Below are 144179 nucleotides of genomic sequence, written 5' to 3' on the forward strand. Positions count from 1 at the left end.
GGAGGTGGTAGAGCCCTGTGACAAGGCCTCAATCTACCCCGCTATCTCCTTGGCTGTGGGCTCGCTCCTCGGACGCTGCACTGCCATCGCATCTCTGGTGGGTCTGTGTGTGGACTGCTGGGCCTGCTCTTGTGTGCCGCATATCTTCTGCTTCTTGCCTTATATAGTACCTGGCCTCAGGCTAAAAATGTTCCCAGGCTTGGAGAAGGTGAGCTGGTCATAGCCTAGCACTATTTCCTGCAGTGGGGGCCACGTCACTAAGGAGCAAAGTCCCTCTTCTTCAGTCTCTATGATGCCCCACCCGGCACTCTTCAACATGGTGTTCTGCCCCCTGCACATCTCTCCCCCCCCCCCCCCGACCAACGGAGGGGACCTTAGACAAACAATGCTCCAGCGCTGACCTGTTTGGCTCCCCATCACCAGCGCTCAGCCAGTTTGCAATGCCATCTTCCCCTCCTGTGAGTAAAAGAGATGAAAAGGGAGGAGGGAGCAAGACTCAGTGAGAGCGGGGAAATAGTTCTGGAGTACGAAGTGTTTCAAATGATGGAGGTGCTGCCAACCAGATGGCGCTCCAACAAGGTGGGCAGGAGTGTAGGGAGAAGGATGTGGAAATCTCCTGGTGTGAAGGTGCAGCACTCTAAGCTACTAGAAGACTGAGGGCCGAGATGCCGCAGTGACAGCACCTCCTTATCAAAATAAGAATCAGCAATTGAAAACGCGTTTCGGGGACGAGCCCCTTCATCAGTTCAATGGACTGAACACTGAGCGATACGTACAAATAGTGGAGGAGTGATTAACAAAGAAAGGGAAGGGGAAAAAAGCAAGAGGGGGGGGCTTAACAAAACTCATATGCATAATGAAATCTTGTATCCATAAATACGATAAATATATAATTAGAAGATCGATCTGAACGGTGATGAAATATATGGCAAAAGCATGGAAATCTGAAAGAGAATGTACAGATGCGGTGCGTGTAAGATGACATCATCGGAGCAAACATCTGGAATAACAGGATGAAGACAAGTCAGGAGTTTAAGAACAATCTTGAAAATGCCAATATAAAAGCAGATCTTCCCCTCCTGGCCAGGTCCTGAACCGGAGGGGACGGGGTTCCTGCGGACATTGGCCACTGCCGAAAGAGGGAGTACAGGAACACTACTCTCCTCCATTCACATAAAAGTCTCACCCACAAGCAAATCAATATATTCCAATGAATCACAATTGTGAGCCATCAAAGAGATGTGTGTGCAGCCCGGCGGCCGCTCTGCTCTTCACAGCAGCAGTAAACTGAGAAGTTCTTGGTTTACCAATAAAGGGTAGTATGCCTGACATCTAGTGGTCAACAGTAAAACTGCAGGGACTTTGATACCACTTTATGTGTCATTAATCATCATGACAAAAGAGAAAAAATGAGCAGACAAAAATCTGAACTAGTGATGGGTGCAGAGAATGACATTCGGTGACAATGGCGCCTGTGCTGTATAGTGGGATGCATCAGGCAGCAAGTGACCAGTCCGTTATTGTCATTAATGAGTTGGAAGCAGGTAAATAGGTGGCTGCGAGGAGGGCCAAATAGTGAAGCGCGTTACCACCTACCTAAAGAGTCCAGCGCCAGGGTGATCAGTGTCCACGGATGTGTGAGTAGGGGGCAAAGACACAAAAGACTGACTGTAGGAATGTCCAGGGGGGCTGCAGACCCCTGTCCACCACTGAAAGCACCAGGACAGAACCATGGGGCAATGGAAGCAGGCGGCCCGGTCTGATGAATCCCATTTACATCATGTGGACGGTGGCTGCGGCACCTGGGGGAGACATGGCACCTGGATGCGGACAAATCCACATGCCCTAGGGGACGCTGTGTACATCCACATACGTGCCGGAGCTGAAGTGAGTATTATGGTGTTTTGCAGCACCTGATGTATAATGAGGTTCTGCAGCAGCTGAGATGTGTGTTATTATGAAGCATAATGTACTCTGGCTATAAGCGGTGACGTCGGCTGTCCTCATACTCAGCATCGTGCTGCATAGACGGGGCCGTACTGTGAATCCCGGCCTCAGCCCACCTTCAGGTACGGTGCAGCAGCGTTGTGCACTTTGCTCTCCGTTGGACTCACTTTCTGATTGGCTGTATATGGGGGCGGTGCATTCTGCTGCTACAAAGTATCAGAGAGCAGAAAATCCTCACTTGGAGGAAGCGGGATCCACAGAAACTCTGAGAGCATGAAGATCGATGTTCACAGTCACATCCTCCCCAAGGAGTGGCCGGACCTCCGCCAGGTAACCCTGTCTGACTAGCGGAGATCTAGCTGAGCTGAGGTTGTCGTGCGGCTCCGCAGCGCAGCTCGGCAGATATCTACCTGCTAATTCACGCAGCAACACACCTTCAATTCTGCACCAAAATCCACAGGCGACTTGAGGATTTGGACGCAGAATTGAAAATGACTTAAATCTGCCTGCGATTCCCATTGGAATCCGCTGTTATCCTTGCGGCGTCTTGGAGTGCGTGCCGGCGCTGAAGGCTCCGATCGCTCCAACCCTCCTGTGCAGAAAGTGCTCACAGCCTGGAAATATCTTAGTGGTTTGTGTACGCAGCTCCCACGCAGAGCTATAGCCACACTGAGGGCGTAGTCCGACGGATGATCACTAATCCCCTGAGTCCAATGGTGTCGTTTTTACTAGCGGTACTCTCATCCGTTAACACTACGTGCGGCAAAGATAGCGCAGGACCTTCCCGCTATTTCATTCAAACTCGCACGGAATAGCGCAGAGTTTGAAAGGTAAAAAAAGGAAAGACTTTTTTCCTTGGTCATGCCTAACCATGCCCTAGCGGCGAGAGGAGAGGCGTTAACAGAGAGGGCAGAAGGCGCGGACCTCTATGGGGCGGCCCCCAACAGCTGATCACCAGGGGTCCCGGCCATCCAACACACAGAGACCCTATTATTTAGGAATGAACTTCTCTTTGCAGGTTTGCCAATTTGCTTCTCAACAAAATAAGATTTGTGCGATGTGACACGATGGAGGATAAGAAAGGCGCCATCTTCAGGCCTCCAACATCCAGGCCAACATGAGATTCTTGGGCCCCACGTAAGGGCCATCTACGTGTAAATGTACAGAGAACATCAGGCTGCGGTGCGGGGAGCGCTCCGCGGCCACCAGCGGTGCCTACAGGTGCCGGAGCGGGCATCGCTGGGTATATCGTTGCCCCGTCTGAATGAGGATTACACGGATATGTGCCGGCTGATGTGTTTTACCCCTACGGTCGAGTGAGCCCGACCGCAGGTGACAAATCCACAAAACTGAAAATTCTCAACATGCGCCTGATAGTAACATAGTATGTGCGGCTGCAACAAGCCCCCCGGCCATCCAGTTTAGCCCATTACCCCCAATGTTAATTCACAAGAAGGCAAAAGCCCCTAATTAGGTAGAAGACAAGTTTCATTGCTGACGGAACGCGGGTCAGAAGGCTTCCAGTGACTTCAATGCAAGCTGTCTACACGGAATCCGCAAAAAAATGGAGACAGCTGCGATTTTTCCACCACTTGTGGAAACCACAAGATGAAGGAAGAAACTATTTCCCATAGCATGCTAAGGGGGCTATATGCTGCGGATAGGCAGTGCAAATGCAGATATCCGATCCCGGGCAGGAGGCCTTAAGGGAAGAAAATTCCTTCCTACCTCCAATCTGACACTGGGAATAATCCCCGGATCGCCAACCCTTCTGAGTAATCAGTGATATAACATGTAATATTGTAACTGTGGGGACCCCTGATATATTATACATAGTTATTAGAGCGCCCCCTTGTTACAGTCCTGGGTATAATAGATGATGGGAGAGATCTCTGTACTGACACCTGATATATCTATACATAGTTATTAGAGCGCCCCTTTGTTACAATCCTGGTACAATAGATGATGGAGAGATCGCTGTACTGACCCCTGATGTATCCATACATAGTTATAAGAGTGCCCCTTGTTACAGTCCTGGGTATAATAGATGATGGGAGAGATCTCTGTACTAACCCCTGATATATTAAACATAGTTAATAGAGCGCCCCCTTGTTAAAGTCCTGGGTATAATAGATGATAGGAGAGATCTCTGTACTGACCCCTGATATATCTATACATAGTTATTAGAGCGCCCCCTTGTTACAGTCCTGGGTATAATAGATGATGGGAGAGATCTCTGTACTAACCACTGATATATTATACATAGTTATTAGAGCGCCCCCTTGCTACAGTCCTGGGTATAAAACATGATCGGAGAGGGCTCTGTACTGACCCCTGATATATTATACATAATTATTAGAGCACCCCCTTGTACAGGCCTGGGTATAATAGATGATGGAGAGATATCTGTACTAACCCCTGATATATCTATACATAGTTATTAGAGCGCCCCCTTATAACATTCTTGCGTATAATAGATGATGGAGAGATCTCTGTACTGACCCCTGATATATTATACATAGTTGTTTGAGCGCCCCCTTGTTACAGTCCTGGGTATAATAGATTCTAGTAGAGATCTCTGTACTGACCCCTAATGTATTATGCATAGTTATTAGAGCACCGCCTTGCTACAGTTCAGTGTAAAATAGATGATGGAGAGATCTCTGTACTGACCACTGATATATCAATACATAATTATTAGAGCGCCCCCTTTTTACAGTCCTCGGTATACTAAATGATGGGGGAGACCTCTGTACTGACTGCTTATATACTTTACATAGCTTTTAGAGCACCCCTTGTTACAGTCCTAGGTATAATAAATGACGGGAGAGATCTCTGTACTGACCACTGATATATCTATACATAGTTATTAGAGCGCCACCTTGTTACAGCCCTGGGTATAATAGATGATGGGAGAGATCTCTGTACTGACCCCTGATATATCTATACATAATTATTAGAGTACCCCATTGTTACACTCCTGGTATAATAGATGATGGGAGAGATCTCTGTACTGACCCCTGATATATCTATACATAGTTATTAGAGCGCCCCCTTGTTACAGTCCAGGGTATAATAGATGATGGGAGAGATCTCTGTACTGTCCCCTGATATATCTATATATAGTTATTAGAGCGCCTCCTTGTTACAGTCCAGGGTATAATAGATGATGGGAGAGATCTCTGTACTGACCCCTATTATATTATACATAATCCAATATGTAATACTGATCACAGCACACACTTCACCTTCAAATATGCAGGGAAGACAGTCCTCACCAGCTGGTGCACGCTCATCAAAGATCCTGGATCCTGGATCACAATTTCAGCAGCAAAGTATGTATGAGAGCAGCACTCCAGGGGTTAAATAAAAGAATAAATCTTTATTGTGCCCACACGACGTTTCAACCCTCCATCCAAGGGTCTTTATCAAGTTCTGATAAAGACCCTTGGATGGAGGGTTGAAACGTCGTGTGGGCACAATAAAGATTTATTCTTTTATTTAACCCCTGGAGTGCTGCTCTCATACATACTTTGCTATTATATTATACATAGGTATTTAAGCGCCCCCTTGTTACAGTCCTGGTTATAATAGATGATGGGGAGATCTCTGTACTGTCCCCTGATATATCTATACATAATTATTAGAGTGCCTCCTTGTAACAGTCGTGAGTATAATAGATGAGGGGAGAGATCTCTGCACTGACCCCTGATGTATCATAGATAGTTATTAGAGCGCCCCCTTATAACATTCTTGCGTATAATAGATGATGGAGAGATCTCTGTACTGACCCCTGATATATTATACATAGTTGTTTGAGCGCCCCCTTGTTACAGTCCTGGGTATAATAGATTCTAGTAGAGATCTCTGTACTGACCCCTAATGTATTATGCATAGTTATTAGAGCACCGCCTTGCTACAGTTCAGTGTAAAATAGATGATGGAGAGATCTCTGTACTGACCACTGATATATCAATACATAATTATTAGAGCGCCCCCTTTTTACAGTCCTCGGTATACTAAATGATGGGGGAGACCTCTGTACTGACTGCTTATATACTTTACATAGCTTTTAGAGCACCCCTTGTTACAGTCCTAGGTATAATAAATGACGGGAGAGATCTCTGTACTGACCACTGATATATCTATACATAGTTATTAGAGCGCCCCCTTGTTACAGTCCTTGGTATAATAGATGATGGGAGAGATCTCTGTACTGACCTCTGATATATCTATACATAGTTATTAGAGCCCCCCTTGTTACAGTCCTTGGTATAATAGATGATGGGAGAGATCTCTGTACTGACCTCTGATATATCTATACATAGTTATCAGAGTGCCCCCTTGTTACAGTCCTGGGTATAATAGATGATTGAGAGAGGTCTCTGTACTGACCACTGAAATATAATACATAGTTATTAGAGCGCCCCCTTGCTACAGTCCTGAGTATAGCAGATGGTGGTAGAGATCTTTGTACTGACCCCTAATATATCATACATAGTTATTAGAGTACCCCCTTGTAACAGTCCTGAGTATAATAGATGGTAGGAGAGACCTCTGTACTGATCCCTGATATATTATACATAGTTATCAGAGGGACCCCTTGCTACATCCCGGGGTATAATAGATGATGGAGAGGTCTCTGTACTGACCCCTGATATATCTATACATAGTTATTAGAGCGCCCCCTTGTAACAGTCTTGGGTATAATAGATGAGGGGAGAGATCTCTGTACTGACCCTGATATATCTATACATAGTTATTAGAGCGCCCCCTTGTTACAGTTCTGGGTAAAATAGATGATGAAAAGATCTCTGTACTGACCCCTTATATATTATACATAGTTATAAGAGCGCCTCCTTGTTACAGTACTAGGTATAGCAGATGATGGACAGATCTCTGTACTGACCACTGATATATCTATACATAGTTATCAGAGCGCCCCCTTGTTACAGTCCTTGGTATAATAGATGATGGGAGAGATCTCTGTACTGACCTCTGATATATCTATACATAGTTATTAGAGCGCCCACTTGTTACAGTCCTGGGTATAATAGATGATGGGAGAGATCTATGTACTGACCCCTGATATATTATACAAAGTTATTAGAGCACCCCCTTGCTACAGTCCTGGGTAAAGTAGATGATGGGAGACATCTCTGTACTGACCACTGATATATTATACAAAGTTATTAGAGCACCCCCTTGCTACAGTCCTGGGTATAGCAGATGGTGGGAGAGATCTCTGTACTGAACCACTGATATATCTATACATAGTTATTAGTGCGCCCCCTTGTTAAAGTCCTGGGAATAATAGATGATGGAGAGATCTCTGTAATGAGCACTGATATATCTATACATAGTTATCAGAGCGCTCGCTTGTTACAGTCCTGGGTATTATAGATGATGGGACAGATCTCTATACTGACCCTTGATATATCATACATAATTATCAGAGCGCTCCCTTGTTACAGTCCTGAGTATAATAGATGGTGGGAGAGCTCTCTGTACTGACCCCTGATATATCATACATAGTTATGAGAGCGCCCCCTTGTTACAGTCCTGGGTATAATAAATGGAGAGATCTCTGTACTGACTTATGATATATTATACATAGTTATTAGAGCGCCCCCTTGTTACAGTCCTGGGTATAATAGATGATGGGAGAGATCACTGTACTGACCCTTGATATATCTATACATAGTTCTTAGAGCGTTCCCCCTTGTTACAGTCCTTGGTATAATAGATGATGGGAGAGATCTCTGTACTGACCCCTGATATATCTATACATAGTTATTAGAGCGCCCCCCTTGTTACAGTCCTTGGTATAAAAGATGATGGGAGAGATCTGTGTACTGACCCCTGATATATCTGTACTTACTTATTAGAGCACCCCCTTGTTCCAGTCCTGAGTATAATAGATGATGGGAGAGATCTCTGTACTGACCCCGGATAATTCTATAGATAGTTACTAGAGCGCCCCCTTGTTACAGTCCTGGGTATAATAGATGATGGGAGAGATCTCTGTACTGACCCCGGATAATTCTATAGATAGTTACTAGAGTGCCCCCTTGTTACAGTCCTGGGTATAATAGATGATGGGAGAGATCTCTGTACTGACCCCTTTTATACTTTACATAGCTATTAGAGCGCCCCCTTGTTACATTCCTTGGTATACTAGATGATGGGAAAGTTCTTTCTACTGACCACTTCTACATTAAACATAGTTATTAGAGCGCCCCCTTGTTACAGTCCTGGGTAAAATACATAATGGGAGGGATTTCTGTACTGACCCCTGATATATGTATATATAGGTATTAGAGCGCCCCTTGGTACAATCCTGGGTATTATAGATGAAAGGAGAGATCACTGTACTGACCCCTGATATATCTATACGTAGTTACTGGAGCACCCCCTTGTTACAGTCCTGGGTATTATAGATGAAAGGAGAGATCACTGTACTGACCCCTGATATATCTATACATAGTTATTAGAGCGCCCCCTTGTTACAGTCCTTGGTATAATACATGGTGGGAGAGATTTCTGTACTGACACCTGATACATCTCTACATAGTTATTAGAGCACCTCCTTGTTACAGTCCTGGGTATAATACATCATGGGAGAGATCTCTGTACTGACCGCTGATATATCTCTACGTTGTTATTAGAGCGCCCCCTTGTTACAGTCCTGGGTATAATAGATGATGGGAGAGATCTCTGTACTGATCACTAATATATTATACATAGTTATTAAAGCGCCCCCTCATTACAGTCCTTTGTATTATAGATGGTGGGAGAGATCTCTGTACTGACCACTGATATATTACACATAGTAATTAGAGCACCCCCTTGTTACAGTCCTGGGTATAACAGATGATGGGAGAGATCTCTGTACTGACCCCTGATATATTATACATAGTTATTAGAGCGCCCCCTTGTTACTGTCCTGGGTATAATAGATGATGGGAGAGATCTCTGTACTGACCCCTTGATATATTAAACATAGTTGTTAGAGCGCCCCCTTGTTACAGTCCTGGGTATAATAGATGATGGGAGAGATCTCTGTACGGACCCCTGATATAGTTATATATAGTCATTAGAGCGCCCCCTTGTTACAGTCCTGGGTATAATAAATGATAGGAGAGATCTTTGCACTGACCCTGTATATACTCTACATAGCTTTTAGAGCACCTCCTTGTTACAGTCCTGGGTATAATAGATGATGGGAGAGATCTCTGTACTGACCATTGATATATCTATACATAGTTATTAGAGCGACCCCTTGTTACAGTCCTTGGTATTATAGATGGTGGGAGAGATCTCTGTAATGATCACTGATATATTATACATAGTTATTAGAGCGCCCCCTCGTTACAGTCCTTGGTATTATAGATGGTGGGAGAGATCTCTGTACTGACCACTGATATATTATACTTAGTTATTAGAGCGCCCCCTTGTTACAGTCCTGTGTATAATAGATGATGGGAGAGATCTCTGTACTGACCCCTGATATATCTATACATAGTTCTTAGAGCATCCCCCTTTTTACAGTCCTGGGTATAATAGATGATGGGAGAGATCTCTGTACTGACCTCTTATATACACATAGTTAATGGAGCGCCCCCTTGTTCCAGTCCTGGGTATACTAGATGATGGGAGAGATCTCTGTACTGACCCCTGATATATCATACATAGTTATTAGAGCGCCCCCATGTTACAGTCCTGGGTATAATAGATGATGGGAGAGATCTCTGTACTGACCTCTTATATACACATAGTTAATGGAGCAGCCCCTTGTTACAGCACTGGGTATAATAGATGATGGGAGAGATCTCTGTACTGCCCCCTGATATATCTATACATACTTATTAGAGCACCCCCTTGTTTCAATCATCAGTATAGTAGATGATGGGAGAGATCTCTGTACTGCCCCTTGATATATCTGTGCATAGTTATTAGAGCGCCCTCTTATTACAGTCCTTGGTATTAAAAAATGGTGGGAGAGATCTCTGTACTGACCCTGATAATTCTATACATAGTTACTAGAGCACCCCCATGTAACAGTCCTGGGTATAATAAGTAAGGGTAGACATCTCTGAACTGACCCCTGATATATCATAAATAGTTATTAGAGCGCCCCCTTGTTACAGTCCTCGGTATAATAAATGATGGGAGAGATCTCTGTACTGACCCCTTATAAAATTTACATAGCTATTAGAGCGCCCCTTGTTAAAGTCCTTGGTATAATACATGATATATCTATATATAGGTATTAGAGAGCCCCTTGGTACAATCCTGGGTATTATAGATGAAGGGAGAAATCTCTGTACTGACTCCTGATATATCTTTACGTAGTTACTAGAGTGCTCCCTTGTTACAGTCCTGGGTATAATAGAGGTGGGAGAGATCTCTGTAATGATCACTGATATATTATACTTAGTTATTAGAGCGCCCCCTTGTTACAGTCCTGGGTATAATAGATGATGGGAGATATCTCTGTACTGATCACTGATATATTATACATAGTTATTAAAGCGCCCCCTCATTACAGTCCTTTGTATTATAGATGGTGGGAGAGATCTCTGTACTGACCACTGATATATTATACATAGTAATTAGAGCACCCCCTTGTTACAGTCCTGGGTATAACAGATGATGGGAGAGATCTCTGTACGGACCCCTGATATATTATACATAGTTATTAGAGCGCCCCCTTGTTACTGTCCTGGGTATAATAGATGATGGGAGAGATCTCTGTACTGACCCCTTGATATACTAAACATAGTTATTAGAGCGCCCCCTTATTACAGTCCTGGGTATAATAGATGATGGGAGAGATCTCTGTACGGCCCCTTGATATATCTGTGCATAGTTTTTAGAGCGCCCTCTTGTTACAGTCCTGGGTATAATAGATGATGGGAGAGATCTCTGTACTGACCTCTGATATACCTATACATACTTATTGGAGCACCCTCTTGTTTCAGTCCTGAGTATAATAGATGATGGGAGATATCTCTGTACTGATCACTGATATATTATACATAGTTATTAAAGCGCCCCCTCATTACAGTCCTTTGTATTATAGATGGTGGGAGAGATCTCTGTACTGACCACTGATATATTATACATAGTAATTAGAGCACCCCCTTGTTACAGTCCTGGGTATAACAGATGATGGGAGAGATCTCTGTACTGACCCCTGATATATTATACATAGTTATTAGAGCGCCCCCTTGTTACTGTCCTGGGTATAATAGATGATGGGAGAGATCTCTGTACTGACCCCTTGATATACTAAACATAGTTATTAGAGCGCCCCCTTATTACAGTCCTGGGTATAATAGATGATGGGAGAGATCTCTGTACGGACCCCTGATATAGTTATATATAGTCATTAGAGCGCCCCCTTGTTACAGTCCTGGGTATAATAAATGATAGCAGAGATCTTTTCACTGACCCCGTATATATTCTACATAGCTTTTAGAGCACCTCCTTGTTACAGTCCTGGGTATAATAGATGATGGGAGAGATCCCTGTACTGACCATTGATATATCTATACATAGTTATTAGAGCGACCCCTTGTTACAGTCCTGGGTATAATAGATGATGGGAGATATCTCTGTACTGATCACTGATATATTATACATAGTTATTAAAGTGCCCCCTCATTACAGTCCTTTGTATTATAGATGGTGGGAGAGATCTCTGTACTGACCACTGATATATTATACATAGTAATTAGAGCACCCCCTTGTTACAGTCCTGGGTATAACAGATGATGGGAGAGATCTCTGTACTGACCCCTGATATATTATACATAGTTATTAGAGCGCCCCCTTGTTACTGTCCTGGGTATAATAGATGATGGGAGAGATCTCTGTACTGACCCCTTGATATACTAAACATAGTTATTAGAGCGCCCCCTTATTACAGTCCTGGGTATAATAGATGATGGGAGAGATCTCTGTACGGACCCCTGATATTGTTATATATAGTCATTAGAGCGCCCCCTTGTTACAGTCCTGGGTATAATAAATGATAGCAGAGATCTTTTCACTGACCCCGTATATATTCTACATAGCTTTTAGAGCACCTCCTTGTTACAGTCCTGGGTATAATAGATGATGGGAGAGATCCCTGTACTGACCATTGATATATCTATACATAGTTATTAGAGCGACCCCTTGTTACAGTCCTTGGTATTATAGATGGTGGGAGAGATCTCTGTAATGATCAATGATATATTATACATAGTTATTAGAGCGCCCCCTCGCTACAATCCTGGGTATTATAGATGGTGGGAGAGATCTCTCTACTGACCACTGATATATTATACATAGTTATTAGAGCACCCCCTTGTTACAGTCCTGGGTATAATAGATGGAGAGATCTCTGTACTGACCACTGATATATTATACATAGTTATTAGAGCGCTCCCTTGTTACAGTCCTGGGTATAATAGATGATGGGAGAGATCACTGTACTGACCACTGATATATTATACATAGTTACTAGAGCACCCCCTTGTTACAGTCCTCGGTGTAATAGATGATGGGAGAGATCTCTCTACTGACCACTGATATATCTATATATAGTTATTAGAGCGCCCCCTTGTTACAGTCCTGGGTATAATAGATGGAGAGATCTCTGTACTGACCACTGATATATTATACATAGTTACTAGAGCACCCCCTTGTTACAGTCCTGGGTATAATACATAGTGGGAGAGATTTCTGTACTGACCCCTGACACATCTCTACATAGTTATTAGAGCGCCCCCTTGTTACAGTCCTGGCTATAATAAATGATAGGAGAGATCTCTGTACTGACCCCTTATATACTCTACATAGCTTTTAGAGCGCCCCCTTGTTACAGTCCTTGGTATTATAGATGATGGAAGAGATCTCTGTACTGACCCCTGATATATCTATACATATTTATTAGAGCGCCCCCTTGTTACAGTCCTGGGTAAAATAGATGAAGAGATCTGTGTACTGACACCTGATATATTATACATAGTTATTAGAGAGCCCCCTTGTTACAGTCCTGGGTATAATAGATGATGGGAGAGATCTCTGTACTGACCCCTTGATATATTAAACATAGTTATTAGAGCGCCCCCTTGTTACAGTCCTGGGTATAATAGATGATGGGAAAGATCTCTGTACTGACCCCTGATATATCTGTACTTACTTATTAGAGCACCCCCTTGTTACAGTCCTGAGTATAATAGATGATGGGAGAGATCTCTGTACTGACACCAGATAAGTCTTGGTATTTGTATAGCGCCAACTTATTACGCAGCGCTTTCAGGTAATTATTACTTAATTACCCCCCACCAAGCTGGTTTCTCATTTTACCGACCTCGGGAGGATGGAAGGCTGAGTCAACCTTGAGCCGGCTACCTGACGCATGTGGGGATCGAACTTGCAACCTTCAGGTCGTAGGCAAGAGCTTACACTCTGCGCCACACGAGGCTCATCTATAAATAGCTATTAGAGCGCCCCCTGGTTACATTCCTTGGTATTATAGATGATGGTGGAGATCGTTGTACTGACCCCTGATATTTCTATACATAGTTATTAGAGCACCCCCTTGTTACAGTCCTGGGTGTAATAGATGATGGGAGAGATCTCTGTACTGCCCCTTGATATATCTGTGCATAGTTTTTAGAGCGCCCTCTTGTTACAGTCCTGGGTATAATAGATGATGGGAGAGATCTCTGTACTGACCTCTGATATACCTATACATACTTATTGGAGCACCCTCTTGTTTCAGTCCTGAGTATAATAGATGATGGGAGAGATCTCTGTACAGCCCCTTCATATATCTGTGCATATTTATTAGAGCGCCCTCTTATTACAGTCCTGGGTATTAAAAAATGGTGGGAGAGATCTCTGTACTGACCCCTGATAATTCTATACATAGTTACTAGAGCACCCCCATGTAACAGTCCTGGGTGTAATAAGTAAGGGGAGAGATCTCTGTACTGACTCCTGATATATCATACATAGTTATTAGAGCGCCCCCTTGTTACAGTACTGGGTATAATAGATGATGGGAGAGATCTCTGTAACTCTATTTTATTAGAAAAATGAAAAACATAACAAAACAAGCCTTTTGGACTAAGCCAGGAAAACAACAAAAATGTCCAAGACAACATAAACAGGTTTGCTTCAAACTGTATCCATCGGACCTCCAGTATGCGCCCACTTCAGACTTCCTTGTAAGCCAGATGTTTTCTGGTTAGGGCCCTTTTGTTCGGACTCCAGGTGTTCCTCAGGTATTTACCGTCCGTCCGGAAACAGAATAGAAAAGGATACAATTACTAACGAGGTCATACCCCACCAAGACCGATGCTGCACAAAGATGTGTTACAGAAATTGTAGCAGAAGCCACAGCAGGAGCTGCACCGACCATCTCTTTTACACCGTGAATATATACATCATTATTCATTTGTGATAATTATACTCTCCATAATACAGTTTACCATACGCAATATATAAACACACACACGCATTTTTATTTATTTATTTATTTTTTTACCCCCTCTTCTTTTCTCCCCCATGTGGCCTAAATATAAACCTAAAAACAAAACCAGATCTCAAAAAGAAAACATAACCCAAATACCCGCCTACAGAAATAATGGACAGAAATATAAACTTTTTTTTTTTTAATAATATACACATATGTATATACATACATTTTTTTTTTTTATTAAAAAATTTTTTTTCTTTATATATATATATATATTTTTTTTTATTTTTTATTTTATTTTTTATTTATTTATTTTTTTTTTTAATTTTTTATTTTTTTATACTTTCTTCTTCTTAGTTTATACTAATATGACACCTTATACCCTACATACCACACACCTTATACCATTAAGAAGCTCAAGTTCAGTGCTTACAAGCCCTCTTTTCTTCCTCTATTTACTAAAACAAAAAGCTATCAAGTGAATAGAATTAGCCCATCACCGGGAAAGGAGACCCCAAGCTAGGGCACTCCAAAAGAAAGAACCCTCCATAGGCGAGAGGCCCTGAGTGCACCCAACCTGTTGAACTCCAAAGAACGCACCTTCACCAGGTCACCGAGGATGTCCCTACACACCACATCCACAGGGAAGATTTTTTGACGCGTCGAAACTAAACACCGCGCGTGCCACGTGTAGTACCTAACCACTAGACTAACTAGATATAATGTGCACCTGTCCCGTCCACCCAGATCTCTGAATGCCCCATAGGCCCACTCAGGATAGGAGAGGACAGCCAGCCTAGGCCAACCGATGGAAGCCCCTACCCTTCTATAGACCTCTGTATTAAAGGGACACTGAAGTAAGAAATGCTCCATAGTTTCCACTACAGAGCCATACTCCTCCCGGGGACAGTCCCTCTCCTCCACCTTTCTGTACTTCAAGTTATCCCTCACATACAACTTACCATGGAAGGAGCGCCAGGCCAAATCCCAAAACTTCAATGGGACCCTTACTGAATTTAACAAAACTAACCCTACCTCTAGGTTCTGACCTGGGCAGTCCCTGAGGGCCAGTGGATTTTGGAAGCGGGTGACCAGAACCCTATTGTCAAGGAACCTCCTTGACAGAGTCCTAAGCTCCTCAGCTCCCAAACCCCAGCGACGGATAACCTTCAGAACCGGCGCAACGTAAGTCGGGAGATGTCCATGGGTTGAACGAAAATCTTTCACACGCCCTCCTGTCTCCCATTCCTGGAAGAAAGGCTGAAACCATGCCCTAGAGGAGACTACCCACAAAGGAGCCCTTCCTGTATTCCAGAAGTTTGCTATATTGGTTTTAAGAAAGGTATTCACTAGGAATACCACAGGGTTGACCATACACAACCCCCCTAGTCTCCTTGTGCGGTATGTGACCTCCCGCTTTACTAGGTTTAGTCGGTTCCCCCACAACAGCTGGAAGAACGGACTATAGACCCGTGTCCAGAGAGGCTCTGGCAAGATACATACACTGCCCAAATAGATTAACAACGGGAGCAGGAAAGTCTTGATAAGGCTAACCCTTTCTCTCAAGGACAAAGACCATCCCTTCCACTGGTCAACCTTCTGACTGGCATCTTTCAGTTTACCGTCCCAATTTCTCCCTGGGTAATCACCCTGGCCAAATTGGATGCCTAAAACTTTTGCAAATTCTTGAGGCTCTGGGAGAGTGTCCGGGAGACTAAAATCAGGATCTCCTACCCCCAGCCAGAGACTTTCACACTTGTCCCAATTGACTCGGGATCCGGAAGCCTCCGAATACCTAACCACCTCTGACATCACCCATCCAGCCTCCTCCTTGGACGAGACAAAGACAGTGACATCGTCAGCGTAGGCCACCTCCCTAAGTGCAGACTCCGGCCCCTCCAGGCCCATCCCGACCCCCGCCAATGGTCCGCCACTCAACCGCCTTAAAAAGGGGTCAATTGCGAACACATATATCAATGGGCTCAAAGGACAACCCTGGCAGACACCGGACCCCACCCCAAAGAGGTGCCCGACCCAACCGTTCACCAGCGGGAAACTCTCAGCCCCTGCATACAAAACTTTAAGCCAATCAATAAACCCTATTGGTAAACCGTATCTCAGAAGGACTGACCAGAGGTACTCATGGCCAACCCTATCAAAGGCCTTCGCCTGATCCAAGGACAGCAAGAACCCTTTCCAATTACCGGCCCTACCCTGTTCCACAGCCTCCCGGACACCCAGTACAGCACTGAAAGTACTTCGGCCAGGAACAGAGCAGTGCTGGTCCCCCGAAAGTAGTTTGAGTGCAAAATACACCAGCCTGTTAAAAATGATCTTTACAAGAACCTTCCGGTCCATATTGAGAAGCGCTATGGGAAGCCAATTCTCAATCTGGGATGGATCTTTACCCTTTGACAAAATGATCAGGGCCGACCTCCTCATTGACTCTGGCAGAATGCCCGAGGATAGACATTCATTAAATATCTCGGTCAACAGGGGAGCCAACAGCTCCTTAAAGGTCTTATAAAATTCGGATGTTAAGCCATCCGGACCTGGTGTTTTCTTGAGCGCAAGCCCATCAAAGGCCAGTCTCACTTCCTCTTCCCTGATCGGTTCCGTCATAACGTCAAGCGACGACGCCACCCCCTGCTCAGGGATGGTATCAGCCAGGAAAGCCGACATCTTGACTCGATCTAGATCCTTCCTTGCCAAAAGGTGTGAGTAGAAAGATCTGACGACCTCCAGGATCCCTGAACTGGACCTTTTCAGAGATCCTGTACTATCAACCAGACCTGTTACCAACCTACTATTCACTGACAACTTACAGTTTCTGTAGGGGTCAGGCGAGCGGAATTTCCCGAAATCCCTCTCAAAAACTAAAGATGTGTGCCTATCATACTGACATCCCTTCAGCAAGGCTTTCACCCTGGAGGCCTCCTCACGGCTGCCCCCAGTCGAGACAATTTGCTCGAGTTTCCTCCTCAAAGCTTGATATAAACGGTACTGGGTCAAACTTCTGAGGTTTGAGAGCTCACGGAAATATTTTGCAACCCGTTTCTTGAAGATCTCCCACCACTCTGACTTACTGTTACAAAGGCCCATCAGTGGAAGCTGGCTCTGCAGAAAATCCTCAAAGGACTGTCTTATTTCCTCCTCCTCCAGGAGTGCCGAATTTAACTTCCATAAACCTCTTCCCATCTGAGGGGTTTCTGAAACATTCAGAGAAAACATAATTAAACAGTGATCGGAGAATTCCACCTCCACCACCAGAATTGGTGAGGAGACAGCCTCCTCCTTTAAATAAAACCAATCTATTCTAGATCTACAACTACCTCGATAAAAAGTGAACCCCGTGTCGCCTGTGGTGTGCCGAACGTGGACATCCACCAGGCGAGCCTCACTCACTATATTATTCAAAGCGACGCTGTCGTAAGCCAACTTGTCTCTGGCACCTCCCCTATCACAGAGCCTTGAGACATTATTGAAGTCTCCGCCAAAGATCACCAGTCGACTCGTAAAAAGAAAGGGCTTGATCCTTATGAAGAGGTCCTTCCTCTCGTTCTTGCTCTGAGGACCATAAATATTTATGAGCCGAAGCTCTTGACCTCTCATAAGGACATCCAAGACCAAGCACCTCCCCATTTCCACCTCGATTACCCGTCTGCATTCAACCGCAGCGGTTTTAAAAAGAACCGCCACCCCGCTATATGGTTCGGCCGCAAGAGACCAATAGGAGGGCCCATGAGTCCACTCCCTCTTTGCTTTATGGATACTGGCCAGGTCTGTTAGCCTGGTCTCTTGCAAAAACAAAATATCAGCTTCATTCCGGCTGAAAAAATCAAAGGCCATAAAGCGAGCCATATCAGACTTAATGCTAGCGACATTAATGGTCGCCAACGTCAACGGGGTGAGTGCCACCATCAAGGGTGATCGAGTTGGACAGCTCTCTTCTTTACATTACCCGATTCTCCACCAGAATCCCTACCACCCCTTTTTAAACACTCCGACATATCCATTTCTACAATATTTATATTTTTTACATGATTGTTTATTTCTTTTTGCGAACCCCCCTCCAGATTCGGAGAGGAGCCCTCACCTTTGTCCCGTGGCACTGAGTCTCCCCTAACCCCCGGAGGAACTTGTGGCCCCCCAGGGGGGAGGGGAGCGACGTCCCCCACCGGCACTATTCTATTCCTTGGCTCCCCCACCTCCTCCTCCTCTAATGAGGAGGATTCAGGGTCGCCCCCTTCCAGAGTCTGAAAGCGGTTTGTTAAGATGACCAGAGGGGAGCAGGTTTGGCCCTCCTTTAGCATCTGGAGGGGGAGATTTCTTTTTCCCCTACTTTTTATTCTGTTTATCCTTCTTACGTTTTTCCTTTTGCCATTCCCTACTCTCCTCATCCAAACTGTCTTCTGGATGGGAACTTGATAGGGAACTGGACCTTTCGTCCTCCTCTCTTGCCAGTCTCCTGACCTCTTCCTCCAAATCGCTGCCCCTTATGTCCTCAGAGGTGGTCACTGGCCCTTGGGAAACAGGGACCAGGGTCATCCTACTGGAGTCCCTCCCTTCCCCTGCCTCCTTTCGGGACATCTGCTGTCTGGTCTTACTCACTCTTCCACCTTTTTCCATCACCGGACCTCCAGACCCGCTACTTCCGCCCTCCCCCTCTCCAGCTGAGGCCCCGCTGCCCCGGGGTACCCCAGTCGGATCAGGAGCAACATCAGCACGGGCATGCTGAGGACAGCGACTGAAGGGGTGTCCTAGGACACCACACAGGTTGCGGCAAATGTCTGTACACGAGGCGGCATGGTGACCCTCTCCCCCACACAATGTACACATCACTTTGGTACATGCCGCACTGAAATGTGTGGGGTCACCGCACTTGTGACAGACCTTTGGCTGCCCCTGGTAAAAGGCCAGGATCCTATCTCTTCCCAAGAAAGCAGAGGAGGGAATGTGGGTAACAGAGTTTCCGGACCGCCTCAATTTCACCAGGAAAGTCCAGGCTCCAGACCAGATGCCGTACTCGTCACGGTTTTTTGTGGGGTTACCCTGCACCTCCCCATAACGAGATATCCAGGTCATGATGTCAATGAACGACAGTGACTCATTACGGGTTAAAACGGTCACTGACTTCACCGTGTCCTGGTGGGAAATGGGAATCACCTCAAAATCCCACCAGTCGGGCCTAGTCTGAACCAGCTCATAATTCGACCAGAAAAGTTCAAGACCCTCTGACCGAACAAAGCTGATATCAAACTCCGAGGTGCCAAAAAGGATGGATCAGGGCAAAGATGTCATATGCCCTGAAGCCCATATTCAGCAGGAGCTCAACCACCTTCCCCCATTTTGGGCATGTATCTCCGCTACCTATATGCCGAAGACGGACTACATTCCTTCTGGCCCCCGATGGCCCGCTTGTTGGGAGCGACCAATTTCCTCTATTCTCTCGGAAGGCCCCAAGTCCATGCCGCTGGATCCAGAACTCGAGGTTAACCTGCTCACCCCCTTTATTGGCCGTCTTTTCTCCCCGCCTCAGGGCCTCCAAGAGACGTCGCTGTAAATTTCCCTGTCCAGCCCCACGGGAAAAAGGCCTCTCTGCCCCCCCCCCCCCCCGGTAACTGCTCCAGCATAACTTTTGGGGCCAGGCACCACCGGGAGGGGAGATGGGTCAGACACAGCCCCCACCGCACCCCCCACTACGGCAACATCAGCCCTGGCCTGTTCCTGGGCACCAGTCCTATTATCTGTAGATAATGCAGCATCTCCACCAAAACCATCTGAAGATGCAGCACCACTAACCATAGGACCAGATGGGTGGGCAATCATCCCCACAGCATCCCTTTCTGGACAAACTGCCCTCCCATCCCTAGACTCCGGCTGTTGTACATCGGCAGAGGAGGTGACCAGGTTTTGAGCCTCTCCCCACAATCTGGGACCAACTACACCCTGCATGGACCCCCCGGTCACCCTTATAATGTACGGGCTAGTCTTCATAGCCGGACACCCTCCTGACTTTCCTAATTCAGAAGAAACACTCTTTATATCACTCACGGTTTCCCATCCCACTGCACCTGCCACTACCATCCCAGGCATCCTCTCCTCCCCTCCTGTGACTCTGGATCCACTACCATCCTCAGTGCTCCTACCAGCATTCCTACTACCACCCTCCTCCTCTGCAACCACAGTAGATATGCTACACCCACCCTTATGTAGCCCCTTCCCCTGGACCTCCTTCACACTTTCACGTCCCACCACCTGCATCCCTGTTGACACTAGTACCCCTGAAACAGGAGAAGCCTTCTTCACTCCAACTGCTATTTGACCTCCATGACCTGATGTCACCGATTTTGCCACTGTAATGTCACTAGGCTCCGCCCCCTTCCTAGATGCCGGCACCGCCGCCGATGCCCTGGTGTCCCGTGCTGCCGGAGTAGCTGCGATCCCGTACCCAGACTCTGACACCGCCGCTGATGTCTGCCTGCTCTGGGCATCAGGATTCACCTCTGACAAGGTGATAGCCTGCACCCCCTCCCCGGATGCCTGCGTGCTCCGGAGGGCGGGGTCTATCTCGGAAGACGGCACACCACCCGTGAGCGTGCAGTCCATGGGAGTCTCAACACCCACCGCAGGTGCCTGACTAAAAACAGATGGCATACCTTTCCCTCCCTGCTCAGCATCCAACACCATTACTGGTACCGGGGTCGGCTGAGCAGGGGGGTCTTTCCCATCCTCCCCCTGGGTGCCGCTGGGAAAGATTCTCTCCCTCTGATCCATTCCACCACAGATGCCGAGTCTGTTTGACCAGAGGGGCTAGGAAATGGTACAAAACGTGTGCATACGACCTGTAATTGCTGCTTCTTCTTGTTCTTCTTCTGCTTGCCTTTTCCTGATCTTTCTTTGCACTCCTCAGGTAGGTCGTCCCCAAAAGAAAGATTAGACATATTAGTAGGGGATTCCATTCTTTTAATTTCTGCCATTAAATAACCACCTTCTCCCTCCCTTTCCTCCTCATCTGAGGAGTAAGAAGCACTCAGCCTTGGGCTGGGCTGCCTTGGGGGGATGGGCTGGGAAATCTCCACAGGTGATAGAGACGCCCTGCAGGACATCACACCTGGAGACACCATTACACCTGCCTCATCCTCCTCACTGTCAGACACGGAGGTCACTGCTAACTCCTTCCCAGAGAGGTTCCTCATGCTGTCGAACCTCTCTTGGTTGCTCAGTCTTTCTTTAAATCCACCAGCATTCTGTAAAATGTATTCTTTTCTAGTGGAATGAAGCTTAATGGCCTCTCTCACCTTCCCCATCTCTTCTGATATTGTAACACGGTCCTTTCTCCTTGTAGCAGTCTCTGCCCGAGCCTTCAAAGATTTCAGCTCCATCTGCAGCTTTTTAAGTTTCTGACCGCATGCCTCAAATTCATTAGTACATAGATGAATTCTAGCACTATACTTGTTGGTGGTCTCCCCGGGACGGCGCTCACCCCACCCCTTGTACTGGATAAGGGAATCGCCACCATCCCGTCCTTGGGAAGACTCACCTTTCTTTCCAGGATGGCCTGCACTCTCCATGGAGTCTTGCTGCATCAGCCTCTGGGATCTTCTAAGTCTTTCTCCTCCTGAGACCAGTAACACACCGTCATTCCCCGCTGGTCTCACCCGGGGAACAGTGGAGGATGTGCTAGGTTGTACACTCATGGAGGCCCCCTCACCTCTCCAGGGAGAGGGAAAGGGCTCCAGACACGTCTGCTCAGTAGCTCAGCTCTGCTCAGACTGCAAGGCTCCACCTACTCTCCACCTACTCCAGCCCCCTTGTTACAGTCCTGGGTATAATAGATGATGGGAGAGATCTCTGTACTGACCCCTGATATATTATACATACTTATTAGAGCGCCACCTTGTTACAGTTCTGGGTAAAATAGATGATGAAAAGATTTCTGTACTGACCCCTTATATATTATACATAGTTTTTAGAGCGCCCCCTTGTTACAGTTCTGGGTAAAATAGATGATGAAAAGATTTCTGTACTGACCCCTTATATATTATACATAGTTATTAGAGCGCCTCCTTGTTACAGTCCTTGGTATAATAGATGATGGGAGAGATCTCTGTACTGACCTCTGATATATCTATACATAGTTATTAGAGCACCCACTTGTTACAGTCCTGGGTATAATAGATGATGGGAGAGATCTCTGTACTGACCCCTGATATATCTATACATAATTGTTTGAGCGCCCCATTGTTACAGTCCTGGGTAAAGTAGATGATGGGAGACATCTCTGTACTGACCCCTGATGTATTATGCATAGTTATTAGAGCACCCCCTTGCTACAGTTCAGCGTAAAATAGATGATGGGAGAGATCTCTGTACTGACCACTGATATATCTAAACATAATCATTAGAGCGCCACCTTTTTACAGTCCTCGGTATAATAAATGATAGGGGAGATCTCTGTACTGACCTCTGATATATCTATACATAATTATTAGAGTTCCCCCTTGTTACAGTCCTGGGTATAATAGATTCTAGAAGAGATCTCTGTACTGACCCCTGATATACCTATACATAGTTATTAGAGTACCCTATTGTTACACTCCTGGTATAATAGATGATGGGAGAAATCTCTGTACTGACCCCTATTATATTATACATAGGTATTTAAGCTCCCCCTTGTTACAGTCCTGGTTATAACAGATGATGGGAGAGATCCCTGTACTGTCCCCTGATATATTATACATAGTTATTAGAGCGCCCCCTTGTAACAGTCCTTGGTATAATAGATGACGGGAGAGATCTCTCTGCACTGAACCCTGATATATTATACATTTTTATTAGAGAGCCCCCTTGTAACAGTCGTGAGTATAATAGATGAGGGGAGAGATCTCTGTACTGACCCCTTATATATTATGCATAGTTATTAGAGCACCCCCTTGTTACAGTCCTGGGTATAATAGAATCTAGTAGAGATCTCTGTACTGACCCCTGATGTATTATGCATAGTTATTAGAGCACCCCCTTGCTAGAGTTCAGCGTAAAATAGATGACGGAGAGATGTCTGTACTGACCACTGATATATCTATACATAATTATTAGAGCGCCCCCTTTTTACAGTCTTCGGTATAATAAATGATAGGGGAGATCTCTGTACTGACTCCTTATATATTTTACATAGTTATTAGAGCGCCCCCTTGTTACAGTCCTAGATATAATAAATGAGGGGAGAGTTATTTCTACTGACCACTGAAATATCTATACATAGTTATCAGACCACCCCCTTGTTACAGTCCAAGGAATAACAGATGATGGAGAGATCTCTGTACTGACCCCTGATATATCTATTATATCAGGGGTACATAATTTTTAGAGCATCCCCTTGTTACAGTCCTGGGTATAATAGATGATGGGAGAGATCTTTGTACTGACCCTGGTATATCTATACATAGTTATCAGAGCGCCCCCTTTTTACAGTCTTGGGTATAATAGATGAGGGGAGAGATCTCTGTACTGACCCCTTATATATTATACTTAGTTATTAGAGTACCCCCTTGTTACAGTCCTGGGTAAAATAGATGATGACGAGATCTCTGTACTGACACCTGATATATTATACATAGTTATTAGAGCGCCCCCTTGTTACAGTCCTGGGTATAATAGATGATGGGAGATATCTCTGTACTGATCACTGATATATTATACGTAGTTATTAAAGCGCCCCCTCATTACAGTTCTTTGTATTATAGATGGTGGGAGAGATCTCTGTACTGACCACTGATATATTATACTTAGTTATTAGAGCGCCCCCTTGTTACAGTCCTGTGTATAATAGATGATGGGAGAGATCTCTGTACCGACCCCTGATATATCTATACATAGTTATTAGAGCGCCCCCTTGTTACTGTCCTTTGTATAATAGATGATGGGAGAGATCTCTGTACCGACCCCTGATATAGATATATATAGTCATTAGAGCGCCCCCTTGTTACGGTCCTGGGTATAAAAGATGATGGGAGAGATCTCTGTAGGGAGAGATCCCTGATAATTCTATACATAGTTACTAGAGCACCCCCGTGTAACAGTCCTGGGTATAATAAGTAAGGGGAGAGATCTCTGTACTGACCCCTGATATATCATACATAGTTATTAGAGCTCCCCCTTGTTACAGTCCTCGGTATAATAAATGATGGGAGAGATCTCTGTACTGACCCCTTATAAAATTTACATAGCTATTAGAGCGCCCCTTTGTTAAAGTCCTTGGTATAATACATGATATATCTATATATAGGTATTAGAGCGCCCCTTGGTACAATCCTGAGTATTATAGATGAAGGGAGAGATCTCTGTACTGACTCCTGATATATCTATACGTAGTTACTAGAGTGCTCCCTTGTAACAGTCCTTGGTATAATAGATGATGGGAGAGATCTCTCTACTGACCACTGATATATTATACATAGTTATCAGAGCGCCCCCTTGTTACAGTCCTGGGTATAATAGATGGAGAGATCTCTGTACTGACCACTGATATATTATACATAGTTACTAGAGCAACCCCTTGTTACAGTCCTGGGTATAATACATGGTGGGAGAGATTTCTGTACTGACCCCTGACACATCTCTACATAGTTATTAGAGCGCCCCCTTGTTACTGTCCTGGGTATAATAAATGATAGGAGAGATCTTTGCACTGACCCCTTATATACTCTACATAGCTTTTAAAGCACCTCCTTGTTACAGTCCTGAGTATAAGAGATGATGGGAGAGATCTCTGTACTGACCACTGATATATCTATACATAGTTATTAGAGCGCCCCCTTGTTACAGTCCTCGGTATTATAGATGGTGGGAGAGATCTCTGTAATGATCACTGATATATTATACTTAGTTATTAGAGCGCCCCCTCGTTACAGTCCTGGGTAAAATAGATGATGAAGAGATCTCTGTACTGACACCTGATATATTATACATAGTTATTAGAGCGCCCCCTTGTTACAGTCCTGGGTATAATAGATGATGGGAGATATCTCTGTACTGATCACTGATATATTATACATAGTTATTAAAGCGCCCCCTCATTACAGTCCTTTGTATTATAGATGGTGGGAGAGATCTCTGTACTGACCACTGATATATTATACATAGTTATTAGAGCACCCCTTTGTTACAGTCCTTGATATTATAGATGGTGGTAGAGATCTCTGTACTGGCCACTGATATATTATACATAGTTATTAGAGTGCCCCCTTGTTACAGTCCTGGGTAAAATAGATAATGAAGAGATCTCTGTACTGACTCCTGATATATTATACATAGTTATTAGAGCGCCCTCTTGTAACAGTCCTGGGTATAATAGATGATGGGAGAGATCTCTGTACTAACCCTTAATATATTATACATAGTTATTAGAGCGCCCCCTTGTTACAGTCCTTGGTATAATAGATGATAGGGGAGATCTCTGTACTGACCCCTGATATTTCTATACATAGTTATTAGAGCACCCTCTTATTACAATCCTGGGTATTAAAAAATGGTGGGAGAGATCTCTGTACTGACCCCTGATAATTCTATACATAGTTACTAGAGCACCCCCATGTAACAGTCCTGGGTGTAATAAGTAAGGGGAGAGATCTCTGTACTGACCCCTGATATATCATACATAGTTATTAGAGTGCCCCCTTGTTACAGCACTGGGTATAATAGATGATGGGAGAGATCTCTGTACTGACCCCTGATATATCTATATATACTTATTAGGGCACCCCCTTGTTTCAGTCCTGAGTATAATAGATGATGGGAGAGATCTCTGTACTGCCCCTTGATATATCTGTGCATAGTTATTGGAGCGCCCTCTTGTTACAGTCCTGGGTATAATAGATGATGGGAGAGATCTCTGTACTGACCTCTGATATACCTATACATACTTATTGGAACACCCCTTTGTTTCAGTCCTGAGTATAATAGACGATGGGAGAGATCTCTGTACTGTCCCTTGATATATCTGTGCATAGTTATTAGAGCGCCGTGTTATTACAGTCCTGGGTATAATATATGGAGAGATCTCTGACCACTGATATATTATACGTAGTTACTAGAGCACCCCCTTGTTACAATCCTTGGTATAATACATGGTGGGAGAGATTTCTGTACTGACTCCTGATACATCTCTACATAGTTTTTAGAGCACCTACTTGTTACAGTCCTGGGTATAATACATGATGGGAGAGATCTCTGTACTGACCGCTGATATATCTCTACGTAGTTATTAGAGCGCCCCCTCGTTACAATCCTTGGTATTATAGATGGTGGGAGAGATCTCTGTACTGACCACTGATATATTATACATAGTTATTAGAGTGTCCCCTCGTTACAATCCTTGGTATTATAGATGATGGGAGAGATCTCTGTACTGACCCCTGATATATTATACATAGTTATTAGAGAGCACCCATGTTACAGTCCTGAGTATAATAGATGATGGGAGAGATCTCTGTACTGACCCCTGATATATCATACATAGTCATTAGAGCGCCCCCTTGTTACAGCACTGGGTATAATAGATGATGGGAGAGATCTCTGTAACTCTATTTTATTAGAAAAATGAAAAACATAACAAAACAAGCCTTTTGGACTAAGCCAAGAAAACAACAGAAATGTCCAAGACAACATAAACAGGTTTGCTTCAAACTGTATCCATGGGACCTCCAGTATGCGCCCACTTCAGACTTCCTTGTAAGCCAGATGTTTTCTGGTTAGGGACCTTTTTTTCGGACTCCAGGTGTTCCTCAGGTATTTACCGTCCGTCCGGAAACAGAATAGAAAAGGATACAATTACTAACGAGGTCATACCCCACCAAGACCGATGCTGCACAAAGATGTGTTACAGAAATTGTAGCAGAAGCCACAGCAGGAGCTGCACCGACCCATCTCTCTGACAATGTGAATATATACATCATTATTCATTTGTGATTATTATACTCTCCATAATACAGTTTACCATACGCAATATATATACACACACGCATTTTATTTATTTTTTTTTTATTTATTTAATTTTTTTTTTTTATCATTTATTTATTTTATTTTTTTATTTTTTTTTAACCCCCTCTTCTTTTTTCCCCCATGTGGCCTAAATATAAACCTAATAACAAAACCAGATCTCAAATAGAAAACATAACCCAAATACCCGCCTACAGAAATAATGGACAGAAATATAACCTTTTTTTTTTTTTTTTTTTTTTTTATATTATACTTTCTTCTTCTTAGTTTATACTAATACGACACCTTATACCCTACATACCACACACCTTATACCCTACATACCACACACCTTATACCCTACACACCACACACCTTATACCCTACACACCACACACCTTATACCCTACACACCACACACCTTATAATATTAAGAAGCTCAAGTTCAGTGCTTACAATCCCTCTTTTCTTCCTCTATTTACTAAAACAAAAAGCTATCAAGTGAAAAGAATAAAATTAGCCCATCACCTGGAAAGAAGACCCCGGGCTAGGGCACTCCAAAAGAAAGACCCCTCCATAGGCGAGAGGCCCTGAGTGCACCCAACCTGTTGAACTCCAAAGAACGCACATTCACCAGGTCACCGAGGATGTCCCTACACACCACATCCACAGGGAGGATTTTTTGACGCGTCGAAACTAAACACCGCGCGTGCCACGTGTAGTACCTAACCACTAGACTAACTAGATATAATGTGCACCTGTCCCGTCCACCCAGATCTCTGAATGCCCCATAGGCCCACTCAGGATAGGAGAGGACAGCCAGCCTAGGCCAACCGATGGAAGCCCCTACCCTTCTATAGACCTCTGTATTAAAGGGACACTGAAGTAAGAAATGCTCCATAGTTTCCACTACAGAGCCACACTCCTCCCGGGGACAGTCCCTCTCCTCCACCTTTCTGTACTTCAAGTTATCCCTCACATACAACTTACCATGGAAGGAGCGCCAGGCCAAATCCCAAAACTTCAATGGGACCCTTACTGAATTTAACAAAACTAACCCTACCTCTAGGTCCTGACCTGGGCAGTCCCTGAGGGCCAGTGGATTTTGGAAGCGGGTGACCAGAACCCTATTATCAAGGAACCTCCTTGACAGAGTCCTAATCTCCTCAGCTCCCAAACCCCAGCGACGGATGACCTTCAGAACCGGCGCAACGTAAGCCGGGAGATGTCCATGGGTTGAACGAAAATCTTTCACACGCCCTCCTGTCTCCCATTCCTGGAAGAAAGGCTGAAACCATGCCTTAGAGGAGACTACCCACAAAGGAGCCCTTCCTGTATTCCAGAAGTTTGCTATATTGGTTTTAAGAAAGGTATTCACTAGGAATACCACAGGGTTGACCATACACAACCCCCCTAGTCTCCTTGTGCGGTATGTGACTTCCCGCTTTACTAGGTTTAGTCGGTTCCCCCACAACAGCTGGAAGAACAGACTATAGACCCGTGTCCAGAGAGGCTCCGGCAAGATACATACACTGCCCAAATAGATTAACAACGGGAGCAGGAAAGTCTTGATAAGGCTTACCCTTTCTCTCAGGGACAAAGACCATCCCTTCCACTGGTCAACCTTCTGACTGGCATCTTTCAGTTTACCGTCCCAATTTCTCCCTGGGTAATCACCCTGGCCAAATTGGATGCCTAAAACTTTTGCAAATTCTTGAGGCTCCGGGAGAGTGTCCGGGAGACTGAAATCAGGATCTCCTACCCCCAGCCAGAGACTTTCACACTTGTCCCAATTGACTCGGGATCCGGAAGCCTCCGAATACCTAACCACCTCTGACATCACCCATCCAGCCTCCTCCTTGGACGAGACAAAGACAGTGACATCGTCAGCGTAGGCCACCGCCTTAAGTGCAGACTCCGGCCCCTCCAGGCTCATCCCGACCCCCGCCAATGGTCCGCCACTCAACCGCCTTAAAAAGGGGTCAATTGCGAACACATATAGCAATGGGCTCAAAGGACAACCCTGGCGGACACCGGTCCCCACCCCAAAGGGGCGCCCGACCCAACCGTTCACCAGCGGGAAACTCTCAGCCCCTGCATACAAAACTTTAAGCCAATCAATAAACCCTATTGGTAAACCGTATCTCAGAAGGACTGACCAGAGGTACTCATGGTCAACCCTATCAAAGGCCTTTGCCTGATCCAAGGACAGCAAGAACCCTTTCCAATTACCGGCCCTACCCTGTTCCACAGCCTCCTGGACACCCAGTACAGCACTGAAAGTACTTCGGCCAGGAACAGAGCAGTGCTGGTCCCCCGAAAGTAGTTTGGGTGCAAAATGCACCAACCTGTTAAAAATGATCTTTGCAAGAACCTTCCGGTCCGTATTGAGAAGTGCTATGGGACGCCAATTCTCAATCCGGGATGGATCTTTACCCTTTGACAAAATGATCAGGGCCGACCTCCTCATTGACTCTGGCAGAATGCCCGAGGATAGACATTCATTAAATATCTCGGTCAACAGGGGAGCCAACAGCTCCTTAAAGGTCTTATAAAATTCGGATGTTAAGCCATCCGGACCTGGCGTTTTCTTGAGCGCAAGCCCATCAAAGGCCAGTCTCACTTCCTCTTCCCTGATCGGTTCCGTCAAAACGTCAAGCGCCGACGCCACCCCCTGCTCAGGGATGGTATCAGCCAGGAAAGCCGACATCTTGACTCGATCTAGATCTTTCCTTGCCAAAAGGTGTGAGTAGAAAGATCTGACGACCTCCAAGATCCCTGAACTGGACCTTTTCAGAGATCCTGTACTATCAACCAGACCCGTTACCAACCTACTATTCACTGACAACTTACAGTTTCTGTAGGGGTCGGGCGAGCGGAATTTCCCGAAATCCCTCTCAAAAACTAAAGATGTGTGCCTATCATACTGACATCCCTTCAGCAAGGCTTTCACCCTGGAGGCCTCCTCACGGCTGCCCCCAGTCGAGACAATTTGCTCGAGTTTCCTCCTCAAAGCTTGATATAAACGGTACTGGGTCAAACTTCTGAGGTTTGAGAGCTCACGGAAATATTTTGCAACCCGTTTCTTGAAGATCTCCCACCACTCTGACTTACTGTTACAAAGGCCCATCAGTGGAAGCTGGCTCTGCAGAAAATCCTCAAAGGACTGTCTTATTTCCTCCTCCTCCAGGAGTGCCGAATTTAACTTCCATAAACCTCTTCCCATCCGAGGGGTTTCTGAAACATTCAGAGAAAACATAATTAAACAGTGATCGGAGAATTCCACCTCCACCACCAGAATTGGTGAGGAGACAGCCTCCTCCTTTAAATAAAAAACCTATCTATTCTAGATCTACAACTACCTCGATAAAAAGTGAACCCCGTGTCGCCTGTGGTGTGCCGAACGTGGACATCCACCAGGCGAGCCTCACTCACTATATTATTCAAAGCGACGCTGTCGTAAGCCAACTTGTCTCTGGCACCTCCCCTATCACAGAGCCTCGAGACATTATTGAAGTCTCCGCCAAAGATCACCAGTCGACTTGTAAAAAGAAAGGGCTTGATCCTTATGAAGAGGTCCTTCCTCTCGTTCTTGCTCTGAGGACCATAAATATTTATGAGCCGAAGCTCTTGACCTCTCATAAGGACGTCCAAGACCAAGCACCTACCCATTTCCACCTCGATTACCCGTCTGCATTCAACCGCTGCGGTTTTAAAAAGAACCGCCACCCCGCTATATGGTTCGGCCGCAAGAGACCAATAGGAGGGCCCATGAGTCCACTCCCTCTTTGCTTTATGGATACTGGCCAGGTCTGTTAGCCTGGTCTCTTGCAAAAACAAAATATCAGCTTCATTCCGGCTGAAAAAATCAAAGGCCATAAAGCGAGCCATATCAGACTTAATGGTAGCGACATTAATGGTCGCCAACGTCAACGGGGTGAGTGCCGCCATCAAGGGTGATCGAGTTGGACAGCTCTCTTCTTTACATTACCCGATTCCCCACCAGAATCCCTACCACCCCTTTTTAAACACTCCGACATATCCATTTCTACAATATTTATATTTTTTACATGATTGTTTATTTCTTTTTGCGAACCCCCCTCCAGATTCGGAGAGGAGCCCTCACCTTTGTCCCGTGGCACTGAGTCTCCCCTAACCCCCGGAGGAACTTGTGGCCCCCCAGGGGGGAGGGGAGCGACGTCCCCCACCGGCACTACTCTATTCCTTGGCTCCCCCACCTCCTCCTCCTCTAATGAGGAGGATTCAGGGTCGCCTCCTTCCAGAGTCTGAAAGCGGTTTGTTAAGATGACCAGAGGGGAGCCGGTTTGGCCCTCCTTTAGCATCTGACCTGGAGGGGGAGAAGATTTCTTTTTCCCCTTCTTTTTATTCTGTTTACCCTTCTTACGTTTTTCCTTTTGCCATTTCCTACTCTCCTCATCCAAACTGTCTTCTGGATGGGAACTTGATAGGGAACTGGACCTTTCGTCCTCCTCTCTTGCCAGTCTCCTGACCTCTTCCTCCAAATCGCTGCCCCTTATGTCCTCAGAGGTGGTCACTGGCCCTTGGGAAACAGGGACCAGGGTCATCCTACTAGATTCCCCCCCTTCCCCTGCCTCCTTTCGGGACATCTGCTGTCTGGTCTTACTCACTCTTCCACCTTTTTCCATCACCGGACCTCCAGACCCCCTACTTCCGCCCTCCCCCTCTCCAGCTGAGGCCCCGCTGCCCCGGGGTACCCCAGTCGGATCAGGAGCAACATCAGCACGGGCACGCTGAGGACAGCGACTGAAGGGGTGTCCTAGGACACCACACAGGTTGCAGCGAATGTCTGTACACGAGGCGGCATGGTGACCCTCTCCCCCACACAATGTACACATCACTTTGGTACATGCCGCACTGAAATGTGTGGGGTCACCGCACTTGTGACAGACCTTCGGCTGCCCCTGGTAAAAGGCCAGGATCCTATCTCTTCCCAAGAAAGCAGAGGAGGGAATGTGGGTAGCAGAGTTTCCGGACCGCCTCAATTTCACCAGGAAAGTCCAGGCTCCAGACCAGATGCCGTACTCGTCACGGTTCTTTGTGGGGTTACCCTGCACCTCCCCGTAACGAGATATCCAGGTCATGATGTCAATGAACGACAGTGACTCATTACGGGTTAAAACGGTCACTGACTTCACCGTGTCCTGGCGGGAAACGGGAATCACCTCGAAATCCCGCCAGTCGGGCCTAGTCTGAACCAGCTCATAATTCGACCAGAAAAGTTCAAGACCTTCTGACCGAACAAAGCTGATATCAAACTCTGAGGTGCCAAAAGGATGGATCAGGGCAAAGATGTCATATGCCCTGAAGCCCATATTCAGCAGGAGCTCAACCACCTTCCCCCGTTTTGGGCATGTATCTCTGCTACCTATGTGCCGAAGACGGACTACATTCCTTCTGGCCCCCGATGGCCCGCTTGTTGGGAGCGACCAATTCCCTCTATTCTCTCGGAAGGCCCCAAGTCCATGCCACTGGATACAGAACTCAAGGTTAACCTGCTCACCCTCTATATTGGCCGTCTTTTCTCCCCGCCTCAGGGCCTCCAAGAGACGCCGCTGTAAATTTCCCTGTCCAGCCCCACGGGAAAAAGGCCTCTCTGCCCCCCCGGTAACCGCTCCAGCATAACTTTTGGGGCCAGGCACCACCGGGAGGGGAGATGGGTCAGACACAGCCCCCACCGCACCCCCTACTACGGCAACATCAGCCCTGGCCTGTTCCTGGGCACCAGTCCTATTATCTGTAGCACCAGATGGGTGGGCAATCATCCCCAAAGCATCCCTTTCTGGACAAACCGCCCTCCCATCCCTAGACTCTGGCTGTTGTACTATCCCAGACATCCTCTCCTCCCCTCCTGTGACTCTGGATCCACTACCATCCTCAGTGCTCCTACCAGCATTCCTACTACCACCCTCCTCCTCTGCAATCACAGTAGATATGCTACACCCACCCTCATGTAGCCCCTTCCCCTGGACCTCCTTCACACTTTCACGTCCCACCACCTGCATCCCTGTTGACACTAGTACCCCTGAAACAGGAGAAGCCTTCTTCACTCCAACTGCCATTTGACCTCCATGACCTGATGTCACCGATTTTGCCACTGTAACGTCACTAGGCTCCGCCCCCTTCCTAGATGCCGGCACCGCCGCCGATGCCCTGGTGTCCCGTGCTGCCGGAGCAGCTGCAATATCGCGCCCAGACTCTGACACCGCCGCTGATGTCTGCCTGCTCCGGGCATCAGGATTCACCTCTGACAAGGTGATAGCCTGCACCCCCTCCCCGGATGCCTGCGTGCTCCGGAGGGCGGGGTCTATCTCGGAAGATGGCACGCCACCCGCGAGCGTGCAGTCCATGGGAGTCTCAACACCCACCGCAGGTGCCTGACTAAAAACGGATGCCATACCTTTCCCTCCCTGCTCAGCATCCAACACCATTACTGGTACTGGGGTCGGCTGAGCAGGGGGGTCTTTCTCATCCTCCCCCTGGGTGCCGCTGGGAAAGATTCTCTCCCTCTGATCCATTCCCGGGACCACCACAGATGCCGAGTCTGTTTGACCAGAGGGGCTAGGAAAAGGTACAAAACGTGTGCATACGACCTGTAATTGCTTCTTCTTCTTGTTTTTCTTCTGCTTGCCTTTTCCTGATCTTTCTTTGCCCTCCTCAGGTAGGTCGTCCCCAAAAGAAAGATTAGACAGATTAGTAGGGGATTCCATTCTTTTAATTTCTGCCATTAAATAACCACCTTCTCCCTCCCTTTCCTCCTCATCTGAGGAGTAAGAAGCACTCAGCCTTGGGCTAGGCTGCCATGGGGGGATGGGCTGGGAAATCTCCACAGGTGATAGATCTGGGGACGCCCTGCAGGACATCACACCTGGAGACGCCATTACACCTGCCTCATCCTCCTCACTGTCAGACACAGAGGTTACTGCTAACTCCTTCCCAGAGAGGTTCCTCATGCTGTCCAATCTCTCTTGGTTGCTCAGTCTTTCTTTAAATCCACCAGCATTCTGTAAAATGTATTCTTTTCTTGTGAGATGAAGCTTAATGGCCTCTCTCACCTTCCCCATCTCTTCTGATATAGTGTCACGGTCCTTTCTCCTTGTAGCAGTCTCTGCCCGAGCCTTCACAGATTTCAGCTCCATCTGCAGCTTTTTAAGCTTCTGACCGCACGCCTCAAATTCATTAGTACATAGATGAATTCTAGCACTATACTTGTTGGTGGTCTCCCCGGGAAGGCGCTCACCCCACCCCTTGTACTGGATAAGGGAACTGCCACCATCCCGTCCTTGGGAAGACTCACCTTTCTTTCCAGGATGGCCTGCACTCTCCATGGAGTCTTGCTGCATCAGCCTCTGGGATCTTCTTAATCGCTCTCCTCCTGAGACCAGTAACACAACATCATTCCCCGCTGGTCTCACCCGGGGAACGGTGGAGGATGTGCTAGGTTGCACACTCATGGAGGCCCCCTCACCTCTCCAGGGAGAGGGAAAGGGCTCCAGACACGTCTGCTCAGTAGCTCAGCTCTGCTCAGACTGCAAGGCTCCACCTACTCTCCACCTACTCCAGCCCCCTTGTTGCAGTCCTGGGTATAATACATGATGGGAGAGATCTCTGTACTGACCGCTGATATATCTCTACGTAGTTATTAGAGCGCCCCCTCGTTACAATCCTTGGTATTATAGATGGTGGGAGAGATCTCTGTACTGACCACTGATATATTATACATAGTTATTAGAGTGTCCCCTCGTTACAATCCTTGGTATTATAGATGATGGGAGAGATCTCTGTACTGACCACTGATATATTATACATAGTTATTAGAGTGTCCCCTCGTTACAATCCTTGGTATTATAGATGGTGGGAGAGATCTCTGTACTGACCACTGATATATTATACATAGTTATTAGAGCGCCCCCTTGTTACAGTCCTGGGTATAATAGATGATGGGAGAGATCTATGTACTAACCCCTGATATAGTTATGTATAGTCATTAGAGTGCCCCCTTGTTACAGTCCTTGGTATAATAGATGATAGGGGAGATCTCTGTACTGACCCCTGATATTTCTATACATAGTTATTAGAGCACCCTCTTATTACAATCCTGGGTATTAAAAAATGGTGGGAGAGATCTCTGTACTGACCCCTGATAATTCTATACATAGTTACTAGAGCACCCCCATGTAACAGTCCTGGGTGTAATAAGTAAGGGGAGAGATCTCTGTACTGACCCCTGATATATCATACATAGTTATTAGAGTGCCCCCTTGTTACAGCACTGGGTATAATAGATGATGGGAGAGATCTCTGTACTGACCCCTGATATATCTATATATACTTATTAGGGCACCCCCTTGTTTCAGTCCTGAGTATAATAGATGATGGGAGAGATCTCTGTACTGCCCCTTGATATATCTGTGCATAGTTATTAGAGCGCCCTCTTGTTACAGTCCTGGGTATAATACATGATGGGAGAGATCTCTGTACTGACCTCTGATATACCTATACATACTTATTGGAACACCCCTTTGTTTCAGTCCTGAGTATAATAGACGATGGGAGAGATCTCTGTACTGCCCCTTGATATATCTGTGCATAGTTATTAGAGCGCCGTGTTATTACAGTCCTGGGTATAATATATGGAGAGATCTCTGACCACTGATATATTATACGTAGTTACTAGAGCCCCCCCTTGTTACAATCCTTGGTATAATACATGGTGGGAGAGATTTCTGTACTGACTCCTGATACATCTCTACATAGTTTTTAGAGCACCTCCTTGTTACAGTCCTGGGTATAATACATGATGGGAGAGATCTCTGTACTGACCGCTGATATATCTCTACGTAGTTATTAGAGCGCCCCCTCGTTACAATCCTTGGTATTATAGATGGTGGGAGAGATCTCTGTACTGACCACTGATATATTATACATAGTTATTAGAGTGTCCCCTCGTTACAATCCTTAGTATTATAGATGATGGGAGAGATCTCTGTACTGACCCCTGATATATTATACATAGTTATTAGAGCGCCCCCTTGTTACAATCCTTGGTATTATAGATGATGGGAGAGATCTCTGTACTGACCCCTGATATATCATACATAGTCATTAGAGCGCCCCCTTGTTACAGCACTGGGTATAATAGATGATGGGAGAGATCTCTGTACTGACCCCTGATATATCTATACATACTTATTAGAGCACCTCCTTGTTTCAGTCCTGAATTTAATAGATGATGGGGGAGATCTCTGTACTGCCCCTTGATATATCTGTGCATAGTTATTAGAGCGCCCTCTTATTACAGTCCTGGGTATTAAAAAATGGTTGGAGAGATCTCTGTACTGACCCCTGATAATTCTATACATAGTTACTAGAGCACCCCATGTAACAGTCCTGGGTGTAATAAGTAAGGGGAGAGATCTCTGTACTGACCCCTTATATATTATACATAGTTATTACAAAATTTATCTTTTTTGTACACTAATTACCCCCAGTTTTGATAGCCTCTCTGGGTATTGTAGTCCTCACATTCAATTTATTACTTTAGTTGCCCCCTTTGTACCCGTTCTAATATGTCCTTCTTGAGTAACGGTTCCCAAAAGTGTCCACAATATTCCATGTGTGGTCTGACCAGTGACTTGTAAAGAGGAAGAACAATATTCTCGTCATGCGCCCCTAGACCTCTTCTGATGCCCCCCAGGATCCTATCTGCCTTGGCAGCAGCTGCCTGGCACTGGTTGCTCCTGTTAAGCTTACAGTTATAACCCCCAAGTTCTTCTCCATGTCGGGGTCCCCAGTGGTTTCCCATTAGTGTGTAATGGTGACATGTATTAACTGCCGTGTGCAGACCCTTACATGTATCAGTGTTACCCCTCAGCTGACACTTATCTGCCCCCAACTTATCCAGATTCATATGTATCCTCATTCTTTTCTCTTTTGTGTGAATTTATTTATAGTTTTGTATCATCTGCAAATATTGTTATTTTACTGCACAATCCTTTTACCAGGTCATTAATAGATAATTTAAAAAGAAAAGGGCTCAATATTACCACCTGTGCTTCATCACTAGTAACTGTGACCGCACAAATACTGTGCCCTGTGTTCCCCACTAGTAATGGTGACCCCCTCCAATTCTGTCCCTTCTGGTACCTCCCTAGTATCGGTGCCCCCTCGAATATTGCCCCCTGTGTTAACCCACTAGTTACAGTGACCTCTCCAGTACCTAACTAGTAATGGTGACCCCGCAAGCTAAACATTCCCAGATCCTTTAACCGTTCCTCATAGGACATGATTTGCAGACCGCTCACCATCTTGGTAATTCTTCTCCAGTTTCTTAATTACTTTTTTAAAGCGGGGTGCCCAAAACTGGACACAGTATTCTAGAAGAGGTCTGACTAAGGAAGAGTAGAGGGGGATAATAACCTCACGTGATCTAGACTCTATGCTTCTCCTAATACATCCCAGAATTGGGTTTGCCTTTCTGGCTGCTGCATCACATTGTTGACTCATGTTCAGTCTATGATCTATTAGTATACCCAAGTCTTTTTCACATGTGCTGCTGCTTAGCCCAATTCCTCCCATTCTGTATGCGCTTTCTTCATTTTTCTTGCCCAGATGTAGGACTTTGCATTCCTCCTTGTTAAATGCCATTCTGTTAGTCGCTGCCCACTGTTCAAGCTTTTCTAGATCTTTTTGAATCCTCTCTCTCCCTAGTGTTAGCTATCCCTCGTAGCTTTGTGTCGTCTGCAAATTTGATCAGTTTCCCACAATTCCCTCCTCCAGATCATTTATAACAATGTTGACCAACACTGGGCCCAGGACAGAGCCTTGTGATCCCCACTTGATACATTCTTCCACTTGGATGTGCAGCCATTTATGACCACTCTTTGAGTACAATCACTCAGCCAGTTGCGACACCATCTAACAGTTGCCTTGTCAATCCCAGATTTGGTCATTTTTTCAATAAGTATAGTATGAGATACTTTGTCAAATGCTTTACTAAGGTCAAGATATACTATATCCACTACATTTTCTTGATCAACCCAGTCAGTGATTCCTGCATAGGACGAATAAGATTCATCTGGCATGACTTGTTTGTTACAAACCCATGCTGGCTCTGGTTAATTACTCCATTTTTATCCAAGTACTTGCATACATGCTGTTTAGTAATTTGTTCAAAGATCTTTCCTGGTATAGAAGTCAGGCTCACAGGCCTGTAGTTTCCTGGATCCAACTTCTTCCGTTTTTCGAAGATAGGGATAACATTTGCCCTTTTCCAATCTTCTGGGACTTCTCCGGATCTCCATGAGTTTCCAAAGATTCCGGCGAGTGGTTCAGCAATGACCTCTGCTGCTTCCTTTAGTATCCTAGGATGTAATTCCTCTGGACCTTGAGACTTGAATTCAAGTAAGTTAGTTAAGTGTTCCCTCACCATCTCTCTGCTTACAGATAGCCTGGAGTCTTTTATTCCCCCAATTGCACAGGGAAGATCGGCTGATGTTCCATCTACTTTCTGGGAGAAAACAGATACAAAATAGGAATTCAAAAGTTCGGCTTTCTTAATCAATTCAACATTTTCATCTTGTAAACATCCAATAGCATCTTTGACTTTTTTGTTTTTGACCCCCGAAATCCTTTTTTATTACTTTTATGTTACAAGCCTCAATTCATTATTAGCTTTAGCTTTTCTGACACTTGCCCTATAGTTTCTGCAGACCGCATTATATTCTTCTTTAGATATTCCCCCTCTTCCCATTTGATAAACATCCATCCTGGTCCCTTAAAAGCTTCCCATTCTTCCTTCTTTTAGGGATTGCTAACGATTGTGCTTTTAGAATCTCATTTCACAATATTTCCCAACCTTCTTGGACATTTCTGTCCCTAAGCACATCCCGCCATTGGATTCTTCCTCTTTCTGAGTTCATTAAAATCTGCCTTTCTGAAATGCAACCTTGAGGTCTGAGTCTTCTCAGGTCTTCCTCCCCTTGTTATCCAACATCCAAGGATATCATGATCCCTGCCTCCTAAGGTCCTGGCCACCCTTACTTCCTCATCCATTTCCCCCTGTTGGTAAGAATTAGGTCCAAGATAGCAGATCCCCTTGTTTTCTCTTCTGCCTTCTGGAAGATAAAGTTGTCAGTAAGAGTGGAAAAGAATCTGTTGGATCCATTTCTTTTATCTAAGAGATTCAGGTAAATGTCTGGATGGGTAAAATCTTCCATAATCACTATGTCATGCTTTTTGGAGACCTTGGCCATCTGATGTAGAAAGAGTTCCTCCATATCTTCTGCTGGTCCAGGAGGCCTATAGTAAACGGCTACAATGGTGTCCTTTCTGTTGTTCTCTTCTTGTATTCTTACCCAAACAGTTTCTACAGAACTCCCAGCTCTGAAGCTTGAATCTCTGTGGTGATAAATGTTCTCCTAACATACAACACAACACCTCCTCACCTTTTTATTAGGTCTGTTTCTTATAAATAAGTTGTATCCTACAAGCCTTGTATCCAACCATGTGTATCATCCCACCAAGTTTCCGTGATGCCTATGACATCATATTTCTCTTCCTGTGTTAGGAGCTCCAGTTCTCCCTGTTTGTTTCCCATGCTCTGTGAATTTGTGTAGAAACATGTTAGTTTGTGATCGGGGTCTCTTGTTCCTCTACTTGCCTTCTGATTTTTTTTTCTTTGTTCTTTCTTTCCACTTCTAATAGCTAGGGTCTCAAATGTATTAATTAGCTGTATATTTTTGCCTTTCACTTCCCTTCCCATGTTGTTCTAGTGTAAAGCTCTCCTAATGAGTGAAACAAGGCCCCCACCAAATATATGCTTACCTGTATGTAAGGTACAACCTGTCTCTAGCAAGCAGTTCATCATATAGGTAATTCACTCCATGGTCTAGAAATCCAAATCTTTGCTGATGACACTATCGACGTAGCCAGTTGTTCACCTCTAGAATCCTGTTCCATCTCCTTATTCCATGGCCATCCACTGGGGGGGATTGATGAGAAGACCACCTGAGCTCCTAGTTCGTTCACCGTCTTTCCAAGGTCTTCAGAGTCTCCACAGATAGTTGCAAGGTCCTTTTTTGCAGTGTCATTTGTCCCTACATGTATTAGTAGGAATGGGTGGTGTTCTGTAGGACTGAAGAGTCTTGACAGCCTATCAGACACATCTGTGATTTGTGCACCTGGAAGATAGCACACCTCTCGTGAGGCATCAGGTTTACCGACAGCGGCCTCTGTCAATCTCAGTAGGGAATCCCCCACAACCACCACTCTCCTTTTCTTCTTCTCAACAACACTTCTTTATCTCCATTCAAGAGTACTCTGTGGGCTTACTACACAGTTCATCGTGGCTAGGGTCACCTCTTGCCACGCCTCTTTCTCCTCTGCTCTTTGTGGGTAGAGTCATTTCCTGCTGTACCTCTTTCTCCTCTGCTCTTTGTGGGTAGAGTCATTTCTTGCTGTACCTCTTCCTCTTCTCCTCTTTGTGGGTAGAGTAATTTCTTGCTGTACCTCTTTCTCCTCTGTTCTTTGTGGGTAGAGTCATTTCTTGTTGTACCTCTTTCTCCTCTGCTCTTTGTGGCTAGAGTAATTTCTTGCTGTACCTCTTTCTCCTCTGTTCTTTGTGGGTAGAGTCATTTCTTGTTGTACCTTTTTCTCCTCTGCTCTGCTCTTTGTGGGTAGAGTCATTTCTTGCTGCACCTCTTTCTTCTCTGCTCTTTGTGGGTAGAGTCATTTCTTGTTGTACCTCTTTCTCCTCTGCTCTTTGTGGCTAGAGTAATTTCTTGCTGTACCTCTTTCTCCTCTGTTCTTTGTGGGTAGAGTCATTTCTTGTTGTACCTTTTTCTCCTCTGCTCTTTGTGGGTAGAGTCATTTCTTCCTGTACCTCTTTCTCCTCTGCTCTTTGTGGGTACAGTCATTTCTTGCTGTACCTCTTTCTCCTCTTCTCTCTGTGGGTAGAGTCATTTCTTGCTGTACCTCTTTCTCCTTTGCTCTTTGTGGGTAGAGTCATTTATTGCTGCACCTCTTTCTCCTCTGTTCTTTGTGGGTAGAGTCATTTCTTGTTGTACCTCTTTCTCCTCTGCTCTTTGTGGCTAGAGTAATTTCTTGCTGTACCTCTTTCTCCTCTGTTCTTTGTGGGTAGAGTCATTTCTTGCTGGACCTCTTTCTCCTCTCCTCTGCTCTTTGTGGGTAGAGTCATTTCTTGCTGGACCTCTGTCTCCTCTGGTCTTTGTGGGTAGAGTCATTTCTTGCTGTACCTCTTTCTCCTCTGCTCTGCTCTTTGTGGGTAGAGTCATTTCTTGTTGTACCTTTTTCTCCTCTGCTCTGCTCTTTGTGGGTAGAGTCATTTCTTGCTGTACCTCTTTCTCCTTTGCTCTTTGTGGGTAGAGTCATTTCTTGCTGTACCTCTTTCTCCTTTGCTCTTTGTGGGTAGAGTCATTTCTTGCTGCACCTCTTTCTCCTCTGCTCTTTGTGGGTAGAGTCGCCTCTTGCTGTGCCCCTTTCTCCTTTGCTCTTTGTGAGTAGAGTCGCCTCTTGCTGTGCCCCTTTCTCCTCTGCTCTTTGTGGGTAGAGTCACCTCTTGCTATGCCCCTTTCTCCGTTGCTCTTTGTGGGTAGAGTCATTTCTTGCTGTACCTCTTTCTCCGTTGCTCTTTGTGGGTAGAGTTGCCTCTTGCTGTGCCCCTTTCTCCTCTGTTCTTTGTGGGTAGAGTCGCCTCTTGCTGTGCCCCTTTCCCATGTTGCTCTTTGTGGGTAGAGTCATTTCTTGCTGTACCTCTTTCTCCGTTGCTCTTTGTGGGTAGAGTTGCCTCTTGCTGTGCCCCTTTCTCCTCTGCTCTTTGTGGGTAGAGTTGCCTCTTGCTGTGTCCCTTTCTCCGTTGCTCTTTGTGGGTAGAGTCGCCTCTTGCTGTGCCCCTTTCTCCTCTGCTCTTTGTGGGTAGAGTTGCCTCTTGCTGTGCCCCTTTCTCCGTTGTTCTTTTGTGGGTAGAGTTGCCTCTTGCTGTGCCCCTTTCTCCTCTGCTCTTTTGTGGGTAGAGTCGCCTCTTGCTGTGCCCCTTTCTCCTCTGCTCTTTGTGGGTAGAGTTGCCTCTTGCTGTGCCCCTTTCTCCGTTGTTCTTTGTGGGTAGAGTTGCCTCTTGCTGTGCCCCTTTCTCCTCTGCTCTTTTGTGGGTAGAGTTGCCTCTTGCTGTGCCCCTTTCTCTGTTGCTCTTTGTGGGTAGAGTTGCCTCTTGCTGTGCCCCTTTCTCCTCTGCTCTTTTGTGGGTAGAGTCGCCTCTTGCTGTGCCCCTTTCTCCTCTATCTCTCTGCTTGCCCCCATCCCCCCTCAGGCCCTAAAGAATCGTTATTGTTTAACTATGAAAAAACTTTCACTTGTAAACTTTCTAAATGACTCAGCGATTTGCTGCCTCTCCTTCCACTTCTAATACTGCAAACAAGTTACACAATCACCGCAGCAGATCAGCTCACTTTAATGCCTTACAGGGGCCAAGTTATACAATTACACCCAATCCACAGGATCAGGGAAAGGTTTATGATTGTGGAAGTGCAACCACAGGAACCCCACCGATCTCGAAGGTCCCCTAGCGGTAACTTTGTATCTTGGCACAAAACCCCCTTCGAAGCTTATTGCTTCTACGATGAACTTTCTGATATACTTTGGGGGATTTGCTGCTGCAGAACTGCTGGAAATCTTAATTTCTTGTGCCGCGCTGGCCAACACTTGGAAGTGTGTGTGGCTCAGCAGGAGGGGCTTGGCCTAAAGCTTCAGACAGATTAATTACTACTAATGTCAGAAAATGGCGCAATTTTTATTTTTTTTAAATCTAGTCAACTAAGTTATCAAGATAGTTACTAAATAGGTCGAGCGATGTGCAGCGGCTACAGGCGTGCCGCGGAGAAACGCTTGGCTTAATCTGAGTAGAAGAAGTATACGGGCACCCTAACGCATATATACTGTCGTAACTGCTCCGCATCGAACAGAGAACACAATGTGCAGAAATAAGTAGATTTACGCAGAAAACAGCCAAAGAAGTTATAATCAGGACTATTTGTAAAATCACCTCTTTTGTTTTAGATGCATTGGAGCGTGCGCACATGCCTGACAGCGAGCCAGAAGTGACAGAGCTGACACAGCGATTCTAGCCACCGCAGTAATAAGTCATATTACCATCCCCCTCTCGTGGGGACAAATAGTTCGCTGCACCTAGTTAACCAATCAATATCTTGCCCCAGGGGGCGGTCGTTTGCAGCGAGACCTACGCCACCCCTGGCAGTCTTCAAATATTAATGAGGAGGGTGAGGTGACCTTCAGGCGCTGCGGCAGAGTCAGATGGTAATGTGGCAGATCTCAGCGGCGTTACAGAAATGGTGAAGAGTATATTTGATGTTGACACTCCGGCTGCTGCGTCCCATGATGACAGCTAGAAATAGCGGCGAGGGAAGAAAACTACCGCAGAACATAAAGGGCAGAAAGCACGCTCGTCGCTGCGAAGAATAGTTGCGCATGAACTGGGATTTTTTTGGTTTTTTTCAAGCTATTCAAACTCCACCTTAGTGCGCAAAAGATGGGAAAAACAGAGGGGAAGGAGGCCATAAGAAACACGAACAGCCCCTAAAAAAAGAAGCAGTCACATGGCTGCGCCAACAAAAAAAGGGAAAGAATTAAGACTCGCAGCAGACGAGGACAAAACAAACGCAAGTAGCAAACTGAAGAATTGCTGCACTTGAAATGGTAAAACAAAATCAAAATTGCATCAAAATCACAGCAAAAAAAAGGCTTTTGCTTTTTTAAAATATTCTCACCAAAAATAACCCGTTTCAGTTGCGAACGCCCCGCCCACTCTGGGGTCCGCAGTAAATGTTATCCGCTGGAAGTGGGAATACTTTTCTCTAAAAAATCTTACTGATATAATGGAGTAAAACGCGTCTCGTTTTTCAAACCTGCTGATAAGATTGCGGCTGGTTGTCCGTAGCAACCGCTGAAATAACTTTATTGTTCAAAATAAGAGATAGTGTTCCAGATTGCTGTGAAACACGATTAATGGGAGAAGCGCAAAAAGCAATTAAATTGGTTAGCCAAGTCAGTGCTCTATTCAGGAAGTACAGCGCCAGTTAAAGAGGATTAAAAATCGATAAATCACTGGGCCCAGATGGGATACATCCAAGGGAACTGAGTGATGGGATAGACAGACCGCTATTTCTTATATTTATGGACACTATCAAGACCAGGGTTGTACCGCTGGATTGGTGCATTGCCAATATGGTCCCAATATCCAAAAAGGGTTCCAGAAGGGAGCCTGGTAACTACAGGCCGGTAAGTCTCACTTCAGTAACTGGAAAAATATTGGAGGGGTTTCTGAGAGACGCCATCGATGAGTACCTCAAGGACAACAATGGAATAACTCCTCACCAGCATGGATTCATGAAGGGTCGCTCATGTCAGACAAACCTGATCAGTTTCTACGATGAAGTAAGCTCTAGGCTGGACCAGGGAGAGTCTATTGATCTCGTATATCTGGACTTCTCTAAAGCATTTGACACCATGCCACATAATAGGCTGATATATAAAATGAGGCAGCTCGGACTGGGCGAAAACGTGTGTAATTGGGTAAAGAAGTGTCTCAGAGATAGAAAGCAGAGGGTGGTAATAAATGGTTCATACTCTGATTGGGCCCCCGTTACTAGTGGAGGGCCACAGGGTTCAGTATTAGGCACCATTATGTTCAATATATTTATCAACAATCTGATAGAGGGGCTGCACAGCAAAATATCAATATCAATATTTGTAGATGATACAAAATTATACAAGTCAATTAATATAACGGAGGACAATGTGCGGCTACAAACGGACCGAGATAAGCCGGGGAGGGGGGGGAGGGGGGATGGTGAATGGAAGTCAATGTGGATAAATGTAAGGTTCTGCACATGGGCAGGAGAAACGGATGTCACCAATATTCACTTAATGGGGTACTGCTAGGGAAAAGACCTGGGGGTACTAGTGGACTGTAGACTAAACTGGAGCAACCAATGCCAGTCAGCTACTGCAAAAGCTAATAAAGTCTTGGGGTGCAGTAAAAGAGGTATAGGGGCGAGGGACGAGAACATTATCCCCCCACTATATAAGGCACTTGTCAGGCCTCACATGGAATACTGCGTACAGTTCTGGACTCCGGTGCTCAGGAAGGATGTTACAGTACTGGAGGGGTACAAAGAAGGGCAACTAAACTAATACATGGAATGACGGGACTGGAATACCCAGAGAGGCACCAAAACTGGGATTATTCACCCCGGAAAAAAGACGGCTAAGAGGCGACCAAATAACTCTGTATAAATCCATGAGGGGAGGATACAAGGATCTCTCCATGATCTGTTTATACCCAGGACTGCGACGGTAATGAGAGGGCATCTGCTACGTCTAGAGGAAAACAGGTTTCATCACCAACATAGAAAAGGGTTCTTTACTGTAAGAGCAGTGAGACTGTGGAACTCTCTGCCTGAGGACGTGGTGATGGCAGGATCCATAGAGGAGTTTAAGAGGGGACTAGATGTCTCTTTATGATATTACAGGATATAGACATTAGGTGACCAGCGGGGTTGGTGATCCAGGGCTTGCAGTCAGGTAGGTACTATCAGAGGTTGATCCAGGGATTATTCTGACTGCCATTAGGGAGTCGGGAAGGTTGCCTTCCTCTGGACCAACAAGGGGGGGGGGTTGAAACAGGCTGAACTAGATGGACATTGTCTTCATTCAGCCCAACATACTATGTTACTATGTACAATACCCAGAATACCCCTCTGTAGTGCCAAGATATTTTTACTATGTTCTCTACTGTCAGTGATGAAAATAATCCGTTAAACCGTAACCATCACATTTCTCTCTTCTTCCCTCAGAGATACGGCTACGGCGGATGGGTCCAGATGGAACATTCCAGAGAGGTTGGATATTTTCTCCTATTCTAATGTGAATGTCCGTTGAGCCTCGCAGTCTGCAGGACGCTTTCTTTTTAGACGTGCTTTAATCTGAAGAGCAGCGGTGGCCCCTCATGTCATAAGGGGTCCCACCGCTCTGCATCCGCAGCCTCGCCTACTTTCTCTTGTTTATATTCACCCCCGTTTTTGGCTCATGCTGCAGTGAATCTGTCAAGTGGGCGGTCCGCATTGCTCATTGTTAATTGCATCTGATGTCACAAATTGACAGTGATTGGGGAGAACCAATGAACATGTCAGTATGGACAAAAGTAAGACATCATTGGAGGCAGCAGAGCCGTGGGACCCCCACTGACAGGTGGGATACTACAGATCCATACTCATAGCAATGGCGTTCAGGCTCCAGCTACACGCTCAGTCACACGGCTGTATGCCGCCTACCGTCTGTGACTACGCAGCACATTCATGGACCGAAACACTGTATATTCTATGGCTGCAGGTCTTATTGTGTCCTACAGGGCACCGCGGCTGCCCGCCTACAGGGCACCGCGGCTGCCCGCCTACAGGGCACCGCGGCTGCCCGCCTACAGGGTACCACGGCCGCTTGCCTACAGGGCACCGCGGCCGCCCTCCTACAGGGCACCGCGGCCGCCCTCCTACAGGGTACCGCGGCCGTCCACCTACAGGGTACCGCGGCCACCCAGCTACAGAATAACGTGCACCACTCTTCTATAGAATTTTACCCACAAAAAACAGAGTTCTAACAGCGGCAGTGCAGGCCAATCCCTGCGAGAGCACAGAAGAACAATGCTGCATGCCGGAAGGCAGCAGCCGGACCGCAAGATCCAAGAGATCCAGTCCCAAATAGATCCACGGGGCAGAAACTGGAGTGCAAGTAAGGGAGGAGGAGGAGGAGCAGGATGGGCATAGTGGCTGGCATTCCACACTTCAGCGGGATTGGCGTAGTGGCTGGCATGCCACATACAGCTGTCAGTAAGAAGCTCCTGGAAACATGTTGTGCCGCACCGCCGGTACTCAGATCACTCTCCCTTTCCTTTGCTCCTTAGTAGCGGTATTAATAGGTAACGAGGGGCCGGTTTATTTAGGCCGGCCCATTAGGTAAAAGCATAGTCTATTTTCGTAGCGCCCATTTGGGGAGTACAGCGCTGTACAGCACAAGGGCCTCCGCCATCTGCTGAGTGTGTGTGAATGTTGTTGGGTTACCCATTGTTTGTGGTCACGTGGGCCACAGGGCTTTAGTAAAATTTGGTTTGTTCCTGTACTGGTGTCGGAGACGTTTTCCTTGTCCGTGACTTCGCTGTATCCTGGGGAGCCCACCCCGGTACACGGCTTACAATTGTGCCTATTTCTGTCCGTTATTATATTACTTCCCCATTGGTTTCTCATTTGCCCCTTAGGCTCCATGGGCGGCCAACATTTGGTTCTGCACTTGTTCCTCATGGCCGCGGACGTGCGCTCCAGGCATTTGTTGTGTTGGGGCCCATTGTGCCTATTTCTGTCTGTTGTTATATTACTTCTATCAGATACTTTGTTTCCACGGGTGGCTCTCCTTCTGCGCGGTCTGAGGAGGCATGGGGGCGGCATCCTTGTAGAGCTGGGAGGCTGAGCACCACAAGGGCCTCACATCACGCTGCTGGCGCAGATACTTCAGCTTCCCGGTGTTCTTCTGGTTGTTCCCCATATGGTACACGGCCATTACTAATAGTGCAAAGTATATACATGGAGTAGATAGAATGTAACAACATCAGCGTAATATGATGGAGATACACAGGGGTAGCTGTTTGTGGCTGGTGAGATATGATTGCTGACAGGTCAGCTGGAGATATAGATATTGTGTATATATATATATATATATTGCAGACACTCAGTCTGACATTGAGCCAGAGCCATGCAAGGATCAAACCTGCGGCCTTCAGGTCATGAGGGAGAGCGTGGGACTGCATGCTGCTGCCTCAGCACTCTGCACCACACAAGGCTCTTTGCATGAGGGCCACACTTGGGACTGCAATAACCTGGCATGTGTTGCACATAGTCATAGTGGACTTTTAGGTGCCGAGCAGCTCATGGCCCCTGCAGACAGCTGTGTTTAACAAGTAGGTGTGTTTTTTTAATTGTGGTGTCACATGATTGGTGGAGGGTGGATATAAATGTATGTGCTTACATATGCCTATATATGCCTGGCACAGACTGGAGTGCCCAGCCGAAACATCGCAGGTGACTGATGTCCAGAAGTAGGGGCAATGATACATATCCCCCAAGGGGGAAGGTAGTAGAGCTTCTACTGAAGGGCACTTGACATCTTTGCCCTGATCCATCCCTATGGTATGTCTGACTTTGACATCAGCTTTGTTCTCCAGGAGGGTCTAGAACTCTTTCGGGGGAAGTATGAGCTGATGAATAACGAGCCCGGCTGGAGAGACTTTGCCATCCAGGTGCTGTCTCGCCAGAACGAGATCAAGAAGGTGACCCTTTTGACCTGTAATGAGTCACTTTCTTGCTTTGGCATTATGACGTGGTTCAGTCGTTACGGAGAGGTGACAAACATACCCAAGAGGAACAGGGATGAGCACGGCATATGGTCCGGGGCCTGGACGTTTATGGTTAAGCTGAAGCGTTCAGGTAACTCAGTGGCTCACATACCTCGTGGCTACCTTCAGTCAACATGAAATGTTGGAGATTCCTCCTCAGGCCTTGATACAGGTGGTACCTGTCCAGGCATCTGAGGTTGGAGAGCTCTCGGAAGAACCTCGCCGCCCTCCTCTTGAACATCTCCCACCAATCTGACTTAGGCTACATGCACATGGGCGGGCATGCGGAATCCAACCCTGGCAGGAAACTGTAGGATGTCAGTGAATAGTAAAGTGGTCACTGGACTGATCGATAGTACAGGATCCCTGAATCGATCCAGATCAGGGATTCTGGAGGTCGTCAGATCCTACTACTCGCAACTCTTGGGAAAGAGGGATCTAGATTCGGAAGGGATGTCGGCTTTCCTGGCTGAAACTGTCCCTGAGCCGGGGGTAGACACCTCTCTTGATGTTTTGACAGAAGAGATCAGAGTAGAGGAAGTTAGACTGGCGATTGACAGGCTCTGGCTCAAAAAATCGCCAAGACCGCATGGCCTAACATCTCAGTATTATAAGTGTTACAGCCTGTTAGTCGTGACAACATCGTGGCATGGTGGCTTCAACACAGGCAAAGACCTGTTGCCTTGATTAAGCAGGCCAGGGTTAATGCACCATGTGCAGAGTCTGCTGGTGCTGTCTGCCTTTGCGGCATGGATGCATACTGGATTAGTCATGCCTGGGAGTAGGGTGGAGGTGCGGTTTTCTATTTTACTCTGGACATTTTTCAGGTGCAGAATGGCTATATATTCTCACCCCTACTGGTGATCAGCGCTGCTTATTCTGTTCCATAGTGGAGAATTTGGAGTTTGGAGCAGCACTCTGCTGGGTGTTTTTCTACTTGCAGATATGTTGCTGCGGGTTCTTTTTCAGTTGTATTGTTCATTTTCATTTCTGTTTTTGCTTTGCGTGCCGGTTCATCTCTCCAGGGGTTCCTATGGGGACAATCAGGGCCCAGAAAGAAGACTGTGGGGCCACCTTTTATCGAGACGATGCCCCGGTTTAGGCAGGAACCCCTCACCTCTGTGCTAGGTTAGGGCCAGGCTTCCTTCCCTCTCCGTGGAGTGGTGCTACCGTCCCGCATAGCATGGTATGTGGCTTTTTCCTACTGTGTGCACGTTCCCTGTTGCCGTGCTGAGTGTAGAACTATTGTGTCACATGGGCTTTACATCTGGGCTATTTATTTCAGTTGTGGTGCGCACTGCGCTCCGGTGCAACATCAGGAGGGGTGAGAGTACACCCCTCGCCAACCACATGCACCAGAAACATGAGGGTGATGAGTACAACATCATCTTTCAGGGCATTAAGATGATACGCACACATGGCAGAAGAGGTCATGTCGATAGAAAGGTCTTGCAAAAAGAGGCCCTTTGGATATGGTCTAATAAAGTTTACATCCTTGATCTTTAGTGGAGGAGGGGTCGACATCATCATCAAAAGTCCCTCATTTATAAGAGTGGACCATATTGACACCCTCCACTTGTCCTCTTTGGACGCAAATTCTTATCCGCCAGTCATCAAATAGGGGAGAACCAGCAATTAATTTCTCCCCCCATTTCGGTCGGCCTATGGATGTATATGTCTTGTTGTAGATGTTCTTTGTCTTGTGTGACTATGAGGCGCATTATTTTAAGTATCTAATAAAAGTTGATTTTTAAGGGACAATACAGTGACAGTTCTTCTGATTCTCCATTGATCCCTCCGCCTCGCTGATTTGCTCTCCGATGCATGAGTCTATCTTCTAAAGTAGTTGTGAACATCACCCTGCGTCCGTACTAAGCGTGGTGCTCATGAGCCACACGGACGGGACAATAAGGATCTCTTCAGTCCCCTCTTTACTGAGGTATTTAAGGGGAACAGCTGCACTTTATTTCTAGTTAGCCTAGTGGTCAGGTTCCACATCTGGAGTGCACGGTGTTTAATCTCGACGGAACTGAAAGTCCTCCCCGTGGATACGGTATGTAGGAACATCCTGGGTGACCTGGTGAAGGTACGTTCTTTGGAGTATGAGGCTGGGCACATCTAAGGCTTCTCTCCTATGGAGAGGGCTTGTTTTTCATAAATTCCTAAAGTAGGGAGAGAGCGGAGATGGAAGAGAGAGAGAGTAAGGACAGGGTAGGGGGAGAGAGGAGGAACAGGGTAGGGGGAGAGGGGAGGGACAGGGTAGGGGGAGAGGGGAGGGATAAGGTAGGGGGAGAGGGGAGGGATAAGGTAGAGGGAGAGGGGAGGGATAAGGTAGGGGGAGAGAGGAGCGATAAGGTAGGGAGAGGGAGGAGGGATAAGCTAGGGGGAGGGATAAGGTAGGGGGAGGGATAAGGTAAGGGGAGAGAGGAGGGATAAGGTAGAGGGAGAGGGGAGGGATAAGGTAGGGGGAGAGAGGAGGGATAAGGTAGGGGGAGGGAGGAGGGATAAGCTAGGGGGAGGGATAAGGTAGGGGGAGGGATAAGGTAGGGGGAGAGAGGAGGGATAAGGTAGGGGGAGAGGGGAGGGACAAGGTAGGGGGAGAGAGAAGGGACAGGGTAGGGGTAGAGAGGAGGGACAGGGTAGGGGGGAGAGGAGGGATAGGGCAGGGACAGTTTCTATGAAGGGTCAGACTGAGGGGCAGACTAAGGACAGTCTAGACCTTATTTTTTTTTTAATTCAAGGGATAGTACATTGTGATGTCTGTGCCCGGCTTATCACCTCCAATCCCGGTGGGGGGCTGTGAGGGCACCATGAAGCTTTTTGTTTTGATTTGGGCAAAATGGAATGAAGTAGGGCTGCAGGAGAGCTGACCTTAGGCTTTCGGGTTCTGTATATAGTATATATTATGTATGTTGGTTATTGGAGTTTTTTATGTGTTTGTTTATATTTATATATTCCAGTTTGGGGTGGTAGGTAGGTTGGGTGGGGAGTTGGGGGGAGTGGGATTCATGCTTTTAGCTGTAGCCTGGCACATCCTGAACATTGGACTCTGGGCATGGAATGGTGGAGTGGGCATGGCCCCCGGCTGCTTTGGGGATCCAAAAGAAATGCTAAAATTAAAAGAAAAAGTAACTTATAGTAAAACATGGCGCCGCGCTGCTCGGGGCCACAAGTAGCACTAGTACATGCGTGCAGTGCCATAGAATCTTATTCCTAATGCTACGCGTTTCGGCACTTAAAACAAATGTGCCTTTGTCAAGCATACATCCAAAATACAACAATGACAGGCATTTAAATAAAACCCTCCCATGTGGGCGTCCATCATGTGCTGCAGCCAGAGCATTATAACATATAATCTACATTCATTAGATAAGTGGAATATAAAATGTGACCTAATATAGAAGGACACATTCATGAAAATGGCGGAATATCTGTGTCGGTGCGTGTGGATGAAGGATACATTGTTATTGGATGGATATTATTCTCTCCAGACACCACTGGATTGGAGACAAAGGACATCTCTACATGCTAACCAGGATGTAGGGTGCCGGTGGGATATCCCTCGCCAGGGTTAACCCACCAAGTGCCGGGTGAGTAACCTTCTCACTATTTGATTCTGATCTTCCTATATACACATTATAGGTAGTTTGGTTCTGCGCCTCTTGGCTTAGGCCGGCCTCATAAGACCAGATTTTTACTGCAGACTCCGGAGTCGGCGTCCGCACGGAGGATCCGCAGCACAGAGCGTGCACTGACAGGTACGTGCCGTCGAATGGCTTTTTTCTTCACACTCGTGGAAATGGATACGAATTCTGCAAGCGGGAAAAATTGCAGCATGCCCTGTTTTCGTGTGCTGTCCGGCACGAATGGCTTCCATTGAAGTCGATGGAAGCGGTCTGACCCATGGCGGGTCTCAAATGAACTTTGCAGGCAGGTCGTGGATTACTCATCATCACCTAGCGACGGTGCGGGGAAAAAAACCTGTACTGGGCGTGACCGAGGGCAGTTCGTCGCGACTATCTGTAGTACAGATGAAAAGAGACAGACAGGTGTGTTGGGAATCCGAGCCGTTGGTGCGCAGCCGGCCTCAGCCTTTTTGTTCGTATGTTCTGTTTAGTTATTTATGGTGGTATTGTTATTGCTTGATGCGTGCTCTTTCCGTGTGGTTCAGCTGGACCTGAAGTTTTAGCGTGTGAGAGTGTGCGTGCGCGTCCCCGGAGATGGACAGTAACAAGGATGCGATTCCTCTGCATTATAGATTTTAGTACAAACTGTATAAAAATACAAGGTTCTTAGTACACGATCTGATCAAATCTGTAGGCCCATCCGCCACGTCAAGGCGAAGCCTAATGGATGGGTACCCAGCTCTATAAACACCTCTCTTTAGGCTAAAATGCCTTCACATGAATGCGAAAGCTGGGTCCTGGCTATATACTATCACTGAACCACCGGGGACAGATGGGAAAGTGGAGTGCAGGTCAGAAGTGCAGGCAGCCGCTCCGACACAAATGCATCGCAAGAAGACCTCCAACAACTAAGTGGGGTGTGACAGACGACAATAAGCCGTGAAATGAGTCTTTAATGGATCGGGTGGCAGCTTTGCTGTGTACAGATGTGTTAGCATTCTTATTATTGTTAACATTTGGTATTTTTGTTCTCTTTCCTACTTTTCTAAAAATTTCCATAAGATGTAACTCATGCTGGGCATACGGAAGGTAGAATCATAGAATAGTGGTGTTGGAAGGGACCCCCAGGGTCATGGGGACCTCCGGGGTCATCGGGTCCAACCCCCTGCTCAGTGCAGGATCACTAAATCATCCCACACAGATGTCTGTCCGGCCTCTGAACACTTCCATTGAAGGAGAACTCCCACCTCCTGTGGTAACCTGTTCCGCTCATTGATCCCCCCCCCCCCCCCCCACTGTCTAATATCTAATCTGTGTCTCCTCCCTTTCAGTTTCCTCCCATTGCTTCTAGTCTTTCCTTGTACGGATGTGAATAGGGCTGATCCCTCTGCACTGTGACAGCCCTTCAGATATTTGTAGACGGCTATTAAGTCTCCTCTCTGCCTTCTCTTCTGCTAAACATTCCCAGATCCTTTAACCGATCCTCATAGGACATGATTTGCAGACCGCTCACCATCTTGGTAACTCTTCTCTGAGCTTGCTCCAGTTTGTCTATGTCTTCTTTAAAGTGGGGTGCCCAGAACTGGCCCCAGTATTCCAGATGAGGTCTGACTAAGGAAGAGTAGAGGGGGATAATGACCTCACGTGATCTAGACTCTATGCTTCTCTTAATACATCCCAGAACTGTGTTCGCCTTTTTGGCTGCTGCATCACATTGTTGGCTCATGTTCAGTCTATGATCTAGTAGTATACCCAAGTCTTTTTCACATGTGCTGCTGCTTAGCCCAATTCCTCCCATTCTGTATGTGCTTTCTTCATTTTTCTTGCCCAGATGTAGGACTTTGCATTTCTCCTTGTTAAATACCATTCTGTTAGTCGCAGCCCACTGTGCAAGCTTTTCTAGATCTTTTTGAATCCTCTCTCTTCCCTAGTGTTAGCTATCCCTCCTAGCTTTGTGTCGTCTGCAAATCTGATCATTTTCCCACAATTCCCTCCTCCAGATCATTTATAACAATGTTGACCAACACTGGGCCCAGGACAGAGCCTTGTGGCCCCACTTGATACATTCTTCCACTTGGATGTGCAGCCATTTATGACCACTCTTTGAGTACGATCACTCAGCCGGTTGTGAATCCACCTAACAGTCGCCTTGTCAATCCCAGATTTGGTCAAGTGACTGTATTGTGTATGACCGCAGAGGCATGCAGGCGGTCATGCGGCGTTCAGGGTTTTTTTCTGCTTGTATTTCCTGCGCTGTCTCTTAGCGATGACGCAGGTTAATTGCTTATGGGCTGCTGGTCGCACGCCTCCGTTGACATCAATGGAGGACATCTGCGTGGAATCCACGTTAAAGTAGAGCATGCTGGGGTTTTTTTCCACTCACAGAATCAATTGTGAAGGAAAATGTAAAACTATGTGCCTTTCAATGCCCACGGTTTACCGCAGATCGTCCACGCGGATGGCGATTGTGAAATGTGATGGCGTGAGAGCGGCTCAGGATCAGCACTGCCCGCTCACACCTGCATTACGGCTCCATTGTTGGAACGTACAAATGGAAATAAACGGCTCCATTTTTCCTATTGATTTCAACAGGTTTAAAAAAAAAGAAAAGAAAGCGAATGGCGTTGTGGTCGCTTCAATTTAATAGATTTCTGGCTTTTTTTACAGAAAAGTAGCACGGCAGACTGCGCCATTTCTGTGTCCAAAAAGCGGAAATCGAACAGAAGCGAGCAAAACTTTTCTATTTGCTTTCCATTTTTGAAAATCTTTCAAAATCAATTGGAAAAGATGGAAACGTTTCTTTCCATTTTAATTCTATTTCTCTGTTCCAAAACATGCAGCAGAGAGATGGAAACTCAACTTTTTAGAATTTGACCCAACAGCCTGTGTTTTAGGGCTGGTTCACACGGGCGTCAAACACTGTGTAAACATTGCAGCGTTGCTATTGCGTTTCCCCTGCCTCTGCGTGGATTTATGTACCTGCAGGAAAAAAAACAGAAGATGATTAGAGATAAGCGAGCGTACTCGTCCGAGCTTGATACTCGTTCGAGTATTAGGGTGTTCGGGATGCTCGTTACTCGAGACGAGTACCACGCGGTGTTCAAGTTACTTTCACTTTCATCTCTGAGACGTTAGCGCGCTTTTCTGGCCAATAGAAAGACAGGGAAGGCATTACAACTTCCCCCTGCGACGTTCAAGCCCTATACCACCCCCCTGCTGTGAGTGGCTGGGGAGATCAGGTGTCACCCGAGTATATAAATCAGCCCCTCCCGCGGCTCGGCACAGATGCATTCCGACAGAGATCAGGGAAAGTGCTGCTGATGCTGGAGCTGCTATAGGGAGAGCGTTAGGAGTTATTTTAGGCTTCAAGAACCAACGGTCCTTCTTACGGCCACATCTGACCGTGTGCAGTACTGTTGAGGCTGCTTTTAGCAGTGTTGCGCAAATTTTTTTTTTTTTCTATATCGGGCGTGCAGAGCATTGCGTCCTCAGTCTGCAGTCATTGTACAGAGTATAGGGCCAGTACTGGTGAGGCAGGGACAGTGGTACAGGGGAAAGAGATATACAGGCTATATAGGCAGTCGGCTTTTTCAAAAAAATTGGGGAAAAATACTATATTTGGGCTGCCTGTGACCGTCTTCAGTCTACTGCGTGTCTGCTGGGGGTAGTAGTCCTAATTAATACGCAGCTAAGCCTTACAGCAGGCGTGCGCAAAATTGTTTCCTGGCTCTGCTGTACCCGTTACATCACCTCCGTCATAGCGCCAGAGGGAAAGAGTATAAAATATATACGCTGCATACAGTGTCTGCTGTTTCAGCTCACCATTTAAAAAAAGGGAAGCCAAATACTTAAGGCCTACCACTGCCCTTTGGACACTTGACTGCTTCTGCGCTGTGAATTCCACTAGCTCAGTCATACGCACCTACGTCTCACTACAGTCTTGCGCAAAATTGTTTCCTGGCTCTGCTGTGCGTTCCGTAAGCGAAGTCAGCCTCCAACCACAGGCCAATAAGCGGCACATTTAATTACAGCGTTCTGTTTCTGCACTACTGGTAATACAGCATGCTGAGGGGTAGGGGTAGGCCTAGAGGACGTGGACGCGGGCGAGGACGCGGAGGCCCAAGTCAGGGTGTGGGCACAGGCCGAGCTCCTGATCCAGGTGTATCGCAGCCGACTGCTGCGGGATTAGGAGAGAGGCACGTTTCTGGGGTCCCCAGATTCATCTCACAATTTTTGGGTCCACGCGGTAGAAAATGAGCAGTGTGAGCAGGTCCTGTCGTAGATGGTGGTCCACCTTTATTAGAAAATGAGCAGTGTGAGCAGGTCCTGTCGTGGATGGCAGAAAGTGCATCCAGCAATCTATCGACCACCCAGACTTCTACGCCGTCCACTGCTGCAACTCTGAATCCTCTGGCTGCTGCTCCTCCTTCCTCCCAGCCTCCTCACTCCATGAAAATGACATATTCTGAGGAGCAGGCAGACTCCGAGAAACTGTTCTCAGGCCCCTGCCCAGAATGGGCAGCAATGGTTCCTCTCCCACTAGAGGAGTTTGTCGTGACCGATGCCCAACCTTTGAAAAGTTCCCGGGGTCCGGGGGATGAGGCTGGGGACTTCCGGCAACTGTCTCAAGACCTTTCAGTGGGTGAGGAGGATGATGACGATGAGACACAGTTGTCTATCAGTGAGGTAGTACTAAGGGCAGTAAGTCCGAGGTAGGAGCGCACAGAGGATTCGGAGGAAGAGCAGCTGGACGATGAGGTGACTGACCCCACCTGGTTTGCTAAGCCTACTGAGGACAGGTTTTCAGAGGGGGAGGCAAGTGCAGCAGCAGGGCAGGTTGGAAGAGGCAGTGCGGTGGCCAGGGGTAGAGGCAGGGCCAGACCGAATAATCCACCAACTGTTTCCCAAAGCGCCCCCTCGCGCCATGCCACCCTGCAGAGGCCGAGGTGCTCAAAGGTCTGGCAGTTTTTCACTGAGAGTGCAGACGACCGACGAACTGTGGTGTGCAAGGTTTGTCGCGCCAAGATCAGCCGGGGAGCCACCACCACCAGCCTCACCACCACCAGCATGCGCAGGCATATGATGGCCAAGCACCCCACAACGTGGGACGAAGGGCGTTCACCGCCTCCGGTTTGCACCACTGCCTCTCCCCCTGTGCCCCAACCTGCCACTGAGATCCAACCCCCCTCTCAGGACACAGGCACGACCGTCTCCCGGCCTGCACCCACACCCTCACCTCCGCTGTCCTCGGCCCCATCCAGCAATGTCTCTCAGCGCAGCGTCCAGCCGTCGCTAGCGCAACTGTTTGAGCGCAAGCGCAAGTACGCCGCCACGCACCCGCACGCTCAAGCGTTAAACGTGCACATACCGAAATTGATCAGCCTGGAGATGCTGCCGTATAGGCTTGTGGAAACGGAGGCTTTCAAAAACATGATGGCGGCGGCGGCCCCGCGCTACTCGGTTCCCAGTCGCCACTACTTTTCCCGATGTGCCGTCCCAGCCCTGCACGACCACGTCTCCCGCAACATTGTACGCGCCCTCACCAACACGGTTACTGGCAAGGTCCACTTAACAACGGACACGTGGACAAGCACAGGCGGGCAGGGCCACTATATCTCCCTGACGGCACATTGGGTGAATTTAGTGGAGGCTGGGACCGAGTCAGAGCCTGGGACCGCTCACGTCCTACCCACCCCCAGAATTGCGGGCCCCAGCTCGGTGGTGGTATCTGCGGCGGTGTATGCTTCCTCCACTAAACCACCCTCCTCCTCCTCCTACGCAACCTCTGTCTCGCAATCAAGATGTGTCAGCAGCAGCACGTCGCCAGCAGTCGGTGTCGCGCAGGGTGGCAACACAGCGGTGGCCAAGCGCCAGCAGGCCGTGCTGAAACTACTCAGCTTAGGAGAGAAGAGGCACACGGCCCACGAACTGCTGCAGGGTCTGACAGAGCAGACCGACCGCTGACTTTCGCCGCTGAGCCTCCAACCGGGCATGGTCGTGTGTGACGACGGCCGTAACCTGGTGGCGGCTCTGCAGCTCGGCAGCCTCACGCACGTGCCATGCCTGGCCCACATCTTTAATTTGGTGGTTCAGCGCTTTCTGAATACTACCCACGCTTGTCAAACCTGCTCGGAAAGGTGCGCCGGCTCAGCGCACATTTCCGCAAGTCCAAGATGGACGCTGCCACCCTGCGCACCCTGCAACATTGGTTTAATCTGCCAGTGCACCGACTGCTGTGCGAAGTGCCCACTCGGTGGAACTCTACGCTCCACATGTTGGACAGGCTCTATGAGCAGCGTAGAGCTATAGTGGAATACCAACTCCAACATGGGCGGCGCAGTGGGAGTCAGCCTCCTCAATTCTTTACAGAAGAGTGGGCCTGGTTGGCAGACATCTGCCAGGTCCTTGGAAACTTTGAGGAGTCTACCCAGATGGTGAGCGGCGATGCTGCAATCATTAGCGTCACCATTCCTCTGCTATGCCTCTTGAGAAGTCCCCTGCAAAGCATAAAGGCAGACACTTTGCGCTCGGAAACGGAGGCGGGGGAAAACAGTATGTCGCTGGATAGTCAGAGCACCCTCATGTCTATATCTCAGCATGTTGAGGACGAGGAGGAGGAGGAGCATGAGGAGGAGGGGGAAGAGACAGCTTGGCCCACTGCTGAGGGTGCCCATGCTGCTTGCCTGTCATCCTTTCAGCGTGTATGGCCTGAGGAGGAGGAGGAGGAGGATCCTGAAAGTGATCTTCCTAGTGAGGACAGCCATGTGTTGCGTACAGGTACCCTGGCACACGTGGCGGACTTCATGTTAGGATGCCTTTCTCGTGACCCTCGCGTAACATGCATTCTAGCCACTACGGATTACTGGGTGTACACACTGCTCGACCCACGGTATAAGGAGAACCTTTCCACTCTCATACCCGAAGAGGAAAGGGATTCCAGAATGATGCTATACCACAGGACCCTGGCGGACAAACTGATGGTAAAATTCCCAACCAACAGCGCTAGTGGCAGAAGGCGCAGTTCCGAGGGCCAGGTAGCAGGGGAGGCGCGGAGATCAGCCAGCATGTACAGCGCAGGCAGGGGAACACTCTCCAAGGCCTTTGCCAGCTTTATGGCTCCCCAGCAAGACTGTGTCACCGCTCCCCAGTTAAGGCTGAGTCGGCGGGAGCACTATAAAAGGATGGTGAGGGAGTACGTAGCCGATCGCACGACAGTCCTCCGTGACGCCTCTGCCCCCTACAACTACTGGGTGTCGAAGCTGGACACGTGGCCTGAACTCGCGCTGTATGCCCTGGAGGTGCTTGCTTGTCCTGCGGCTAGCGTCTTGTCAGAGAGGGTGTTTAGTGCGGCTGGGGGAATCATCACAGATAAGCGTACCCACCTGTCAACCGACAGTGCCGACAGGCTTACACTCATCAAGAAGAACAAAGGCTGGATTTCCCCAGACTTCTCTTCTCCACCAGCGGACAGCAGCGATACCTAAACAATACGTAGGCTGCACCCGCGGATGGAAGCATCGTTCTCTATCACCATAAAAAACGGGGACCTTTTAGCTTCATCAATCTGTGTATAATATTCCTCCTCCTCCTCCTGCTCCTCCTCCTGAAACCTCACGTAATCACGCCGAACGGGCAATTTTTCTTAGGCCCACAAGGCTCACTCATATAATTTTTGTAAACAATTTTTATACGTTTCAATGCTCATTAAAGCGTTGGAACTTTAACTTGAACCAATTTTTATTTTAACTGGGCTGCCTCCAGGCCTAGTTACCAATTAAGCCACAGTAACCAAAGCGATTAATGGGTTTCACCTGCTCTCTTGGTTGGGCATGCTCAATTTTTCTGAGGTACATTAGTACTGTTGGTACACCAATTCTTTTGGGCCCTCGCCTACAGTGTAATCCTAGTAATTTTTATGGGCTTCGCCTGCACTCATGGTACAGCAAGGTGTGTGGGGTTGGCCTACACTTTTGCTACGTAAATGTAACTGGGGCCTTATCTATACTGCAACTACTGAAATGTGAAAGAGACTGTTATCTTCCTAAACTGCTGCAACGGGAATGTTACTGGGGCCTGTCTTGACTGCTACTACTACTGAAATGGAACTAATACTGTGCTCCCCCTATACTGCTGCTAGTGATATGTTACTGGGGCCTGTCCCTAATGCTACCGCTAAAATGTTACTAATTCTGGGATCTGCCTATACCGCTGCTAATGCTTTGTCACTGGGGTGTGGAAACGGAGGCTTCCCAAAGGCCATTTCCCACCAACGCGGTTACTGTTAAGGTGCATATAACCACGGACACGTGGAGAGGACACGTAGTGCCTCAAAAACATCCCCCTCCTCCTCCAACAATGAAAACATTCTTGGCAAATACCCTTGCATCGGTCCGTCTGGTGGCAGTCCAAGAATTTCACCTTTACCGACATAACAAGAGAGCCCCCCCACCATCCCCCCGCCGCGGTCCACTTAATCCTGGCCACATTCCGAAAACCAACTAAATAAAACCGCGCTACTAGGGCCGCAGTCGCCACCACATTCCCACCAACGTGGTTACTGTTAAGGTACATATTACCACTCTGACTGGGGCATGCAGTGTGGGCCGAAGCCCACCTGTATTTAATCTGACGTTAGCGCTGCTGTCCAGGGCACTGCAATGGGATACATTTATGTACCGCCGAAGACCACCTGCATTTAATCTGACATTAGCTTTGCTGTCCAGGGCACTGCTATGGGATATATTTATGTACCGCTGGTGGCTTCCTGGGACCCACCCATGCCGTCGGTCCACACGGAGTTGCAACTCCATGTGTCCACTTCTAAAGAACCCCAGTCTGACTGGGGGATGCAGTGTGGGCCGAAGCCCACCTGCATTAAACCTGACGCTACCTCAGCTGTGCTGGGCACTGCAATGGGATTTATTTATGTACCGCCGGTGGGTTCCAGGGAGCCACCCATGCTGTGGGTGCACACGGAATTCCCATTGCGGAGTTGTACCTGCCTGTGGCTATTTATAAAAAGCCCCAGTCTGACTGGGGCATGCAGACACCTTGACAGAATGAATAGTGTGTGGCACATGGGTTTCCCATTGCTATGCCCACGTTTGCAGCTCCTAATGGAGGTGGCACAGGATTGGATGTCTCATTGCTTCTGTACAGCATTGTGGGCTATCGCCCCGCCCCTTTTAAAGAGGGTCGCTGCCTGGCCCTGCCAACCCTCTGCAGCGTGTGCCTCCGGTTCCTCCTCATGGCAGACGCACTTATAAATAGACATGAGGGTGGTGTGGCTATGAGGCCAGCGTGTGGCATGAGGGCAGCTGAAGGCTGCGCAGGGACACTTTGGTGTGCGCTGTGGACACTGGGTTGTGCAGGGGGGTTGGGCAGCATGTAACCCAGGAGAAGTGGCAGCGGAGTGTCATGCAGGCAGTGATTGTGCTTAGTTGGAGGTAGTGTGGTGCTTAGCTAAGGTATGCCGTACTAATGAGGGTTTTTCAGAAGTAAAAATTGTTGGGAGGGGGGGGCCCACTCTTGCCGCTATTGTGGCTGAATAGTGGGACCTGGGAACCTGAAATGCAGCCCAGCATGTTGCCCCTCGCCTGCCCTATCCGTTTCTGTGTCGTTTCCATCACTTTCTTGGGTTTTCCTGATTTTCACAAATGAAAACCTTAGCAAGCATTGGCGATATACAAAAATGCTCGGGTCGCCCATTGACTTCAATGGGGTTCGTTACTCGAAACAAACCCTCGAGCATCGCGGAAAGCTCAACTCGAGCAACGAGCACCCGAGCATTTTGGCGCTCGCTCATCTCTAAAGATGATCTTCCTGTTTTTTTTTAAATTCATTAGCAGGTTTCATAGTGTAGGGGGTGCGCTACAGAGGATGGCCTGTAGGGGGCAACAGACAATCAGTCTGGCGCCTGAGGCAAGAGGGAAAACACCCACAGGTGTGGCCAGTGAGATAAAAAGGCTTGTTCCTGTGGAAGTGGGAGAGTGTTTGGCTGAGAGAGCCAGGAAGACAACTCAGTGGAGCTGGAGGACTGTTAGCCCGAGTGTGTGGCTGAGAAGGCCAGAGGTTGACAGGGAGACGCCCCTCACCTCAACACCTAGGAGAGGTGTGTGTCTGGGAGAACCAGACTGCTGGTTAAAGAAAACTCCTCTGGTGAGCAAAGAGACATTATGGACCAGGAACTACACGGTTCCAGCAGGACCCCTGGGGTACACCTGCCCTTGCACTAAGGGTCTGAAGGCACTAAAGACTTAAGGACCAGCTGCGCTCTGGACATCCACGGGTCTGTGCAAACCTATGGACTTGTACTTTCGTCAGCTGAGGATTTACTTGCTTCGCCTACGGACTGTGGAGGGTTAAACTTGAAAAGAGACTTCGTTGTTGCAAACGTTTATTATTGCTCTGGAGACCCGGTCATCTATGTTTCTGTTAAAGATTGTATGAATAAACCAAACAAGAAGGAAAGTGACCGTTTGGCGTGATATGTAACCCCCGTGGTGCTCTTTAACCCCCGTGTTGTCACAATAGCAACATAGCGGATCTTGTGGTGTAGCGTACGTGCCCATAGAGAACAATAGGCAATAAAATGGAGCATACTGCGACGGGACAGATGCAATAACTGTACGCAAGTATGAGTGGATGAATGGAAAGCCATTTGTTTTTATTACCTCTGTTCACCAAGTATTGCGCTGCCTAAAACACAGTAACATGCGCATTTACCTCCATGGCGGCTTTACTGATGCCTGCACTCTACTTCCCCCTGCAGGCAGAGGCGAACATGATGAAGGATGGAACCGTTTTCAGGGTCGTTCAGTCCAATTGTTGGGATCCGGAGGTGCGGTTACGGGAGATGGACCGCTCAGGTGACGCTTGTCTCGGGTGTCTTGGATGTTTCCAGTCTTCTACATTTCTGTTGTACAAAAGTCACAAATTGTGGTTCATGCTAAAATTTACAACTTTTGGCCCTGGTCACGGCCGTCTCCCAAACGACTGGGTGGGGCTCGTCATAGATGGGCGTGGCCATCGGATTTACTGCGTTTAATGCCAGAAACTAGCGTAAATTCTGTCTGAGGCCCATGTCCGCTCATAGCTTGCATCGATGTCAGTCCAGCGCACCGAGGTTACGCCAGATGTGACCAGTGTATTGCGAGACGTTGGCCCACACTTTACTTCCACCGCTGGGGGAATTACTCGCTGGGCGTCTTTAGGATGCGGCTGCCAATAAAACTGGGCTTTCTCTTTTTCCCAGGGGTGGATGTGCAGATTCTGTCCACTGTCCCGGTGATGTTCAGCTATTGGGTAAGTCCTGTTCAGCACAATCCGTTGCCCACCTCTACTGGTCACGGGGTCCGCCGATAAGCCTCTCTCCTGGCGGCTGGCGCTGTTTACGGAGCCGGCAGCTCTGTCCACATGGAGTCCAACAGTAGAGGCATTACCAAGGCGTGCCGCACTGTCTGCTTCATACGCACCGCCAGCCGCGGACCCCACCGACCAACTGATGAGCCGCACTGCGGGGGAGCAAGAGAGCAGGACTCGTTGGCAGTAACTGCAGGCATAAACCTCCTCACCGGCAGCGATCGCTCAATCGTTCTCAGCCAGTGTGAAGGAGCCGGATGTACAACGGGCCGCACCAGCGATGGAGGACATTGTGGCTTGATAATCCGCACCTTACGATCGCCTAAAGGCTTTTATTGGTATCAGCAATTAAAGATTATTTGTGGTTTGAAGCAAAACCTTATTGAATTCTGTGTATCAATTTCTCACTTTTTCAAGATCTCTGATTGCTGTAAGTTAATAGGAAACGTCATTGTTGACTTCCACGCTCAATGACTGACAGCAGACATCTTGAAAATATATAGGAAAATTCCTTTATTGACACAAAACTAGAAAACCCCTTTAAAAAAAAGGGTTGCCCAGTTGTAAGTTATTGGCAGTAGATCTCTATGGTAGATTCTCTATGGTGGTGCTCCTGCTTACTGAGCTGATTTCTGCAGGAAGCAGAGAGCTCCGTTGCGACTGCAGTGGACAGCTTTGGTATTACAGGTGTGAATAACCTGCAATACCAAGCCTGGCCACTGCAGAAGTAAGCTAAGTGCACAGCTATAGAGAATCCTGCCCTGGACTGGCAAACAGCTGAACAATGGCAGTCCCGGGTGGCAGACCCCTCCCAGTCTACTATTGATGGCCTGCCCTGCTGAGTGAGCCATCAGTAGCCTACAACCAGATACCTCTAGTGCCATATTGCACCCACCTACTGGACCTTTATGAAAACAGCCTTTCTTAGCAAGTAATGTCATGCCATAGGCTTTATGAAGAAGGACGTCAGTTTCAGGGCACTTTGTGATCCCTCCTACCAGGCCAAGCCTCAGGACACCCAAGACTTGTCCCGCTTCCTTAATGATGACTTGGCAGCCGTGGTCAGAAAGTATCCAAAGCGATTTGTGGGTCTTGGAACGCTCCCGCTGCAGAGTCCGGAGCTGGCGGTGCAAGAGATGCATCGGTGCGTGAAGGACCTGGGCTTCCCAGGGGTTCAGATCGGCTCCCATATAAATGAGTGGGATCTGGACTCCCCAGAACTCTTCCCGGTGTTCGCGGTAAGTAGTCCTTCCAGCTACAGACACACAGGAACATCAATCTAGGTGTTGGGTGCCATTAGAAACACTCAACAGCTTGCTGACAGACTGTAGCGCAGCGATCCTACTGCATTGCATTCTGGGTGCATGCATGTCACCGGGACAGACCCCTCAATGCCACCCATCGTTGTCGGAGACATGGACCACTGTGCCGCCGTTTTCAGGGTGGTCTCAGCTCCCAGACCCACCGCCTTAGCTGTTCTGCATTTAGGAAAGGGGTTGTCCAGCCGCACAAGCTTCTTTAGGGTAACACCTTTAATGATCGGCGAGTCCCAAAGCTTTAGGCCTCCTTCCCATTTTGTCACGTTGCTACAATGCTACAAATCCCATGTATGTGAAGCCCATGGTTTCCTACGGGTTCCTTCACACATGAGATGTTTTGTAGCCTGCAACAACCCGACACAAAAACCTTGCGGGTCCGGCGATATGCCCGCGGCTCGTGAGGTTTCGTAGCCCTGGTTTGCCTATGAAGCCTTCCTCTCTGTTGCATCGCATGAAAACGCGGTTTGCATGCGATGCGATGCAACTTTGACAGTAGCAGATGCTATAAGCCCTAACTGCAGGACAAAAAGCACCCATACATCAGCTCTCCCACGCTGTCAGCCCGCCGCAGCTTCTCCCCGGGTCCCGACACTGATCTTCTTCTCTTCTGGCCGGGGATCAGTGCCGGGACCTGGGGAGAAGGCGGCGGCCCGGACAGCGCGGGAGAGGTGATGTATACTTTTTTTCCCCCTCCTTTAGTTACAGCTTATTTTCGGGGTAGGGCTTATATTACAAGCCGCCCCCCGAAAATCCTCGCATATGATGCTACAAAGTCGCACGACTTTGTAGCGTCACGTGCGACTTTGTAGAGCTACAAAATCGCGGTATTGCCGCACGAAGACGCAGTGATATCGCATGGTGCAGCGATGCGATATCACTGTGATTTTTTTCGCAGCGATGCCATGTCGCCCGTGTGAAGGAGGCCTTAGCCAGAGACTGAAGCAACACAAATCTGTTTACCCTGGGAGATCCGATCCACTTTCATCTGTAACTTCGCAGCCCAGCACATTCCATATGTTGCAGTACCGCTGTTCTACCTGCAGGTGTCAGAGAACATGGCATCACCTCTCGCGTATTTCTCCACATAGCAACAGCGACATCTAGTGGCAAAAAGTGCTACTTATGGAAAATTTGCAAATCACCTGTTTTGATGCTTCTGACGGGTAAAGCGCTGCGGAATAAGTTGGCGCCGTACAAATAAAGACTATTATATAATTATTATATCCTCATCTCTTTCAGGCTGCAGAAGAATTAAATTGCTGTATTTTTGTCCACCCCTGGGACATGCAGATGGATGGCAGGATGTCAAAGTATTGGTTCCCCTGGCTGGTGGGTCAGTATTTGTGATTGTTGACTGGTGGGTGCCGGGTGAGCGCCATCATGCCTCGTGGTACATAGTGGTGCCAGTCACTTGGCAGGACAAATAACAGAAGGTGTTGTAGAGTCTCTCCGTCCGTCACGCGTCTTTCCTATGTCTGGGTGTGATGGTGGCTGCAGTTGAATAGTAGCAACCGTACGCCATCTGTGTAGCTGGCGCATCTGCAGACACGTGGCAGAAAGAGCTCCCGCCGGCGGTAGCGCTGTCAGTAACTAGCAGAACCAGAGGGCATCACGTGGCATCACTAGTTCAGGGTTCAGAAACGCTATCTTTTCTCCTTAGGGAGAGCAACTATATACTATAAACTAAGTGAGGAGACTCAAGTGGCCATGCCCGCTCCTCTGGGTAATATGCAAATATATGGCTTTAAGGAATGCTGCCTTTCAATAGGTGGCACCGTGGAGGATTTATTCCATAGTTCAGGGTTGGGATGTGCCCCCTTACCTTGGCCCAGATACAGACCAGCCCAAACTAGAAGGCTTCATTCATAGTACTGGGGAGGAGAGACCTCATGGGCCCCCAAGGCTCCAGGGCCAGGGTGCAACTGCATCCTCTGCACTCATGGACTATCAAGAAAACCTGAAGCTTTGGCTGTGAACTTAGGTCGGCTGCACATGAGCGGGTCGGAGTGCATGCAGGAGCCCGTCCCTGTGCCCGGCCAGCATCCGCACCTACCTGTCACTCTTCTCGTAATTTGTACTGCGGATGGTCATGGCGAGCCGCCGTCTGACGTGCGCAGCACAGATTTTTTCTAGGAAATGTTTCTTTTTCCCGCTCCGTCACTGGGTGATCACGAGGAATCTGCGACCTTTCCATAATGTCTATTGTGGAAGGGCTGCGGGTCGAATGGCTTTTAGTGATGTCAATGGAAGCCGTCCATGCGGACACCACGCAGAAATAGAGTACGCTGCGATTTTTTTCTCCGCTAGCGGAAATCGCAATTCGATTCCGCAAGTGTGCAGGAGGAAGTGATGTTCAATAGCATTTAACGAACGCCATTTGCTGCGGATTCGTGGTGCGGACGCCAACCGCGGATTCCACAAAGCAAATCAGTTCATGTGCAGCCGGCCTTCAGGAGAGGCATAAGGTACCCCAGTGCAGCGCTGCACCACATCTTCTGGGTCTGAAGAAGCTTATGAGACTTGTACAGACTGCTAGGAATGACGGATTATAGGAATTTGTCCGAGATTAGGAAAACATGGCGGCTTTCTTTCAGAAACAGCGCCAATCGTGTTCACAGGCTGTATACGGTATTGCAGCTCAGCTCCACTGAAGTGAATGGATCTGAGCAGTAATACCACACACGACCTGTTGACACTTGTGGTGCTAGACAGCCTTTCCAATATAATAACCCCCTCCTGTGCTGCTTTGTGTTAGGAATGCCAACCGAGACCACAACTGCTATATGCTGCATGATCATGGGTGGGATATTCGAGAAGTTCCCAAAACTCAGAGTCTGCTTTGCTCACGGAGGTAGGTCACCTGCTTACACAAATTCTCCCTTTTTCTATGGAAGTCTGACAATGTTTTAATAGGCTGTCGGGGTATGATGAGAGTTGTAGTTTTGCTACGGCATGAGGGCTGCGGGTTGAGTCCCCTGCCGTTCTGTAAGATGGTGATGCAGGTAACACTGCTACCTACTGTACACCCCTCCCAACCATCCTCAATCAGGCTGGACAATTCTAGATTTTAGGGGCCACTTGGGCATCCTAAGACACACGCAAAGGGTCCCAAACTACCTCCCTGCTACAGTCTAGCAGCAGAAGTAAAACATTAGTATCTTCATTACACACCTTAGTGCTAAGCATTGGTCTTCATGACTTCTTCTCATGTCCTGCAGCAGATGCTATGGCACTGCTAGTGTATGTGATGAAGCAGCGTAACCAAGCTGGGGCCACAAAGGGGACACTATAACGAAGCAGGGCCATGGAAGGGACACTATAACAAAGTGGGGCCATGGAGGGGGCACTATAAGCAAGCAAGGCCATGGAGGGGACACTATAACCAAGCAAGGCCATGGAGGGGACACTATAACCAAGCAAGGCCATGGAGGGGACACTATAACCAAGCAAGGCCATGGAGGGGACACGATAACCAAGCAAGGCCATGTAGGGGGCACTATAACCAAGCGAGGTCATGGAGGGTTCACTATAACCAAGCGAGGCCATGGAGGGTTCACTATAACCAAGCGAGGCCATGGAGGGTTCACTATAACCAAGTGAGGCCATGTAGGGGGCACTATAACCAAGCAAGGCCATGGAAAGGGCACTATAACAAAGTGAGGCCATGGAGGGTTCACTATAACCAAGTGAGGCCATGGAGGGTTCACTATAACCAAACGAGGCCATGGAGGGTTCACTATAACCAAGCGAGGCCATGGAGGGTTCACTATAACCAAGCGATGCCATGGAGGGTTCACTATAACCAAGCGAGGCCATGGAGGGTTCACTATAACCAAGCGAGGCCATGGAGGGTTCACTATAACCAAGCGAGGCCATGGAGGGTTCACTATAACCAAGCGAGGCCATGGAGGGTTCACTATAACCAAGCGAGGCCATGGAGGGTTCACTATAACCAAGCGAGGCCATGGAGGGTTCACTATAACCAAGCGAGGCCATGGAGGGTTCACTATAACCAAGCGAGGCCATGGAGGGTTCACTATATCCAAGCGAGGCCATGGAGGGTTCACTATATCCAAGCGAGGCCATGGAGGGTTCACTATATCCAAGCGAGGCCATGGAGGGTTCACTATATCCAAGCGAGGCCATGGAGGGTTCACTATAACCAAGCGAGGCCATGGAGGGTTCACTATAACCAAGCGAGGCCATGGAGGGTTCACTATAACCAAGCGAGGCCATGGAGGGTTCACTATAACCAAGCGAGGCCATGGAGGGTTCACTATAACCAAGCGAGGCCATGGAGGGTTCACTATAACCAAGCGAGGCCATGGAGCGTTCACTATAACCAAGCGAGGCCCCGGAGGGAGGCACTATAACCAAGCGAGGCCACCCTATAAATAGTGCTGAAGATATTAAATAGCAGGTAGACGTTCACTAGTGGTTGTGACAAAATTATTAAGACCACCATTAGAAAATGGTTCTAATGCATTTTTGCTTGTTGTAGGCGGAGCCTTCCCATTCACAGTTGGTCGCATTGATCATGGCTTCAATGTGCGCCCTGATCTGTGTGCCATTCGCAGTACGGTGCCCCCTCGGAAGTACCTTGGGACCTTCTACACCGATTCTTTGGTACATGATCCTCGAGCCTTAGAACTGCTTGTAGAAATGATAGGAGAGGTGAGTTACTCGCGGGGACATCAACGGTCGTCTTCGTCACACGACTGCATGTGAATACTAAACATTTAGTGTCAGAAAAAGATGGAAACCAAAGAGCGCGGCTCAGTAATTCAGCTGTGAAGAATGGCTGGTTATAGTGCAGGCCAGAGCACACAAACCCCACCGGCCCACATGCAATATCACCACCAACCCCATATCATGGGAAGATAGCGATCAATGTACCCAGCGGCAAACTTTGCTTTATTTAGTATCACTCCCTTAAATATGTAAACCTTTCCATCACAGTCAGGAGCATGCCACTACTATACAAACACCAACCATACCGCCATCCAGTGACCATATAGGTCTACACACAAGAGAATACTGCACACTCCATGATGAGAGGACCGGTCCGCTCTGCTGACATAAGAAGTACTGGTATTTTCTGTGAAGTGACAATTCTCTACATTGCGCCATTTCTCTGTTATTCCACCCAAACTGTAGGAATAACACCGGGATGCATGGAGACTTTTTTGATGCAGTTAACAGATCTAAACTTTGAAGCTACACGTAGTTGAAATCTATTAATTGCATCTTTAAAAAGTCTCCCCGCAGCCCTGGTGTTACTCATATATTCCCAGGAGGAATAACGGAGAAACGTCAAGGGTTCCAAGTGAAGAGGCTCAAGAATTGTTCTCATAGATCATCCAAGGAGTTACCATATCAGACATGTCTGGAGAAGTGACAAGTCCTCTGTAAATCTAGTGACTCATAGGTGATTGCTTCTATTTCCCCCTCTTTTTCTTCTCCACCCAGACCCAGACCACTATGACGACTTCTGATGACTGCAGACATCTTTGGCCACTCACTTCTGTAGCTCATATCCAGCCTCTATAGCAACACAAATTAATTCATACCCAGATCAGTCCATAAAATTCCTCAGAGCACCACAGACCCCTAAACCTTTGGGTAAAAGAGAGCATATGTACAAGTAAAAATATGGGACCATGTTATGGTGGTATCCCAGAGTCCAGCTTAGTGATAGCCTTTGTTTGCCAAGCATGTGATCTCCTCCACTCCTCCCACCCATCAGACACAACAGCTGAGGTATACAGTATATATACAGGTTATCTCATCTTTGCATCCATTTTTTCTTTGCTTGTTAAAAAAACCCTAAAAACTAGTCTTAACTAGAGATGAGCAAATATACTCATTTCGAGTAATTACTCGATCGAGCACCGCGATTTTCGAGTACTTCCGTACTTGGGTGAAAAGATTCGGGGGGCGCCGTGGGTGAGTGGGGGGGGGGGGTAGCAGCGGGGAACAGGGGGGAGCCCTCTCTCTCTCCCTCTCCCCCCTACTCCCCGCTGCAACCCCCCACTCACCCATGGCGCCCCCCGAATCTTTTCGCCCGAGTACGGAAGTACTCGAAAATCGTGGCCGAGTAGGTTCGCTCATCTCTAGTCTTAACCCCTTCCCAGCAAGTGCCATTTCAGTACAGTGCATGTTGGGTATCATAGTACAGCAATAATTTCCAATGAAGAGACGAATGGAGGCAGCAGTTATGGTGCAGAACAATCGGTGAAGGTTTATTCCTCCCCACACAGAATAAACGACGTTTCGACTCTTTACAACTGAGTCTTTGTCAAGTATACATACAACTGAGACATAAGACATACATATAGTGCACACAATATAGGCTTAACCAATCAGAGCACATCAATTAAGGAACATTTGCATATGTATTCACCTGTGTCCACTACACATTTGATGACCCTAGGTAGGAACCAGAACGCTCCTCCTCCTCCATTGCGCAAGTCAGTAGTCCAGGAGTCCAGAATCCTTTGCTGCAAAACATCGTCGCTGGTATTAGATGTCATACCACAATGATAGCGGTATGAAGCCGCCCACATCCGGGGGAGGGCAGAGTCATATGACAGTCCATACTGGGGATGCGTCCTTAGAGACATTTCAATACCTCATACTACTTAACTCATTGGGACATATATGTAGAAGAAGTTAGATGGAATACTCTCCATAATGGAATCCAAAATTCGATGAATCCCCTGATGTGCTGTGAGAGAAAAGGACAAAGTGTCAATAAAAACAGTATTAACAAGGATTAGAGATGAGCGAGCACCGAAATGCTCGGGTGCTCGTTACTCGAGTCGAACTTTCCGCGATGCACGAGGGTTCGTTTCGAGTAACGAACCCCATTGAAGTCAATGGGCGACCCGAGCATTTTTGTATTTCGCCGATGCTCGCTAAGGTTTTCATTGGTGAAAATCTGCAAAACCCAAGAAAGTGATGGGAACGACACAGAAACGGATAGGGCAGGCGAGGGGCAACATGCTGGGCTGCATCTCAGGTTCCCAGGTCCCACTATTAAGCCACAATAGGGGCAAGAGTGTCCCCCCACCCCTAACTATTTTTACTTCGGACAAACCCTCATTAGCAAGGCATACCTTAGCTAAGCACCACACTACCTCCAACCAAGCACAATCACTGCCTGCGGGTTACATGCTGCCCAACCCCCCCGCAACGACCCTGCGTCCGCAGCGCACACAAAAGTGTCCCTGCGCAGCCTTCAGCTGCCCCCATGCCACAGCACCCTCATGTCTATTTTTAAGTGCGTCTGCCATGAGGAGGAACCGCAGGCACACACTGCAGCGGGTTGGCAGGGCCATGCAGCGACCCTCTTTAAAAGGGGCAGGGCGATAGCCCACAATGCTGTACAGAAGCAATGAGAAATCCAATCCTGTGCCACCGCCATCAGGAGCTGCACACGTTGGCATAGCAATGGGGAACCCATGTGCCACACACTATTCATTCTGTCAAGGTGTCGCATAGCTCAATCCACACTGCAAGGGGAAAGCCACCTGCGCTCTGCCCCCTACCCAAGTCAGTCAGTGCCTTTGTGCCAGACAGGTCAAACACCGCGATGGGAACAAAGTTTGCACCAACAGCATAGGGGGGTCCTAGGAAGCCCAAGACATGAACAAAAAATTGATCTGACCGGCCAAACATGGCAGACTTGCACCGCGCCCACGACATAGGCCACGGCCCACAGCTTTAGCAATCGTAGGCAGGAAGCAGACTTTCACTGCATCCAGGACATAGGCCTCTGCACAAACCCTCAGCAATCGCGGGCCTACAGCGGACTCCAATGCTAGCGTAGCTGTGCACGTCTCATTAGCGCTGTATTGCTCCTGTAGTTTGTCCCAATGCAGTGCCCCGGATAGTAGAGCTAACGTCAGATTACATACAGGTGGGCTTCGGCCCACACTGCATACCCCAGTCAGACTGGGTTTTTTTATAAGTATACACAGGCAGGTACAACTCCCTAATGTGAAGTCCCTGTGGACCCACAGCATGGGTGGCTCCCTGGAACCCACCGGCGGTACATAAATATATCCCATTGCAGTGCCCTGGACAGCAGAGCTAACGTCAGATTAAATACAGGTGGGATTCGGCCCACACTGCATGCCCCAGTCAGACTGGGGTTCTTTATAAGTAGACACACAGGCAGGTACAACTCCCCTATATGAAGTCCCTGTGGACCCACAACATTTCAGTGGTAACAGTATGGACAGACCCCAGTAACATTTCATTGGCAGCAGTAGGGACAGACCCCACTAGCATTTCATTTGCAGCAGTATAGACAGACCCCAGTAACAGTTCAGTAGTATAAGTCTAGACAGACCCCAGTAACATTTCAGTTCCAGCAGTGTAGACAACCCCACTAACATTTCAGAAGTATCAGCTGCGACATGCCCCAGTAACATTTCAGTTCCAGCAGTGCAGACTGACCCCAGTAACAGTTCAGTTCCAGCAGTGCGGACACACCCCAGTAACAGTTCAGTTCCAGCAGTGCGGACACACCCCAGTAACATTTCAGTAGTATCATTAGGACAGGCCCCAGTAACATTTCAGTTGCAACAGTATAGACAGACCACAGTAACATTTCATTTACAGCAGTATTGACAGACCCCAGTAACATTTCAGTAGTATCATTAGGAACAGGCCTCAGTAACATTTCAGTTGCAACAGTATAGACAGACCCCAGTAACATTTAATTTACAGCAGTATTGACAGACCCCAGTAACATTTCAGTTTCAGCAGTGCAGACAGACCCCAGTAGCATTTCAGTAGTATCATTAGGGACAGGCCCCAGTAACATTTCAGTTCCAGCAGTGCGGACACACCCCAGTAACATTTCAGTAGTAGTAACCATATAGACACACCCCTTTAACATTTCCGTTGCAGCAGTGTAGGCTGAGCCCAGTAACATTTCATTTGCAGCAGTATTGACAGAGTGCAGTAACTTTTCAGTTATAGTAACAGTATAAACAGACCCCAGTAACATTTACATTGAAGCAGTATGGGCAAAGCTGCAGATTCACATTTCGCTGGCAGCAGTGTAGGGAGAGCATTTTTTTTTTACATTTCAGTAGTAGCAGTATAGTCAGATCCCAGTAACATTAACGTAGAAGCAGTATGGACAAAGAAGCAGATTCACAATTCCCTTGCAGCAGTGTAGGGAGAGTACAGCATTTGTAACACTTCAGTAGTAGCAGTATAGACAGGCCCCAGTAACATTTACGTAGAAGCAGTATGGGCAAAGCAGTAGAAAAACATTTCCCTGGCAGCAGTGTAGGGAGAGCATAGCATTTGTAACATTTCAGTAGTAGCAGTATAGACAAGCCCCAGTAACATTTACGTAGAAGCAGTATGGGCAAAGCAGCAGAAAAACATTTCCCTAGCAGCAGTGTAGGGAGAGCTTAGTATTTGTAACATTTCAGTAGTAGCCGTATAGTCAGACCCCAGTAACATTTACGTAGAAGCAGTATGCTCGAAGCAGCAGAAAAACATTTCCCTGGCAGCAGTGTAGGGAGAGCATAGTATTTGTAACATTTTAGTAGTAGCAGTATAGACAGGCCCCAGTAACATTTACGTAGAAGCAGTATGGGCAGAGCCCAGTATTAGTTACATTTCTGTTATAGCAGTATAGACAGACCCCAGTAACATTTCCGTTGAAGCAGTATGGGCAGAGCCCAGTATTAGTAAAATTACAGTAGTAACAGTATACACCAACCAAGGTAACATTTCAGGAGCAGAAGTATCGGCAGACCGAAGTTACATTTCTGTTGCTGAAGTATAGTCAGAGCCCTGTAGCATTACTGTGGCAGAAGAATAGGTAGGCAGAACAGAGTTACATTTCTGTAGCAAAAGTGTAGGCCAACCTCAGACATAGTGGTGTACCATGAGTGCAGGCGAAGCCCATAAAAATTACGTGTATTACATTGGTGGCGAGGGCCCGAAAAATTGTTGCACCGACAGTACAAATGTACCCCAGAAAAATTGCCCATGCCCAACCCAGAGGGCAGGTGAAACCCATTAATCACTCAGCTTACTGTGGCTTAATTTTTAACTAGGCCTGTAGGCAGCCCAGTCAAAATAACAATTGGTTCAGGTGGAAGTTTCAATGCTTTAATGAGAATTGAAACAGATAAATATTATTTAGAAAAGTTATGAGCCTTTTGGCCCACAGAAAAATTGCCCGTTCGGGGTGATTACGAGAGGTTTCAGGAGGAGGAGCCGGAGGAGGAGGACGAATACCATACACAGATTGACAAAGGTCTTTAGGTACCGCTGCTGTCCGCTGGTGGAGAAGAGAAGTCTGGGGAAATCCAGGCTTTGTTCATCTTTATGAGTGTAAGCCTGTTGGCGCTGTCAGTTGACAGGCGGGTACACTTGTCCGTGATGATTCCCCCAGCTGCACTAAACACCCTCTCTGACAAGATGCTAGCCGCAGGGCAAGCCAACGCCTTCAGGGCATACAGCGCGAGTTCGGGCCACGTGTCCAGCTTTGACACCCAGTAGTTGTACGGAGCAGAGGCGTCACGGAGGACGGTGGTACGATCGGCTACATACTCCCTCACCATCTTCTTACAGTGCTCCCTCCGACTCAGCCTGGACTGGGGAGTTGTGACACAGTCTTGCTGGGGAGCCATAAAGCTGGCAAAGGCCTTGGAGAGTGTTCCCCTGCCTGCGCTGAACATGCTGCCTGATCTCCGCGCCTCCCCTTCTACTTGGCCCTCGGAACTGCGCCTTCTGCCACTAGCGCTGTCAGATGGGAAATTTACCATCAGTTTGTCTACCAGGGCCCTGTGGTATTGCATCACTCTCAAACCCCTTTCCTCTTCGGGAATGAGAGTGGAAAGGTTATCCTTATACCGTGGGTCAAGCAGTGTGTACACCCAGTAATCCGTAGTGGCCAGAATGCGTCTAACGCAAGGGTCCCGAGAAAGGCATGCTAACATAAAGTCAGCCATGTGTGTCAGGGTACCTGTACGCAACACATGGCTGTCCTCACTAGGAAGATCACTTTCAGGATCCTCCTCCTCCTCAGGCCATACACACTGAATGGATGAGAGGCAAGCAGCATGGGTACCCTCTGCAGTGGGCCCATCTGTCTCTTCCTCCTCAGGCTCCTCCCCTTCCTCCTCCTGCTCAACGCGCTGAGATATAGACATGAGGGTGCTCTGACTATCCAGCGACACACTGTCTTCCCCCACCTCCGTTTCCGACCGCAAAGCATCAGCCTTTATGCTTTGCAGGGAACTTCTCAACAGGCATAGCAGGGAAATGGTGACACTAATGATTGCAGCATCGCCGCTCACCATCTGGGTAGACTCCTCAAAGTTTCCAAGGACCTGGCAGATATCTGCCAACCAGGCCCACTCCTCTGTAAAGAATTGAGGAGGCTGACTCCCACTATGCCGCCCATGTTGGAGTTGGTATTCCACTACAGCTCTACGCTGCTCATACAGCCGGGACAACATGTGGAGCGTGGAGTTCCATCGTGTGGGCATGTCGCAAAGCAGTCGGTGCACTGGCAGATTAAACCGATGTTGCAGGGTCTGTGTTGGACTTGCGGAAATGTGCGCTGACCCGGCGCACCTTGCCGAGGAGGTCTGATAAGTGTGGGTAGCCTTTTAGAAACCGCTGAACCACCAAATTAAAGACGTGGGCCAGGCATGGCACGTGCGTGAGGCTGCCGAGCTGCAGAGCCGCCACCAGGTTACGGCCGTTGTCACACACGACCATGCCCGTTGCAGGCTCAGTGGCGAAAGCCAGCGGTTGGTCTGCTCTGTCAGACCGTGCAACAGTTCGTGGGCCATGTGCCTCTTCTCTCCTAAGCTGAGTAGTTTCAGCACGGCCTGCTGACACTTGCCCACCGCTGTTCTGCTGCGCCACCGACTGCTGGCGACGTGCTGCTGCTGACACGTCTTGATTGCGAGGTAGAGGTTGCACTGGGGGAGGAGGAGGAAGGTTTAGTGGAGGAAGCATACACCAGCGCAGATACCAGCACCGATCTGGGGCCCGCAATTCTGGGGGTGGGTAGGACGTGAGCGGTCCCAGGCTCTGACTCGGTCCCAGCCTCCACTAAATTCACCCAATGTGCCGTCAGGGAGATATAGTGGCCCTGCCCGCCTGTGCTTGTCCACGTGTCCGTTGTTAAGTGGACCTTGCCAGTTACTGAGTTGGTGAGGGCGTGTACAATGTTGCATGAGACGTGGTCGTGCAGGGCTGGGATGGCACACCGTGAAAAATAGTGGTGACTGGGGACAGAGTAGCGCGGGGCTACTGCCACCATCATGTTTTTGAAAGCCTCAGTTTCCACAAGCCTGTAGGGGAGCATCTCCAAGCTGATCAATTTGGCTATGTGGACATTTAAATCTTGAGCGTGTGGGTGCGTGGCGGTGTATTTGCGCTTTTGCTCCAACGATTCTCTTAGCGACAGCTGGACGCTGCGCTGAGAGACATTGCTGGATGGGGCCGAGGACAGCGGAGGTGAGGGTGTGGGTCCAGACCCGGAGACGGTCGTGCCTGTGTCATGAGAGGTGGGTTGGATCTCAGTGGCAGGTTGGGGCCCAGGGAGAGAGGCAGCGGTGCAAACCGGAGGCGGTGAACGGCCATCGTCCCACCTTGTGGGGTGCTTGGCCATCATATGCCTGTGCATGCTGGTGGTGGTGAGGTTGGTGGTGGTGGCTCCCCGGCTGATCTTGGCGCGACAAAGGTTGCACACCACTGTTCGCCGGTCACCCGGGGTCTCAGTGAAAAACTGCCACACCTTAGAGTACCTTGGCCTCTGCACGGTGGCTTGGCGCGAGGGGGTGCTTTGGGGAACAGCTGGTGGATTATTCGCTCCTGCCCTGCTTATACCCCTGGCCACCCCACTGCCTCTTCCAACCTGTCCTGCTGCTGCACTTGCCTCCCCCTCTGAAGACGTGTCCTCAGTTGGCTTATCACACCAGGTGGGGTCAGTCACCTCATCGTCCAGCGGCCCCTCCTCCGAATCCTCTGTGCGCTCCTCCCTCGGACTTACCGCCCTTACTACTACCTCACTCATAGACAACTGTGTCTCATCGTCCTCCTCACCCACTGAAAGCTCTTGAGACAGTTGCCGGAAGTCCCCAGCCTCATCCCCTGGACCCCGGGAACTTTCCAAAGGTTGGGCATCGGTCACGACAAACTCCTCCGGTGGGAGAGGAACCATTGTTGTCCAATCTGGGCAGGGGCCCGAGAACAGTTCCTGGGAGTCGGCCTGCTCCTCAGAATGTGTAATTTTCATGGAGTGAGGAGGCTGGGAGGAAGGAGGAGCAGCAGCCAGAGGATTCAGAGTTGCAGTAGTGGACGGCGTAGAAGACTGGGTGGTCGATAGATTGCTGGATGCACTTTCTACCATCCACGACAGGACCTGCTCACACTGCTCATTTTTTAATAAAGGTCTACGACTGGACCCAAAAATTGTGATATGAAGCTGGGGACCCCAGAAACTGTCCTCTCCTACTCCTTCAGCAGCTGGCTGTGATACACCTGGACCAGGAACTCGTCCTATGCCCACACCCTCACTTGAAACTCCGCGTCCTCAACCGCGTCCACGTCCTGTACCCCTACCCCTCAGCATGGTGGATTAAGAATCGAGCAGAGACAGAGCGGTGTAAAAATGTTTGTGAATTATTGCCGCGCAGTTGGTGGCTGCCAGCGGTAATATAACACAAAATGAAGCCAGAGATAAATTATAAGGAAGGCTGCACTTAGGCCTAGCTGTGAACTATGCAGTTTGGATGGAAGTCCCACAGGCCACACAGGCACATGCACTGGGTCACTGTCAGCCATAAAAAGGATTTCTTTTTAAAATTTCCTTTTTTTTCGATGCAATGCAGGCTGAGGCTAGGCAGTGTGTATTGCACTTTCAATCTATGGGCGTCTGACACACCCTGCACTTGTGAGACAGCTGGCGTGTAACACAGAGCGGTGTAAAAAATGTGTGGTTTCTTGGCGTAGACTTAGAGGCAGACAGCGCTGATGTTACACTAACTGCGGACACAAAATATTTACATGAAGGCTGCACGCAGACTCTGCTGTGCAATCCTGAGGTACTACAACTCCCAGCAACCACGGAGTTAAATGCACACACTCACAGGTTGCCCTAAGAAGGACCGTTGGGGTTCTTGTAGACAGGATTCTACACTACCACTGTCCCTGCCTGACCAATACTGCCCCTATACTGAAGTACAGACTGCAGCCTGAGAACGCTATAGCCTGCACGCCCGATATACATAAAAAAAAATTGTGCAAAACTGCTCACAGCAGCCACAACAGTAATGCACTAGGTGAACTGTGGTCCTAATAAGGACCGTTGTGGCTCTTGAAGATGCTAACACTGTCCCTATAGCAGCAGAAGCATCAGCAGCACTGTCCCTGATCTCTCTTAGCGTGTGTCTGTGGTGAGCCGCAGGCAGGGCAGATTTAAATACTCGGGTGTCACCTGATCTCCCCAGCCACTCACTGCAGGGGGGTGGTATAGGGCTGGAACGTCACAGGAGGAAGTTGTAATGCCTTCCCTGTCTTTCTGTTGGCCAGAAAAGGGCGCAAATTTCTCAGGGAAGGAAATGTAATGGAGTCGAGCACCGCGTGGTGCTCGCCTCGAGTAACGAGCATCTCGAACACCCTAATGCTTGAACGAGTATCAAGCTCGGACCAGTGCGCTCGCTCATCTCTATCAAGGATGCATCGGATGTTTGATAAAGACACAAATGTTTCACAGAAACATGGATACGTTCTAGTCCTGATTTAGACTTTTCGGAGTCCTAGTATTCAATGTGAATATCCATCGTAGCTCTTTCTTCATTAGTGCTCTCACTCTATCCCCCCCTCTGATTGTGTCAGGGACAGAATCTAGAACACGGAATCTCAGTTGGCTGACACTGTGACCCATGTCATAAAAGTGACTCGCTGGAGGGAGATCAAGCTTTTTGTGGCTGAAGATTCTCCCACATACTGGAGCCCACATGGGCAAGTAAGTAGATGTACTACATATGTTGATGGACAGGAATAACGGCCCTTGATGGGATAGGAATGCCCGTTTGAGGATGGTAAAATTTATCCCCCTTCACAATATTGGCACAGCTTGAACAATTCAAGCATGGATAATTACCTGACCTAGTCGGAAGAAATGTTCTCTGTCTTGTCCTATTAGCCTTGTCAAACTCCGAGTGAACTAACCAATCTCGTAAATTGGAGCATCTTCTGTAACACATAGTGGGCAATTGAGAAAAACCATCCACATTAGGGGCCAATTGGACAATTGGCCAGTGTTTTATCAGAATTGTTGAAATCTGTTTACTTGCAGGACTGTATGTGGAAATGACTGGAATACGATTCTGGTTACTATCTTTCTGTTTTACCGTCCAGAGTGTATCCCTAGATATTGATCTTGCCTTCCGTACCTTATCTCTAACCAGTGTTTCTGGATAGCCCCTACTCAAGAATTTCTCACACATTTGTGTGAGTCGTTCATCGAGAAACTCATTGTCTGTAATACGTTTCACCCTTAACATTTGGCTCCATGGAAGGGAGTCCAATGCTGTACGAGGATGAAAGCTATTATAAGCTATTATTGATCTCCCTATGGAAGGAATTCAATTCCTCCACTGTACCAGCCCTCACCACAAAGATGTCCTCAATATATCTGAGCCAGGAGACCACCAGGGGCCAATATGCCGACGTATAGACATGGGTGTCCTCAAAGATCCTGTATTAATAGTTCTATACAGATAAGATATTTGCTATGAATTGAATGAAGTTTTTGTACTTTGCCTATGTCTACTAAATGACTATAATATAGATTGATATAAGTGTGGGGGTGGGGGTGGTTTCATGCTGGCGTCCGGACGTCAGGAATGTCATTTACGTCATGACGTGGGGACGCTTCCTTTGTCCGGATGTAAACTAATGTGGGTGGATCCAGGCTGGCGCTTTGACGTCGACACCCTGCATCTCTAAGGACGCATCCCCAGTATGGACTGTCATATGACTCTGCCCTCCCCCGGATGTGGGCGGCTTCATACCGCTATCATTGTGGTAGGACATCTAATACCAGCGACGATGTTTTGCAGCAAAGGATTCTGGACTCCTGGACTACTGACTTGCACAATGGAGGAGGAGGAGCGTTCTGGTTCCTACCTAGGGTCATCAAATGTGTAGTGGATACAGGTGAATACATATGCAAATGTTCCTTAATTGATGTGCTCTGATTGGTTAAGCCTACGTTGTGTGCACTATATGTATGTCTTATGTCTCAGTTGTATGTATACTTGACAAAGACTCAGTTGTAAAGAGTCGAAACGTCGTTTATTCTGTGTGGGAAGGAATAAACCTTCACCGATTGTTCTGCACCATAACTGCTGCCTCCATTCGTCTCTTCATTGGAAATTATTGCTGAATGGTCTGCTTTGGATCCAGACCAGGCGGGCGTTTAGCAGGATCCTTGTCCGGCCCAATTAGGGCAGAATCCATGCTGCTGATGAAAAAGACTTATTTGGGTATCATAGTACAGAGCAGGCTCAGGAGCCGAGTCCACTTCATGAACGGCAGGTGTTGGTAGACATGACTCCAACAACAGCTGTAAACCAGGATTGAAATGTCCTGAATGACCCCTCCACATTGAGATTGGGGGGTGCTGTCTGGGTGTCATGGCAGGCTGGGGCCTTCTGACGGGCTGCTAGGAATGATTGCCTATTAAGATGTGCCTTGGTCTGTGGTACATCTTAATAGAATGCCTGTCAGAATAAATAGTCAAATGATTGCAAGTTCTTTAAATACTACAAAAAACTAAAAATATTAAAGGTTAAAACCCTCCTTTTTTCAATCATCACATCAAAAAATGAAAAAATTTTTAAAAATGGTATCGCTGCATCTGTGAAAGTCCAATTTATTACAATATCACATTATTAATGCCGCACGGTGAACACCATCAGAAAAAATACGCAGTGCCAGAACTGGACTTTTTAGTCACCCCGTCCCCAAGGAAAAAGTTAATAAAAAGTAATCAAAAAGTCGCATGTACCCCAAAATGGAACCAGTATGACCTACAGATCACCTGGCCAAAAACGTGCCCTCACACAGAGCTATCAATGGTAAAATGAAAAAATTTATGGGGGTCAGAAGATGGTGAAGAAAGTCTTTTTTTTTAAGTATTTTTTTTGAGTAGTTCAGCATAAAAACCTCTGAATCGTACTGACCCCCAGAATAAAGATCTACTGCATCGTCAGCACCATAGAAAACAGTGGGAAGGGGTTAAATATATCATTTCTTTCTACTTTACTCTCAGGACAAAGTCCTCCTGGGCACCGACTACCCCTTCCCCCTTGGAGAGCAGCAAGCAGGACAACTGATTGAGTCAATGAAGGACTTTGGCAAAGAATTGCAGGTAATGGGTTCTATTAGGCTAATAGAGAGTAGAGGGTGCACAAACCGCCGAGATGTAACGATCCCTCGAAACGGGATGTGCTGCTGAGACGTAATGAGTTGCCGAGATGTAATGAGTCACCGAGAGATGATGAGCCAACAAGACGTAGCGAACCACCGAGACATAATGAGCCACCGAGACATAATGAGCCACCGAGATGTAATGGGCCGCCGAAACGTAACGGGCCACCGAGATGTAACGGGTCGCCAAACGTAACACGCTGCCAATATGTTATAGGCCGCCGAAATATAGCGAACCACTGAAATATAACGAGCCACTGAGAAGTAACGGACCGCCAAGACGTAACGAGCCGCCGAGACGTAACGAACCAACAAGACATAACAAGCCGCCTAGAAGTAACGTGGCGCCGAGACGTTACGAGCCACTGACACGTAATGAGCCACCGAGACATAATCAGCTACCGAGACGTAACGAGCCGCCGAGACGTAACGAGTAGAGATGAGCGAGCACCAAAATGCTTGGGTGCTCATTGCTCAAGTCAAACTTTCCGCGATGCTCGTTTCGAGTAACGAACCCCATTAAAGTCAATGGGAGCATTTTTGTATAGGACAGATGCTCTGCATAGGTTATGACTTGTCAAACACCAGAAAACATCAGAAAGTCATGGAAATACCACAGAAACGGTTAGGGAAGGGCAGGGGCAGCATGCAGGGCTGCATCTGAGGCTCCCAGGTCCCACTATTAAGCCAAAATGGGGACAAGAGCCTTCTGGTCACAATTTACTTCGGACAAATCCTCATTAACAAGGCATACCTTAGCTAAGCACCACACTACCTCCAACAAAGCACAATCACTGCCTGCGGGACACACCGCTGCCTCTTCTACTGGGATACATGCTGGCATTGATGTCCAACCCCCCCGCACGACCCTGCGTCCACAGCGCACACAAAAGTGTCCCTGCGCAGCCTTCAGCTGCTCTCATGCCACACGCTGGCCTCACAGCCACACCACCCTCATGTCTATTTATAAGCGCGTACTGGATGAGGAGGAACCGGAGGCACACACTGCAGAGGGTTGGCAGGGCCAGGCAGCAACCCTCTGTGAAAGTGTGGACATAGCCCACAATGCTGTCTAGAATGGATGATAAATTGATGTACAATCATCATTCCAATCCCGTGCCACCTCCGTCACAAAATTGTCAGGAGCCGCAAACGTGGGCATAAAGGGGACTCAGGTGCCAGCATTTCTACACATCTCCACAATGCAGCAATACTCTGTGTGGGAAGTATGTGAGCGGGCGCAGGGTCAGGCTTGGTCCCAGCAAACACCTTGTGTGACCCAAGGTGCTGTGAGTTACATAGCAATGGGAAATCCATGTGTCCCCACACAATTCATTCTGTGTAGGTGTCAGATAGCTCAAAACCGCAAGGGGAAGTCTTTGAGTTCCTTGGGCTGCCTATGCTGTCGGTGCACAAAGATGGTATTACACAGCAAGAAATCAGAGTGCCCAAACATGGCAGAGTTTCACCCCGCCAAGGACCTCGGCCCACATTTCTACCCTAGTCAGTCAGTGTATTTGTGCCAGACAAGTAAAGCAACGCAATGGGAAGTCTTTGTGCACTTACAGCATAGGCGAGCCCAAGGAACTCAAGCATGGTATTACACATGAGGAAATCAGAGTGCCCAAACATGGCAGAGTTTCACCCCACCAAGGACCTCGGCCCACATTTCTTCCCTAGTCAGTCTGTTTATTTGTGCCAGACAGGTAAAACACCGCAATGGGAAGTCTTTGTAACATTTCTGTAGCAAAAGTATAGGCAGACCCCAGTAACATTTCCATTGCAAAAGTATAGGTGAACCCCTGTAACATTTCTGTACCAAAAGTATAGGCAGACCCCAGTAACATTTCTGTAGCAGAAGTATAGGCAGACCCCTGTAACATTTCTGTAGCAAGAGTATAGGCGAACGGCAGTAACATTTCTGTACCAAGAGTATAGGCGGACCCCAGTAACATTTCTGTACCAAAAGTATAGGCGAACCCCTGAAACATTGGTGTACCATGAGTGCAGGCGAAGGCCGGAAAAATTAGTTAGATAACAGTATAGGCGAGGGCCAGAAAAATTGGTGTACCAAGAGTACAAGTGTACCCCTGAAAAATTGCTCAACCGCGAGGGCAGGTGAAAGCCATAAACATCTTTTAAAGATACACCTCGCTGTTGCTTAATTTGTAACAGAGCCTGGAGGCAGACCTGTGAAAAAATTGGTTTTTGTTAAAGTATCCATACTTTTAAAACTTTGAAAAATTGTAAAATCCTTTTAAACTGAGCCTTTTGGGCCGCAGAAAAATTAGCAGTTCAGCGTGATGACATGCTGTTTTAGGAGGAGGAGGAGTAATAATATCCGAGAGTGATTGACAAAGCTAATTCCCCCTTTTTTTGTGGGGATAGAGGATGCATTTTTCTCCGGTGCAGCGAAAAGAATCATTAGGTTTCGCTGCTCTCCGCCGGTGGAGAAGAGAAGTCTGGGGAAATCCAGCCTTTGTTCATCTTTATGTGTGTAAGCCTGTCAGCGCTGGCAGTTGACAGGCGGGTACGCTTATCCGTGATGATTCCCCCAGCTGGACTAAACACTCTCTCTGACAAGACGCTAGCGGCAGGGCAGGCCAGCACCTCTAGGGCGTACAGTGCAAGTTCGTGCCACGTGTCCAGCTTTGACACCCAATAGTTATATGGAGCAGAGGCATCATGGAGGACGGTGGTACGATCGGCTATGTACTCCCTCACCATCTTTTTACAGTGCTCCCTCCGACTCAGCCTTGACTGGGGAGTGGTGACACAGTCTTGCTGGGGAGCCATAAAACTGTCAAAGGCCTTGGAGAGTGTTCCCTTGCCTGCACTGGACATGCTGCCTGATCCCCTTGCCCCCCCCCCCCTGCCACTTGGCCCTTGGAAATGCGTCTTCTGCCACTAGCGCTGTCAGATGGGAACCTTAGCATCACTTTTTCCACCAGGGCCCTGTGGTATTGCATCACTCTTGTACCCCTTTCCTCTTTGGGAATGAGAGTAACGTGGGTCAAGAAGGGTGTACACCCGGTAATCCATGTTGACCAGAATGCATCTAATGTGAGGGTCACGGGAAAGGCGGCCTAACATGAAGTCAGCCATGTGTGCCAGGGTCCCAGTACGCAGCACATCGCTGTCCTCACTAGGAAGATGACTTTCAGGATCCTCATACACGTTGAACAGATGAGAGGCAAGCAGCATGGGTACCCTCTGCAGTGTGGCCAGCTGTCTCTTCCTCCCTTCCTCTAAAACGTGCTAAGATATAGACATGAGGGTGGTCTGGCTATCAAGTGACACACTTTCATCCCCCATCTTCTGTTCCAACCGCAAAGCATCGGCCTTTATGCTTAGCAGCGAACTTCTCAGCAGGCAAAGCAGCGGGGTGGTAATGCTAATGATTGCCGCATCGCCGCTCACCATCTGGTAAGACTCCTCAAAGTTTCCAAGGACCAGGCAGATATCTGCCATCCATGCCCACTCCTCAGTAAAGAATTGCGGAAATAGTGGACTGCGTAGAAGACTGGGTGGTCGATGCATTACTGGACTTGTTTTCTGCCATCCACGACAGGACCTGCTCACACTGCTCTGTTTGTAAAAAAGGTCTACCACGCGGACCCGTACATTGTGCTATGAAGCTGTGGAGCCCAGAAACTCGCCTCTCTCCTAATCCCACAACAGCCAGCTGTGATTCACCTGGACTAGGAACTTGGCCTCTGCCCACACCCTCACTTGGACGTCCGCGTCCACGTCCTCGACCCTTACCCCTGGTCCTCATCATGTCGTATTAAGAATAGAATAGGGCCCAAATAAATGACCCCACTGTACAGCACTGACTACTGGGCCTAATTCACCACACATAGAGACTTGCAGATAGCGGAGGCTCTATGCTGTGACTTGTAAAAATTAACCCGCTGTCTTGCGCTGATACCTAGGGGTAATTTACTGCTCGCAGAGACTTGTAGATAATAGAGGCTGTGTGGAGTGGGAGAAGACTCTAAAGCCAGTGGATAGTGCTGGTAACTGCGGCTATCTCAACCCCACCAAGGAAAGGGTATTGCGAGACGCTCTGCACAGCGGCTGAGCTGAAATACTTTGCAGTGGCCCCGGTAATATCACAGTACTGTTTAGTGGTGAGACCTCTGTCTAATGCACTGCAGACATAGAACGGTATAAATGAGGTAGTTCGCAGTAGGCTAGGAAATCTTAGAGTGCAGTTTCACGGTGAGAGCTGGTTGTACGGCACTGCAGGCTGAGAACGCTATTGCTGACAGGCTGCGAACTGGCCTAGATGCGTAATACTAAAATGGATGCACTACAACTTCCAGCCAGCCACAACTATAATGCACACGGTCAGATGTAGCCCTAAGAAGGACCGTTGGGGTTCTTGAAGACAGGATCCTACTCTAACACTCTCCCTATATAGGCAGTTCTGTCCCTAAACTCTGCATAATACACTGCAGACTGAGAATGCTACAGCTGAAATGGCCTGCACAGCCAGAGATGCTTTAAAAAAAAATAATTGGTGCACTACTACTCCCAGCCAGCCACAACAGTAATGCACACCATGAAGAGTAGCCCTAAGAAGGACTGTTGGGGTTCTTGAAGACAGGGAAAGTATTAGAGTAGGATCCTATGTCAGCAGCAGCTCTTTCCCTAACCTCTGCCAGTGTGTGTCTGAGGCGAGCCGCGGGCGGGACCACTTTTAGTACTCGGCGGTCACCTGATCGGCCCAGCCACTCACTACTGTGGGAGGGGAGAGGGCTTGCACGTCACAGCAGGAAGTGGTAATGCCTTCCCCGCATGTCTATTGGCTAGAAAATGGCGCTAAACATGCGGGGAAGTAAATGCAATTGACTCGAGTACCGCGTGGTGTTCGTCTCGAGTAACGAGCATCTCGAGTACCCTAATGCTCCAACGAGCATCAAGCTCAGACGAGTGTGCTCGCTCATCCTTAGTAACGAGCCACCGTGATGTAACGAGATGCCAAGAAGGGGTTACACATTATCTGTGTAGTGTGTGTGCTGGAGTATGGCAGGAGGGATACATGCAGTGCACATACTATGATTGTCATTGTAGAGACATCACAAACATGGACAACCCCCCACTCCCCTATCCAGTTCAGCCTATTCTACTGCAGTGTTGAAGGTAACCCCCCATCCTCCACCCCCATTCTTCCCAACTGCAAACAATCCAATTAGCATAAATTCTGATAATTGTTTTGACTGCTGTAGTCCTTCCATCCTATTGATTACTTCAGGTGCCTATCTGTCAGCCGCTCAAACTCTGGTATGTCCTTCTTGAGTACCACCGCCCCAATCTGTCCTCAATATTCCATGTGTGGTCTGACCAGTGACTTGTGACTTTTGGTAGGTGAGATACACCGACCACCCCTTTATTTACCCCCATCTAGTAGCGTTGGAATCCTTTTGCCTTAAGATCCTCAGGGATTCGCCGTGGTTTAGATTTCACTAGATGATGAAATGGCTCTGCAAGAATTTCGGCCCCTGCGGACAGGAAGCTTCTTGTAGTCGCTGCAGATTAGATGGCGGTGCTGACATGTTCTGACCGGCTGACAGGAAGGGGTCAGCGATTCATGCTGCTTGTGCCAAATTCTGCCCTCCCATCAGCCACATAAATCTGTCTCCATCTGACCAGGAGATGTTTTCCCGCTGCTCAGTGATACAAGTTTTGCGCTCTTTTGCCCGCTGGAGTCTCGTCTTTGTGTTTCTCTTAGACACAATGGTGATGGAACTGGTCATCTGCTGTTATAGTAATAATTTTAATTTGTATAACGCCAACATATTTCACAGAGTTTAAGAAATCGGGCACAACATACACCAAGTGAGTCTTGACATCCAGTATTAAATGGATGCAAATACTGAACAGGGTGGGGGTGCTCGTCGCAGGAGCTTACAGATCAAAAAGAAGTGTGTATATATACACATTACTAGCTGATATACCCGGTTTCACCCAAGTTAATTTGATACAGGTGTTTAAGTAGTCAAAGTTACTTTAGAGGAATGGAGGAATAAAATCTGTATACATATAGAGGAGCGTTAGATTCTCTTCAGGCTGCATGTACCGATGTCCCTCTGCAGAATGTGCTGCCGCTCCCATCCTCATTTTGGACCTAAAGAATGCTTGCGCCAAATTTCAAGCTTGTACAACACACGGAAGTTACATTACAAAGGGGTTCACTTACTTTTGCAATTAGCATTAAATTATCGAGTTGTGCCCCCTTTACTTTTCCAATGTATGGCATAAAGAATGGTTGTGCCAAATTGCACGCTTTTACGACACCAGAAAATTACATCACATAGGGGTGCCAATACTTTTGCACTTAGCATTAAATAATAGTATTGAATAATCGAGTTGTGACCCCTTTACGTTTCCTATTTTCTGCATACAGCTGTTATCTTCTCAGAGCGCTCAGCTGGTATACAGCTGAGCGCTCTGAGCGGGGTATGCAGAAGACAGCTAGAGCGCTGTCTTCTGCATAGTTCTGCTGTGTTCTCTGAGTGAGATATCAGCTGCAACTATAGTATCAGTGGTATCCCGTTGAGAACTCAGTGCGCAGTCCTGATAAGGCTCATCGTTGTCTTTCAGCTGGCTGAAAGACAACGATGAGCGAATCGCTAACGAAAACTGCATGATGGCTGCGCATTTAGACCCAACGATTCTCACTCAAAATATGGCTTTGAGAAGGAATCGTTGGGTTTAAATGGGCCTTAAGTTGGCGCTATACAAATAACAACATTTATTTTTATTTATTTTATTTCTCAGAAACCATTAAGCCTCAGGAAAAATTGTAATGTAACAAATAACACTCAAATGTAAAATTTGGCACGACCATTCTCTGTGTTTTAAATAGGAAAAGTAAAGGGGTCACAACTTTACTATTCAACTGTAAGTGACCACCTATGCTATGTACATAATCTAATTCTCTAACTTCCCAGTGTCGTACAAACTTGAAATTTGGCACAACCATTCTTTAGGTCGTAAATAGAATTCAATATTCAAGTTGTGACCCCTTTACATTTCCTAAGTGCAAAAGAAAGTGATGCCCTTTGTAATGTAACTAATAACACACATCTGTACCGAACAAAGATGACATTGGCCGTGATCATTCTTTAGGTCTTAAATAGGAAAAATAAAAGGTTGTAACATCAATATTCAATTTTATGCATGAAAAACTGTGGGAAAATCTTTTCTCAGAAGCCATAAAGCCGAGGGAAATGCGTTGTATACTGAGAAGAATCCACCCCAGCTCTATGCTTATATAATAAGGAAAAACTAACTGACCTCTGTGTATATACTCAGGAGAATCTGCCTTCAATCTATGTGTAGATACCGAGGAGAATCCACCTCACCTCTATGTGTATATACTGAGGAGAATCTACCTCACCTCTATGTGTATATACTGAGGAGAATCTGCCTCACCTCTATGTGTATATACTGAGGAGAATCTACCTCACCTCTGTGTGTATATACTGAGGAGAATCTACCTCACCTCTATGTGTATATACTGAGAAGAATCTACCTCACCTCTATGTGTATATACTGAGGAGAATCTGCCTCACCTCTATGTGTATATACTGAGGAGAATCTACCTCACCTCTATGTGTATATACTGAGGAGAATCTACCTCACCTCTATGTGTATATACTGAGGAGAATCTACCTCACATCTTTGTGCATATACTGAGGAGAATCTACCTCACCTGTATTTGTATATACTGAGGAGAATCTGCCTCACCTCTATGTGTATATAGTGAGGAAAATCTACCTCACCTCTATGTGTATATACTGAGGAGAATCTACCTCACCTCTATGTGTATATACTGAGGAGAACCTACCTCCCCACTATGTGTATATACTGAGGAGAACCTACCTCCACTCTATGTGTGTATACTGAGGAGAATCTACCTCACCTCTGTGTGTATATACTGAAGAGAATCTACCTCACCTCTATGTGTATATACTGAGGAGAATCTACCTCACCTCTATGTCTATATACTGAGGAGAATCTACCTCACCTCTATGTGTATATACTGAGGAGAATCTACCTGACCTCTATGTCTATATACTGAGGAGTTTCTACCCCACCTTAATGTGTACATAATGAGGAGAATCTACCTCACCCCTATGTGCATATACTGAAGAGAATCTGCCTCAAAGCTATGTGTATATACTAAGGAGAATCTACCTCAAAACTGTATATATACTGAGGAAAATCTACCTCACCTCTATGTGTATATACTGAGGAAAATCTACCTCACCTCTAGGTGTATATACTGAGGAGAATATACCTCACCTCTAGGTGTATATACTGAGGAGAATCTACCTCACCTCTATGTGTATATACTGAGGAGAATCTACTGCCCCTGTCTGTGTATATATTGAAGAGAATCTACCCTACCTCTATGTGTGTATACTAAGGGGAATCTACCACACCTCTATGTGTATATACTTTAGAGAATCTACTTCACCTCTATGTCTGTGTACTGAGGAGAATCTACCTCACCTCTAAGTGTATATACTGAAGATAATCTACCTCACCTCTATGTGCATATACTGAGGAGAATCTACCTCACCTCTATGTGTATATACTGAGGGGAACCTACATCACCTCTAAGTCTATGTACTGAGGAGAATCTACCTCACCTCTATGTCTATATCCTGAAGAGAATCTACATCACCTCTAAGTCTATGTACTGAGGAGAATCTACCTCACCTCTAAGTGTATATACTGAGGAGATTCGACCTTGCCTCTATGTGTATATACTGAGGAGAATCTACCTCACCTCTATGTGTATATACTGAGAAGAATCTACCTCACCTCTATGTGTATATACTAAGGAGAATGTACCTCACATCTATGTGTACACACTGAATAGAATCTACCTCCCCTTTCTGTTTATATACTGAGGAGAATCTACCTCACCTCTATGTGTCTGTATATACTGAGGAGAATCTACCTCACCTGTATTTCTATATACTGAGGAGAATCTACCTCACCTCTATGTGTATATATACTGAGGAGAATCTACCACCCCTGTCTCTGTATATATTGAAGAGAATCTAACCCAGCTCTTTGTGTATATACTGAGGACAATCAACCTCGCCTCTATGTGTATGTACTGAGGAGAATCTACCTCGCCTCTATGTCTCTTTAATGAGAAGAATCTACCTCACCTGTCTGTGCATATACTGAGAAGAATCTACCTCACCTGTATGTCTATATACTGAGGAGAATCTACCTCCCCTCTATGTGTATATAAGGAGCAGAATCTACCTCACCTCTATGTGTATATATACTGAGGAGAATCTATCTCACCTCTAAGAGAATATACTAAGGAGAGTCCACCTCGCCTCTATGTGTATATACTGCGGAGAATCCACCTGGCCTGATTGTGTATATACTAAGGAGAATCTACCTCGCCTCTATGTGTATATACTAAGGAGAATCTACCTCACCCCTATGTGTATATACTGCGGAGAATCTACCTCACCTCTATGTGCATATACCGAGGAGAATATACCTCACCTCTATGTGTATATACTGAGGAGAATCCACCCTACCTCTATGTGTAAATACCAAGGAGAATCTACCTCACCTCTATGTGTATATACGGAGTAGAATCCACCTCACCTCTATGTGCATATACCGAGGAGAATCTACCTCACCTCTATGTTTATATACTGATGAGAATCTACCTGACGTCTATGTGTATATACTGAGGAAAATCTACCTCACCTCTATGTGTATATACTGAGGAGAATCTACCTCACCTCTATGTGTATATAATGAGGAGAATCTACCTCACCACTATGTGTATATACTGAAGATAATCAACTTCAAAGCTATGTGTATATACTGAGGAGAATCTACCTCACCTCTATGTCTATATACTGAGGAGTTTCTACCCCACCTTATTGTGTACATAATGAGGAAAATCTACCTCACCTCTATGTGTATATACTGAGGAGAATCTACCTCACCCCTATGTGTATATACTGAGGAGAATCTACCTCACCACTATGTGTATATACTGAAGATAATCAACTTCAAAGCTATGTGTATATACTGAGGAGAATCTACCTCAAATCTATGTGTATATACTGAGGAAAATCTACCTCACCTCTATGTGTATATACTGAGGAGAATCTCCCTCACCTCTCTGTGTATATACTGAGGAGAATCTACCTCCCCTCTATGTGTATATACTGAGGAGAATCTACTGTCCCTGTCTGTGTATATATTGAAGAGTATCTACCCTACCTCTATGTGTGTATACTGAAGAGAATCTACCTCACCTCTATATGTGTATACTGAAGAGAATCTACTTCACCTCCATGTCTATATACTGAGGAGAAACTACCCCCCAGCTATGTGTATGTACTAAGGAGAATCTACCTCCAAGCTGTGTGTATATACTGAGGAGAATCTACCTCACCTCTATGTGTATATACTGAGGAGAATCTACCTCATCTCTTTGTGTATATACTGAGGAGAATCTACCGCACCTCTATGTGTATATACTGAAGAGAATCTACTTCACCTCTATGTCTCTATAATGAGGAGAAACTACCTCCAAGCTATGTGTATATACTGAGGAGAATCTACCTCACCTCTATGTCTCTATAATGAGGAGAAACTACCTCACATCTATGTGTATATACTGAGGAGCATCAACCTCCCCTCTATGTCTATATCTTGAGGAGAATCTACGTCACCTCTAAGTCTATGTACTGAGGAGAATCTACCTCACCTCTGTGTCTATATACTGTGGAGAATATACCTCACCTCTGTGTGTACATACTGAGGAGAATCTACCTCACCTCTGTGTGTACATACTGAGGAGAATCTACCTCACCTCTAAGTGTATATACTGAAGAGAATCTGCCTCACCTCTATGTGTATATACTGAGGAGAATCTACCTCACCTCTATGTGTATATACTGAGGAGAATCTACCTCACCTCTATGTGTATATACTGAGGAGAATCTACCCCACCTCTATGTGTTGTACTGAGGAGAATCTACCTCACCTCTATGTGTATATACTGAGGAGAAACTACCTGACCTCTATGTCTATATACTGAGGAGTTTCTACCCCACCTTAATGTGTACATAATGAGGAAAATCTACCTCACCTCTATGTGTATATACTGAGGAGAATCTACCTCACCACTATGTGTATATACTGAAGAGAATCAACCTCAAAGCTATGTGTATATACTGAGGAGAATCTACCTCAAATCTATGTGTATATACTGAGGAAAATCTACCTCACCTCTATGTGTATATACTGAGGAGAATCTACCTCACCTCTATGTGTATATACTGAGGAGAATCTACCTCACCTCTATGTGTATATAATGAGGAGAATCTACCTCACCTCTATGTGTATATACTGAGGAGAATCTACCTCCCTTCTATGTGTATATACTGAGGAGAATCTACTGCCCCTGTCTCTGTATATATTGAAGAGAATCTACCCTACCTCTATGTGTGTATACTGAAGAGAATCTACCTCACCTCTATATGTGTATACTAGGGGGAATCTACCGCACCTCTATGTGTATATACTGAAGAGAATCTACTTCACCTCTATGTCTATATACTGCGGAGAAACTACCTCCAAGCTATGTGTATGTACTAAAGAGAATCTACCTCCAAGCTGTGTGTATATACTGAGGAGAATCTACCTCATCTCTTTGTGTATATACTGAGGAGAATCTACCTCACCTCTGTGTATATACTGAGGAGAATCTACCTCACCTCTGTGTATATACTGAGGAGAATCTACCTCAGCTCTATGTGTATATACGGAGGAGCATCTACCTCCCCTCTATGTCTATATCCTGAGGAGAATCTACGTCACCTCTAAGTCTATGTACTGAGCAGAATCTACCTCAACTCTAAGTGTATATACTGAAGAGAATCTACCTCACCTCTATGTGTATATACTGGGGAGAATCTATCTCACCTCTATGTGTATATACTGAGGAGAATCTACCTCACCTCTATGTGTATATACTGAAGAGAATCTACCTCACCTCTATGTGCATATACTGAGGAGAATCTACCTCACCTCTATGTCTATATCCTGAAGAGAATCTCCGTCACCTCTAAGTCTATGTACTGAGGAGAATCTACCTCACCTCGAAGTGTATATACTGAGGAGAGTCGACCTTGCCTCTATGTGTATATACTGAGGAGAATCTACCTCACCTCTATGTGTATATACTGAGGAGAATCTACCTCACCTCTATGTGTATATACTATGGAGAATGTACCTCACATCTATATGTACACACTGAATAGAATCTACCTCCCCTTTCTGTTTATATACTGAGGAGAGTCTACCTCACCTTTATGTGTATATACTGAGGAGAATCTACCTCACCTCTCTGTGTATATACTGAGGAGAATCTACCTCCCCTCTATGTCTATATACCGAGGAGAATCTACCTCACCTCTATGTGTATATACTGAGGAGAGTCTACCTCACCTTTATGTGTATATACTGTGGAGAATCTATCTCATCTCTAAGAGACTATACTAAGGAGAGTCAACCTCACCTCTATGTGTATATACTGCGAAGAATCTACCTCGCCTGATTGTGTATATACTAAGGAGAATCTACCTCACCTCTATGTGTATATGCTGAGGAGAATCTACCTCCCCTCTATGTGTCTATATACTGAGAAAAATCTACCTCACCTCTATGTGTATATACTAAGGAGAATCTACCGCAGCTCTATGTGTATATACTGAGGAGAATCTACCTCACCTGTATGTCTATACACTGAGGAGAATCTACCTCACCTCTATGTGTATATACTGAGGAGAATCTACCTTACCTGTGTGTATATACTGAGGAGAATCTACCTCACCTGTCTGTGTATATACTGAGGAGAATCTACCTCACCTCTTTGTGTATATAATGAGGAGAATCCACCTCACCTTTATGTGTATATAATGAGGAGAATCTACCTCACCTCTATGTGTATATACTGAGGAGAATCTACCTCCCCTCTATGTGTATATACTGAGGAGAATCAACCTCACCTCTGTATGTATACAATGAGGAGAATCTAGCTCACATTTATGTCTATATACTGAGGAGAATATTACTCACCTCTGTGTGTCTATATACTGAGGAGAATCTATCTCACCTCTATGTGTATATATACTTAGGAGAATCTAGCTCACCTGTCTGTTTATATACTGAGGAGAATCTACCTCACCTTTATGTGTATATACTGCGGAGTTTCTACCTCACCTCTCTGTGTATATACTGAAGAGAATCTACCTCACCTCTATGTGTATATACTGAAGAGAATCTACCTCACCTCTATGTGTATATACTGAGTAGAATCTACCTCACCTGTATGTCTATACACTGAGGAGAATCTACCTCACCTGTATGTCTATACACTGAGGAGAATCTACCTCACCTGTATGTCTATATACTGTGGAGAATCTACCTCACTTATATGTGTATATGTACTGAGGAGAATCTAGCTCACCCCTATATGTATACAATGAGGAGAATCTAGCTCACCTTTATGTGTATATACTGAGAAGAATCTACTTCACCTGTATGTTTATATGGTGAGGAGAATCCACCTCACCTGTATGTCTATATACTGAGGAGAATCTACCTCACCTCTATGTGTGTATATACTGAGGAGACTCTAGATCACCTCTATGTGTATACAATGAGGAGAATCTACCTCACCTCTATGTGTATATATACTGAGGAGAATCTAGCTCACCTCTATGTGTATACAATGAGGAGAATCTAGCTCATCTTTATGTGTATATACTGAGGAGAATCTACCTCACCTCTATGTGTATATATACTGAGGAGAATCTACCTCACCTCTATGTGTGTATATACTGAGGAGACTCTAGATCACCTCTATGTGTATACAATGAGGAGAATCTAGCTCATCTTTATGTTTATATACTGAGGAGAATCTACCTCACCTCTATGTGTATATATACTGAGGAGAATCTAGCTCACCTCTATGTGTATACAATGAGGAGAATCTAGCTCATCTTTATGTGTATATACTGAGGAGAATCTACCTCACTTCTATGTGTCTATATACTGAGGAGAATCTACCTCACCTCTATGTGTATGCTGAGGAGAATCTACCTCACCTGTCTGTTTATATACTGAGGAGAATCTATCTCACCTCTGTGTATATACTGAGGAGAGTTTAGCTCACCTCTCTGTGCATATACTGAGGAGAATCTACCTCACCTGTATGTGTATATACTGAGGAGAATCTACCTCACTTATATGTGTATATGTACTGAGGAGAATCTACCTTACCTTTATGTGTATATACTGAGGAGAATCTAGCTCACCTCTCTGTGCATGTACAGAGGAGAATCTACCTCACCTGTATGTGTATATAATGAGGAGAGTCTACCTCACCTTTGAGTGTATATACTGAGGAGACTCTACCTCACCTCTATGTGTGTATACTGAGGTGAATTTACCTCACCTCTCTGTCCATATATTGAGGAGAATGTATCTCACCTTTATGTCTTCATACTGAGAAGAATCTGCCTCACCTATGTGTGTATATACAGAGGAGAATTTACCTCACCTCTGTGCGTGTATACTGAGGAGAATCTACCTCACCTATCTGTCTATATACTGTGGAGAATCTAACTGACCTCTATGTGCATATAGTGAAAGGCTGTAAAGTACATAAGGAAGCGGCCATGGACTGGAGTGATAGAGCATTTAAGGCTAAGAAGGAGCTGCAACCTCCAGTCTGGGGGTAAATTTGAATAAAAGTGGTGTTACCTTAAAGGATTTAAAGTGAGGAGAATGGGAGGGGCGGCATATTCTGCAGAGGGACATTGGTACTTGCAGCCTGAAGATAATCTAATGCTCCACTATGTGTTATTCATTTTTTAATCCTCAGTTCCTCTGAAGCATCCATGGCTTCACAAAATTTTCACTGCGAACTACAGGTAACCACCTGAACAAAATTAACTTGGGCGAAGCCAGTTTTTATCAGCTAGTATATAGGGCAAGTACCCTTGGTGCAAGGCTGGATGCACTCTAGTTGAAGGCTCAATAATGAGAGCCACCAACTAAAATGCAGGAGGTCCCATGTTCGATCTACAACAGTAGGTCCCTCCTTCGAAGATGGCCTGATTTACCAGGGTACCTCTTCTAGAACTCCCCTGGGAGTCTTGAAGCATGTGCATCCTTGTCTGGCTCCTAAGAGATTTTCTCCTACCTGTAACCCTGCCCCCACATAATGTACGGGAGTCTAAGATTTCCTTTATGATGAATTCGTCTTGCCCCTGAACCTTCACAGGAAGGGGGGGCAGCTGTTGTCTTCCCGTGAAGGTATTTTCATGTAATCTTTTTAACAGGTAAACATGGAAGACTGGATGGATCCTAAGGCGGCCTGGGGCTTCAAGCGGAAAGCCACCTGGCTGACCCTTGCTGAAATCGGGAAGCATCCAATTAACCTCTGCCCCAGTTTGGGAGAAGGCATGTAGATTTATAGATTCATGATGGATAACCACACCTTCTCTCCAACCTGGAAAGGATGAGCTGCTTAGTGGTTCCGGTCTGCTGCTTTTTTGTAGGCTTCCTGGGCTTCTTGCAAGGTCTCTTTCAATTTCCTCTGGGTTTCAGACAATGCCGTCAGTCTGTGATTGACAGTTGGGATAGGAGTGTTGATAGGAAGGCTGAGTAGTAAGCATAGAATGGGCGGTTGAGCTGTGTTGGGCATTGTTGTAGATGAACTCTGCTGTTGATAAATAATCCACCCAGTCATCCTGAAGATGGGAGATGAAGCAGTGGAGATACTGCTCTAAAGTCTGTTTGTTTTTTCGGTCTGGCCATTAGACTGAGGATGAAAAGCAGAAGTTTTTGCAGAATTTTGAGGTGAATTGAACCTCTATGTCTGAGACCACATAATCTGTAATACCATGTAGTCGGAAAACTTCCCGGATCATCAACTCCGCAGTGTGCTTGGCGGTGGGAATCTTTTTTATGGGGATGACAACAAGGGGGGTAGTCAATCATCTTGACAGCGGCAGGTCCACTATAAAGTCCATAGATATTGATACCCATGGCCTAGGTGGGACTGGAAGAGGTTGTCAGAAACTCAGAGGGTGAGATCGTGGCCTCTTTTTCCAGCACAACCTTTGCAAGAGATGACACACCTCTTCACATTCCTCCTGCAGTGGGGCCACCAGAAGGATCGAAGCCACAGTTCCAAAGTTTTTGTGACCCCAAGGTTACTGGCAAGCTTGGAATCGTGAACTCGTTTGAAAACTTCGAGTCGACCAGCCTCGGGAACATATAGTTGGTGTTCCTGCCTTCAAATTCCATCTTTGAAAGAAAGCTTCACATCCTTAGAACACCTCAGGAAAGGGTCATTTTTGTATACTGCCTTAAGCTTTGTTACAAGGTCTTCAGAGTGCAGGATACCCCAAAAGATTTTGGGGGACAGAATTGTGTAGTCTATGTTTGACCTCTGCAAATATCCTGGAAAACGCATCCACCTTGCCATATCTGAAACTGGGGTGGTAGGACAAGATAAAATTAAAGCTGGAGAAGAACCGGGCCCACAGAGAAATTCTAAATGTTTGTGGTCAGCAAAAAACATTACTGAATGATGGGTTACTTCCAAAAGCTACATTGATGGCAGAAGCTCCTTGTTCTCAATGTCATAGTTTTTCTCTATGGGTGATAAAGTGTTAGACAGAAATACATGAGGATGTAGTTGCATCTTATCTCTGACCCGTTGTGACTGGATAGCTCCCACTGTGTACTCGGAGGCGTCTACCTCAACCACAAAAGGCAATTCTGGTCTTGGATGGATCAGTACTGATGCTGAAGTGAAAAGAGTCTTTAATTTTTCTAAGGCGGCCTGTGTCTCCGAGAATCAGGAAAACGTGTGTGCTTTCTTTGTGAGGGAAGTGATGGAAGAGATTGTCTTTGAAAAGTCCTTAATAAATCTGTAGAAGTTTACAAAACTGATTAGGTGCTGTACTTCTTTCAAATTTCTTGGAATGGGCCAATCTAGGATGGCTTTAATCTTGCTAGGGTCCATACTTAGGCCGTCTAGGGAGATAATGTATCCCAGTAATTGCAGTTGGATCTGTTCAAACTCGCACTTCTCTAGATTGATGTAGAGATTATTCTTTTGGAGTCGTTCCAAGACCACCGAAACGTGCCTGCGATGTTTCTCCAAGTTATCAGAGAAGATGAGGATGTCGTCGAGATATGCCCAACAGGTCTTGAAATACATCATTGATAAAGTGCTGGAAGATGGCAGGAGCATTGTAAAGGCCAAATGGCATCACTAGGTATTCGAAATGTCCATATCGCGTTCTTGTCCCTTATTAGATCTAGTTTAATGAAGACCCTGGCGGAGCGAGTCTCTGTAATAGTTCTGGAATCAAGGAAAGGGGGTATTGATTCTCGACCTGTAATCGATACATGGTCGCAGGGTTGAGGAACTCTTTTGCACAAAAAATGTAGGCACTCACCTGCGAACAAAAAGTTCAAACGAACCCCCTATTCAAATTTTCGGCCAGGTATTCTCAGAGTACCTTCAACTCCAGTCGTGAAAGACTATAGATCCGCCTGAATGGAATAGAAGCATCAGGGAGCAACTCCACTGGGCAATCATAGGGCCAATGAGGTGACAGCTTGTCAGCTTTCTTCTTGCTGCAGACCTCCCTGAACATCTGGCATTGAACTGGTACCTTCTCAACATCCTCGGCGTCTGACACTGATTTAAGGGTGGATGGTGCTGTCTTGCAGTTCTCTTTACAGTAATCTGAACGTAAGGAATTAGTCCTCGATTCCCCGTTGATAGAGGGATTATGGGTACAGAACCAGGGGATCCCGAGAATCACCGAAAATCTAGGGAATGAGAGGAGCTGGAAGCTGATCATTTCTTGGTGGTCAGGTTTCATGCGGAGCTCCAGTTTGATTGTCTCCGGTGTGGTTAGTTCCAAGGACAAGGGTGACCCTTTCACTGTTTCCATATCAATCAGTATGGGCTTAAGTCTGGTTGCAGTGCTTTTTTCAAGAGTGAATCTTAAGTCCATGAAGTTTTCTCCTGCTCCTTAATCCAACATCGCTGAGCACTGTGTCCTCTGATTTACCGTTCAGATCTCTATTGGGAGGACAAAATGATGGAGCAGGAAAGAGTTTTCACACCGTCTTGAACTACTGGTGCAAAGGTGTGTTTGGTGGCATCGTCTTGCGTTGTGACGGCTTGAATGGTCATAGTCTTGACGTTGGCTAGGGCGAGAGTCCTTCGGAATTTATTTGGACAGTTTAAGGCATAATATCCCAAGCTTCCACAATAAAGGCAAAGATTTTCAGGATGGTGACTTTCCTTTTCAGTCGTGGAAAGGGGCTTGCATGACATCAACCTGCATCTGTTCTGGTGCGGCTTCAGTCCTCAGCTGGGGACTCAATGTGGATTGGTACCTAAACCCTCCAGTCTCTCTTTTCGCTGCTCGGAAAGTCTCTGGTCAATTAGGATGCACAGCTAAATGTAATCTTCCAGGTTACCAGGGGTCTCCACTCTAGCAAGTTCATCCTTTACCCATTGAGATAATCCCTGATGGAATTGGCTCTGTTGTGCAGCTGGATTCCATGTGGTATCATTCGCCCAGCCATGAAATTCTGCTGTATACTCTGCAACTGAAAGTTGCCCTTGTCGTAGATTATGTAACCTCCCTTGGCCATAGCACAGCGGTTGGAATCATCAAAGATTTTACCTGTAGCAGTCGTGAAGGCATCGAGGCTATCAAGAAGATTACTGTTGATCTCTACTAGGGTGGCCCATAGCTATAGGTAATTTTCAGAAAGTTAAATTTCTGCTGCTCCCAACCCCTAATCCTGTTCCAATCTACAAAAAAAAGGCTCAATTGGACATACACTTGGCGACCCACAAATGCCTTCAAGTTGGAACATAGTATACGCATTATGCAATGATTCATTTTGTTCAAAGCGGTGTGCTCTTCCATATCTCAACCATTTCCTTTTCTTCTTTAAGAATTTTTTTTGGACACATCCAGGCAACCCCAGCAATTGTTTAAAAACATACTGAATCAAATTTACCAAAAGGTCATTCGAAAACGTTCCTGAGATAACATGAAAATGTTAAAATTTTTTAGTTTTTTTATTAACTCACACAACTTCTCGAGGAGCAAATGCATTTTTATTTACAACAATAATTTCTATAGAATCAAAACAGAATGTGAACGAAGGAACATTATTTTTTCCTAAGGCCGGCTTCACACTGGTGATAGGCTTTCTTGCGATGTGAGAGGGAGTGAAAACGCATGATAATGAAACCAATGATTTTAAACAGAAAGGGGGGCCAGAGGGGTTATTATAGTAATCTCTCTCAAGCCAAGTGAGGGGGCAGGGCTAGCGGGTTTCCGTCCACTAGCCTAGCCCCCTCACTTGGCTGGAGAGAGATTACTATAATAACCCCTCTAGCCACGCCCCCTCTCAAGCCTCGTCCCCACTCTCTGAGAAACCCAGCAGCTCTGCCCCTATCTCTTCAAATATGGGGGAAAATGCCCCAGATCCCCTGTAGCTCCGCCCCCTCTTCTCTCTCAGGGGAAATTCTTAGCCGACTTCGCGATCTTCTATTGATTTCAATGGGGCCAGCACTGCTGCTGCCGGCCCCATTGAAATCAAGGGGCGATATCGCACATTCTTCTTTGCGATGCAAGGTTAGAGTGAAAACATCCCTAAGGAGAAGGAAACCAGTGAAAATCATTGATTTCATTATCATGCGTTTTAACTAATTCTCGCATCGCAGGGAAGTCGAATCGCCAGTGGGTGTGAGCCCTTATACATAGGAAACCATGTTAACAGTAGTGCTGTCGTTAATAGTGACACTACTAATAATGCAGGAAAAGTAGTGCATGCAGCGTTACTGTGAAATATGCAAAAGTGCAACATAATTCATGGATAACATAATTGTATTGTTCACAGAGACAGGAGGAATCCCGAATTTTATTTTTTGTAAATGCCCTTCACAGTTGGGATTAATTTAAAACATGCAAACTTTATTAGGAAAATTTAAAATTAAAGACACTAATGGGCAACAAATAAAAATGAATCTCCAACATCCCACTGAATGGGAGAGATCCAAAGAGTATACTAAGACAGGACGCGGCGTATAGACTAAAGGAGCTGTTAGTCCTGTGTGGTAGTGTTTACTCAGCAATATAGTTCTGGAAACGATGTTTCTAGATTAAACAGTTCCCCATCAGACATATGATAGTTGGTGAACATGCATTGATGTCTCCAGTTCCTCATAGAGTTAATTGCTTCATGCAGACTCTAGAGAACGGCATAATAGCTTTTTGACCAAAATGCTAAGGTCTCTTAGGTATGGATAACTGTGTAATCCGTTATCATAACTAGGTTTCCTCCTCAGAGCGAAAACTCATATAAAAGTTCTGCTCGATTAGGAATATGTTTGATTCAAAATTTTTTGTATGTTTATTTTAACTCTTAACTCAACGCGTTTCTCCGCAAGATAGCAGCGGTTCATCAGGAGTGTGAAGTTTAAGGTGGGCTGGTTCGTTGGATGATTGGACTGGACTATTTGCGGAAAGCTATATACCGTGACCAGTCTGTTTGTCCCAATGAGGGTGATAGCATGTGTATCCGTGTATGTAATCTGAGCCTGGAGTATATCAGTGCTACAGACTATTATGAACACGTCACTGGGTATTAGCCCAAAAGGAACTTGTTTGGGAGCTTGGCAAGAGTGTTGCTACTAGATGTGGTCACGAACATAGATGAGGGAGAATGCCTCTTGAGTAAGCTTAGTCTAAGGGGTGCTATAGAAAGAACTGGCACCGATTGTCTTATTGCTTAAATGGTGACACTAATGCGTAGCCACTCAAGTCTCATGGGTGGTAACTAAACAAGCAAAATGGAGATTTTCTCAGCCAGGAAGGACCATTCAGATGTATTGAAATACTGGCAGACCGAGTTCCAATTTGCCCGAAGTTTTAAAATATCTGCACCACAAGCTGGTTGTGCAAATAGAGCTGAGGTTAAGCCTCAGAATACTCAGTGCTCAATATAAGAACACACCAAACGAACCAGACTACAGTATGCTCAGTTAGCCTTGCATAAAACCAGGGACCTTAGATCGTTGGCCCATAGGGGTTAATGCAGAGCAAGTGTATGAGCGTAAGAAACATAGTACAGAGAGCGAGCAGCAGAGCCTCCGGCCTGGATGGTAGGATGGGGTATGGCCTGGTTTTATGCAAGGCTAACTGAGCAAACTTTAGTCTGGTTCGTTTGGTGTGTTCTTATATTGAGCACTGAGTATTCTGAGGCTTAACCTCAGCTCTATTCTTTGCACAACCAGCTTGTGGTGCAGATATTTTAAAACTTCAGGCAAATTGGAACTCGGTCTGCCAGTATTTCAATACATCTGAATGGTCCTTCCTGGCTGAGAGAATCTCCATTTTGCTTGTTTAGTTACCACCCATGAGACTTGAGTGGCTACGCATTAGTGTCACCATTTAAGCAATTAGACAATCGGTGCCAGTTCTTTCTATAGCACCCCTTAGACTAAGCTTACTCAAGAGGCATTCTCCCTCATCTATGTTCGTGACCACATCTAGTAGCAACACTCTTGTCAAGCTCCCAAACAAGTTCCTTTTGGGCTAATACCCAGTGACGTGTTCATAATAGTCTGTAGCACTGATATACTCCAGGCTCAGATTACATACACGGATACACATGTTATCACCCTCATTGGGACAAACAGACTGGTCACGGTATATAGCTTTCCGCAAATAGTCCAGTCCAATCATCCAACGAACCAGCCCACCTTAAACTTCACACTCCTGATGAACCGCTGCTATCTTGCGGAGAAACGCGTTGAGTTAAGAGTTAAAATAAACATACAAAAATTTTGAATCAAACATATTCATAATCGAGCAGAACTTTTATATGAGTTTTCGCTCTGAGGAGGAAACCTAGTTATGATAACGGATTACACAGTTATCCATACCTAAGAGACCTTAGCATTTTGGTCAAAAAGCTATTATGCCGTTCTCTAGAGTCTGCATGAAGCAATTAACTCTATGAGGAACTGGAGACATCCATGCATGTTCACCAACTATCATATGTCTGATGGGGAACTGTTTAATCTAGAAACATCGTTTCCAGAACTATATTGTTGAGTAAACACTACCACACAGGACTAACAGCTCCTTTAGCCTATACGCCGTGTCCTGTCTTAGTATACTCTTTGGATCTCTCCCATTCAGTGGGATGTTGGAGATTCATTTTTATTTGTTGCCCATTAGCGTCTTTAATTTTAAATTATCCGAATAAAGTTTGCATGTTTTAAATTAATCCCAACTGTGAAGGGCATTTACAATAAGTTCAATTAATTGTAGCGCCGGCTTCACTTAGCAATGGCAATGCTAATTAAAATAATGAAAACTGGCATTCCTTTCCATCACTGGTGCTTACGAGTGATTCTAAATTAAAATAACTGAAAAAATGTTATTTGAAAGAAATTAATCTCCAGGCGAAATTTTAAAAACTTCATGGAACTTCAGGAAACAGATTTCTGAGCTCCAAGAGTGTTGTGTTACCTACCAGGGAAGGATTGCTGACCAACTGCGTTAGATGGTTTACAGAAGCAACTGCTGGGTGACTAATACCACATGGAAGCTAGCCACCCAGAAGAGTCAATTCCAACGAGGATTGTCTGAGCCAGTGAAAGATAAGCTTGCCAGAGTTGAGACCCCTGACAATTTGGAGGATTTTTTTTGGTTATGTATTCAAATTGATCAGAGACTTACTGAACGAAAGAAGGAGAAGCTGCGTGCATTTGGGAACCAACTTGCATGTTCTTTCAGTCAACCAGCTTTTAACACCCAGCAAAGGACTGAAACCATACCCGAGCCAATACAGATTGGTGACATCCGCAAACCTTTTTCCTTAGCAGAGAAGGAAAGGTGCCATGTGGAGAACCTGTGTCTCTTTTGTGGGGACTCAAGATACTATGCTATTAACTACCCCAATAGGTTCCAAAAAACTATTGCCTTTACCAGTGCTAAGACCATAGACAAATCTGACATTCCCAAACAGCCGGGTTCGGTGTCACAAGCCATCCCATCGACAACTCAAGATGAGATATGTCCCACATCTCTTCACTTTGTCTTTCAAATCAGAGGTGTAACTTGAAGATTCGGGGCCCCAATGCAATATCTCTAACAGGGCCCCCCAACAATAGTGCTTTATTCATACTACTAGGCTCCCTGTATGGAGAAGATAGTTCTTCTGGGCCCCCTAAGTTTCATGGGCCCAGGTGCAAACACATCCTTTATAGTTACGCCCCTAATTCCAATACAGATCCTAATTGGGGCCAAAAATTACAATGCTCAGCTATGTTAGATTCTGGAGCTGGAGGGAACTTCATGAACTTTAAATACGCTCTCGACAACAATATCTCAAGTAGGAGCAAACCATATCAATTGATATGGAAACTGTTGATCAATTACCTTTGTCTTCGGGGCCTGTAACTCATGAGATAATTGAACTTGAAATTGTTATTGAGCCTGATCACCATGAGATGATTAGTTTCCACCTTATCTCTTATCCTAAGTTTCCAGTTAATCTAGGAATCCCTTGGTTTTCTACCCACAATCCTTCTACCAACCGGTACTTAAGGACCATTACCTTCCCCTCTGAGTACTGCAAAGAACGATGTCAAATGTTACTACCCACCCTCGAACATAGCCAGACCTCTGAAGATAGTCAGTAGAGTTCTGATAAGTTGCCACCTCAGTATAAGCAATTCAATGATGTCTGCAGCAAGAAAAAACCAACCAACTCCCTCCTTATTGGCCATATGATTGTCCAATCCAATTGCTCCCAGGAACAACCATCCATTTCAGACAAATTTACAGTCTTTCTGGACGAGAGTTAAAGGTATTCAGAGAATACCTAGATGTAAATCAAAAGGCTTCATTTGACCTTCTTGATGTTACGATTGTGAGGGCAAACTAAGAACACAGGGCCCACACGATCGTACCCAAAATGGGAGTGGGTGGGATGGACGCACACAGGTTGCACACGGTATTCACACGGGTTTCAGGCAAACTTACCCTGAACTACAAAGGGGATGACAGTGACCCTACCTAAGCGGGGAACATTGCCCCAATAAGGGCAGCCCAGCGCTCTTCAGATCTCGGCCCTAGCTGATCCTAGGAGCCACGCACCAGAACAGGACGCATTCTCATGTCACATGACAGGGACGGAACAACAGGATACACAGAGCCAGGATACGCAGCATACAGCAGCCAAAATGCAACCACTAGTAAGAGATAGGAAGCTGAATATAAATACCAGGTATTAGTTGACATTTTGTACAAGACGTGGAAGCTAGCGGGCCAACTTCACGGCTCCTGGTTATACTGCTAGTCCATACACTAATCAGGAGTCCAGCAGAACTGGACAGAATTCACACAGAATGCTGCAACAGGACAGGACACAGATAGCAGGTCACACAGCAAGCTAACACCAAGCTGACAGAATTTAAACGCACAAACGAGCATGAACCAGCAAGACACAGATCACACAGCAAGCTTGCAACAGGACAGACAACCAATGCACTGACTCTACCGGCACGGACTCTACCCAGAGCTCACATGAACACAGATGAAACTCACAGCAAGTCTATGTGTCCTCATACCAGGGGGGATAGACAGTCAGCCACAGAGCTGACATAGGGGACTGTGTCAGGGATACACGAACTGACACACTGGAAGCAAAGAGACACAACAGACCTACTTGCAAACACAGAGCAGAATGGGAAGAAGCTGAACATGACTGATAACAAGTTACAGACCACAGAAGTAACATGACTGCTCACCTTGTGACCTAGCCAGCAACTGACCAGGAGCTGGGTTTATATGTGAGCACAGACCCAGGAGATTGGCTAGCAGGAAGTACCACACCTAGCCAGTTCAATTAACCCTCAATCACCTGTAACTGTGCTGCTAGGAGTACATAGTACAACAGATCCCAGAAGCACATCCTGACACTTGACCCACTGCTGAGGGCACCTTTGTTCTTTGTAGAAAAGACTCGACCTTATGGCCATGCATTGATTACAAAGAACTCAAGAAAATTGCAGTTAAAAATCGCTACCCTCTCCCCTTAACCTGGGAATTGCTGGACTCCGTTCTGCCAAAATTGTTACCAAACTAGACCTCATACGGATCCGCCCAGGGGATGAGTGGAAGGCCGCCTATAGAACAGGATATGGACATTTTGAATACCTGGCTATGCCTTTTGGCAATGCTCTTGCCACCTTCCAACATTTTTTTAATGATGTGTTTTGAAATTTTTTGGATAAATTTGTTGTTGCTTACCTTGATGACATTCTTATATTTTCTGACAGCTTGGAAGGAACATTGTAGGCATGTCCGACTACTCTGTAATTGTAAGAACGATGTGAAAAAATATGTTGCCTCTTGTGTAACGTGTTTACAAAGCAAGACACCATGATCTCCTTTGTTTGGACTTCTCCAATCACTTAAAGTCCTATCCCAGCCTTGGGGATTAATATCAATGGATTTTATTGTGGCTCTTCCCCCTTCCAAAGAAATAACTACCATTCTTGTTGGGGTGGACCGACTCACAAAAATGGCCCATTTAATCCCCACCAAAGAGATTCCCACTGCTGAACCAACTGCAGAATTAATGATCAAGGAGATATTTGGGCTGCATGGCATTCCCGATAATGTAGTTTCTGATAGAGGAGGCTCAGTTTACTTTAAAACTTTGGAAAAGCTTCTGTACTCTTCTATGGATTACTATTAATTTGTCTTCCGCCCTAAATCCCCAGTCCATTGGCCAGACTGAAAGGACCAACCGGACTCTTTAGCAATACCTCTACTGTTTTATTTCCTACCTCCAAGATGATTGGGTGGACTAGTTACCTACAGCAGAATTCACTTATAACAACTCCAAACATCGTTCCATATCGCAAAGTACTTTTTTTGATAACCTTGGTTTGCATCCAGTGTTCATTCCTGACCTTCCCTTGAATACTCCTACGGTCACTCACAGGCTAACTACACTGCGGAAAACCCAAGAGAAAGTAATTGAGGTGCTAAAAGAAGTCCAAAAATATTCTAAAAGGGACAGCTGTAAAACACCACAAAGCTCCTCCTACGTTTCAGGTGAGTGATAAAGTCTGTCTGTCTACCAAAAATGTTAAAACACATTTGGCCTCTCCCAAATTGGGTGAAAAGTTTATTGGGCCATTTCAGATTGCTGCCAAGGTTGGTCAAGTTTTATTCCGCTGAAACTCCTTGCCAGACTAAAGATTCATCCAGTATGCCATACATCACTGCTTAAACCAGTCGAAGAGAACGCTTTTTCAGGAAAAAGTTAGCCACCACCTCCACCAGTGAACATCCAAGGGGGTAGAGTTATACAACATGGACAAAATTTTAGATTCCAGGATGCTTAGAGGTAACTTGAAGGACCTAGTGCGGTGGAGAGGATATGGGCCTGAGGAGAACTCATGGGAACTGGACTGCAATGTGCATGCCCCTAGGCTCATAACAGCATTTCATCAGAGGTATCCAGGAAGGCCAGCCAGAAGAAGGCGGCTACTGTCAGGGCTTGAATCCAGCAGCTCCTGTGTTCTAAGTGGCAGCTCTACCTGTTGAGCTATACAGTCCTCTGACAAGCTCCCCTGCTAACTCTTGTTCCTGTCGCTTGTTCCTAGCTCTTATCCAGTCCCTCTTTCCTTGATTGCTCCCTCTGTTTTTCTGATTGCACACCCTATAAAACCTAGTCTATCACCTCCTATCCTTATGTGATTTTTGTGCTCCAAGCCTGTAGTCAAGCTGCACCACCTGCTTGCATCTCCATACTGCAAACTGACATATCTGTGTACTGACCTCTAACTTTCCTGACTATACGACCCGCCTGTTCCTCTGTACTGCAAACTAATACCTACCTGTGTACCCACCTCTGTCTTTCCCTGACCACACTATCAATCCTCACCAGTTATGAGAGAGAGACTCCAACCCTGAACCGGATCATTAAACAAGGTGAGAGGGGTTAAGGGCGACAATAAGTTTTTGATTTCCCCACAGTTAGGAAAGGGCAGTTCTGGGAGATGTTTTTGAATTGCAGATGACATGAGCGTGCGAATAACTGGATGGAGTGAAGTAAAGCTTGAAGTCACATGTAACCCCAGGACAACGGGTGTGCTGCCAAGAAGTTATGGTAGCACCACAGACTGAGATGGAGCTATCAGAATTAGATCAGTTAGTATAAGGCAGAAATACAAGAAGTTAGGCTTTTGAGAGGTTAAGTTTTAAATAGAGAGAAAGCATAGTGTTAGAAACAAGGGACAATCACTGATGTTCTGCAGTAGCGAAGGTGTGAGGTCACAGGAACCAATATAATTATGTGTAGTGAACATACAGATAGTAATGAAACCCAAGTCGACTGATACTTTGTCCAATGGTGGCGATGTAGATGGAGGAGAGGGCCAAGGACCGAACCATGAGGAATCCAAACAGCGAGGGGAAAAGGAGAAAAGGTAGAGTCAGTGAATGCGACACTGAACAAGTGATCAGAAAGCTTGGAGGAGAACCAAGAGAGCACAGAATCCTTAATGCAGTATAGAGATCCAGAAGGATCAGTAGAGAGTGGTCACCATTCATCCTTTGACACTTTAGCAAGAGTGGTGTAGCAGTTCTGACACTAGGTTTGGATCCGCGGGTGTAGTAGCCATTTAGGTCCAGAGAGTAGTCAGAGGAGAGCCAGAAGTTGGCAACAGGTGGTCTCAAATCATGGTACTAGGGAGGAGGCAGGTATTGTCAGGAGGAAAGCCAGAGGTCGGTATCGGTAGGTCTCACATTGCAGTACAACGGAGGAGGCGGGTATCATTTTCAGGAGGAAAGCCAGAGGTCGGTATCAGTGGGTCTCAGTTGAGTTTGCAGAGGATCAGGCAGAAAAGGAGCTTGACTAAGGCTGTGAAGCACAATAATCACGCACTGGAGGGGAGATAGGGCCAGATTTATATAAAATTTCTAATTACGAGCAGGGCGGAGCCAAGACAGGGAACTGGATCAGGAATATGGGAACCCAGCCTAAGGTCCAGCAAAGAAACTGTCCAAGGGCTGGTTGGCTCAGCGAAGAGAACTGCCAACTGGAGTGCAGGAGGTCCCAGGTTCTATTTCTGACAAGCGGTTTCTGTAGAATGTGGAGAGCAAAAACCGAACTGCAAGGGTCAAGGAGAGAGTTATCAGGTGAGAGTAGAATAGACACCCCAGGAGTTTGGAGATGGAGGGGAGATTAGAGACGAGTCAGTAGTCGGCAGCACAGGACAGGCCAAGAGAGGTTTTCTTTAGTAATTGGGATATTACAGGAGGAGGGAAAGATTCCAGAAGAAAGAGACAAGTTGAATATTGCTGTGAGATGACTAATGCTGGAAGTAGGGCGAGAAGTCTGGAGACTACTTCTGTTGGGTGACATGCTGAGAGCGAACTAGAGGGGGTGCTGGAGAGGTGATCAAGGCTAATTGGGGACGGGGGAGTTATTTCCTGATACATGTTGTCAATTTTCACTTTGAAATAAGCCGCCAAATCTTCAGCGCTAAGATCCGTCATAGGGGGCTTTATTTTAGGGCTGAGGGAGTGAAGGCATCAGTGTCTTTTTGGGTTATGGGATAGTGAGGAGATGAGAGGAGTGAAGTTAGCTTGGTTGGATGGTGAAGGGCAAAGTTGTATGTTCTGGGCATGAATTTCTAGTGGAGGAAATCCACGTGTTCGGTACATCTACAGCTCCACCAAAGGAAACGTATGTGAGGCATCGGTCAGGGTTGACACGGTCTACATCAGGAGGGTCGGATGATGGGGGGGAGCCGCTTCATCCAGTGATGGAAGAGATAGGGGATAGCGAGGACTGCATGGAGTCTGAGAATTGCTGGGTGTAAACGACCTGTAGGTTTCTGTGTGTGCAGTAGGTAAGAGTGTCCTCAGCGAGACAGGAACACCCGACCGTAAAGGAGAGGAAGTTGTAAGCAAGAGGGGGTGACCTGCCAGGTGCATTGTGGAGAGAGAACAACACCCACTCTTCCATCATTCCTGTTCTCAGGTTTGGGTTACAGGAGAAGTGTAGGCCACCATAACAGAACAGCGAGTGAAGCAGTGTCAGACTGCTGGATGCATTTCTTCATGAGAGCCAGCAGGTTCTTATAGCACATCGTTGCTAAGGAACGGCGAGTTGTGCATTCGGACATGTTAGTTGGAGCTCCAGCGTTGTATTCAGCTGTCGGTGCAGCCTGTCGGTCAGAACGATTCCTGACATCCTCCTCCGACCCCTTTCAGTGATGAGTTATATCCGTCCTCAGGATCTCCTTTCTCTGGACGTTTTCTCCACACCGTTACATGAGAAAACCCCCTGTGGTTGGCGGTGAGACCCCGGCTAGTCAGGCACCGATGACCGGCGTCGTTGAAAGTCGCTTTGATCGCTGGATCTTCCCATCTAATGTGGATTCACAGTGAAACTGATCCCCGGAAAGCTTGTCATGGGACTTTATGCCGGGGGGATGGGAAGAATGTCCATACAGGAAAGCACCAATCATGGGAGGTCCGGGGGCTCTAATAAAGGAGTGGGGGTCTAATACTACTAAGGCCGCTGCTCTTCTTTCTGTATTTACTGTAACCTTTCTGTTTTTTAGGACAAGTTGTTGGCTGAAAACGCTCTGACTTTCCTCGGACTTGACAGGAAGCAGTTTGAGTGAACGCTGCGGCCACCTTACACAGCGGTCTTCACAGCTTGCATACATAACTCAGTTGGCTTACCTGTGGCCAACCCAGCTCCGCTACATCACAGAAGACCGTCACCACTTGCTGAGGGTTAGGAGCGCAGAGCGGAGGATTGCCTCCTCTCTGCGGATTGTCTTGTTTTATAAACTATACAAAGTGCAAAACCAAAATGTACAAGGAAGCAGCGACCGCGAGTTTGTAAGAAACCCAAAAATGTACATTTACACATAAAGCTTTTGTGCCATACTCCCCAGTGTTTAACTCTGCTGTCCAACAACCTCGATACATCGGGATCCACGTTATCGGTGAAAGCGTAATAAATACTTTGTGGGAGAGTCATCAAAATTGCGCCAAAGAAAAAGTGAAGCCGCTGTCTGCGAGAACCAATCAGGTCACTGCCCTTTATCCTTCAGATGACCTATCATAAAGAAGTTGGGATCTCTGGGATCTTTGGGCTCCAGTTTCCCCCTGTGTTGAAAATCTGCACCAAGACCTGCCACATGTGAGCTCGCCCTTATTCTGAGGATCGTTATGTTAACTTTATCCATCGGTGTGCTGCAGTCGATTCCCTGGGTCACTGTCAGCGCAGGAAGCAGAATGAGCTGACCGCGGTGCAGTGGCCTGGGTTGGTACTGCAGGTACAGATCCCGTTGAATTCAATGCAATACCAACCTGGGCAGCTGCGCTATGGTCAGCACATCCTGCTTCCTGCACCGACAGTGACCCTGGGAATCACTGATCATCAGCTGTATATAGATAACACAAATTCTACCATTCATAAGAGGTGATGTCACAGCTAGGGTTGTCACGCGGCTGGTATTTTTTCTGCAAGGCCGGTGCCGGTATTTTTTTTACCGGCCCTAATACAGACTGGTGTTTTCAGAGCCTGCACTGCCCCCTAGCGCCGGTTAACTCTCCTCCAACAGTCCTGACATCACGGGTAAAACAGACCTGCAGAGCCGACAGCTTCCAGGGCCTCTGATGATGTCATGTCATGTGATACCCTGTGTGGAAGGAGATAGGGATCACATGACCACCGGGGGGGGGGCTAAGTAAATGTAGGACTCTGAAGTTGTGTGTGTGTGTCAGTGTGTGTGTTGGATCTGGAGCTGGTGCGGTCTGGATGGATGTAGTGGAGCTGTGTGTGTGATGTCTTGGGATCAGGATGGATATAGTGTAGTTGTGTGTGTTGAAGCTGTGGGGTTATGGATCGATGAATTGAGTGAGTGGAGTTGTGTGTGTGATGTGTGTGGGGGTCAGGATGGTTGTAGCAGAGCTGTGTGTGTGATGTGTGGGGATCAGAATGGATGTAGTAGAGCTGTGTGTGTGATGTGTGGGGATCAGAATGGATGTAGTAGAGCTGTGTGTGTGATGTGTGGGGATCAGGATGGATGTAGCGGAGCTGTGTGTGTGATGTCTGGGGATCAGGATGGATGTAGCAGAGCTGTGTGTGTAATGTCTGGGGATCAGAATGGATGTAGCGGAGCTGTGTATGTGATGTCTGGGGAGCAACATGGATGTAGCGGAGTTGTGTGTGATGTGTGAGGGTCAGGATGGATGTCCGTCCGGTCTGCAGTGACAGTGTCAGGACCCAAGGACAAGAGCAGAGGAGCAGTACATGTGGTACAAGGTATGCACCATGTACTGCATGTAATCTTGTATGTTTAGGTGGTATACATTATACCAGCTGTACATATAATTACATACATATCTACCTTACATCAGCATCACTATATACAGGGGAGAACATGCTGGCTTGGATCCTGCGCATGTGCAGAGCTGCTGGAGGGGATCCAGGAGACAAAGGAGAAAAAAAATGCTGTGATAAGCCACACCCGAAAGTCACACCCTCCAGCATGCCCCTTTCTTTTACCATGGCTGGTATTTTTTCGAGACAAAGGTGGCAACCCTAGTCACAGCTCACCTCATCCTCTCCCTGCACAGGTCATGCATGCCCACAGTTCTTGTCTGTTGTGTGAATGGCCCATGATGTTGCTGTGAAGCAGATCTCTGCAGCAAAGAGAAGTCATGTAAGGCCAAGGCGGCTGCCAACATAGTCACTTAAGGCCAAGATGGCTGCCCCCCACAGTCATGTGCAGACAAGATGGCCGCACCATCATATAGAGCCAAGACGGCCTCCCCCATAGTCACGCAGAGATGATAGAAGTAAAGGCGGCTTCTGAAAGGCCACAGAGCTGCTATGACAACCACATGGCAACCCACAATCTCATTGTAGGGGGCCGTACAGGACCCCCAAACATCGGTCAGGGTATTTAAATGCCGCTGTCAGAATTGACGGCAGCATTTAAAGGGCTAACATCTATAATGAGCGGCGGCGCTTATCGGAGCTGTTACGGGTGGGTATCGGCTGTAAGAAACAGCCGGCACCTGCATTGTATTGAGTGGGAGCGACCTGAGATCCCCCTCAATACAAACCCTAAACCTGCAGGACATAACTGTACTTCCTGTAGTGTTAAGGGGTTAAGAATTGCAACTTTTTAAAAAGTCACACAAAATTTGTCACAATGGGGGCGTGCAACTGACTTCATATCTTTAGACATATTTAAAGATGTGACAAATTTATGAACGTGGCGCCACGAGATTTATCACAATTCAAGGTTGAGAGAAGAAAACAAAGAGGCCAAAGAAGCATCCTAAATTCCACATTATGTGCCGTATTTTCTCACAGTCCAGAAATCAAAGTAAAGGCCCATTTACACGGAATGATTATCGCTGAAAATTCATTCAAACAAGCGAATTTGAGCAGTAATCATAACATGTAAACTCGGGCATTGTGTACTTTTCACTTGAACGATGATTTTAAGGTGAACTTAAAATCCATTGTTCAGCTACTGGAGATAAAGCAGTTTGTATTATCTGTCAGTAGACCACAGGCTGTTATCTCCGTGGGGAGCCGGCAGTTAACATTGTATTCTGCCAGCACCCGCAACAAGAGCAATGCAGCTGTGCGCTCATCTGGGCATGTGATTAATCACAGGCTGGGCTCTGCAAACAGCTCCTGGAGGCCCTTTTACATGCGAATAAAGATGATAAAGTGTTACTGGCCATCAGTGGCCATTAACACTTTATACAAGAAAATTGCTCAAACTTCCAATCTTTCAATGTTTGAAATACTATCTTTGCGTGTAAATGGGCCTTTAAGTGAAACATCATAGGACTTTTAGTACACAGGTATAACCCTGGTTAAAAGGGGGGAGAATTAAAATCCTCCCCAACCAGCCCTGGCGCTAACCCACATGGGATCAGGACACAGAGACTTAGCATTTCCACAGAGTGGAAAAACAGGTATATAAATGGAGTTGTTCCCAGTGCCTCCACTGAGGATGGTGCCTCGGACATAACAGGGATCTCTTCCTGAGAATTAACCAGGAACAGGCAACCAGATCTAGATTCACATTATACAACATTAATTATACTGAGAGAACAATAAAGATCATCACAGCAACTTTATAAAGTCCTAATTGGGGGTGGCATAGATATACATTATATGGAATATAACAGTGGTCAATATAGTCAATATGTAGGCTAGAAGTCCCTAGTGACTGTACAAATATATATATATATGTACACACACAGAGTCCCATGCACAATACCTCAGACGTAAAATAGATCTTGGGGCCGGGCCCCCTGTAGCCAGTGGAAGATTCCTTAGGAATAGAAGGACAACTTGATGCCGGTCAGCAGACGAGTGAGGATGATGATGACTAGAAGCTTCTTCAGCCGATGATCATCCAACAGGAAGGCAGATGAAGATGGGAAACTGAACTACACTACACTAGGTTGTTAACTCTACCTAGTCTACCAATGTGACCGGACCACTACTCCTCCTATGGGCCAGCGGTCACCTGACCTGTCGCTATTCCTATACTGGATACTGGTCCCTGTCTAATATACCAATACACTGATCATACTTTGTATAGGATATAGCCATGTATGATAAACCAGAACAGCTTCAGACTTAGCGGTTTCCAGTGGGTCAGATTAGTGATCAACACACCAAACATAAAAGAACTAATCAGCAACAGTAGATGTAGCAGAGTTGGGGTCACGAGCTCTGCACAGAGAAACGTCAGTGGAGAGTAAAGTATCTGTTGCTCTACTCTAGTCCCTCCTCATCCTATCACTTAAGGTTTAGTGTTTCCTTTCTGTGAATACACGGGAGCCAGAAGTGACATGAGGCGGGACACCAGGGAGCAGGAAGCAAGGAATGCACCTCTTTATTCCATCACCAAAGGTTCCCCTCACGTATCTGTGGAACCCCTATATGACAACTCATCATGACGTCACCAAACATCCCCTTCACTTCTAGGGGTTCCACAGATATGACACCTCATCATCAAAGGTTCCCCTCACTTCTAGGGGTTCCACAGATATGACACCTCTTCACCTCATCATCAAAGGTTCCCCTCACTTCTAGGGGTTCCCTTTCTCTGATTACTCAGGGGCCAGAAGTAACATCATGTGGGGAACCAGGGAGCAGGAAGTAAGGGATGCACCTCTTCATTCCATCATTGTTAGTGTAAAACAATATTTGCTATAAAATATGCTATTGGGGTCCAAATTCAATTGTTCGATTTAATCTGAGCTAATTACAATAATTCAAATCTATTATACTTCATGTGTAACCATAGGTCAAAGAAACATAAACAAAATATAAATATACAAGATAAGGAATTTAACATCTAAAATTCTGACCAAGCGCACGCGCAGAGTTGACCATACATAATTAACTTCTTGGAACAGTAAATCCACACAATCAGTTTGACCTGCTGGACGGTCTAAATGCCATAGTAGCTATCCTCTGGAACACAAACCTTCGTGATTCACTCAAGGCTTATTAAATAACCATTTAATATCCTTAAATCCTCCAGAAGACAACAAATGAATACAGTAAAAAGAGGAACAAAAAGTGGCTACTTGTTTACAAAATGGCTACGCATAGGATAAAACATGAGTTGGTGCTCCAAACTCGTCCATAAGGCTTCTATTCTAAGCTTGGATGTGAATGCGGAGGATTCATCTATGCCACATGCTGGGATAGATAATGAAGCATGACAACACAACTATCTAGTCATATCCGAGTTGGATGTCACCTAACGGACCAATGAGCCAATTATTGTATAAATACTAGACCAGGTCTGCAACAACTAAGAAATATAGAATTTACCACTATACGACAAAGTATGCAGAAACATAAGCAAAAACCCAAGAATACACTGAACCGGGAAGTCAATCAAAATGTCAGTGAGGATGAAATAAACAAAATACAGCAACATTTCTTACATCTCTGATCAAATAACATCAATTATAGCTTTATTTTGTAGAACAGCATCTTAAGTACCTTGTACATCCACCAGTAACAAGTCAAACTTCTATAAGGCAGCATTAAGGGCTCCTGCCATATCACATGATATACCATTTATTACCCTGCCACTAGTTATAGCCAGACCCCCACTAGTGATGCTCCCAGCTATTACTGCACTATTACTTAGCAGTGTGGACGGTCTATAAGGCAGCATTGAGGGCTCCTGCCATATCACATGATATACCATTTATTACCCTGCCACTAGTTATAGCCAGTCCCCCCCCCCCCCCCCCCCCACTAATGATGCTCCCAGCTATTACTGCACTATTACTCAGCAGTGTGGGGGTCTATAAGGCAGCATTAAAGGGGTTGTCCCGCGGCAGCAAGTGGGTCTATACACTTCTGTATGGCCATAATAATGCACTTTGTAATGTACATTGTGCATTAATTATGAGCCATACAGAAGTTATAAAAAGTTTTATACTTACCTGCTCCGTTGCTAGCGTCCTCGTCTCCATGGTGCCGACTAATTATCGCCCTCCGATGGCCAAATTAGCCGCGCTTGCGCAGTCCGGGTCTTCTTCTTTTCTGAATGGGGCTCCGTGTAGCTCCGTGTAGCTCCGCCCCGTCACGTGCCGATTCCAGCCAATCAGGAGGCTGGAATCGGCAATGGACCGCACAGAAGCCCTGCGGTCCATGAAGACAGAGGATCCCGGCGGCCATCTTCAGCAGGTGAGTATGAAGACGCCGGACCGCCGGGATTCAGGTAAGCGCTGTGCGGGTGGTTTTTTTAACCCCTGCATCGGGGTTGTCTCGCGCCGAACGGGGGGGGGGGGGGTTAAAAAAAAAAAAAAACCGTTTCGGCGCGGGACAACCCCTTTAAGGGCTCCTGCCATGTCACATGATATACCATTTATTACCCTGCCACTAGTTATAGCCAGTCCCCCCACTAGTGATTCTCCCAGCTATTACTGCACTATTACTTAGCAGTGTGGACGGTCTATAAGGCAGCATTGAGGGCTCCTGCCATATCACATGATATACCATTTATTACCCTGCCACTAGTTATAGCCAGCCCTCCCACTAGTGATGCTCACAGCTATTACTGCACTATTACTCAGCAGTGTGGGGGTGTATAAGGCAGCATTAAGGGCTCCTGCCATATCACATGATATACCATTTATTACCCTACCACTAGTTATAGCCAGTCCCCAGACCCCCACTAGTGATGCTCCCAGCTATTACTGCACTATTACTCAGCAGTGTGGGGGTCTATAAGGCAGCATTACCGGCTCCTGCCATATCACATGATATATCATTTATTACCCTGCCACTAGTTATAGCCAGTCCCCCCCCCCCCCCCCACACTAATGATGCTCCCAGCTATTACTGCACTATTACTCAGCAGTGTGGATGGTCTATAAGGCAGCATTAAGGGCTCCTGCCATATCACATGATATACCATTTATTACCCTGCCACTAGTTATCGCCAGTCCCCCCCCCCCACACACACTAGTGATGCTCCCAGCTATTACTGCACTATTACTCAGCAGTGTGGATGGTCTATAAGGCAGCATTAAGGGCTCCTGCCATATCACATGATATACCATTTATTACCCTACCACTAGTTATCGCCAGTCCCCCCCACTAGTGATGCTCCCAGCTATTACTGCACTATTACTCAGCAGTGTGAGGGTCTTTAAGGCAGCATTAAGGGCTCCTGCCATGTCACATGATATACCATTTATTACCCTGCCACTAGTTATAGCCAGCCCCCCCCCCACTAGTGATGCTCCCAGCTATTACTGCACTATAACTCCGCAGTGTGGGGGTCTTTAAGGCAGCATTAAGGGCTCCTGCCATGTCACATGATATATCATTTATTACCCTGCCACTAGTTATAGCCAGTCCCCAGACCCCCACTAGTGATGCTCCCAGCTATTACTGCACTATTACTCAGCAGTGTGGATGGTCTATAAGGCAGCATTAAGGGCTCCTGCCATATCACATGATATACCATTTATTACCCTGCCACTAGTTATCGCCAGTCCCCCCCACTAGTGATGCTCCCAGCTATTACTGCACTATTACTCAGCAGTGTGAGGGTCTTTAAGGCAGCATTAAGGGCTCCTGCCATGTCACATGATATACCATTTATTACCCTGCCACTAGTTATAGCCAGTCCCCCCACTAGTGATGCTCCCAGCTATTACTGCACTATTACTCAGCAGTGTGGGGGTCTATAAGGTAGCATTAAGGGCTCCTGCCATGTCACATGATATACCATTTATTACCCTGCCACTAGTTATAGCCAGCCCCCCCACTAGTGATGCTTCCAGCTATTACTGCACTATTACTCAGCAGTGTGGGGGTCTATAAGGCAGCATTAAGGGCTCCTGCCATGTCACATGATATACCATTTATTACCCTACCACTAGTTATAGCCAGTCCCCCCCACTAGTGATGCTCCCAGCTATTACTGCACTATTACTCAGCAGTGTGGGGGTCTATAAGGCAGCATTAAGGGCTCCTGCCATATCACATGATATACCATTTATTACCCTGCCACTAGTTATAGCCAACCCCCCCCCCCCCCCCCCCCCCCCCACTAGTGATGCTCCCAGCTATTACTGCACTATTACTCAGCAGTGTGGGGGTCTATAAGGCAGCATTAAGCGCTCCTGCCATATCACATGATATACCATTTATTACCCTGACGCTAGTTATAGCCAGCCCCCCTCCCCCCCCCCCCCCCCCCCACACACACACACACTAGTGATGCTCCCAGCTATTACTGCACTATTACTCAGCAGTGTGGGGGTCTATCACAGGCTTCAGCACCCAGGATTCCCTGTAGCTCTAAATCGTAGTCAGGTGTTTGATGCTGGAGAATAACTAAATGTAATAAAATACAAAACATAATAGCAATATTGGATATTCGTTAGGCAACAACAAAATGAATCTTGAATTGCATTAGTTGGTTAGCTATCCCTAATCAGAAAAAAATGCATAATCTAGACAGTCGGTAACTTGCATTAACTGATCTCTCATCCGTGGCACGATTGGGCAAATATCATCATCTAGTAGACCTATCCCATAAGCATTCCATGAGGCTTACTATTGTCCTCAGCCAATTATCTGCAGCCCCCTGGACAGTGCGCACCCAGAGACCACCATGTATGACAGACCATTATGTGGTAACACAAAACTAGCCTGACTACTAGCGTGTGATCCGGGGCCCCAGACAACTGGTCATCTACAAGGCAGAACTCTGACCCCATTGTCTACCAATGTATCTCACATATTGTATACTTTATTAGCCCATTGTAATCCCCATAGGGGATGGGATTTGGAAACAGTGGCACTACATTATTAGCGAGCTCTGCACACAGACATCCTGTCCAGGAGGGATACAGTCTATAGGGGCACTTTCTTGCACAAATGAGATGGCCTGATGATTCCCAGTTCATAAGAACTAACCAGCCATGTGTTACACCGAGCCACGTGTCACCACTTTGGGGAAATATATACACATACACATGAATACATCCAAAAATCTCTTAACATGACTTGCCTACTTCATAATGGGGTAACAAGGGGTATACCCACAAAAGCATGGAGGAGGATATGATAGGAGTAGAGATGAGCGAGCACACTGGTCAGAGCTTGATGCTCGTTCCAGTATTAGGGTACTCGAGATGGTCGTTACTGGAGACGAGCACCACGCGGTACTCGAGTCATTTCCATTTCCTTCCCTGCATGTTTAGCGCCATTTCCTGGCCAATAGACAAGCAGGGAAGGCATTACCACTTCCTGTTGTGACATTCCAGCCCTATCCCACCCCCCTGCAGTGAGTGGCTGGCGAGATCAAGTGACTGCCGAGTAGGATCCTGTCTACAAGAACCCCAACGGTCCTTCTTAGGACTACATCTGACCGTGTGCATTTTAGTTGTGGCCTGCTGGGAGTTGTAGTGCATCCATTTTTGTATTACGCAGCTAGGCCTGTTGGCAGCCTTTCATAATATTTTTTTCAGGCTGCAGTGTCGTACTATACCGCTCTCACCGTGAAACTGCTCTGTAATATTTCCTAGCATGCTGCGAACTACCTCATTTATACCGTTCTCCATCTGCAGTGAATTAGACGCAGAGTGTTGGGGCCACAGCCACTTCTAGAGGGAAAGTTATATGCACTATACAGTCCGTATCGTCCGTGCAAAAACCCCAAAGCTCCTTCGTTGGGCTACATCTTACCATGTGCATTTTACTTGGGGCCTGCTGGGATTAGTAGTGCTTCCATTTTTGTATTACGCAGCTAGGTCTGTTTGCAGCCTTTCAGTTAGACGTTTTTCTGGCTGCAGTGCCGTACAACCAGCTCTCACTGTGAAACTGCACTCAAATTATTCCTAGCCTGCTGCGAACTACCTCATTTATACCGTTCTGTGTCTGCAGTGCATTACACAGAGGTCTCACCGCTAAACAGTACTGTAATATTACCGGGGCCACTGCAAAGTATTTCAGCTCTGCCGCTGTGCAGAGCGACTCACTATACCCTTTCCTTGTTGGGGTTGAGATCGCCGCAGTTACCAGCACTATCCACTGGCTTTAGAGTCTTCTCCCACTCCACACAGCCTCTATGATCTACAAGTCTCTGCGAGCAGTAAATTACCCCTAGGTATCAGCGCAAGACACAAGTCACAGCATAGAGCCGCCGCTATCTACAAGTCTCTGTGTGCGGTGAATTAAGCCACAGTTGTCAGTGCTGTACAGTGGGGTAATTTATTTGGGCCCTGCTCTATTCTTAATCTGCCATGATGAGGAGTAGGGGTAAGGGTCGAGGACGTAGACGTGGATGTAGATGCGAACGCAGACGTCCAAGAGAGGGTGTGGGCACAGGCCGAGTTCCTGGTCCAGGTGAATCACAGCTGGCTGCGGGATTAGGAGAGAGGCAAGTTTCTGGGCTCCCCAGCTTCATATCACAATTTATGGGTCCGTGTGGTACACCTTTATTACAAACAGAGCAGTGTGAGCAGGTCCTGTCATGGATGGCAGAAAACAAGTCAGCAATGTATCGACCACCCAGTCTTCTACGCAGTCCACTACTCCCGGCCTAGGGACTGTAACTCTGAATCCTCTGGCTGCTGCTCCTCCTTCCTCCCAGCCTCCTCACTCCATGAAAATGACATATTCTGAGCAGGCAGACTCCCAGGAACTGTTCTTAGGTCCCTGCCTTGAGTGGGAAAAAGCAGTTCCTCTCCCACCTGAGGAGTTTGTCGTGACCAATGCCCAACCTTTGGAAAGTTCCCGGAGTCCGGGTGATGAGGCTGGGGACTTCTGGCAACTGTCTCGAGCTTTCAGTGGGTGAGGAGGAGGAGGATGATGATGATGAGACACAGTTGTCTGTCAGTGAGGTAGTAGTAAGGGCAGTAAGTCCGAGGGAGGAGCGCACAGAGGATTCGGAGGAAGAGCAGCAGGACGATGAGGTGACTGACCCCACCTGGTTTGCAACGCCTACTGAGGACGGGGCTTCAGAGGGGGAGGCAAGTGCAGCAGCAGGGCAGGTTGGAAGAGGCAGTGCGGTGGCCAGGGGTAGAGGCAGGGCCAGAGCGAAGAATCCCCCAACTCTTTCCCAAAGCACCCCCTCGCGGCAAGCCTCCATGCAGAGGGCTAGGTGTTTAAAGGTGTGGATGTTTTTTAGTGAGAGTGCGGCCAACCGACAAACAGTGGTGAGCAACCTGTGTCACACCAAAATCAGCCGGGGAGCCACCACTACCAGCCTCACCACCACCAGCATGCGCAGGCATATGATGGCCAAGCACCCCACAAGGTGGAACGAAGGCCATTCACCGCCTCCGGGTCACACCACTGCCTCTTCCCCTGTGCCCCAACCTGCCACACAGATCCAATCCCCTTCCCAGGACACAGACATGAGCGCCTCCCAGCCTGCACCCACACCCTCGTACTCCACCGTCCTCCATTCCATCCAGCAATGTCTCTCAGCGCAGCGTTTAGCTGTAGCTAACACAAGCGTTTGAGCAAAAGCACAAATATGCCGCCACCCACCCGCACGCACCAGCTTTAAACATGCACATTGCCAAATTAATCAGCCTGGAGATGCAACCCCCACTTGTCTGACCTGCTCAGCAAGGAGCTGCCACCCTGAGGACCCTGCAACGTTGGTTTCAGCTGCCAGAGCACCGACTGCTGTGCAACGTGCCCACGTGCTGGAATTCTACACTGCACATGTTGGCCAGGCTGTACAAGCAGCGTAGAGCAATAGTGGAATACCAGCTACAACATGGGTGGCGGAGTGGTAGTCAGCCTCCGCAATTCTCTACTGAGAAGTTGGCATGGATGGCAGATATCTGCCAGGTCCTTGGAAACTTTGAGGAGTCTACCCAGATGGTAAATGGCGATGGGGCAATCATTAGGATTACCATCCCGCTGCTTTGACTGCTGAGAAGTTCGCTGCTAAGCATAAAGGCCGACGCTTTGCGGTTGGAACAGAAGACGGGGGATAACAGTATGTCGCAGGAGGAGGAGGAGAAGGAGGATTGTGTACTGGGACCCTGGCACACATGGCTGACTTCATGTTAGGCTGCCTTCCCGTGACCCTCGCGTTAGACAAATTCTGGCCAACATGGATTACTGGGTGTACACCCTTCTCGGCCCACGGTATAAGGAGAACCTTTTGACTCTCATTCCCGAAGAGGAAAGGGGTACGAGAGTGATGCAATACCACAGGGCCCTGGTGGAAAAAGTGACGCTAAAGTTCCCATCTGACAGTGCTAGTGGCAAAAGAGGCAGTTCAGAGGGTTAGCAGGGGAGGTGTGGGGATCAGGCAGCATGTCCAGCACAGGCATGGGAACACTCTCCAAGGCCTTTGCCAGCTTTATGGCTCCCCAGCAAGACTGTGTCACCACTCTCCAGTCAAGGCTGAGTCGTGGGAGCACTGTAAAAAGCTGGTGACGGACTACGTAGTCGATCGTACCACCGTCCTCCGTGATGCCTCTGCTCCATACAACTATTGGGTGTCAAAGCTGGTCATGTGGCACGAGCTTGCGCTGTACGCCCTGGAGGTGATGACCTGCCCTGCCGCTAGCATCTTGTCAGAGAGGGTGTTTAGTGCATCTGGGGGAATCATCACGGATAAGCGTACCCGCCTGTCAACTGCCAGCGCCAACATTCTTACACTCATAAAGATGAACAAAGGCTGGATTTCCCCAGACTTCTCTTCTCCACTGGCGGAAAGTAGTGGAACCTAATGATTCTTTTTGCTGCAACCGGAGAAAAATGCATCCTCTCCATTTTTGCATCACCACAAAAAAAGGGGGAATTAACTTTGTCAATCACTGTCGGATATTATTACTCCTCCTCCTCCTCCTCCTAAAACAGCATGTCATCACGCTAAACTGCCAATTTTTCTGCGGCCCAAAAAGTTCGGTTTAAAAGGTTTTTACAATTTTTCAAATTTTCAAAAGTATTGATACTTTAACAGACACCAATTTTTTTCACAGGGCTGCCTCCAGGCTCTGTTACAAATTAAGCAACAGCAACTGTATCTTTAAAAAATGTTTATGGGTTTCACCTGTCCTCGCAGTTGAGCAATTTTTCAGGGGTGCACTTGTACTCTTGGTACACCAATTTATCTGGCCCCCGCCTATACGGTTATCTAACTAATTTTTCCAGCCTTCGCCTACACTCTTGGTACACCAATGTTTCAGGGGTTCGCCTACACTCTTGCTACAGAAATGTTACAGTGGTCTGCCTATACTTTTACTACAGAAATGTTATTGGGGCCCGCCTATACTCTTGCTACAGAAATGTTACTGGGGTCTGCCCATATTTTTACTACAGAAATGTTACTGGGGTCTGCCTATACTCCTGCTACAGAAATGTTACTGGGGTCCGCCTATACTTTTACTACAGAAATGTTACTGGGGTCTCCCTATACTCCTGCTACAGAAATGTTACTGGGGTCTGCCTATATTTTTGCTGCAGAAATGTTACTGGGGTCTGCCTATACTTTTACTACAGAAATGTTACTGGGGCCGGCCTATACTCTTGCTACAGAAATGCTACTGGGGTCTGCCTATACTTTTACTACAGAAATGTTACTGGGGCCGGCCTATACTCTTGCTACAGAAATGCTACTGGGGTCTGCCTATACTTTTACTACAGAAATGTTACTGGGGTCTGCCTATACTTTTACTACAGAAATATTACTGGGGTCCGCCTATACTTTTACTACAGAAATGTTACTGGGGTCTGCCTATATTTTTGCTACAGAAATGTTACTGGGGTCTGCCTATACTTTTACTACAGAAATGTTACTGGGGTCCGCCTATACTCTTGCTACAGAAATGTTACTGGGGTCTGCCTATAGTTTTACTACAGAAATGTTACTGGGGTCTGCCTATAGTTTTACTACAGAAATGTTACAGGGGTTCGCCTATACTTTTACTACAGAAATGTTACTGGGGTCTGCCTATACTCTTGCTACAGAAATGTTACTGGGGTCTGCCTATACTTCTGCTACAGAAATGTTACTGGGGTCCGCCTATACTTTTGCTACAGAAATGTTACTGGGGTCTGCCTATACTCCTGCTACAGAAATGTTACTGGTAGAGATGAGCGAGCGTACTCGGAAAAGCACTACTCGCTCGAGTAATTTGCTTTATCCGAGTATCGCTGTGCTCATCCCTGAAGATTCGGGTGCCGCTGCGGCTGACAGGTGAGTCGCAGCGGGGAGCAGGGGAGAGCGGGCGGGAGAGAGGGAGAGAAAGATCTCCCCTCCGTTCCTCCCCGCTCTCCCCTGCAGCTCCCCGCTCCGTGCCGGCACCCGAATCTTCAGGGACGAGCACAGCGATACTCGGATAAAGCAAACTACTTGAGCGAGTAGTGCTTATCCGAGTACGCTCGCTCATCTCTAGTTACTGGGGTCTGCCTATACTTTTACTACAGAAATATTACTGGGGTCCGCCTATACTCTTGCTACAGAAATGTTACTGGGGCCCGCCTATACTTTTACTACAGAGATGTTACAGGGGTCCGCCTATACCTTTGCTACCGACATGTTACTGGAGTCTGCCTATACTCTTACTACAGAAATGTTACTGGGGTCTGCTATACTTTTGCTACAGACATGTTACTGGGGTCTGCTATACTTTTGCTACAGACATGTTACTGGGGTCCGCCTATACTTTTGCTACCGACATGCTACTGGGGTCTGCCTATATATACTCTTACTACAGAAATGTTACTGGGGTCTGCCTATACTCTTGCTACAGAAATGTTACTGGGGTCTGCCTATACTCTTGCTACAGAAATGTTACTGGGGTCTGCCTATACTTTTACTACAGAAATGTTACAGGGGTCTGCCTATACTTTTACTACAGAAATGTTACTGGGGTCTGCCTATACTCTTGCTACAGAAATGTTACTGGGGTCTGCCTATACTCTTGCTACAGAAATGTTACTGGGGTCTGCCTATACTTTTACTACAGAAATGTTACAGGGGTCTGCCTATACTTTTACTACAGAAATGTTACTAGGCTCGCCCTATACTCTTGCTACAGAAATTTTACAGGGGTCTGCCTATACTTTTGCTACAGACATGTTACTGGGGTCTGCATATACTCTTGCTATAGAAATCTTACTGGGGTCTGCTATACTTTTGCTACAGACATGTTACTGGGGTCCGTCTATACTCTTACTACAGAAATGTTACTGGGGTCTGCCTATACTCTTGCTACAGAAATGTTACTGGGGTTTGCCTATACTTTTACTACAGGAATGTTACAGGGGTCTGCCTATACTTTTACTACAGAAATGTTACTGGGGTCCGCCTATACTTTTACTACAGAAATGTTACTAGGGTCTGCCTATACTTTTACTACAGAAATGTTACTAGGGTCTGCCTATACTTTTACTACAGAAATGTTACTAGGGTCTGCCTATACTTTTACTACAGAAATGTTACTAGGGTCTGCCTATACTTTTGCTACAGAAATGTTACTGGGGGTCTGCCTATACTCTTACTACAGAAATATTACTGGGGTCCGCCTATACTTTTGCTACAGACATGTTACTGGGGTCTGCTATACTTTTGCTACAGACATGTTACAGGGGTCTACCTATATTTTTACTACAGGAATGTTACAGGGGTCTGCCTATACTTTTGCTACAGACATGTTACAGGCGTCTGCCTATACTTTTGCTGCAGAAATGTTACAGGGGTCTGTCTATACTGTTACTACAGAAATGTTACTGAGATCTGCCTATACTTTTACTACAGACATGTTACTGGGGTCCGCCTATACTTTTACTACAGGAATGTTACAGGGGTCCGCCTATACCTTTGCTACCGACATGTTACTGGGGTCCGCCTATACTTTTGCTACAGAAATGTTACTGGGGTCCGCCTATACTCTTACTACAGAAATGTTACTGGGGTCTGCTATACTTTTGCTACAGACATGTTACTGGGGTCCGCCTATACTTTTGCTACCGACATGTTACTGGGGTCCGCCTATACTTTTGCTACAGACATGTTACTGGGGTCTGCCTATACTCTTACTACAGAAATGTTACTGGGGTCTGCCTATACTCCCGCTACAGAAATGTTACTGGGGTCTGCCTATACTCCTGCTACAGAAATGTTACTGGGGTCTGCATATACTTTTACTACAGAAATGTTACAGGGGTCTGCCTAGACTTTTGCTACAGAAATGTTACTGGGGTCTGTCTATACTCTTACTACAGACATGTTACTGGGGTCTGCCTATACCTTTGCTACAGGAATATTACTGGGGTCTGCCTATACTTCTGCTACAGAAATGTTACAGGGGTCCGCCTATACTTTTACTACAGAAATGTTACTGGGGTCCGCCTATACTTTTACTACAGAAATGTTACTGGGGTCCGCCTATTCTTTTGCTACAGAAATGTTACTGGGGTCCGCTTATACTTTTGCTACAGACATGTTACTGGGGTCTGCCTCTACTTTTACTACAGAAATGTTACAGGGGTCTGCCTATACTTTTGCTGCAGAAATGTTACAGGGGTCTGTCTATACTTCTGCTACAGAAATGTTACAGGGGTCTGCCTATACTTCTGCTACAGAAATGTTACAGGGGTCTGCCTATACTTTTGCTGCAGAAATGTTACAGGGGTCTGTCTATACTGTTACTACAGACATGTTACTGGGGTCCGCCTATACTTTTACTACAGAAATGTTACAGTGGTCCGCCTATACTCTTGCTATAGAAATGTTACAGGGGTCTGCTATACTTTTGCTACAGACATGTTACTGGGGTCCGCCTATACTTTTGCTACCGACATGTTACTGGGGTCCGCCTATACTTTTGCTAGAGACATGTTACTGGGGTCTGCCTATACTCTTACTACAGAAATGTTACTGGAGTCTGCTATACTTTTGCTACAGAAATGTTACTGGGGTCTGCCTATACTTTTACTACAGAAATGTTACTGGGGTCCGCCTATACTCTTGGTACATCAATGTTACAGGGGTCTGCCTATACTTTTGCTACAGAAATGTTACTGGGGTCTGCTATACTTTTACTACAGAAATGTTACTGGGGTCTGCTATACTTTTACTACAGAAATGTTACTGGGGTCTGCCTATACTTTTGCTACAGAAATGTTACTGGGGTCTGCTATACTTTTACTACAGAAATGTTACTGGGGTCTGCTATACTTTTACTACAGAAATGTTACTGGGGTCTGCCTATACTTTTGCTACAGAAATGTTACTGGGGTCTGCTATACTTTTACTACAGAAATGTTACCGGGGTCCGCATACACTCCTGCTACAGAAATGTTACTGGGGTCTGCCTATACTTTTGCTACAGAAATGTTACCGGGGTCCGCATACACTCCTGCTACAGAAATGTTACTGGGGTCTGCCTATACTTTTGCTACAGAAATGTTACTGGGGTCCGCCTATACTCTTGCTACAGAAATGTTACTGGGGTTTGCCTATACTTTTACTACAGAAATGTTACTGGGGCCGGCCTATACTCTTGCTACAGAAATGCTACTGGGGTCTGCCTATACTTTTACTACAGAAATGTTACTGGGGTCCGCCTATACTCTTGCTACAGAAATGTTACTGAGGTCTGCCTATAGTTTTACTACAGAAATGTTACTGGGGTCTGTCTATACTTTTGCTACAGAAATGTTACTGGGGTCCGCCTATACTCTTAGTACACCAATGTTTCAGGGGTTCGCCTACACTCTTGCTACAGAAATGGTTAAATATTTTAACAGACTGTTCCCTGAATTTAATTTAATTAATTGTTGAGTATGAGAACAAAAATTAGAGGAATTGAAAAAGGATATTAAAGATGCAGAGAATAAATTAACAGGAAGAATAGGAGAGCGTTAATAAAAGGATCAAAGGAAATTTATGCAAACTGGAGGAAACAATTGTATCAACCAAACAAAGGAAACTAAAATGGGATGAAACAGATTATAAAACGAAGTATATTATTGGGTGGCTTCACACGAGCGTACATAGGTGCGTACTGTACAGGTGCATGCATTGCCTTCAATCAAGCCAGTACCCCTGAATTGTTTTTCAGGGAAGTGCTTTACGTACAAAAATATTTTCTTTTACACCAAAATTCTTCTTTTTCAGGGAAGAGCTTATATGTTAAGGGTGATAGACTTCAACCCAAACTGTTTGAAAGGTCTAAAGAAAATTGCTGGACTGTGGAATGGCATTAGGTACATTGAGTGATAAGGAGGCCCTATTCTTGTGCCCTCCAAACCCTGCATTGCCCGTGTTTTACGGGATACCGAAAATCCACAAAGGGGAATTTCCTCCACCAAAGCTCCCTATTGTTGCAGGGATCGATTCACCCTGTGAACGTCTTACTTCGTGGGTGGGTCGATCCCTGCAACCCCTGCTAAGAAGAGTGGCGGATTGTTTGTTAAATAGTCACTCATTTATACAACAGCTACAACATATTGTGTAGCGCAAAAAGTATTTTTGGGTAACTTGCGATGTTGTAGATTTATACTTATATCCCTCGCTGGGTAACTATACAAGCTGTGAAACATCATTTGGCTTACCATAGTCATTATAATGACAACTTAAAAGAATTTATTGTCGTGCCTGTGGAATTCTTGCTGTGCCAAAACTTCTTTACTTTTGATAGGAGATATTTTTTGCATGTGTGGGGGGGGCCGATGGGATCCCGTTTCTCACCGACCATTGCGAACCTTGCAATGAGTTGGTAGGAAACGAAGTTTGTTTTTAATGAGATTAACCCCATGTGTAACAACACAGTCCGGTACGGACGATTTACTGACGACATGATAATGACATGCGAAAAAAGTGATATGGGAGTGGGCACACAAATAGAACAATTACTAACAATAATTCATTTAATCTAAAATTCACATGTTCATACGAAGAAAAGAAGGTCTCTTTTGGATCTGGAGTTGCGTGGCAATGTGAGGAAGGAAATAATAGAAACAAAGTTATATCGGGAAAAAACAGCAGGCAATCCAATCCTCCATGCGGAGAGTGCAGACCTGGCACATGGGAGCAAGACGGGCATGCACCACAGATAAGGATTACAACAAAACAGGGAAAGAAATTAAAGGGGTTGTCCCGCGGCAGCAAGTGGGTCTATACACTTCTGTATGGCCATATTAATGCACTTTGTAATGTACATTGTGCATTAATTATGAGCCATACAGAAGTTATAAAAAGTTTTTCACTTACCTGCTCCGTTGCTGGCGTCCTCGTCTCCATGGTTGCCGTCTAATTTTCGCCGTCTAATGGCCAAATTAGACGCGCTTGCGCAGACCGGGTCTTCTTATCTTCTCAATGGGGCTCCGTGTAGCTCCGCCCCGTCACGTGCCGATTCCAGCCAATCAGGAGGCTGGAATCGGCAATGGACCGCACAGAAGCCCTGCGGTCCACGGAGGGAGAAGATGCCGGCGGCCATCTTCACCGGGTAAGTAAGAAGTCACCGGAGCGCGGGGATTCAGGTAAGCGCTCTCCGGTGATCTTTTTTAACCCCTGCATCGGGGTTGTCTCGCGCCGAACGGGGGGGGGTTGAAAAAAAAAAAAACCCGTTTCGGCGCGGGCCAACCCCTTTAAGTCCAGAGCAGGAGAGAGGATATAAAAATCAGAGAATAAAGTAAGTAAATTAGAAACATAAAGGGAAGTAAAGAACAATAAAAAGGATAAAACAATTCGTATTTTCCACAAGGTTAGTTTCTGTGAATTATGTAGAGTAAGGGGGCCGATCAGATTGAAGACCGCTATATCACCCCAAGCATTCAACCTATGTGGATTGATTTAAACAAAGATGTATGCTTCTACATATTCTATTTCTGAGATTGAAACGCGTTCCCCAAAAACCTGCCGCCTTCTGTTGTATTGAGCGCTAATTTACAATAGAGCAGACGAATGTCTTTCCACTAAAATCCCGCTATCTTCCTTCACATTTATAACTTTTAGGGTCGGTTAATTGTAACAGTGAGAGAATATTCCCAAAAAATCCAGGAAATCCCATTGTCTAAATTATATATATTTATAAGTATTTGCTCCCTCTGGCGAACAAGACTTAATACTTGGTGGCCAAAGCCTTGTAGCCAGGCCCAGCAGTCAGACGGTCTTTGTAGTTGATGAGCTTTGCGCACGTCAGAAGGAGGTCCGCTCCTCCTTGCAGATCATCTCTAAATCATTAAGATTTTGAGGCTGTCGCTTGGCAACTCTGATCTTCAGCTCCCTCCATAAGTTTTCTATGGGATGAAGGTCTGGAGACTGGCTGGACCACTCCATCACCTTTAATGTGCTTCTTTTTGAGCTACACCTTTGTTGCCTTGGCTGTATGTTTTGGGTCGTTGTCCTGCTGGAAGACCCAGCCACGACCCATCTTTAATGTCCTGGTAGAGGGAAGGAAGTTGTCACTCAGGGTCTTACGGTACATGGCGCCATCCATTGTCCCATTGATGCTGGAAAGTAGTCTGAGAAACACCCCCAAAACATAATGTTTCCCCCTCCATGCTTGACAGTGGGGACAGGGTTCTTTCGGTCATAGGCATTTATCTTCCTCCAAACATGGCTAGTTGAGTCAATGCCAAAGAGCTCAATGTTTGTCTCATCTGACCCCAGCACCTTCTCCCAATCACTCTCAGAATCATGTTCAGATGGGCTGCACATGTGCCTTCTTGATTAGGGGGACCTTGCGGGCACTGCAGAATTTTAATCCTTTATGGCGTAATGTGTTACCAATGGTTTTCTTGGTGACTGTGGTCCCAGCTGCCTTAAGATCATTAACACATTCCACCCCACCCCACCCCCCGTGTAGTTTTAAGCTGATCTCTCACCTTCTTCATGATCAAGGATACCCCACGAGGTGAGATTTTGCTTGGAGCCCCAGATCGATGCCGACTGACAGTCATTATGGTTTTGTAGCCCATCCCAGCCTTGTGCCGGTCTATGATCCTGTCCCTGACATCCTTAGAAAGCTTCTTGGTCTTGCCCATGTTGTACAGGTTAGAGTCTGACTGATTCATTGAGTCTGTGGACAGCTGTCTGTAATGCAGGTAACAATTTGATTAGGAGCGTCTAACTGGTCTGGAGGAGCCGGAGCTCTTAATGGTTGGTAGGGGATCAAATACTTATTTCACTGTGCAAAATGCAAATATATATATATAAGTTAAACAATGGGATTTTTCTGGATTTTTTTTTTTGGATATTCTATCCAAATTAACCTAAAAATTATAGACTGTTCATGTCTTTGACAGCGGGCAGACTTACAGAATCAGCAAGGGATCAAATACTTATTGTCTTCACTGTATGTGTACAGCTGGTATAAGTTATACATCTCCTGTATATAGTGATATGGAGCATGCTGGTAGAACCTGGGGATCTCCTGTATATAATTATATATGTACAGCTGGTATAAGTTATACATCTCCTGTATATAGTGATATGGAGCATGCTGGTATAACCTGGGTATCCCCTGTATATAATTATATATGTACAGCTGGTATATGTTATACATCCTGTATATAGTGATATGGGGCATGCTGGTATAACCTGGGTATCCCCTGTATATAATCATATATGTACAGCTGGTATAGGTTATACATCCTGTATATAGTGATATGGGGCATGCTGGTATAACCTGGGGATCTCCTGCATATAATTATATATGTACAGCTGGTATAAGTTATACATCTCCTGTATATAGTGATATGGAGCATGCTGGTATAACCTGGGGATCTCCTGCATATAATTATATATGTACAGCTGGTATAAGTTATACATCTCCTGTATATAGTGATATGGAGCATGCTGGTATAACCTGGGGATCTCCTGCATATAATTATATATGTACAGCTGGTATAAGTTATACATCTCCTGTATATAGTGATATGGAGCATGCTGGTATAACCTGGGGATCTCCTGCATATAATTATATATGTACAGCTGGTATAAGTTGTACATCCTGTATATAGCGATATGCAGCATGTTGGTATAACCTGAGGATCTCTTGTATATAATTATATATGTACAGCTGGTATAAGTTAGACATCTCCTGTATATAGTGATATGGAGCATGCTGGTATAACCTGGGGATCTCCTGTATATAATTATATATGTACAGCTGATATAAGCTATACATCTCCCTGTATACAATGATATGGAGCATGCTGGTATAACCTGGGGATCTCCTTATATAATTATATATGTACAGCTGGTATAAGTTATACATCCCCTGTATATAGTGATATGGAGCATGCTGGAATAACCTGGGGATCTCTTGTATGTAATTGTATATGTACAGCTGGTATAAGTTATACATTCTGTATATAGTGATATGTAGCATGCTGGTATAACCTGGGTATCTCCTGTATATAATTATATATGTACAGCTGGTATAAGTTATACATCATCCTGTATATAGTGATATAGAGAATGCTGGTATAACATGGGTATCTCCTGTATATAATTACATATGTACAGCTGGTATAAGTTATACATCATCCTGTATATAGTGATATAGAGAATGCTGGTATAACCTGGGTATCTCCTGTATATAATTATATAACTTATACCAGCTGTACATATCTATCTCCAGTATATAGTGATATGGACCATGCTGGTATAACCTGGGTATCTCCTGTATATAATTATATATGTACAGCTGGTATACGTTATACATCTCCTGTATATAGTGATATGGAACATACTGGTATAACCTGGGGATCTCCAATATATAATAATATATGTACAGCTGGTATGAGTTGGACATCTCCTGTATATAGTCATATGGAGCATGCTGGTATAACCTGAGTATATCCTGTATATAATTATAAATGTACAGCTGGTATAACCTGGGCATCTCCTGTATATAATTATATATGTAGAGCTGGTATAAGTTATATATCTCCTGTATATAGTGATGTGGAGCATGCTGGTATAGCCTGGGTATCACCTGTATATAATTATATATGTACAGCTGGTATAAGTTATACATGCTGCATATAGTGATATGGAGCATACTGGTATAACCTGGGGATCTCCTGTATATAGTTAGATATGTACAGCAGGTATAAGTTATACATCCTGTATATAGTGATATGGAGCATGCTGGTATAACCTGGGGATCTCCTGTATATAATTATATATGTACAGCTGGTATAAGTTATACATCTCCTGTATATAGTGATAGAGAGCATGCTGGTATAACCTGGGTATCTCCTGTATATAATTACATATGTACAGCTGGTATAAGTTATACATCATCCTGTATATAGTGATATAGAGAATGCTGGTATAACCTGGGTATCTCCTGTATATAATAACATATGTACAGCTGGTATAAGTTATACATCATCCTGTATATAGTGATATGGAACATGCTGGTATAACCTGGGGATCTCCTGTATATAGTGATATGGAGCATGCTGGTATACCCTGGGTATCTCCTGTATATAATTACATATGTACAGCTGGTATGAGTTATACATCATCCTGTATATAGTGATATAGAGAATGCTGGTATAACCTGGGTATCTCCTGTATATAATTACATATGTACAGCTGGTATAAGTTATACATCATCCTGTATATAGTGATATAGAGAATGCTGGTATAACCTGGGTATCTCCTGTTTATAATTATATAACTTATACCAGCTGTACATATCTATCTCCAGTATATAGTGATATGGACCATGCTGGTATAACCTGGGTATCTCCTGTATATAATTATATATGTACAGCTGGTATACGTTATACATCTCCTGTATATAGTGATATGGAACATACTGGTATAACCTGGGGATCTCCAATATATAATGATATATGTACAGCTGGTATGAGTTGGAAATCTCCTGTATATAGTCATATCGAGCATGCTGGTATAACCTGAGTATGTCCTGTATATAATTATATATGTTCAGCTGGTATAACCTGGGTATCTCCTGTATATAATTATAAATGTAGAGCTGGTATAAGTTATATATCTCCTGTATATAGTTATGTGGAGCATGCTGGTATAACCTGGGTATGACCTGTATACAATTATATATGTACAGCTGGTATAAGTTATACATGCTGCATATAGTGATATGGAGCATACTGGTATAACCTGGGGATCTCCTGTATATAGTTATATATGTACAGCAGGTATAAGTTATACATCCTGTATATAGTGATATGGAGCATGCTGGTATAACCTGGGTATATCCTGTATATAATTATATATGTACAGCTGTTATAAGGTATACATCTCCTGTATATAGTGATATGGAGCATGTTGGTATAACCTGGGTATCTCCTCTATATAATTATATATGTACAGCTGGTATAAGTTATACATTTCCTGTATATAGTGATATGGAGCATGCTGGTATAACCTGGGGATCTCCTGTATATAATTATATATGTACAGCTGGTATAAGTTATACATCTCCTGTATATAGTGATAGAGAGCATGCTGGTATAACCTGGGTATCTCCTGTATATAATTACATATGTACAGCTGGTATAAGTTATACATCATCCTGTATATAGTGATATAGAGAATGCTGGTATAACCTGGGTATCTCCTGTATATAATTACATATGTACAGCTGGTATAAGTTATACATCATCCTGTATATAGTGATATGGAGCATGCTGGTATAACCTGGGTATCTCTTGTATATAATTATAAATGTACAGCTGGTATAAGTTATACATCTCCTGTATATAGTGATATGGAGCATGCTGGTATAACCTGGGGATCTCCTGTATATAATTATAAATGTACAGCTGGTATAAGTTATACATCTCCTGTATATAGTGATATAGAGAATGCTGGTATAGCCTGGGTATCTCCTGTATATAATTACATATGTACAGCTGGTATAAGTTATACATCATCCTGTATATAGTGATATGGAGCATGCTGGTATAACCTGGGTATCTCCTGTATATAATTACATATGTACAGCTGGTATAAGTTATACATTCCCCTGTATATAGTTATATACACTATGCTGGTATACCCTGGGTATCTCCTGTATATAATTATAAATGTACAGGTGGTATACGTTATACATTTCCTGTATATAGTGATATGGAGCATTCTGGTATAACCTGGGGATTTCCTGTATATAATTATAAATGTACAACTGGTGTAAGTTATACATCTCCTGTATATAGTGATATGGAGCATGCTGGTATAACCTGGGGATCTCCTGTATATAGTGATATGGAGCATGCTGGTATACCCTGGGTATCTCCTGTATATAATTATAAATGTACAGGTGCTATTCGTTATACATTTCCTGTATATAGTGATATGGAGCATTCTGGTAGAACCTGGGGATCTCCTGTATATAATTATAAATGTACAGCTGGTATAAGTTATACATCTCCTGTATATAGTGATATGGAGCATGCTGGTATAACCTGGGGATCTCCTATATATAGTGATATGGAGCATGCTGGTATACCCTGGGTATCTCCTGTATATAGTTATAAATGTACAGGTGGTATACGTTATACATTTCCTGTATATAGTGATATGGAGCATGCTGGTATAACCTGGGTATCTCCTGTATATAATAATATATGTACAGCAGGTATAAGTTATACATCCTGTTCATAGTGATATGGAGCATGCTGGTATAACCTGGGGATCTCCTATATATAATTATATATGTACAGCTGCTATAAGTTATGCATCTCCTGTATATAGTGATATGGAGCATGCTGGTATAACCTGGGTATCTCCTGTATATAATTATATATGTACAGCTGGTATGTGTTATACATCCTGTATATAGTTATATGGAGCATGCTGGTTAAAGCTGGGTATCTCCTGTATATAATTATATATGTACAGCGGGTATAAGTTATACATCTCCCTGTATATAGTAATATGGAGCATGCTGGTATAACCTGGGTATCTCCTGTATATAGTTATATATGTACAGCTGGTATAAGTTGTACATCTCCTGTATATAGTAATATGGAGCATGCTGCTATAACCTGGGTATCTCCTGTATATAATTATATATGTACAGCTGGTATAAGTTATACATCTCCTGTATATAGTGATATGGAACATGCTGGTATAACCTGGGTATCTCCTGTATGTAGTGATATGGAGCATGCAGGTATAACCTGTGTATCTCCTGTATATAGTGATATGGAGCTTGCTGGTATAACCTCGGTATCTCCTGTATATAATTATATATGTACAGCTGGTATAAGCTATACATCTCCTGTATATAGTGATATGGAGCATGCTGCTATAACCTGGGTATCTCCTGTATATAATTATAAATGTACAGCTGGTATAAGTTATACATCTCCTGTATATAGTGATATGGAGCATGCTGGTATAACCTGGGGATCTCCTGTATATAGTGATATGGAGCATGCTGGTATACCCTGGGTATCTCCTGTATATAATTATAAATGTACAGGTGGTATACATTATACATTTCCTGTATATAGTGATATGGAGCATGCTGGTATAACCTGGGGATCTCCTGTATATAATGAGAACCCAGCTTGGTGGGGGGTAATAAATAATAATTACCTGAAAGTGCTGCGGAATAAGTTGGCGCTATACAAATACCATGATTTGATTTTTGATTTTTAGTGATATGGAGCATGTTGGTATAACCTGGGTATCTCCTCTATATAATTATATATGCACAGCTGGTATAAGTTATACATTTCCTGTATATAGTGATATGGAGCATGCTGGTATAACCTGGGTATCTCCTGTATATAATTATATATGTACAGCAGGTATAAGTTATACATCCTGTTTATAGTGATATGGAGCATGCTGGTATAACCTGGGGATCTCTTGTATGTAATTATATATGTACAGCAGGTATAAGTTATACATCTCCTGTATACAGTGATATGGATCACGCTGGTATAACCTGGGTATCTCCTGTATATAGTGACATGGAGCATGCTGGTATAGCCTAGGGATCTCATGTATATAATTTTATATGTACAGCAGGTATAAGTTATACATCTCCTGTATATAGTGATATGGAGCATGCTGGTATAACCTGGGTATCTCCTGTATATAATTATATATGTACAGCTGGTATGTGTTATACATCCTGTATATAGTTATATGGAGCATGCTGGTTAAAGCTGGGTATCTCCTGTATATAATTATATATGTACAGCGGGTATAAATTATACATCTCCCTGTCTATAGTAATATGGAGCATGCTGGTATAACCTGGGTATCTCCTGTATATAGTTATATATGTACAGCTGGTATAAGTTGTACATCTCCTGTATATAGTAATATGGAGCATGCTGCTATAACCTGGGTATCTCCTGAATATAGTTATATATGTACAGCTGGTATAAGTTATACATCTCCTGTATATAGTGATATGGAACATGCTGGTATAACCTGGGTATCTCCTATATATAGTGATATGGAGCATGCAGGTATAACCTGTGTATCTGCTGTATATAGTGATATGGAGCATGCTGGTATAACCTCGGTATCTCCTGTATATAATTATATATGTACAGCTGATATAAGTTATACATCTCCTGTATACAGTGATATGGACCATGCTGGTATAACCTGGGGATCTCCTGTATATAATTATATATGTACAGCTGGTATAAGCTATACATCTCCTGTATATAGTGATATGGAGCATGCTGCAATAACCTGGGTATCTCCTGTATATAATTATAAATGTACAGCTGGTATAAGTTATACATCTCCTGTATATAGTGATATGGAGCATGCTGGTATAACCTGGGGATCTCCTGTATATAGTGATATGGAGCATGCTGGTATACGCTGGGTATCTCCTGTATATAATTATAAATGTACAGGTGGTATACATTATACATTTCCTGTATATAGTGATATGGAGCATTCTGGTATAACCTGGGGATCTCCTATATATAATTATAAATGTACAGCTGGTATAAGTTATACATCTCCTGTATATAGTGATATGGAGCATGCTGGTATAACCAGGGGATCTCCTGTATATAGTGATATGGAGCATGTTGGTATAACCTGGGTATCTCCTCTATATAATTATATATGCACAGCTGGTATAAGTTATACATTTCCTGTATATAGTGATATGGAGCATGCTGGTATAACCTGGGGATCTCCTGTATATAGTGATATGGAGCATGCTGGTATACCCTGGGTATCTCCTGTATATAGTTATAAATGTACAGGTGGTATACGTTATACATTTCCTGTATATAGTGATATGGAGCATGCTGGTATAACCTGGGTATCTCCTGTATATAATAATATATGTACAGCAGGTATAAGTTATACATCCTGTTCATAGTGATATGGAGCATGCTGGTATAACCTGGGGATCTCCTATATATAATTATATATGTACAGCTGCTATAAGTTATGCATCTCCTGTATATAGTGATATGGAGCATGCTGGTATAACCTGGGTATCTCCTGTATATAATTATATATGTACAGCTGGTATGTGTTATACATCCTGTATATAGTTATATGGAGCATGCTGGTTAAAGCTGGGTATCTCCTGTATATAATTATATATGTACAGCGGGTATAAGTTATACATCTCCCTGTATATAGTAATATGGAGCATGCTGGTATAACCTGGGTATCTCCTGTATATAGTTATATATGTACAGCTGGTATAAGTTGTACATCTCCTGTATATAGTAATATGGAGCATGCTGCTATAACCTGGGTATCTCCTGTATATAATTATATATGTACAGCTGGTATAAGTTATACATCTCCTGTATATAGTGATATGGAACATGCTGGTATAACCTGGGTATCTCCTGTATGTAGTGATATGGAGCATGCAGGTATAACCTGTGTATCTCCTGTATATAGTGATATGGAGCATGCTGGTATAACCTCGGTATCTCCTGTATATAATTATATATGTACAGCTGGTATAAGCTATACATCTCCTGTATATAGTGATATGGAGCATGCTGCTATAACCTGGGTATCTCCTGTATATAATTATAAATGTACAGCTGGTATAAGTTATACATCTCCTGTATATAGTGATATGGAGCATGCTGGTATAACCTGGGGATCTCCTGTATATAGTGATATGGAGCATGCTGGTATACCCTGGGTATCTCCTGTATATAATTATAAATGTACAGGTGGTATACGTTATACATTTCCTGTATATAGTGATATGGAGCATGCTGGTATAACCTGGGGATCTCCTGTATATAATGAGAACCCAGCTTGGTGGGGGGTAATAAATAATAATTACCTGAAAGTGCTGCGGAATAAGTTGGCGCTATACAAATACCATGATTTGATTTTTGATTTTTAGTGATATGGAGCATGTTGGTATAACCTGGGTATCTCCTCTATATAATTATATATGCACAGCTGGTATAAGTTATACATTTCCTGTATATAGTGATATGGAGCATGCTGGTATAACCTGGGTATCTCCTGTATATAATTATATATGTACAGCAGGTATAAGTTATACATCCTGTTTATAGTGATATGGAGCATGCTGGTATAACCTGGGGATCTCTTGTATGTAATTATATATGTACAGCAGGTATAAGTTATACATCTCCTGTATACAGTGATATGGATCACGCTGGTATAACCTGGGTATCTCCTGTATATAGTGACATGGAGCATGCTGGTATAGCCTAGGGATCTCATGTATATAATTTTATATGTACAGCAGGTATAAGTTATACATCTCCTGTATATAGTGATATGGAGCATGCTGGTATAACCTGGGTATCTCCTGTATATAATTATATATGTACAGCTGGTATGTGTTATACATCCTGTATATAGTTATATGGAGCATGCTGGTTAAAGCTGGGTATCTCCTGTATATAATTATATATGTACAGCGGGTATAAATTATACATCTCCCTGTCTATAGTAATATGGAGCATGCTGGTATAACCTGGGTATCTCCTGTATATAGTTATATATGTACAGCTGGTATAAGTTGTACATCTCCTGTATATAGTAATATGGAGCATGCTGCTATAACCTGGGTATCTCCTGAATATAGTTATATATGTACAGCTGGTATAAGTTATACATCTCCTGTATATAGTGATATGGAACATGCTGGTATAACCTGGGTATCTCCTATATATAGTGATATGGAGCATGCAGGTATAACCTGTGTATCTCCTGTATATAGTGATATGGAGCATGCTGGTATAACCTCGGTATCTCCTGTATATAATTATATATGTACAGCTGATATAAGTTATACATCTCCTGTACACAGTGATATGGACCATGCTGGTATAACCTGGGGATCTCCTGTATATAATTATATATGTACAGCTGGTATAAGCTATACATCTCCTGTATATAGTGATATGGAGCATGCTGCAATAACCTGGGTATCTCCTGTATATAATTATAAATGTACAGCTGGTATAAGTTATACATCTCCTGTATATAGTGATATGGAGCATGCTGGTATAACCTGGGGATCTCCTGTATATAGTGATATGGAGCATGCTGGTATACGCTGGGTATCTCCTGTATATAATTATAAATGTACAGGTGGTATACATTATACATTTCCTGTATATAGTGATATGGAGCATTCTGGTATAACCTGGGGATCTCCTATATATAATTATAAATGTACAGCTGGTATAAGTTATACATCTCCTGTATATAGTGATATGGAGCATGCTGGTATAACCAGGGGATCTCCTGTATATAGTGATATGGAGCATGTTGGTATAACCTGGGTATCTCCTCTATATAATTATATATGCACAGCTGGTATAAGTTATACATTTCCTGTATATAGTGATATGGAGCATGCTGGTATAACCTGGGGATCTCCTGTATATAGTGATATGGAGCATGCTGGTATACCCTGGGTATCTCCTGTATATAGTTATAAATGTACAGGTGGTATACGTTATACATTTCCTGTATATAGTGATATGGAGCATGCTGGTATAACCTGGGTATCTCCTGTATATAATAATATATGTACAGCAGGTATAAGTTATACATCCTGTTCATAGTGATATGGAGCATGCTGGTATAACCTGGGGATCTCCTATATATAATTATATATGTACAGCTGCTATAAGTTATGCATCTCCTGTATATAGTGATATGGAGCATGCTGGTATAACCTGGGTATCTCCTGTATATAATTATATATGTACAGCTGGTATGTGTTATACATCCTGTATATAGTTATATGGAGCATGCTGGTTAAAGCTGGGTATCTCCTGTATATAATTATATATGTACAGCGGGTATAAGTTATACATCTCCCTGTATATAGTAATATGGAGCATGCTGGTATAACCTGGGTATCTCCTGTATATAGTTATATATGTACAGCTGGTATAAGTTGTACATCTCCTGTATATAGTAATATGGAGCATGCTGCTATAACCTGGGTATCTCCTGTATATAATTATATATGTACAGCTGGTATAAGTTATACATCTCCTGTATATAGTGATATGGAACATGCTGGTATAACCTGGGTATCTCCTGTATGTAGTGATATGGAGCATGCAGGTATAACCTGTGTATCTCCTGTATATAGTGATATGGAGCATGCTGGTATAACCTCGGTATCTCCTGTATATAATTATATATGTACAGCTGGTATAAGCTATACATCTCCTGTATATAGTGATATGGAGCATGCTGCTATAACCTGGGTATCTCCTGTATATAATTATAAATGTACAGCTGGTAT

General features: G+C 45.9%; 1 protein-coding gene across 3 annotated transcripts; it reads left to right on the forward strand.

Annotated features, from left to right (window-relative positions):
• The first annotated feature begins 2179 nt into the window (after positions 1-2179).
• ACMSD (aminocarboxymuconate semialdehyde decarboxylase) lies at positions 2180-112787 on the forward strand. 3 transcript variants are annotated; one of them, XM_066577327.1, is made up of 10 exons: positions 2180-2277; positions 46330-46374; positions 63312-63408; positions 63795-63844; positions 64903-65139; positions 66460-66553; positions 67976-68071; positions 69722-69894; positions 82556-82654; positions 112508-112787. In XM_066577327.1, the coding sequence occupies exons 1-10, from the start codon at positions 2221-2223 to the stop codon at positions 112568-112570; spliced, it is 1011 nt and encodes a 336-aa protein (XP_066433424.1). In that variant the 5' UTR covers positions 2180-2220; the 3' UTR covers positions 112571-112787. The 3 variants fall into 3 exon arrangements, with proteins under 3 accessions (XP_066433424.1, XP_066433425.1, XP_066433426.1); XM_066577328.1 differs by lacking the exon at positions 112508-112787 and adding an exon at positions 108871-108973; XM_066577329.1 differs by lacking the exon at positions 2180-2277 and adding an exon at positions 42875-43025.
• Positions 112788-144179: the final 31392 nt, after the last annotated feature.

The sequence above is a fragment of the Eleutherodactylus coqui genome, chromosome 8 (genome assembly GCF_035609145.1).
Source record: "Eleutherodactylus coqui strain aEleCoq1 chromosome 8, aEleCoq1.hap1, whole genome shotgun sequence".
NCBI lineage: Eukaryota > Metazoa > Chordata > Amphibia > Anura > Eleutherodactylidae > Eleutherodactylus > Eleutherodactylus coqui.

Excerpts from the sequence above, each read along its gene's own strand:
- ACMSD (XM_066577327.1), top strand. The coding sequence starts at position 2,221 with ATGAAGATCGATGTTCACAGTCACATCCTCCCCAAGGAGTGGCCGGAC. Across the intron at positions 63,845-64,902 it reads CGGTGATGTTCAGCTATTGG|GCCAAGCCTCAGGACACCCA; the intron begins GTAAGTCCTGTT and ends CCCTCCTACCAG. Across the intron at positions 82,655-112,507 it reads ACTTTGGCAAAGAATTGCAG|GACAAGTTGTTGGCTGAAAA; the intron begins GTAATGGGTTCT and ends TCTGTTTTTTAG.